The 126,260-nt window shown below is 43.4% G+C and overlaps 5 protein-coding genes across 6 annotated transcripts; all 5 read left to right on the forward strand.

The window, feature by feature from the left end:
- The first annotated feature begins 23,026 nt into the window (after positions 1–23,026).
- On the forward strand, positions 23,027–62,306 carry LOC115128512 (partitioning defective 6 homolog gamma-like). The gene is made up of 3 exons (XM_029658407.2): positions 23,027–23,346; positions 27,751–27,973; positions 59,330–62,306. The coding sequence occupies exons 1-3, from the start codon at positions 23,272–23,274 to the stop codon at positions 60,370–60,372; spliced, it is 1,341 nt and encodes a 446-aa protein (XP_029514267.2). The 5' UTR covers positions 23,027–23,271; the 3' UTR covers positions 60,373–62,306.
- A 180-nt stretch (positions 62,307–62,486) lies between these two features.
- On the forward strand, positions 62,487–66,742 carry LOC115129027 (biogenesis of lysosome-related organelles complex 1 subunit 4-like). The gene is made up of 5 exons (XM_029659171.2): positions 62,487–62,851; positions 63,011–63,082; positions 63,918–64,019; positions 64,175–64,309; positions 65,634–66,742. Exons 1-5 carry the CDS (start codon positions 62,552–62,554, stop codon positions 65,721–65,723), a joined length of 699 nt encoding a protein of 232 aa, XP_029515031.1. The 5' UTR covers positions 62,487–62,551; the 3' UTR covers positions 65,724–66,742.
- Positions 66,743–67,069: 327 nt separating this feature from the next.
- On the forward strand, positions 67,070–71,781 carry LOC115129028 (nuclear transport factor 2-like). Its single transcript, XM_029659173.1, has 5 exons — positions 67,070–67,155; positions 67,577–67,697; positions 68,467–68,538; positions 68,642–68,740; positions 71,543–71,781. The coding sequence occupies exons 2-5, from the start codon at positions 67,599–67,601 to the stop codon at positions 71,657–71,659; spliced, it is 387 nt and encodes a 128-aa protein (XP_029515033.1). The 5' UTR covers positions 67,070–67,155; positions 67,577–67,598; the 3' UTR covers positions 71,660–71,781.
- Positions 71,782–76,343: 4,562 nt separating this feature from the next.
- LOC115128513 (activity-dependent neuroprotective protein 2a-like) lies at positions 76,344–83,540 on the forward strand. The gene is made up of 4 exons (XM_029658408.2): positions 76,344–76,620; positions 78,547–78,668; positions 78,982–79,080; positions 79,434–83,540. Exons 2-4 carry the CDS (start codon positions 78,561–78,563, stop codon positions 82,095–82,097), a joined length of 2,871 nt encoding a protein of 956 aa, XP_029514268.1. The 5' UTR covers positions 76,344–76,620; positions 78,547–78,560; the 3' UTR covers positions 82,098–83,540.
- A 370-nt stretch (positions 83,541–83,910) lies between these two features.
- Positions 83,911–88,793, forward strand: LOC115129029 (thioredoxin-like protein 4A). Of its 2 annotated transcripts, none has more exons than XM_065017779.1 (4): positions 83,911–84,078; positions 87,754–87,935; positions 88,047–88,150; positions 88,389–88,793. In XM_065017779.1, the coding sequence occupies exons 2-4, from the start codon at positions 87,783–87,785 to the stop codon at positions 88,558–88,560; spliced, it is 429 nt and encodes a 142-aa protein (XP_064873851.1). In that variant the 5' UTR covers positions 83,911–84,078; positions 87,754–87,782; the 3' UTR covers positions 88,561–88,793. The 2 variants fall into 2 exon arrangements, with proteins under 2 accessions (XP_064873851.1, XP_029515034.1); XM_029659174.2 differs by lacking the exon at positions 83,911–84,078 and adding an exon at positions 87,189–87,451.
- The last annotated feature ends 37,467 nt before the right edge of the window (positions 88,794–126,260 follow it).

Consider the following 126,260-nt stretch of genomic DNA (forward strand, 5'->3'; position numbering starts at 1 on the left):
TTGTTTTTGTAAGAGGTGACATGTTGAATGCACCAAGCTGTCTTTTTGAACTACTAACACCCATGCAAACAGTTCATTCAGCCTCATTTACTGCCTTTCAAAAAAGCATCACTGATATGGCTGACTTGCTTTGTAATGGCTGTTGGAAGGAGTGGACCAAAGCGCAGCACGTGTTCATCTTATTTATTTAGAACTGAACACTGATTAACAAAAACAACAAGAGAATAACTGAAACATAAACAGTTCTGTCTGGTGCAGACACAAAACAGAAAACAACTACACACAAAACACAGGTGGGAAAAGGCTACCTAAGTATGGTTCTCAATCAGAGACAACGATAGACAGCTGCCTCTGATTGAGAACCACACCCGGCCAAACACACAGAAATAGAACACAAAACATAGAATGCCCACCCCAACTCACGCCCTGACCAAACCAAAATAGAGACATAAAAAGGATCTCTACGGTCTGGGCGTGACCGTACTCCCCCCCCCCCCCCCCCCCCCAAGGTGCGGTCTCTGGACGGAAAAACTGACCCTATAGGGGAGGGTCTGGTTGGGCATTACTCCGCTGTGGCGGCTCTGGTGAGGGACGTGGACCCCGCTCCGCCTTTGGCTCAGCCCACTTAGGTGACGCATCTAGAGCGGGGACCCTCACCGCCGACCCCGGACTGAAGGCCCTCATAGAGAGCTCCGGACTGAAGGGCGCCTCTGGACTGAGGGGCTGCGACTTTGGCGCCTCTGGACTGAGGGGCTGCGACTCTGGCGCCTCTGGGCTGAGGGGCTGCGACTCTGGCGCCTCTGGGCTGAGGGGCTGCGACTTTGGCGCCTCTGGGCTGGAGGGGCTGCGACTCTGGCGCCTCTGGGCTGAGGGGCTGCGACTCTGGCGCCTCTGGGCTGAGGGGCTGCGACTCTGTCGCCTCTGGGCTGAGGGGCTGCGACTCTGGCGCCTCTGGGCTGAGGGGCTGCGACTCTGGCACCTCTGGGCTGAGGGGCTGCGACTCTGGCGCCTCTGGGCTGAGGGGCTGCGACTCTGGCGCCTCTGGGCTGAGGGGCTGCGACTCTGTCGCCTCTGGGCTGAGGGGCTGCGACTCTGGCGCCTCTGGGCTGAGGGGCTGCGACTCTGGCGCCTCTGGGCTGAGGGGCTGCGACTCTGGCGCCTCTGGGCTGAGGGGCTGCGACTCTGGCGCCTCTGGGCTGAGGGGCTGCGACTCTGGCGCCTCTGGGCTGAGGGCTGCGACTCTGGCGCCTCTGGGCTGAGGGGCTGCGACTCTGTCGCCTCTGGGCTGAGGGGCTGCGACTCTGGCGCCTCTGGGCTGAGGGGCTGCGACTCTGGCGCCTCTGGGCTGAGGGGCTGCGACTCTGGCGCCTCTGGGCTGACAATCACGGGCTACAAAGGGAAATAGAAAAGCTAGAAAAGCCATGAATCATGTTCCCCCCGCTATCCTCCAGAAGGCAAGGTCAGTACAGGTGCATCAAAGCTGGGACCGAGAGACTGAAAAAGCTCAAGGCCATAAGACTGCTAAATATCCCAGGTAGTCACCTGGAATGCATTTCAATTAACAGCTGTGCCTTGTGGCATACAGAAGATAGCCTTATTTGGTAAAAGACCATGTCCATATTATGGCAAGAACAGCTCAACTAACCAAAGAGAAACTAAATTCCATCATTACTTTAAGACATGAAGGTCAGTCAATATGGAGCATTTCAAGAACTTTTGAAGTTTCTTCAAGTGCAGTCGCAAAAACTGGCCTCAGAAATTGCAGCCCAAATAAATGCTTCACAGAGTTCAAGTAACAGACACATCTCAACATCAACTGTTTAGAGGAGACTGTGTAAATCATCTCAAGTGTTAGCTTTTGTTTAAATGTAATTAAGGTACAATCCTTTATTGCTGTTGTTGGTGATGGTGTCGTTGTTTTTCCTTTCCAAAACAAAAAAGATTTACAATCCTACAAAAAGAGAAACATATACGAAACTACAATATATCATATGGCCAGTAGAGATCACTATAACCACAGATAATTAGGCATGAAAGCTGGTCTCAACACAGAACAGGCCAAGGAAATACCCAATTACAGTTCAGTCCAGCGACCTTTTTTGATTCATCACAAAGCGTGCTGGCTCAGTCCTGATTCAGTTCTAATAACACCGTCATGGAGAGTTCACTGAACGTTAAAGTGAGTAAAGCAAAACTACTGTTTCATAAAATCCTATTTTCCAGCCCAGAAACAATAATAGACTCAGATTATCATGGAGGTCAGACTACTTTGGATTCCAACCTTTTCTATCTGGAAAAATAAAGGCTTGATAAGCTGAACAACTAATTCCCACTCTTATCTACTGCGTTATCTTCTCTCTTTCAATTTTTCTTTCCTTTAAAAATCCAAAGGGTGGGAGGGTGGGATGGGATATGTTTCATATATGGCTATTTTTCTATTTTTGCTTTTTTGGTCTTTATTGCTTGCTAGGTCTGTGCATGTATTATAAATGTACGCGCTCTGACAATCTAATTGTTATTTGTCCAATGATTTATTCGGCCTATTGCTTGAACATATCATACAACAATTGATCTAAAACATATTTTTATGCTCTGTGGCTCAATGATTTCTCATTAGTCAGTGTAAAGGATCAGGGTTGGGCTGCCTGTATAAACGCAGCCATAATGTCCTGTGACTTGGGCCCTGTATTCTGGTTGATCATGTCTAGGGACAGTTGGTTCGGTAGGTGGGCGGCAGGTAGCCCAGCAATTAGGAGTGTTGGGTCAGTATCCAAAAGGTTGCTGATTCTGTTAATGTGCCCTTCAGCAAGGCACTTAACCCTAGTTGTTCCTGGAGAGATACCCTCCTGTAAGTTTTCACTCCAACCCTGTTCCTGGAGAGATACCCTCCTGTAAGTTTTCACTCCAACCCCAGTTGTAACGAACCTGATCCAGCTTGTCAACCAGCTAATTCTTAGACTCAGGTGGCTAGATTGGGGTTGGAGCCAACAGCTACAGGATGGTAGCTCTCCAACAATGAACCTTTTAGACCAAGGGTGGGCAACTCCAGTCCTCGAGGTCCTGATTGGTGTCACACTTTTTCTTCATCCCTAGCAAACACAGCATCCAGGGTGGCAGGTAGCCTAGTGGTTAGAGCATTGGGCCAGTAACTGAAAGGGTGCTAGATTGAATCCCTAAGCGGACACAGTACAAATCTGTTGTTCTGTCCATGAACAAGACAGTTAACCCACTGTTCCTAGGCTATCATTGTAAATAAGAATTTGTTCTTAACTAACTTGCCTAGTTAAATAAAGGTTCAAATTAACATAAATCCAGAGTCACATCTTGAATTGTTGACCACCCAGAAGGAGAGGAAGTCACAGAAGGTTGGCTGAGAGGCCTAGGCACGTTGGACAAATAGCAGAACATTTAAGTGGAGAAAAGCCTTGTTGGGTAAGCATTTCGCTTCTGTGCCAGTTGTGTTTTCCACAGTGGTCTATTACCAGCCCAGAGCCCAGCCTCAGCCCCAGGCCTGTCTGAGCTCCAGTCCCAACACAGCCTTGCCTATAGGGAGTCTTGTGGTCCTAAGAGCAAAGTTGTTACAGCCATGCGTTCATCCTAGTCAATGCTATTCACATTTAAAGGTTCGCACACAACCCATCGAATGTGGATCTAGCGTTCATCTGCCGACTTGATGCTCTATACCTACGTGATGTCTGTTTCAATCTTTGTTTGTGTATTTTAAATGAATACGGAGCTACCCAAACCAGAAACAGACACAGACATCTGAGCTAGGAGAGAGACAGAGTGAGGGAAAGAGAGATGGAGAGAGATAAGGTGGGCCTTATCTTATCTTGGTCTGCTCTTCATCTCTCTTTCCCTCACTCTGTCTCTCTCTCCTAGCTCAGATGTCTGTGTCTGTTTCTGGTTTGGGTAGCTCCGTATTCATTTAAAAACACCTCAACACTGCCGAGATGTCATGTTTCACCCAGCCTTGGTATAAACTGGAGTATAATTAAATAAAATTATGGAAATGTTTGCCGAAACAATCTCGAATGGATCATTTTAACCCGAATGAATCTCTGTTTACTCTTTACTCCTATTGAATTACCTCGATGCAGAGACACACGTTGGGTTTTGTTCCGGCAACACTGAACTATAATTAGATTTAACGGTATTATATATTTAGGAGCTTCTGCCTGCCTGGCTGGCTCAGAATGATTTCAGCTCCCTATCCGATAGATTAGCAGCGTCAAATGTATATAACAGAGGTATTATGTTGTTGTCTGACTGACTGTCAGCCGATACCATAACAACACAAATGTGTCCACAATAAAAAGATGCACTATCCTTAAAACTGATGTCATCGCCCCACTCTCTTTTTTTAAGGAAAAATCGTTTTAGGGAGCAGGGAATGTAGAAAAGGCCAGAAAGAGAGGGAGAGAGATATTAGGGGAGAAAGAAAGGCTGCTGTGTTCTGAGCCCCTCACTAATCCTGCAGATTAACAGAGGTGTTTCAGAACTCCGACCCCACAGGGGACTTCCACATCACTGAGCAACATGGTTCAAAGGTCATCATCTGGATACAGTGCCTTGCGAAAGTATTCGGCCCCCTTGAACTTTGCGACCTTTTGCCACATTTCAGGCTTCAAACATAAAGATATAAAACTGTATTTTTTTGTGAAGAATCAACAACAAGTGGGACACAATCATGAAGTGGAACGACATTTATTGGATATTTCAAACTTTTTTAACAAATCAAAAACTGAAAAATTGGGCGTGCAAAATTATTCAGCCCCTTTACTTTCAGTGCAGCAAACTCTCTCCAGAAGTTCAGTGAGGATCTCTGAATGATCCAATGTTGACCTAAATGACTAATGATGATAAATACAATCCACCTGTGTGTAATCAAGTCTCCGTATAAATGCACCTGCACTGTGATAGTCTCAGAGGAACACACCAGGCAGGTCCGAGATACTGTTGTGAAGAAGTTTAAAGCCGGATTTGGATACAAAAAGATTTCCCAAGCTTTAAACATCCCAAGGAGCACTGTGCAATCGATAATATTGAAATGGAAGGAGTATCAGACCACTGCAAATCTACCAAGACCTGGCCGTCCCTCTAAACTTTCAGCTCATACAAGGAGAAGACTGATCAGAGATGCAGCCAAGAGGCCCATGATCACTCTGGATGAACTGCAGAGATCTACAGCTGAGGTGGGAGACTCTGTCCATAGGACAACAATCAGTCGCATATTGCACAAATCTGGCCTTTATGGAAGAGTGGCAAGAAGAAAGCCATTTCTTAAAGATATCCATAAAAAGTGTTGTTTAAAGTTTGCCACAAGCCAGCTGGGAGACACACCAAACATGTGGAAGAAGGTGCTCTGGTCAGATGAAACTAAAATGGAACTTTTTGGCAACAATGCAAAACGTTATGTTTGGCGTAAAAGCAACACAGCTCATCACTCTGAACACACCATCCCCACTGTCAAACATGGTGGTGGCAGCATCATGGTTTGGGCCTGCTTTTCTTCAGCAGGGACATGGAAGATGATTAAAATTGATGGGAAGATGGATGGAGCCAAATACAGGACCATTCTGGAAGAAAACCTGATGGAGTCTGCAAAAGACCTGAGACTGGGACGGAGATTTGTCTTCCAACAAGACAATGATCCAAAACATAAAGCAAAATCTACAATGGAATGGTTCAAAAATAAACATATCCAGGTGTTAGAATGGCCAAGTCAAAGTCCAGACCTGAATCCAATCGAGAATCTGTGGAAAGAACTGAAAACTGCTGTTCACAAATGCTCTCCATCCAACCTCACTGAGCTCGAGCTGTTTTGCAAGGAGGAATGGGAAACAAATTCAGTCTCTCGATGTGCAAAACTGATAGAGATATACCCCAAGCGACTTACAGGTGTAATCGCAGCAAAAAGGTGGCGCTACAAAGTATTAACTTAAGGGGGCTGAATAATTTTGCACGCCCAATTTTTCAGTTTTTGATTTGTTAAAAAAGTTTGAAATATCCAATAAATGTCGTTCCACTTCATGATTGTGTCCCACTTGTTGTTGATTCTTCACAAAAAAATACAGTTTTATATCTTTATGTTTGAAGCATGAAATGTGGCAAAAGGTCGCAAAGTTCAAGGGGGCCCAATACTTCGCAAGGCACTGTATTTTTAACTATTAGAAAAGGTCCCATTTAGCCCTGATTGAGGTTACACCAAGCCCCCCGAGACCTGTGACCCTTAATGCTACTGCAGTCATGTGGCCTTGGGAGAGTTTCTGCTTTCTACCTCTCTACTCCTCTCTCTGCTGTGAGTGCCAGTCAGCCAGCCAGCCAGCTCTGACCAAGCGGTGGCGAAGTGACACTTCATCTACAAGGTTGTGTGTTCATACAGTGTTGTTAATATAATAATACAGTGTTAATAACAGGTTTTATGGAATGTGTACTCTAATTAAATAATGTATGGTAGGGATGACACTGAGGGGATGCTGTTTTTCGCCATGCGGTTAAAGTTGTGGTCCTGTAGACTACATGGACAGTCTTCAAGATGGACAGGGTGTAATGGTCTACAGATGGTGCTCAGCGGTCGGCTCGGCCTGCAGACGAGGAGCAGCGGGAGGCCAACTGAAAGCTGCTCCACATTTTACTGACTGAGCCCCATGTTACTGAGCCCCACATCTACATTATTGAGGCCTGGGGCAGGAACTAACTGGAGCCTCACATGGCTGACTGCGGTACCTGACCTGCCACATATCTGATCCCAGGCTCTACCAGACCTATGCCAGACCCTCGACACACCTGGGTCCAAAAAGTGTTTGACATCTTTCAAATCTAAGAGCGTTTGCTTGAGCCTGCCTGGACTGTCACCTGAGTGGGGTTTTTGTACTTACGGGACTCTGCCATTGGTTCCATTGCACCACGCAAGCTAAAATAAACACAAATGAAATATTGCAAAGGTTTCCGATACTATTTGAACCCAGGTCTGGCTCGCACCACCTCTCCAGCCCAGAGCAGACCAAATCATTATTGGTCACATACACATGGTTAGCAGATGTTAATGCAAGTGTAGCGAAATGCTTGTGCTTCTAGTTCCGACTATGCAGTAATATCTAACAAGTAATCTAACAAATTCACAACAACTGCCTTATATACATACACACACAAATGTAAAGAGATGAATTAGAATAAGTACATATAAATATACGGATGAGCGATGGCGTGCGGCATAGGCACGATGCAGTAGATGGTGTAGAATACAGTATAAACATATGAGATGAGTAATGTAGGATATGTAATCATTATTATAGTGGCATTATTTTAAGTGACGAGTGATACCTGTATTTAGTCCATTTATTTATGTGGCCAGAGATTTGAGTCAGTGTGTTGGCAGCAGCCTCTCTATGTTAGTGATGGCTGTTTAACAGTCTGATGGCCTTGAGATAGAAGCTGTTTTTAAGTCTCTCAGTCCCAGCTTTGATGCACCTGTACTGACCTCGCCTTCTGGATGATAGTGGGGTGAACAGGCAGTGGCTCGGGTGGTGATGATGTACCTGTACTGACCTCGCCTTCTGGATGATAGTGGGGTGAACAGGCAGTGGCTCGGGTGGTTGTTGTCCTTGATGATCTTTTTAGCCTTCCTGTGACATCGGGGGCTGTAAGTGTCCTGGAGGACAGGTAGTTTGCCCCAAGTGGTGCGTTGTGCAGACCGTACTACCCTCTGAAGAGCCTTGCAGTTGCTGTACCAGACGGTGATACAGCTGTTGGGGTTCGTTCCTCCTTGTTCCTTGTCAATCATTGGCTCATGGGTAAAATTAGCATTATGACAATATCTTTAATTAAATAATTCAAAAACCTGTATTAATGCAATTGCAGACAGAATATGACAATCAGGAACATAGCACGCATGTTTCCAAGTAAGTTCTGCATCAAAGAAAAGGTTGCATGTTATTTTATCAAACTCGAAGTCCAGCCTTTAGTGATGTCACTGCCTACGTCATTACATTTGACTCCTGACCAAAACCATGCCTGCAAAGCTATATAAACAAGGCTTTTAGTGTTATCTAAAAGCCTAGCAGTAAATGTCCACTCCCCAAAGTGGATTTATCGTGGAATGTCTGACTAGTCCAATCTCCTACACTCCCCTGCAGAGTTCTGTCTCAGTCACACTTTTCTCAGAGGGGTCTCTTTATAAGAGAGAGAGAGAGAGAGAGAGAACTATAAAACAACTGTGGAACAATTCTAAACCTCTATAATTAATATATATATATATATATATATATATATATATATATATATTTTTTTTTAAATCTGCAGTCTAGGACCCTATAAATGTATGTATAAATGTAATTAATACAACATAAGCATAATAAATTATTCTAATACATCAAACATGTGTACAGCCCCAATCATGACCCCTAGGTGAACCTCTAACACAGCCCAACAGGATGCTCTCGATTGTGCATCTGTAAAAGTTTGTGAGTGTTTTAGATGACAAGCCACATTTCTCCAGCCTCCTGAGGTTGAAGAGGCGCTGTTGCTCCTTCTCCACCACGCTGTCTGTGTGGGTGGACCATTTCAGTTTGTCCGTGATGTGCACGCCGAGGAACTTAAACTTTCCACCTTCTCCACTACTGTCCCGTCAAAGTGGGTGGGGTGGGGTGGGGTGGAGGGGGGGCTCCCTCTGCTGTTTGCTGAAGTCCACGAACATCTCCTTTGTTTTGTTGATGTTTAGTGAGAGGTTATTTTCTTGACACCACACTCCAAGGGCCCTCACCTCCTCCCTGTAGGCCATCTCGTCGTTGTTGGTAATCAGGCCTACCACTGTAGTGTTGTCTACAAACTTGATGATTGAGTTGGAAGCGTGCATGGCCACGCAGTCATGGGTGAACAGGGAGTACAGGAGAGGGCTGAGAACGCACCCTTTTGGGGCCTCAGTGTTGAGGATCAGCGGGGTGGAGATGTTGTTTCCTACCTTCACCATCTGGGGGCAGATGACTAGTATTATGACTAGTCTCTCAAAGCATTTCATGATGACAGAAGTGAGTGCAATGGGACGATAGTCATTTTGTTCAGTTACCTTAGCTTTCTAGGGAACAGGAACAATGGTGGCCATCTTGAAGCATGTGGGGACAACAGACTGGGATAGGGATTGATTGAATATGTCCGTAAACACACCAGCCAGCTGGTCTGCGCATGCTCTGAGGACACGGCTAGGAATGCCGTCTGGGCCGGCAGCCTTGTGAGGGTTAACACGTTTAAATGTTTTACTCACGTTGTCAATGGATGAGTATTGTACTCAAAGCGAGAAAATAAGTTGTTTAATTTGTCTAGGAGCAAGACATCGATGTCCGTGACAGGGCTGGTTTTCTTTTTGTAATTGACTGTGGACCCTGCCACATGCGTCTTGTGTTTGAGGCGTTGAATTGCTACTCTACTTTGTCTCTATACTGACGCTTTGCTTGTTTGATTGCCTTGCCTCAGCCTATGCTGCCCTTCAGTTCCTTGATATTTTTGGCCCTGACGGAGAAATGGATCACCCCAGCTGCACTGCTACTCCAGCTGCACTTTCTTCATCTGTCTATGTTTTCTCTCATAGTCCGAGAGCATCTGTTCGTCGAGGTTGTGGCACAGGTCTACTCATTTCTCCTAAGTGGAGATTTTCTATTTTCTCCTTCGCTCACCTGTCTATCTCCTCATTTGAATTCCATGCTGTCACTGTCACTTGTCTACTCAAACTTAACATTATTGTCATCTATCACCCATCAGGTGCCCTTGGAGAGTTCCTCAATGAGCTTGACACCTTGATAAGCTCATTTCCTGACAATGGCTCACCACTCTTCGTACTTGGTGACTTCAACCTCCCGGCATCTGCCTTCGATTAGTTTCTTTCCAACTCTCTCTTTCCCCTCCTTGCCTCTTTTGACCTCACCCTTTCCCAATCCCCTCCAATTTACAAGGCAGGCAATATGCATGAACTCATCTATTCTAGAGGCTGCTCACCTACTAATCTCAATGCAACAACCCTCCAGGTCTCTGATCACCACATTGTTTCCTTCTCTGTCTTTCCACCAATCCTAACCACTCAGCCCCAACCCATATGGTCATGTGCCAATGCAATCGTCGCTCTCTCTCTCCCACTACTCTCTCCTCTTCTATCCTGTCATCTCTTCTTTCTGCTAAATCCTTCTCTCTCCTGATTCTGCCTATTCAACCCTACTCTTTTCCCTTTCCGCATCCTATGACTCGCACTGTCAAAGGCACACAACTGTCTATAAAGTCCCACAGTTGACAGTGCATGTCAGAACAAAAACCAAGCAATGAGCTCAAAGGAATTGTCTGTAAAGCTCAGAGAAAGGATTGTGTCGGGGCACAGATCTGGAGAAGGGTACCAAAAACGTTCTACAGCATTGAAGGTCCCCAAGAACACATTGGCCTCCATTCTTAAATGGAAGAAATTTGGAACCACCAAGACTCTTCCTGGAGCTGGCCACCCGGCCAAACTGAGCAATTAGTGGAGAAGGGCCTTGGTCGGGGAGGTGACCAAGAACCGGTGGTCACTCTGACAGAACTCCAGAGTTCCTCTGTGCAGCATCATGCTGTGGGGATGTTTTTCAACAGCAGGGACTGGAAGACTAGTGAGGATTGAGGGAAAGATGAACAGAGCAAAGCACAGAGAGATCATTGATGAAAACCTGCACCAGAGCGGTTCAGGACCTCAAACCTGCTCAGGACCTCAGACTGGGGTGAAGATTCACCTTCCAACAGGACAATGACCCTAAGCACACAGCCAAGACAACGCAGTAGCGGCTTCGGAACAATCTCTGAATGTCCTTGAGTGGCTGACCAGAGCTCGAACTGGAACCCAATCGAACATCTCTGGAGAGACCTGAAAATAGCTGTGCTGTGCAGCGATGCTCCCCATCCAACCTGACAGAGCTTGAGAGGATCTGCAGAGAAGAATGGTAGTAACTCCCCAAATACACGTGTGCAAAGCTTTTAGTATCATACCCAAGAAGACACAAGGCTGTAATCGCTGCCAAAGGTGATTCAACAAAGTACTTATTACAGGCTCTGAATACTTATGTAAATGTGTCATTTCCTTTTTTTGTATAAAAAAATACAAACTGTTTTTGCTTCATCATTATGTGGTATTGTGTGTAGATTGATTAGGGGGGAAACAATTTAATCCATTTTAGAATAAGGCCGTGAAATGTAACAAAGTGAAGAAATCGGAATACTTCCCGAAGTCACTGTAAATAGAAAGGGAAAATATCCACTCACTGTTAAACTGCTCCCAAATAGGTCTATTTTTTTATGAACATATATCAAACCGCATTCACACATCTCCAGAAGCCCCGGACGTTGTCACGATAAAATCAGGAAGGTGAATACGTTTGGTTGTAATACAATTAAACGAAAAACAAGCAATCCGTTGTTATTTTAGAACAACAACGATAAATAAATACATGTAAAATGTCGTGATGTCATAAAATCATAATAAAAAAGATCCGCCTCCGTTATAGTAGGCCTAAGGGAGGGCTTTGGTTTGAACATAACAAACAGAAGATAAGCCATTTTTCACAGGTTACGGATAACTTGTAAATATGAGGTTCACCGGTATTCACCAAGGTTCTCATCTTCATGATGCGCATGTCACACGTAGCCTATAACATCGAGGGGGCGTTAAGCACGTCCAAAACGTGTCCTGCATGGCTAAAATAATGTGGGCCTGCATACCTTGCATAGATAAAAAGGGAATGACAGCTCACTTTTTTCCTCCTCTCAGATTTGAATAATGCTTTGGTGATAAAGATGTATTTACAAGCGGTCTCAGGAGCCAATCCCTTTATTGACAGCCTTGACTACTTTGGGATTGCAATGAGCAGACAAAAAAGCCTTCATTAATTAAGAGGAGGGAAGGCTATGCTTGGTTTTTAATGAAATTAAACTGAATGGGGGAAAAAAATCATTTTTTATGTTTCTAAATACATTTACATTACATTTAAGTCATTTAGCAGACGCTCTTATCCAGAGCGACTTACAAATTGGTGCGTTCACCTTAAGACATCCAGTGGAACAGCCACTTTACAATAGTGCATCTAAATCTTTTAAGGGGGGGCGGTGAGAAGGATTACTTTATCCTATCCTAGGTATTCCTGAAAGAGGTGGGGTTTCAGGTGTCTCCGGAAGGTGGTGATTGACTCCGCTGTCCTGGCGTCGTGAGGGAGTTTGTTCCACCATTGGGGGGCCAGAGCAGCGAACAGTTTTGACTGGGCTGCGCGGGAACTGTACTTCCTCAGTGGTAGGGAGGCGAGCAGGCCAGAGGTGGATGAACGCAGTGCCCTTGTTTGGGTGTAGGGCCTGATCAGAGCCTGGAGGTACTGAGGTGCCGTTCCCCTCACAGCTCCGTAGGCAAGCACCATGGTCTTGTAGCGGATGCGAGCTTCAACTGGAAGCCAGTGGAGAGAGCGGAGGAGCGGGGTGACGTGAGAGAACTTGGTTAAACTTGGTCAGTTAAATGCTCAATACACTTGATATACACACAAATGCTTCTGGGGTAAACACTTCTGATATAACACCCAGCTTTTCCTCAAGTACCTAACAAAACATGAGTCACATCACTGCTAAAAGGAATTGTCTCACTGCATATCAGCCAAACACTTCCATAGAACACAGCAAGGCAGTTTCTCACTGCAGCCACTAGATGCCACCCGTTGGAAGACAAGTGTCCCATGACTCTCCTCTCCCCACCAGCTGGCATCCATGTCCCCCCTGCCTGCCTGCCTGGCTGTCACCTCAGAGGACCTAATTAAGTTCAGTGGGGAACAGGATAGCGCTCTGCTCTCTGGCCAATTACAAAAGAGGTAGACAGGGGCCAGCAGGGAGACTGATGACAAGAGCTAGCTGTGTCTGTGTGTGTGTGTGTGTTGTGTCCCCTCCCCGATGGACGGTGCGAAGGCCCCGCTGTTGTCACTCTGGGCTGCCTGTCAGGTGGCTGCTGGGTGGGAGGGTAGCCACAGTGACACGCGCTATAACGGTGTGTGTGCACGCGTCAATGTAGCGGCCCTCGCTCCCATCAGCCACGCAGCCCAGAGTGACAACGACAAGGCCGTCACACCGTCCATCGGGAGGGAACACACCACAACACACACATGCAGTAAAGTACAGCAGGCGTAGAGAGACAGAAGTGGCTGAGGCGACAGGGCTTTAACATGATACTGAGAGTGTTCGATCGGCCTTGCCACTACTGGTTCAACCTGTTGGAACAGGACTGATGGGGAAGACAGCAGGATGCACACTACCGTTCAAAAGGTTGGGGTCACTTCGAAATGTCCTTGTTTTTGAAATAAAAACCAAAAAAAATTGTGTTCATTTAAAAGAACATCAAATTGATCAGAAATACAGTGTAGACATTGTTAATGTTGTAAATGATTATTGTAGCTGGAAACGGCTGATTTTTAATGGAATATCTACATAGGCGTACAGAGGCCCATTTTCAGCAAACATCACTCCTGTGTTCCAATGGCACGTTGTTAGCAAATCCAAGTTCATAATTTTAAAAAGTCTAATTGATCAGAAAACCCTTTTGCAGTTCCTCTGTCCAGTTTTTGTTCGTTTGACCATTGACCTTAATATTTTATTTTTATTGGCCAGTCAGACACGGCTTTTTCTTTGAAACTCTGCCTAGAAGGCCAGCATCCCGGAGTCGCCTCTTCACTGTTGACGCCGAGACTGGTGTTTTGCAGGTACAATTGAATGAAGCTGCCAGTTGACTTGTGAGGCGTCTGTTTCTCAAACTAGACACTAATGTACTTGTCCTCTTGCTCAGTTGTGCACCGGACCCAAAACTTTTGAACGGCAGCGTAAATACAGGTTAGGTCTGTTATAAAAGTACTTAAGTACTTAAATACAAAGTATACAGGCACCAAAAGCACATTAGGCTACTCTAGGTCCATGAGCATATGTGCAGTGTACGTCGCGGCTGGATAGGCTGCGTTTCCACTGTCAACATTTGTACCATAACTAACTATGTTACCGCTAAAACCAGCTTTTGGTTGGTCTTTAATATCCCTATCAGCGCTGTCTGAAATTAGCATTTTGGATCATGTCTTTAAGGACAAACTTCAAATATTTCCAACCCGCCCAACTCAGTGCCTCTTTGCTTGACATCATGGGAAAATCAAAAGAAATCAGCCAAGACCTCCGAAAATAAATTGTAGACCTCCACAAGTCTGGTTCATCCTTGAGAGCAATTTCCAAAGGCCTGAAGGTGCAACATTCATCTGTACAAACAATAGTGCGCAAGTATAAACACCTTGGGACCACGCAGCCATCATACCGCTCCCGAAGGAGTCGCGTTCTGTCTCCTAGAGATGAACGTACTTTGGTGCGAAAAGAGCAAATCAATCCCAGAACAACAGCAAAGGACCTTGTGAAGATGCTGGAGGAAACGGGTATAAAATATTTTTATTCACAGTAAAACAAATCCTATATCGACGTAACCTGAAAGGTCGTTTAGCAAGGAAGAAGTCACTGCTCCAAAACCACCATAAAAAAGCCAGACTACGGGTTGCAACTGCACATGGGGACAAAGATCATACTTTTTGGAGAAATGTCCTCTGGTCAGATGAAACAAAAATAGAACTGTTTGGCCATAATGACCATCATTATGTTTGGAGGAATAAAGGGGAGGCTTGCAAGCCGAAGAACACCACCCCAACCGTGAAGCACGGGGTGGCAGCATCATGTTGTGGGGGTGCTTTGCTGCAGGAGGGACTGGTGCACTTCACAAACTAAATGGCATCATGAGGCAGGAAAATTATGTGGCTATATTGAAGCAACATCTCAAGACATCAGCCAGGAAGTTTGAGCTTGGTCGCAAATGGGTCTTCCAAATGGACAATGACCCCCAAGCATAATTCCAAAGTTGTGGCAAAATGGCTTAAGGACAACAAAGTCAAGGTTTTGGAGTGGCCTTCACAAAGCCCTGACCTCAATCCTATAGAACATTTGTGGGCATTACTGAAAAATCGTGTGCGAGCAAGGAGGCCTACAAACCTGACTCAGTTACACCAGCTCTGTCAGGAGGAATGGGCCAAAATTCACCCAACTTATTGTGGGAAGCTTGTGGAAGGCTACCCGAAACGTTTGACCTAAGTTAAACAATTTAAAGGCACCGCTTCCAAATACTAATTGAGTGTATGTAAACTTCTGACCCACTGGGAATGTGGTGAAAGAAATAAAAGCTGAAATAAATCATTCTCTCTACTATTATTCTGACATTTCACATTCTTAAAATAAAGTGGTGATCCTAACTGACCTATGACAGGGAATTCTTACATTTGTAAATGTCAGGAATTGTGAAAAGCTGAGTTTAAATGTTGTTACGGTAATATTGTCCTGTCAGACAGTAGAACACTCTCACTGCTGCAGTCACACTAACATTCTCCAAGCAGAGAGAATAGAATCTTTGAGTTTTCACGGTTTTGCCCCGGCAGAGACATGCGGCAGAAACTCTGTAAATGAGTCTGACCTCCCTGATGACTTCAGTCTGTTTTTGGACTGGAAAACAAGATTGAATTTTTCTCCTCTTCAACCCTAAGTGTTATTAGAACTTAATCAGGAATTAGCCAGCATGCTTTGTGATTAACCAATTAAAAGTTGCTGGACTAAACTGTAACTGTGTATTTCCTTGGCCTGTTCTGTGTTGAGACCAGCCTTCATCCCTCATGGTTGTAGTGACCTCTGCTGGCCATATGATATATTACAGTTTCAGTTGATCTGACCTCATCCCCATGCAGGTTAGGTTGTTTAAAATACCCTTTTTGCAACAACAGCGTAGGTATTATTCATCAACAATCAATACACATGCACAGTGAGGTCCAAAAGTATTGGGACAGTGACACGTTTTGTTGTTTTGTCTCTGTACTCCAGCACTGGATTTGAAATTATACAATGACTATAAGGTTAAAGTGCAGACTGTCAGCTTAAATGTTAGGTATTTTCTTCCATATCGAGTGAACCGTTTAGAAATTACAGCACTTTTTATGCACAGTCTCACCATTTTAGGGGACCTAAAGTATTGGGACAAATTCACTTACAGTATATGTGCATTAAAGTAGTCAAAAGTTTAGTATTTGGTCCCGTATTCCTATCAGACAATGATTACCTCAAGCTTGTTGGATGCATTTGCTGTTTGTTTTGGTTGCGTTACCGATTATTTTGTGCTCAATAGAAATTAATGATAAATAATGTGTTGTTTCATTTTGGAGTCACCTTTATTGTTAATAAGAATATATGTTTTTAAACACTTCTACATGAATGTGGATGCTACCATGATTACAGATAGTCCTGAGTAAATTGTGAATAAATATCATCCCCGCAAAAAATGCTAACCTCCCCTGTTATTGTAATGGTTAGAGGTTAGCATTTTTTGCGGGGATGATATTTGTGCGTCTAACTTTCTCACTTATCATTATTCACGATTCATTCAGGACTATCCGTAATCATGGTAGCATTCACATTGCTTGGTACCTAAAGACGGCCACATGCTTCCCCGCCAAAACAGTTCAGAAGAGTTTGTGTATAAATTATGACAAAATCTTTTGACGTTTTTGCTTGTTTTTGTACGTTTTTTTACGGCTGTTCGGGCACACCAATTTTTTTCTGGAAGCAAGCTGATATTCAGAGCAGGTCTAGAACAGCCCTTAGCTCTGGTATATTGACCATAACCACACCCCCTGTGGCCTTATTGAAATGATAATGCCGAGAAGCCAGTATTTGGAGGATATGGGGCGGCAGGGTAGCCTAGTGGTTAGAGTGTTGGACTAGTAACTGAAAGGTTGCAAGTTCAAATCCCCGAGCTGACAAGGTACAAAATCTGTCGTTCTGCCCCTGAACAGGCAGTTAACCCACTGTTCCTAGGCCGTCATTGAAAATAAGAATTTCTTAACTGACTTGCCTAGTAAAATAAAGGTAAAAAAATATATATATATATTGGCATAGGTGTTGTTAGGCCCGAGACAAAGTCGAACTAACATTAGCAATTTTATACAACAGGTTACACATGTTCAAATAATGATTACGCATATTTTCATTAGAAACTTTATTTTGTTGAGTTTATTGATACTATTTCATCCTTCCACAAGATATAGTCCCGACACAAATCTAGGGTTGCTACCTAAGCCGGCTGGTCGTTCATTCTATCGGTTTGGTCACTGGAGACGCTACCCAGTAGTTCAGTCTTTTTGTTCTGTATCTATGGATGCGACCCAGTTGTTTGTTCTAAATGTTTCATTGCTATCTAGCCAACTACAGCCAACTTAGTCAAAAGGTGCAGCCGGGAATAACAGCGAAGTAGCTGCATTTGTTTAAGCGTGACATTTGTTTTCTAGTGATAATTATTTGGCGACATCCATAACATAACATAATAATGATGCCTGATTTTGCCTGGCATTGAACATTTGCTCACCCATCAGGAAACTGTTGTTCAGGGGAGCTAGCCAACAACACAGCGAACACAACAACTTGAAACTGAAGCTGGAAAGACTGCAAACATCTGTGCTTCATTTTGTTTAACCTTTTTTCAATTGCCATTTCTTTGTACAGTGGCATGCAAAAGTATTCACCCCCTTGGCATTTGTCCTATTTTGTTGCCTTACAACCTGGAATTAAAATAGATTTTTTGGGGGTTTGTATCATTTGATTTACACAACATGCCTACCACTTTGAAAATGCAAAATATGTTTTTATTGTGAAACAAACAAGAAATAAGACAAAAAGAGACCTTGAGCGTGCATTACTATTCACCCCCCAAAGTCAATACTTTGTAGAGCCACCTTTTGCAGCAATTACAGCTACAAGTCTCTTGGGGTATGTCTCTATAAGCTTGGCACATCTGGCCACTGGGATTTTTGCCCATTCTTCAATGCAAAACTGCTCCAGCTCCTGCAAGTTGGATGGGTTCCGCTGGTGTACAGCAATCTTTAAGTCATACCACAGATTCTCAATTGGATTGAGGTCTGGGCTTTGACTAGGCCATTCTAAGACATTTAAATGTTTCCCCTTAAACCACTCGAGTGTTGCTTCAGCAGCATTGTCCTGCTGGAAGGTGAAGCTCCATCCCAGTCTCAAATCTCTAGAAGACTGAAACAGGTTTCCCTCAAAAATGTTGTGGTATTTAGCACCATCCATCATTCCTTAAATTCTGACCAGTTTCCCAGTCCCTACAGCATGAACATCCCCACAGCATGATGCTGCCACCACCATGCTTCACTGTGGGGATGGTATTCTTAGGGTGATGAGAGGTGTTGGGTTTGCACCAAACATAAAGTTATCCTTGATGGCCAAAAAGCTCAATTTTAGTCTCATCTGACCAGAGTACCTTCTTCCACATGTTTGTGGATTCTTTCACATGCCTTTTGGCGAACACCAAACGTGTTTGCTTTTTTCTGGCCACTCTTCCGTAAAGCCCAGCTCTGTGGAGTGTACTGTTTAAAGTGGACAGACACTCCAATCTCCGCTGTGGAGCTTTGCAGCTCCTTCATGGTTACCTTTGGTCTCTTTGTTGCCTCTCTGATTAATGCCCTCCTTTCCTGGGGTTGAGCTCCTTGATCTTCATGGGGCCACTTGCTTGGTGGTGAGCCTTGCTTGGTGGTGTTGCAGACTCTGGTGCCTTTCAGAACATGTGTATATATACTGAGATCATGTGATAGATCATGTGACACTTAGATTGCACACAGGTGGACTTTATTTAACTAATTATGTGACTTCTAAAGGTAATTGGTTGCACCAGATCTTATTTAGGGACTTCATTGCAAAGGGGTGAATACATATGCACGCAACACTTTTCCATTCAATTTTTTAAATATATATTTTTGAAGTACTTTTTTTCATTTAATTTCGCCGATTTGGACTATTTTGAGTATGTCCATTACATGAAATCTAAATAAAAATACATTTAAATTACAGGTTGTATTGCAACAAAATAGGAAAAACTGTATGTATCCATATAAATGATGCCAGCTGATTCCTGATTTGGACTGGCTGAGAAACGCTGCCTGTCTGTCTGTCTCGTCCTGACATGTTCATGTCTTTGAATATTGAAACAATGTTGCAAATGTCAGAGAGACAGAAATCAAGGTTTATACAAATCTCTGGTGTTGAAAACTAAAGACATGTGACACGTCTTAAAGTTAGAGATAAGAGTCTCCAGATTCAGTGATTTTTTTTTAATAGTGGAAATCAAGTCTAGAACTTGCCTGGCTGGGCTGATGAGACAGTGGTTTGCTCAGTCAGATGGAACAGAGTAAATAGGCATTTTAATGTCATAGATTTAACCGTTACTAACTTGTGGAATGACACCGCAGTTTTAACCAATCGGCATTCAGGATTAAACCCATCTGTTGTATAATGCTTAATTATAAACTGGGTGGTTTGAACCCTGATTGGCTGACAGCTGTGGTATATTTATTTTACTAGGCAAGACAAGAACAAATTCTTATTTTCAATGACAGCCTAGGAACAGTGGGTTAACTGCCTGTTCAGGGGCAGAATGACATATTTTTACCTTGTCAGCTCAGGGATTTGATCTTGCAACTTTTCGGTTACTAGTCCAACACTCTAACCACTAGGCCACGCTGCCACCCTGTATATCAGACCGTATACCACAGGTATGACAAAACACTTATTTTTACTGCTTTAATTACATTGATAAACAGTTCATAATAGCAATAAGGCCCCTCGGAGGTTTGTGATATAAGGCCAATATACCATGGCTAAGGGCTGTGTCCAGGCACTCCAGCCCTTAGCCGTGGTATATTGGCCATATAAATCAAATCAAATGTTATTGGTTGCATAAACATATTTAGCAGATGTTATTGTAGGTGTAGCGAAATGCTTGTGTTCTTAGCTCCAACAGTGCAGTAATATCTAACAATACACAACAATACACAAATCTAAAAGTAAAATAATGGAATTAAGAAATATATAAATATTAGGACGAGCAATGTCGGCGTGGCATTGTAGAATAGAATAGAGTATATACATATGAGATGATTAAAGCAGTATGTAAACATTATTAAAGTGACTAGTGATTCCGTGTCTACAGTATGTATATAGGGCAGCAGCCTCTAAGGGACAGGGTTGAGTAGCCAGGTGGTAGCCGGCTAGTGATGGCTATTTAACAGTCTGACGGCCTTGAGATAGAAGCTGTTTTCCAGTCTCTCTGTCCCAGCTTTGATGCACATGTACTGACCTCGCCTTTTGGGTGACAGCGGGGTGAACAGACTGTGGCTCGGGTGGTTGCTTAAATAACACTTGCCGAAGACCAAAACTAACAAAAACGTCACAAAATGTCGTCATAATATATGCAGGAACTGTTCCAAACTGTTCCGGCTGGGAAGGATGCGAACGCCTAAGGCTAGGGGCCGGTGTGCCGGCGACAGGCTACTACAGAACACAATCACACCTAGAGCAGACAGTGGTGAGTCCAGTGGTGAGAGCAACTTTGTTGCATTTTCTGGGGAGAAAGAATACTTGCTTTAACTTTTCAGCATTGATTTAGTTGAGCACTCTCCCTCAGTAAACTATTAGACTATGTTCAGATACACAGACAGACAAGCAATACGTCAGATTGCTTGTTTGATTGATCAATTGGTAAACTGGAGCGGAGAGGTCAGCTAAACACCAAGCAGAAGTAGAAATGAAGGGAAATTGAATAGACAGACCAAGAGATAAAGAGACAAACACTATCAGTTCAGATGATTACAGGCCTGATCATCCATTTGGAATTGCTTTGTTTTTTTCTTTGAAAGGGAAAGGGGGGGATACCTAGTTAGTTTTACAACTAAATGCATCCAACTGAAATATGTCTTCCACATTGAACCCAACCCCTCTGAATCAGTAACAAGGGTCCTGTCTTGACCGACAAGATTATATCATTACAGTATCACTTTCAAATAACACGTTCATAAACAAAGTAGACTAACGCAGCAGAAATGATGTAACAAAATACTCACACCTCCATCTTTAGTTTAAATGTAATATTAAATACCAGCTCTGGTGGTAGCTGTGGCTTAGTGCTCCTTCCTAACAATATTCTCTAGCTCTTTCACTTTACTTTAGACACATGTATAAAGGGTGTGGCACAGGTAGTCGATGGGGAACAGAAATGGACAGTGTTAGTAATAATCCTTGGAAGCCAACATTAGAGTCTGACCGACTGCAGGTGTTGCTGCGGGGGACCAGAAGATTGCTGGTTGCTGCCCACTGTAGAGACGGACATAATCTACTCTGTCACAAACACAAGTCGTAAAATATTCCGGCAAATTAATCTTTATACTATATGTAGTATCATACTGATACTATCTGTAGACTGTTAGTTAGGCTATTTTATCAACGTCTGTCTGGGTCGTCATGCCGACCGTGCCAACATCCCAAAATATGGGCACATGTGCAATGACATCCACAGTCCACTGGACTGCAGTCTAAGCTTGGGACAGGTAGTTTTTGACACATAGTCTAGTTTAGTAGTATGTCAATTGATTCAATGCCAGACCAATATGAACTACATTATTTAATATCTGATATATTTATTTCTGGTCAGTCCATAATACTCCATTTGTAACAATGATTAATGTTTTAAATATTACTTTGACAAACTTTGTTACTATCAAAGTGACACTTCTGATCTCGACCAAACTGTTATGATCTCAAATAATACAACTATTATACATCCTACATAACATAGTAATATCTTAAAGTTATGGATATTTCTCAGATAAAACTTCAGGCCTAAATCCCACATTCTGTTTGAGGCCTTAATCAGGATGAAATTATTTTCACTTTTGGTTTCTTTATAGTACACACAATAACACAACAGGCCTAGAGTAGAAAAACATGAGTGTTTAGAATGATGTTTACAGTGTGAGGGGAGGAGGTAGCTTCACACACAGAGTCAACAGACACCCAGCAGGTCAAGAGATGCTCCTGTAGCCTCGCAGCTTGGAGCAGAGGGCTGGGCTGCAGCTGTTCCGTTCTGCAGGCGTCTCCATGCCGCCAGAATGCAGACACAGCTTCACACACACACACACGCACGCACGCACGCACGCACGCACGCACGCACACACACACACACACACACACACACACACACACACACACACACACACACACACACACACACACACACACACACACACACACACACACACACACACCATGACTATGCTGCTTTATACAGTTACAGAATTCTCTATCCTCATGGCTGGCCCTGAATAACTTGGTGTCTTTTGTCTTTCTTGGCATATTATGTGGATCTCTCTACTAAGCATATCAATTATCTCTAGTAAAAAAAATAGGACTAAGGGGTGTATACCAGTTTGTATTATTCATTGAACGAATGATGCATGATTTTTAAACTAGTTTATTGCTCTCAGTCAGATTGAATCGTTTCAAAATGCTTAGGCTATAAAGCAATAACGCCCGAGGGGGTGTGGTATATTTAAGCAATAAGGCCAGAGGAGGTGTGGTATATGGTCAATATACCACGGCTAAGGGCGGTTCTTAGGCACGACACAACACAGAGTTAGAGCAGTAAAAATACATGTTTTCTCATACCCGTGGTATACGGTCTGATATACTACAGCTGTCACCCAATCAGCATTCAGGGCTCGAACCACACAGTTTATAATGCTTATTCTAAAGCAGATAGTTTGGGTCCTAAGCATTATAAACTGGGTGGTTCGAGCCCTGAATGCTGATAGGGTGACAGCCGTGGTATATCAGACCATATACCACAGGTAGAACAATTCCTGTATTTTTGCTGCTCTAATTACTTTGGTAACCAGTTTATATTAGCAATACGACACCTCGGGGGTTTGTGGTATATTGCCAATATACCACGGCAAAGGGCAGTATCCAGGCACTCCGCAAGAACAGTCCTTAGCCGTGGTATAATGGCCCATGGCATCGCGTCCCCTGGCGTCTTGGAGGACGTGTGTTTTGGGAGGGTTGAAAGCTGAAAACGTTCATGCAGGAGCTCGATGATGTCATCTGCGAACTCACTCCCCCAAGTCAGAGGCACCGATTTGTTGTCTTCGTTTCATTTCCCCCCTGAAGTTTCTCCAATGCGTCTCGGACCGCAGCACAAACCGAGAAAGTCTGATAACTAAACTTTGCTGTCTAAACGACGTGGGATTTAAGGGATTTAGCGACTGGACATAGACCCGAACAGCCCCTTTTCTGTGGGCGAGCGCGTGAACTTTTACTGGAACCGCAAAAATGAATCGGAGTTTTAATAAATCCCAATCTTCCCTGCAATATTTTGATTGCATCGCGGTTGAAGTGAAAAGCAAGGTAAGCCGACTAGCCTATCGTTGGAATACATTTAGACACCATCATGACACTTTTCTTTGAAGTAGGCTAAATAGTTAGCCTAAGCTACTTCACATGCTCTGGAATGGGGTTTCTGGCTAAATAGACTCGGCTGTGGTGGAAGAGGTAGTAGACTGTACTGCTACTTGTCTAGATTTGACCTGCCACATGCAATGGGAATACTCACAAACTCTCAACAATTACGCCACAGTTGGTTAGTTGATGAATTGGTTGTAAACTACTGTGATTTTCACAAGGCAACTTTTTCAAATGTCTAGTGGAAAACCCGCTGAAGATTGGGACTATTCATGCGAATCCTGATGCCATGGCAGATGTTCTAGAAAAACGGGTTTTGCATTGAGGAAGGATCGATTAAATGTGTTAATTATTCTAAAGAAAGTCTCGTGGTAATTCCCAAGAGTAGCGGTCGAGATATGGTTATTTTTTGCAACATTTGTTGCAACTACTCTTGATTGTTTTGCTACTAACCGAGTTGACACTGACAGCGTGTTGATTTCAACACAACAATACACCGACTGACTCGGCTACAAGATCATAGCCGAGCTTTCACAACCAAATTACATTCCAATAGACCTAATACCGATTTATTTAGTTATTTTAACACAAATATGCTCTCTCATTGTTGTAAAACAAAAATGTAATAGTCTATCAACGTGGGCTAGAAACCGAGGCATGTTGTATTTGACTTATTCGGTCAAGCAGCTCTTGACCTCCTGGGTGTCTGTCGCTCTCGTGTGTGTGTGTGTGAAACGACCTCCTCCCCTCATACTGTAAATATCACTCTTAAGTCTGGAGTGTGTGCCAGTTGCCTACCAACCAACAGACACTGGTGGGTGATAAGACGAATATGTGCCATTGAAACCATTAATGGAATAGATCAGTTCAGACGACTAGATCTCTTCTCTACTGGCCCATGTCGTGTCCTTCCTCCATCCTGACATGTCAATATATTGTACTGATAGTATATTCTTCTACTTCTATGATATCTGTTGCTCAGGTTATGTTCCTCCACCATTCTTCTCTTTCCTCCTCTCTTACAAGGTTTAGGATGGTGCCGATGTTGTTTAGTTTATCCTCAGGTGGATTTCACAGCCTGGACATTTCTTAGGCGGGTTGTATAATCTTTGTGTAGTGTTGTGGCTGGCAGTGTTTTGAAGGCTCAAGGCTTTCGTTGGTGAAGTGCATCAATGCACCTTGCCTGCCCGACGCAGAGCTGATCCACCTCTATTGTTTCAGAGGGCTGAGTGAGTATTCAGCTCTAATTCAGAGTTAATATTCAGTCTCACTAATTCATACCGGGGCTGGAATGCTGCTGACCCATTGTCTGTCTCTCTGTCTGTGGTGAAAGGAGGTCCTCTTTCAGGAGCCCTATCAGAGTGTTAGGGCCCCCTTCTGGCTTATCTCTCCTGGGAACCCCTTAAGGAGCAAGCAGTTTAATGTTTTGTTTGTGTGTTTTAAAACAACCTCTGACAGGTGGAGAGGAAACTTGTCAACTTTAGGAGAAACTTGTCATCAAGAGCCATATTGGGTTGGGCTAGGTAGGGCAGGACTAAACGTGTCATCACAGAACTAATTGGCTGTTGTAGTGAGTCAACCGGTGTCATCCTCTAGTGACACGACAACCTAACTCACCATCACCACTCTATTCAGGCCTGTTGGAGTGTGACCTCAATCAGGCACCAGCTCTCCCCACTGAGGCAGGGAATCGGTATCAGCCTCTTAGTGATGTCATAAAGGAGTTTAGTTCCTGTTTTTCACTGACCCAGGAGGAGAACCTGTTCTCTGGAATTGTTCTGATAACACCAGACTCGGAACAACGTGGCTTCTCAAAGATGAGCTGTGTTGCAACGGGCTGGTTTGTCTCAGCGCCAGCTGTTCTCTGTAGAGATGTCTTTAGACGGTACTGTAGCATGTCTTCATTCACCCGACAGTATCTACCTCACCCTCCCTCACCCATCACGGTTCATCTCTCAACCACTGGAATTTGCATCTCAATACAAAAACTGTCCGTAGGTCGGCTGGGTAGTTTAGATTGTCACGCAGGGAAGACGCGCGATAAGACCGAGAAGCCATTAGCAAACTTAGTCTGGCCTCCATCCGTGGCAGTCAGTGTGTCGGGCCTAATGCTTGAGCAGCGTAGCCTGTCAGTCTGTACCTGTCTGGACCCGTTTTAACATTCTCCCCGTGAAAGAGGAGGAGGTACTCTTTGTTAGTGCGATGTATTATTTTCAGGTTCTGATTCAAATTTAGCTCATGATCTTGTCCAGACCTGAAGCTGGCTGACTCCCTTTAGGCTGTGTTCGTGTTTTAAACACAGGCTGGTTTAACAGCTCAGTCACACGGATGACATGGTAACATACTGAAACACTGACCTCTACTTTTCAACAGCTAACATATCTAGCACTTTTAGGATTCTGTTTTTGAATCTATTTTATTGAGGGGTTTTTTTCTTCATAAAATCATATCATGCCTCAGTGGTTTTCACAAGACCTCATTAGCCCACAAGCTGAGAGAGAACAGTCTGTCACAAACCCATCACTTATTGCTAAATGTAGGTTTCATTTTATGATTTATTTTGGTCTGTGTGTGTGTGTGTGTGTGTGTGTGTGTGTGTTTATTCATGTTTGGCATCAGTATGAGTTGGATAATACACCTGGCATCACACTGCCTCACCAACCTATTCAGATGATATTTCACGTTGTAATGACAAACTGCATGACAGGCCCAGTCTAACACAAACCTCCCAGCAGTCTAACCTAGGCCTTCCTCTAGAACAGACTGTCATCCGGCCTTCCTCTCTGAGCAGATAATTACCGCACCATAGCATAGTGCAGCACAGTTCACCACCATCCACAAGTGACTACTGTTGTAATGTGACTGCTATTGTCAGAGACAAAGCCCAGCTTGTGTTATGCAGACCCAGTGCCCACGCATACAGTGATAGGGTTTCTACTGGCTATGTCAGTTACATGACCAGAGCTGTGACCCCTGGGTCACCCCAGCTGCTCTCCATGGTGGTCCAGTGTCTCTCTCTCACACACACAGACACAGACACGCCAGTACAGACAATCACGCCTCTGGGCATCCTGTTTGAGCAAACCTTGGTGTGTGTGTGCATGCTCAGTCAGTTTGTCCACCCCCATATAATGTTGTTCTGACCCGAACTGTTTTGTCTGTTGGCGTCATCTCATCCAGATAGGCTTGTTTACTGCTGACTCATTCACCTGCATTGTTCCTTTGTCTCAGACTCCTTCCCAAATGGCACCCTACTCCCTATATAGTGCACTACTTTTGACCCGGGTCCTTGATCAACAGTACTGGACTAGAGTGAGCTCCAAAAGTATTGGGACCGTGACAATGTTAATGTTGTTTTGGCTCTGTACTCCAGCTCTTTTGATTTGAAATGATACAATGACTATGAGGTTAAAGTGCAGACTGTCAGCTCTAGTTTGAGGGGTATTTTCATCCGTTATCGTGTGAACCGTTTAAAAACGAAAATACTTTTTGTACTTACGTAGCATCCACGTTAATGTAGAAGTGTTTAGAAACATTCTATTCTTATTTACAATAAAAGTGACACTACATTATTTACTATTCATTTCTATTGGACACAAAATATTCTAAAACACAACCAAAATAAACAGCAAGTGCATCCACTTTAATACACACAAGTGAATTTGTCCCAATAACTTTGGTCCCCTAAAATGTTGGGGCTATGTACAAAAAGTGCTGTAATTTCTAAATGGTTCACCAGATATGAATGAAAATACTCTCAAATTAAACAGTCATTATAATTTCAAATCCAAAGTTCGGGAGTACAGAGCCCCAAAAAACAAACAACTGTCCCAATTCTTTTGGAGCTCACTGTGTATTTAGGGAAAAGGGTGCATTTGGGACAAGCCTAAACCTCCACTTCCCTCTTGCTTCAGTGGGATAAATGGAAGACATGGACATAGCAATTACGTCTCTTTTCTTTACCTGTGCCGTGGCTTGTTTGAGTGTTACATTGTGTAAATTGTTTTATTGTGGTTAGACTGTCTGTGAAGTTCCGAAAAATGATCTTCTTTAGACATCCTGAAGGAATATTGTGTCTGTCTGCCGATTCTGTTTTGGCTGAACATCATCTGGCCTTGGTGGTGGATTAGAGAACAATGTGAAACAGTTGTGACACTGATTACCTAGCATTTTAGAACTCTGTCCCACTGAGGTCCCTTGTGTCTAACTATACATTTATCGGCCAGGTCGATATCGATCGAGATTCAAGTATAAGGTCGGCTCAAATTGTGTTCAGTGCTGTGCTCGGTCGCCAAGCAGCTGTCTTGCTAACTCACCCCTATGTGTTGTCCCTATGTGTTGTCCCTGCAGTATGGAGCAGAGTTCCGGCGATTCTCCGTGGACCGGTTCAAACCGGGGAAGTTCGAGGACTTCTATAAGCTCGTCATGCACGTTCACCGCATCGCCAACATGGAGGTCATGATTGGCTACGCTGACATCCACGGAGACCTGCTGCCAATCAACAACGACGACAACTTCTGCAAGGCGGTGTCTACGGCCCACCCACTGCTCCGGGTCTTCATACAGAGACAAGGTGAGGAGGAGCTCGATTGTTGTTGTTTCTGATCGAGCAGACTTATCGTCTTCTTCTGCGTCGTCATTGGTTGCAATGATTAGGGTCTGTTTTCTCACCTGTCGGTCAGGATCCTTTTCGTTTCGCTCACACTGGGGGGGTTTACTGTCCTGTACTGCTGGTCCGCCGTGGGTGGGTGTGTGTGATGGGTCAGTCCTGTGTGCTATCTAAAAGGGGAATGCTTGCAGGCGAAAGCAGCCAATAGAAAGGAGGTCGATGGGAACGTCTTCTTTCATGCCAGACATGACTTTGAACAAAAGCCCTGCTTGAATGAGATGCTCCTCACTATGTAGGGCTGAACTGAGCGCTGCTAATCCAAAGGCACTGCTCCTAAACACTGAATGGGAGCCCCCCATATACACAAGGCCTCTTCCCCTGTATACCAGTCATGGGACCAGGCATGGGCATCCGACTGCAGCCGGCCCCAGCATACAAATCCATCCATCACCTTTCATGTGGAATGTTCACCCTCATTGGCTGTGTTGTGTTTCCTGGTGTACTGTCCCGCTACGTACTGCTACAGTTCGTGTTATGACAATACTCCCAATGGTTGTAATGCAAGAGACTGAACAAAGTGGGGTGTTATCATGGCACATTGCTGACACAAAGGATTTGTCTGTTGAAAGGACTGCGGCTCCAGTAGGAAGGAAGATTATACAATGCCTCTCCTAACAAAGAGTTCGTTTTATCAGGTGTTTTTTGTTGTTGTGAAGAGTTAAGTAATGATAGTGAAGTATTCGTGTGTGTGCAGCAGGGTAAGGTGAACTTATTGCATTGGAACTCATGGTGTAAGCGTGGGTACTATTTACAGGAATTCGTGCTGTAGTTCCTTTGGAGATGAGTCAGCATTCTGGAGCCGTGTATTGAACTTTACTGGAGGCCATTGTTCTAACGTCTATTCATGCTGAGGCCTATTCCTGCCTGTGTTTCTGGGGTAATCCCCTGTGATGAGTAGCGCTGGGTAGTACCAACCTACAAGCACCACAGGTTTCCCGTCAGTCACGCTGTCCAAGCATCTCCTGACCACCCGGAGAACAATCCAGGCCTCTGTCAGAGGACGGTCTGTAGTTAGAACTGCTGCCCTCTCAGGGCCTCACATAGAGACATTAGTGTGACTCAGCGTCACGACTCTGTCACTCTGATCACACGGATCCTATTCTAACGCAGTATGGGTCGTCTGGACCCACTGACTGAACAAACACTTAACTAGATCCTAACCTCACAGAGACGACAATACTGCTCATAACAGCAACAGTCTTAAACATTGTCCCTCTCTCTGTTTTGGGAAAAAGCTGGAAAGGAAATTCCTTATGCAAAACACTCCTCTCTGAGTGAAACTCTGGAATGGGTTTATAAGACTGAACAGAGCAGGTAAATGTCCCTGACAATTGAGTTCCAAAGCCCAGAACCCCTCACTGTCTCAATTTATAGTCTTCTCTCTCCCACCACATGACCTCGGACCCAGCCAATCAGAGTAGAGACATAAAGTCAGATGAGGCCCCTGGGGCCAGGGTAGGGTGGTCACTAGATCACCTCCATGGTCCACTGCCATGACAAGGACCCATTTGATGTGCTGCTGCACAGGTGCACTTCTCCCCTCCGCCCGGGACCCACTAAGACCCTCAGATCTCTGGGTAATGACTAATCTGAGTCCAGGGGGGAACTGAACCTGTAAGAGCCCTGCAAAGGGCCCACTTCCTCCTGGTTTAATTTGAACTCACCGCCCCACCCCCTACCTTTCCCCAACCCCTCCCCCATGTGAGTGTGGAGACCTTGCTGCTGCTTTTACAAGGTTGTCTTTCTCTCTGGCCGGTAACCAGGCCTGTCGGCAGTTTAGAGGGCTCAGTCAGTAGCCACATGCATCATTGCATCTGGCTTTCACCCATCCTTCCTGTGCTCTCCGTTGTTCAGTGAGTTATGAGGTTGTAGGACAATCAACATCGGACTGAGGAAGAGCGGGTTAAGGATCGTTCTCCACCTGCTGGCATGCAGTATTTTCCTGTTTAACAGGGAGATCCAGGGAGATTGGAATGATTCCTTTTGCATAATTGACTAATCCTGTTACTGGAGCCACGTCTGTTTGCAAAATCCTGATTAATGAAGTGCAGAGATGGGGAAGCTGTGGCCTCCTAGTAAGCTGATTACGGAGGGGCAACAGTATTAGGATTGTCCTGTAGACGTATAGAGCAGAGACAGTCGAACTCTGGAACAGTCTATTCTAGTGTTACAGTTCGGGAGCTTTGGAAGATACAGCGTGAGTATGAGGACAGAGGGGAAAGGAGTAGTGGGAAAGCATGCCTGTATTCAGGCTCCCTGTCTGAGATGATGGTGTGGGTGTAATTGTAGCTGTCCAGTCATGTGGAGCCTGCTGGTCACTCACATTAGCTCTGGGTCAGAGAGCTGCAGGGGTGGAGCTTTGTCTGGCCTCCCTGGTTCTGCAGTGGTGGAGCTTTAGGTTGTCTCTGAAATGTCACCCTGTTTACCATATAATTCACTATTTTTGACCAGGGCCCTATAGGGAATAGGGAGTCATTGTGGATGCGGCCTTAGTCTGGCCTCCTCTTTAGACCAGCTCTGGCATGACCACTTCTAATGGAGCTCAATCTGATAATTGCTGCATAGGGTTAAGGTTCAACCTGTGAGTTGTAACTTTTTAATAAAAATCTTTGCCACGATGCAAATGGATTCAAATTGCATTATAAATACAGAATGAAATAGCTGGCACTCATGGTGTGTATCAGGGGTAGGCAAATAGATTCAGCTGTGGGATGATTTTTGTCAGAGTGAAAAGTCGTGGGGGCCGGAACATAATTATAATAATTTGTACACTGCAAATTGATCAAAAATAAATTGTATTTGAAAATAATAATTGCATACAGTGCCTTCAGAAAGTATTCACAACCCTTTTCACACATTTTGCTGTGTTACAAAGTGGGGATAAAATGTCATTTCTTTGGTAAATGTTATAGACAAAATACTCAATGTCAAAGTGGAAGAAAAATTCTAACCTTTGTAAAAAAGTCAGATCAAGTCAGAAAAATCATGAAAAATGAAACACTATCACTATAGATAAGTATTCGACCCTCTCAGTCAATGCAAATTAGAATCACCTTTGACAGTGATTATAGCTGAGAGTCTTTCAGGGTAAGCCCATTTATTATTTTCAAAATTCTTCATGCTCTGTCACATTTGTTTTTGATCAATGCTAGACAACCGTTTTCAGGCAGATATAGATAGTCTGTAACTCGGCCACACAGGTACATTCACTGTCTTGGTGAACATCTCCAGTGTATATTTGGGCTTGTCCTTTAGGTTATTATACTGCTGAAAGGGGAATTCATCTCCCAGTGTCTGGTGGGAAACGGACAACCAGGTTTTCCTCTAGGATTTTGCCCCTTGGCTCCATGCCGTTTATTTTGTATCATTAAGTAATGGGGAGTTTAATAGGGACCGACTGGCGCAGCTGTCTAAGGCACTGCATTGCAATGCTAAAGGCGTCACTACAGACCTGAGTTCGAGCCCGAGCTGTATCACAACCGACCGTAATCGGGAGCCCCATAGGGCGATGCACAATTGGCCCAGCGTCGTCCAGGTTAGGGGAGAATTTGGCCGGGGTAGGCCGTCTTCACTGACTTGCCTAGTTAAATAACATTAAAAAAAGATATACAATCATACCCATAACATGATGCAGCCACCACTATGCCTGAAAATATGGAGAGGGGTACTCAGACATGTTTGGGGTAAATCTAATATTACCACGACTTTGTATTCAGGACAAAAAGTAGTCATTCAGAACTCATGTTCAACACTTGCACACAGAGTGAGTCCACACAACTTATTATGTGACTTGTTAGGCAAATGTGTACTCCTGCACTTATTTAGGCTTGCCATATTGACTGAAGACATTACAAATATAAATGTTTGAATCATTTGTAAAAATGTTGAAAACAATTTGACTTTGACATTATGGGGTATTGTGTGTACGCCAGTGACAGAACGTTTTTAAATTCAAACAAAATGTGGAAAAAGGTGAGGGGTATTGGCACTTTCTGAAGGCGATGTACCTTGATTACATACAGACCTGATCACATGTCTTTAAAAAAAATATATATATATTCATGGGAATAGTTAGATTTCCTAAATTGAACTCATTTTTTAAAGCTAAATTCCTGGTGATTTTATAGATAGTTATATCTATCTACCTACCTACCTTTCTATACACACAAAACAACTTTGGGGGACCAAAATAAATGACTCGCTGGCTGATTTTTGCGTCACGGGCCACCTGTTGCTACCACTGGTATACATGCAGAGCATAGATTGTTTTTTTGCATTGGGTCAGTTCCACAATAACAGAATTTCAACGTTTAACAAATTATACAACTCTATGCACAAGGACTACTTTTAAAAATTTCCACAGTAAAATGTATCAAAAAGAATTTAGTGGAAGAGCTGTGGTGATGTAAACTTTGGGAACAGAATTTTGGTAAAATCTCCCTCCGGTCTTTATGCGACCACGTTTGCCAAAAACTCTGTTAAATATCTGCTCCGAAATGTACTTTTACCTACTTTTCTCCCCAATTTCGTGGTATCCAATTGGTAGTTACACTCTTGTCTCATCGCTGCAACTCCCGTACGGACTCGGGAGAGGCAAAGGCCGAGAGCCTTGCATCCTCCGAAATACAACCCAACCCAGCCGCACTGCTACTTGACACCATGCCTGCTTAACCCGGGAAGCGAGCCGCACCAATGTGTGGGAGGAAACACCGTACACCTGGCGACCGTGTCAGAGTGCATTGCGCCCGGCCTGCGCAGGAGTCGCTAGAGCACGATGGGACAAGAACATCCCTGCCAACCAAACCCTCCCCTAACCCGGATGACGCTGGGCCAATTGTGCGCCGCTCCACGGGTCTCCAGGTCACGGCCGGCTGCGACAGAGCCTGGACTCTAATCAGGTTCTCTAGTGGCACAGCTAGCACTGCAATGCAGTGTCTTAGACTACTGTGCAACTCGGGAGGCATCTGCTCCGAATTAACATGACACATTGAATTAACATGACACATAGAAAAAATTGTTTTTGGTTATTGATCTACAGTAAGTGAAGTGGATTTACCCCCAGTAACGGAATTACAGTAATGGAATTACATCACGGGTCCCTGATCTGTAGTACACAGAAATGCATAATTATGGATATGAATGAGATTCTCCAAAAGTCATGTTTCACAAGTTTGGACAGCGCAGCAGAGCAGAGTAGGGTTCCGGGGAATACAATCTAACAGAGTAGAGTATAGTACATTATACTATACTTTACTGTACTCTTTCTTTGCTGTATTGGACTGTCCTCTGCTGTGCTCTGCTTACTGTATTGTCCAAACTTGTGAAACATACGTCTATGATTGGTCCAGTCCGTCTGTGGACTTTAACAACAAGGCCAGGGTGAACTGACCAAATTTCAACTACTTTTCAATGTCCATGGACGTCCGGTGTTGGTCGGTGCTCAGTGGGTGAGGATGCTGGTTACAGTAAATGGAGAGAGAGGGGGCTCATGGGTAGGTTTCAGTAAGAGCTGGGAGAGGTGACATTAACTGGAGAGAGAGGGGGCTCATGGGTAGGTTTCAGTAAGAGCTGGGAGAGGTGACATTAACTGGAGAGAGAGAGCTCGCAAGGGATGGGTTCTCCAGACTCTTAACACTCTTGGTTTTACTGAAGGACAACAGAAAGACAAAGAGAACTGCTATGAGCTGAACATAGTATGCCAGTGGAAGGGAGGACAGTAGCAGGTGACCCAACTGTGGTTTGTGACCAATTTCCCATTGTAGCCAATTCACTTGTAGTAATTCTGTTACTCAATCTGATGTATTTAAAAAGCCCTTTTTACATCAGCAGATGTCACAAAGTGCTATACAGATTCCAACCTAAAACCCCAAACAGCAAGCAATGCAGATGTAGAAGCACAGTGGATAGGAAAAACTCCTTACAAAGTAGAAAGGCAGAAACCTATAGAGGAACCAGACTCTGAGGGGTGTCCAGTCCTCTTCTGGCTGTGCTGGGTGGAGATTATAAGAGTACATGGCCATTAAGGCCACATCGTTCTTCAAGATGTTCCAACGTTCATAGATGACCAGCAGGGTCAAATAATAATCACAGGGGTTGTAGAGGTTGCAACAGGTCAGTACCTCAGGAGTAAATGTCAGTTGGTGTTACTAATGTTTTAAAATGTATTTTATTATTCTGAATTTTAATCACTTAATAATTAATAAACAAAATTGAAATCGGTTAAATCACTGCAAGTCATTGGTAGGTCTACCATTACTTGTTACTTATGAACTTTCATTATCCTCTCATGAGGGAGATAAACTAGAAAATATCTTAAAGATGAGTGGGATTTTGATAATGGAATTACAAGGCACAAGGAAATATTTCTTACATTTTGTACGTTTGCCCACTGACAAAGAAATGATCCGTCTATAATTTTAATGGTAGGTTTATTTGAACAGTGAGAGACAGAATAACAACAACAAAAATCCAGAGAAATGCATGTCAAATTTTATAAATTGATTTGCATTTTTATGAGGGAAATAAATATTTGACCCCTCTGTAAAACATGACTTACTACTTGGTGGAAAAACCCTTGTTGGCAATCACAGAGGTCAGACGTTTCTTGTAGTTGGCCACCAGGTTTGCACACATCTCAGGAGGGATTTTGTCCCACTCCTCTTTGCAGATCTTCTCAGAGTCATTTAAGGTTTTGAGGCTGACGTTTGGCAACTCGAACCTCAAACCTTTGTTGTTATTCTGTCTCTCACTGTTCAAATAAACCTACCATTAAAATTACAGATGGATCATTTCTTTGTCAGTGGGCAAAAGTACAAAATCAGCAGGGGATCAAATACTTTTTCCCCTCACTCTAACTAGTAACCATGATTTTCATAGGGTGTATTTTGCTCTTCACATTCAGTGTTTTGTTGTCATCCAGCACCAACAGGTTTACCTGAGCTCCAGTATCGGGCTTGATTGGTATTCTAGTTTAATTCGCAGTCAGTGGCACAATCCATTCAGCTTTTGTTGTTCTATAATTTGCCATATGCAGGGCAATTTTTGGGCTTGTGGATAACTCTACATTTTCCACATGTGGTATTTAGATTTTTCTCTTTTGGTTGTTTTTGTTTTGTGTGTGTGTGGCTCCTCTCTTTGTATTGCATGCACTGACGTCTCATCCCTGCGCAGCTCTTTAGCTTGTGCTCTGGTGGATTCAGCTGCTCGACACATTCACTGCTTTATCCAAAGTTACATCTTGCTCATGCAGCAATCTCTCCTTGAGTCAATTATCAAGTATGCCACAGACCATCCTCTTTCACTAGTGAAAATCTGAAGACTCACATGTTATGCTCAGTGTGTTCAGCTCTGCCAAGTACTGGTCAACTGACTCCCTGTTTCTGATCATTAGAGAAACATCTGTCAAACGTGATGTTCTGGCTTGATACAAAGTACTCCTCAAATTTAACCATGAGGACTGTCAATGTCAAGTTTGCCTCGTCTAGCTGAAAGCTATTGTAAATGTCCAATACATCCCCAACAACATTTTTTTTAAAGACAATGCCAGTGCTGAACAGACTGAACTTTAAACAGACAAGAGCACCTATTTCGCAAAACCCACAGTTTAAATAAATACTGGGAAGTTGGGATCTAGGAGGTGGGTGATATAGGCCAAGGTCGTCTCGGTGGCGGTGTAGCTTGTTTAACATGTGGTGTTATGGGTACATAACCTGATTAACCTTCTAGAAACCCGCCTGGGACACTAGACTGATAATAGTGTTAGCGAAACAGTGTCTCCCTTGTTTTAGTACAAATGCACAGTACTGGCTGTCAGAAGGAAACTGCTTTAGCAACATTTTAAGTTGAACTCTTAGTGCATCTTTAAGCGTTAAATGTGGTTGAACTATTGTAGAAATCTCTTCGCCATTTCCTGGTTGCAAAAATTCGAATAGTCAGAATTTCAGTTTGTGACGAAGCAAGCACGGATACTGTAGAGAATCATTGTGCCATCCAAACCACTGTGAAATATATTCTCCATAACCAAAAATATTGTGTTTTCATCTGTTTTGAAGCTGGTGTACAAAACCGAAAGTTAAAGACACAAAACTAAACTTAGGAGCCGGAATCATAGAACTAGCGCACATAGAACATAGCTTCTTAGACTTGCTTTCAATGAGAGTGACAGATCTATAACACACACACATTTCTATGTGGGTTTGGTCAGGTCGCCCAAAAAGTTAGATATTGCAGCTTTTAATGTGGCAAGGAGAACTAAAATTCAGTCCATCATAGTGAACCAATTGTTACTATTGTTTTTTGCTGCTTTTAGACTCAAACGTGTATTGAGTTGTTTGCACAGCAGACGTTCAGGGAAAGTATTATTGTAATTACACTGAGTATACAAACATTAAGAACACTCTTTCCATGACTGACCAGATGAATCCAGGTGGAAGCTATGATCCCTTATTGATGTCATTTGTTAAATCCACCTCAATCAGTGGCGATGAATGGGAGGAGACGGGTTAAAGAAGGATGTTTAAGCCTTGAGACATGGATTGTGTATGTCTGCCATTCAGAGGTTGAATGGGATAGACAAAAAATGTAAGTGCCTTTTGAACGGGGTATGGTATTGAGACCCGGGCGCACCGGTTTGTGTCAAGAATGGCAACGCTACTGGGTTTTTCACTCAACAGTTTCCTGTGTGTGTCAAGAATGGTCCACCACTCAAAGGACATCCAGCCAACTTGACAAACCTGTGGGACACATTAGAGTCAACGAGGGCCAGCATCCCTGTGGAACGTTTTCGACACCTTGTAGAGTCCATGCCCTGACGAATGTATACTCGGTGTATAGACTCTATTTCAAGCATAAATCGGTTGTTGAGGAATGTAACTTGGCATGGTCTGAATAGAGGAATGTCATACACACTGCAACAGAACCCTGCTGTGGGACAGTGAACTGGACTGAGTGAACCAGCTGCTTTGTTATATTTCTCTAATTGCTAATCAAAGTGTGGTGGTGCTTTACAAAGTGTCGCAACAAACATCCCTCTACAGTAAGTATAATTTAATTCCCCAGAGAGGACCAGACCAGTGTCTGAAGTCCCAACAGATGTCTGAGATGGAGAGCCAAGACTGCAGACTGTATTGGCCAGCTAGAGACCTAGAGAAGGCCCAGACTGACAAATAACCCCTCAGATGAGATCTAATTCGAACTCGTAATGAGATGGAAGTAAAATTGTTATTGCCATTTTAGATTTTAATTTGATCCATAGTTAATCTTCCGTGACATTGTTTTTCTTAGATCCATAAGTTTCTCCTTCTCATCACGATAATGTGTTATTGTTGGAGTGTCCTTTTGGCATTTAGCACGTCTCTGTTAGCAACATGTCTCCTTTCCCCCAGGTGTAGCCCCCCACCAAAAACAAAAAATCCTGCCTGTAGCTTCACTGCACCATTAGTCTGTCAATGCATCCCTCTTATGAAGGCTGGGTGTTATTTGTGTCTGTCTACCACAGCAGCCAACCACGGGGTACTGTCTGAACATCTGGTCCACCCAGACCTTTCATGACGACGGGGCTTCAGAGAACGCTCCCTGGAACAGGACCACGATTTGTTACCACCGTCATTGTACTGGAGACTCCTCCTGACGAGACGCACACCTGACAGACGTGTTTTCACCTCTCCACCAGTGTAGTGAACAAAGCTGTGCCCTCTGAGCGTTTTGAACCAGGGTGTAGAGTCATATAGCATTAGCCCTTTATCCCCCCCCCAGACAGAACAGTGACAGCAGAGCAGGGTTAGGGATGTCACTCCTGTGCTGAGCTCGGATTAGATGTCTGATTAGTTTAATGTAGTATTTATTCATGCAAGAGTTCTGCCTTTCTCCTCCTCTCCAGGCCTTATGTAAGTGTGCTACTGGATTATGCAACTCACATGCTGCCTGGCCAGAGGAGAGGACTGCAGCAACCCTTGTATTATCTGCCATGGCTCCCTTCCAGAGGACAAAAGAACGGCTACAGCATGAAAGTAGAGGCCTGCTGTCAGGGCCACGTTGACTTGAAATAAAAAAGAATCTGAGCAGGAGATGGACAATGAGACAGGTCTAATGCACAGTTCATTAGTGATGCACCGATATTACATTTTTGACCGATACCGTTATCCAATATTTTCCTTGCCCAAAAAAACGATAACGATTTATTTTTACATTTTTGCAGCCTTTTTAAGCATTCTAGCACAGTTAAATAGTTAACACACACGGATGCACACACGGACGCAGCAGTCTAAGGCACTGCATCTCAGTACAAGAGGCATCACTACAGTCTCTGGTTCAAATCCAGGCTGTATCACATCCGGCTGTGATTGGGAGTCCCATAGGGTGGTGCACAATTGTCCCAGCGTCGTCCGGGCTGTCATTGTAAATTAGAATTTGTTCTTGCCTAGTTTAATAAAGGTTACTTACACACCACACTGACCCAAAAAATATTTTGTTGGCATTTTACATATGTCCCCATTACCAGTAAAGCATAATCAAAACCTATTTCTTTCACTTACTTGCTGTGCTGTTTCGTTGTTCAGTCGTTTCATTCTTAACCAGGATTTCTATGGAATGCTGTTTAGCTAACTATATATAGCTTGGTGTCATCTAAAATAACCCTAATTTATAAGACAGTTCTTATTTGATTAATGGTGGTTGGACCCATCTATGTGAAGCTAGCCACAATAAGGATTAGCCACAATGTGGACTTTGCTGTTAGTCTTCAACATTAAAGTATGTCATAATTCTACTATTTGTATTCACTGTCAATGACATACTTTTATTTTGAAGGCAAACCGCAAATTCCACTATTGTGCCTAATCCTTATTGAGGCTAGCTTCACAACTCATAACCAAGTCCGGTCAAGCCTCACTAGCCAGATGAAGCTAGCTGGCTGCTTATAATGTTCGCTTTGGGCAACAGGGTTAAGTAGCTGGCTAGATATTTATTTTCATGAACTGAAGTTCAATTTCAATAGGCGAACAACAAGTGGCAAACTAGCTAATACTTACTCACAAGGATTCCTAAATCATTGCTAAGAATAATGAAAATGACTGCAGTTTCTACTGGTCATTGTTTTCAGGCTGGTTGTACTGGCGCTAGCTAGGTACCAAGCTAAAACTAGCTACCAAGCTAAAGCTAGCTACCCCAGAAGTTGCGGTCGAACAAATTATGCTTTATTACCAACGCGGTATTGTAAACACATCGTTCGTGGCCGGTGTCTGCAGACTTTTTTTTTGTACAGCTTTGACATTGCTACTGTATATTTTTTGACACGCAAAGACCCAAACCGCGTTTTATAGTATGTATGCAGTGACGCTATTACGATGTGTAACTCCGGTTGGGCAACATCTGAAAAATAGCACACTTGGTAGTGTGTACCGGTGCTCGACCAGGCATCGGAAGCCAACATCACCCACAACAGAGAACGGTTGGTTGTCAAGGGCAATGAATTCCATTATCTTGGCTTTGATGGATTTCGCATTCGAGTTGTCAAGCTGAAACTTTCTTACACTTTTTCAAATGACTGCTGGACTTGTTGACTGCTCTTTCCACACAGCAGACATTGTGGGCTAGGTTAGGAATGCTGTGTTGCAGGTGTAGCGCAACATTTTACGTGGCGTCATTACGTCCTGTACCTACGTTATATAGGTACGCACAGTAGCTTTTACAGCGGTTTTTAACATTGGTGTTAAACTAGCTGGCTGATACTGATGTTGGCATTTTTAGCTTAAGTTTTATTATTATTTTGACTTATTAAAAAATATATATATTTAAAATAAAATAAAATGTATATTGTTATTTAAAAAATAATATGGTGCATCCCTACAGTTAATGCATTTCCGATGTCTGAATGCTCTGCAGGGATAAAAGCCTGGTTCTGTTTGGGATAGAGTGGTTCTGAAATGGGTCCATATGTATGACCTGGTCCACATGTTGCTCTGGACAAACAGACAGGCTCTTGAAAGGGGAGGAAGGAACCAGCTGTCAGTAGCCCCTCCACCCCTGTGCCCCTCCCCCACTCCCCAGTGTTAGGTTTCTTTCCTCTCACTTTGGTGAAAGTGCTGAAGCTGACAGTATGACCGTTCTGAGAAAGAGGGTGAGTCGAAAGGGAGAGAATGGCCTCTGCAGGTTTAGGCTAGTCCCGTCTGCTGTCAGACATCAGACAGCCCTGTCTGGGTCATTGGTAATCCCAGTCATATCCAGAGGGGAGACAGTCTGAGCATCACAGCACCATACTGGACAAATAACTCCCAGAGAGGGGGGACACTGGCTGGCTGCAGATGAACAGACCAACATGCTGTTCCTATTGGTTTCATAGCAGGTCTGTATTTGGCTTACCTCTACAGTATATTTGGTTATCCTGCCTGCTTCTGGTAGTAGGCTGTCCTTTGTGTGTTCCTGGACCATGTCTAGTTTATCTCATCTAAGATTTGTATGGTTGCATGGCCAGAGCAGTTAAAAAGTGGTTAGTGTGTGTGGAAGAGGGGTCGTTTTTCTCCTGTGCTCCTCAGAGAGAGAGAGCAGTAGTTGGAGTGTGATGGCACTGTAGCTACCTGCTAGGAGCAGCATGGAGGGGTAGCACCATGCCTGATTGGGACATGCCCTCTCTGTCCGCCGGGCTCTGTTGTAGCAGGACCATTATCTTTAGTTTAGATGGGCCCTAAGTCAACCCACTTGTTAGTGTCTCAGTCGTGCCTCACCTCCCCCTCCTTCACCCCTGCTCTTCCCATTAACAGGGGCCAAATAGTTTGGTTTAGTTTACACAGGCAAGTTCTTCTCCTCCATGGCTTTACTCTGATTTCCCCTGTTTGTGTCTTGGTGTTTGTTGTTGTTTTGTAGTTTAATGGTTGTTTGTAGAGTTATATCATTATACGTTCATGGCAACAACACAGCAGCTGCTTGTTGTTTAGGAGTTTCACGGGAGCAGGGATGGTTGGGATGAGAGCAGACGTGTGGAGGATTGGTGGGAGGAATCTGCACTCCTTCCTTTATTAATCCCCCCCCTCCTTGGATACCTCCTTCCTGGTCGCCTCTCTCCCCTGTCTGCTCCTGAGATCACACACACTCCTTCCCATCCTCTCTCTCTGATCCCTACACTAGAGTGGAGGGAGGAGGGTGTTCACTTTAATTCAACTCTAAACGTCTGTTGTATTTGGCAAACTTGGAGGTGTTTTTTTTTTCTCTCTCCCTGCTTCGTTTTGTTTAATGACCGGCTTTGAAAAGGCCTCGCTGTGTCAGGCCTCGCTGTGTCAGGCCTCAGGCCAGGCCTCGCTGTGTCAGGCCTCGCTGTGTCAGCTCCCACAACCTATGTTTCCAGACACACCGCCATGATTCCTGTGTGAGTTTCTCTCCCACATAATCTGAGACTGTTTCTGTACCAATACATGTTAGCCTATACGACCTGTTGTGATTAATATGGCTGCAGTTCTCCGGAGACTAACAGTTTAACAACCACCACCAAACCCTTTCTGTCAGCTCTGTAAATAGCTGTCTACCTATTCCTTCCAACCCTGCAGCAGCTTCAACCATGAGTGTATGTTTTTAGACCGGGTAAAGGAGGGGAGGTTAAGCCTAGAGCGAGGCTATCATTGTTTATAGCCCCAGCCAGGCTGTGTTTAGTGGATTCTGGACCCGACCCAGTCACATGTGGTTTAGGAGAGAACTATCCCTGTGCTGGGCGAACCCTGGAAGAGGTTCATTGTGGGTGCTGGTTGGGGAGGGAAGCATTTAGTGTACTTTGTCTGCGGGCTGTTTGAGCAGAGGAGAGGTTAGGATGGGAGCAGGCAGTGTATCTATGCAAACTAGAGACCAGCTCTCTCTAGTTCCTCTAATTACTGATCTACTGTAGGACAAGGCTGTGTGTGTGTGTGTGTGTGTGCTTGCGTGGAGATTATGGTGCCCTTAACCTAGTTCCTTCTCTATCTTGTTTTAAAGTCTCGCTGCATTCACTGTAAATTGGCACGGACATGCCTCGTCTCCTGTCGAGTGCTGTGCTGAGATGACGTCCTTTATTCTAGTTCTCACATTTTGTTAACCAACCAGTCTATTTCTGTTGTGGTAAGACTATATTAAGGTTAACTTTTGCTTTCAGCATTTTTCTTGTCTTTCCCACACAAAAAAACGGTCTCTCTCTAAATCATTCTGGAAAGCTGGAAACATGAATATCTCTTTCCCTGTAGAATCCTGTGGTGTTTGATGACTGGGCAACAGAGAGATGAGTTCTGTAGCAATATATAATCATCCCCATTTCTCTCTCAGGCAGCACAGCTACATGTACTACTGGGCCTTTAACAGTCCCAACAGCTATTGAAAACATAAAAAATAAACCTTTTTTTTTAATGTAACCTTTTACTTAACTAGACAAGTCAGTTAAGAACAAATTCTTATTTACAATGACAGCCTACCGGGGAACAGTGGGTTAACTGCCTTTTTAATGGGTTTGAGCTGTGAGGAAAAAGTAGTGCGAGAGTCAACGGAGCGGTGCAGGGAGAGTTGTTGTGTTCTAAACATCGCCACTGCCTCCCGTGCCACCATTTATTTCTGGAGGACATAATTACTAAGGAGGGCCTCTCCTCCTCATCTACTCACAACACCAAACACCCAGCAATACGCTGGTCTGTCTGGGAAGCAGAAGTATGGTATGGCCCATGAAACACGGAATTAGAAGAACAGAATTGCTCTACGAAGCTTAGATTTGGTTATTTAGGGAGGTCCACATGTATTTGTTGCAGTATTGCCCGATACCTAGCATGTAGGGATCCGCATATCCCGTCACCTGAAAGCCATCACATCTTCATCCACAAGACCAGCCGCCCTGTGTACATGTTGACGGCAGTCAATATCTAGTCTATGAAGCAATGGAAGAAAGAAAAACATATCTGCATGGTCCCAAATTCACTTTGCCTGATCAAGCCCTGCTGTGGGGGCTCTCTCGCTACAGCCTCTCCCCCGCTACAGCCTCTCCCCCTCCACCCCTTCTCAGTGAACTAACATGATTAGCCCTGATGCAGCGATTCATTGGGCACAAGTAAAATATCTGTTTTTCCTAGAAAGGCTCAGTTGTGACTTGCAGTCAGATGGGGTGTTCTACAGGGTGTTTTCTACAGGGTGTTTTCTACAGGGTGTGATTGTTCATCTGCTTTATTCTGGATCACCTTGGCGATAGCATGTTAAATTCTGATTCTCCGTTTGTCCTTGTTTCGCTGATCTCCAAATGGTGTTATGAATAGATTAAGTATGAACAGGCTTACAACACTCTTCGGACTTTAGTATGGGCTTCTAGTCCACGGTTGGTGGTTGGGGGGTGCTGAATCCGCTGAAGGGGAAGTAAAGGAACAATTAAGCTGAGTTTTTAGAATGTGTTCAAAGAAGAGGCATATATAGGTCATCGTGCTGTAAAACAATGAGACAGCCTGCTGTGCCATACCCCCCCCCCTTCACTCTAACCTCCCCCACCCCACAAGGACCAGGGAGGCACTTGTTCAATGTTTGATTGGCTGCAGTGGATCAGGAGAGCTGTCAATCACAAATATATTGGCTGAGCTGGGACATGCAGGCAGGTGACAGACCTGCACATTCACTTTTGAAATAAAACAATGATGCCCAACCTCTTTAGTCATATTGCAGAAAATATATTTTAGAGGATAACAATTTGAGTTGTTTAAGCATACTCCCATCCCTTGTGTACCTAATATAAACATCCCTATCCTTCTCTGGGGTCCTTTGCTCACAGGAGGTCTATGATTTAAGACCTCTCTTATTGTCTGTGTGACTGCACCCCAATAACAGCAGACAGACAGCAGACAGACACACAGAGGGAGAAAGGGAGAGAAGGAAGGATGGAGGAGACGGCCCCTTTACAAACATCTGGGCTTTTGGCCAATCAGGCCAGATCAGCAGTTCAACCGTTCAGGGCAATGGGATGGCGGGAGGAGAAATGAGCTCCAACTCTTCTCAGATGACTTGTGGAGACTAGACCTGTAGACAATATGAATCGTTTAGATTTGTAGACGATCGATACTGACAGCTAGACTGGAAGCGCTTCAGTTGATCATACAGAAGTTTGGCTCAGCAATCTGGGGAAGCTCTGATGCTACATTATAATACATCCATTTATTGAGTACAATTTGTGTTCCTGTCTTATTGCTGTTGTTAGCAGTCCTGACTTTTAAAGTAGAGGCCTTCACTGGTCCAAAATCAGGTCTTAGGTATTCAGGTACAGGTGGACCTGTGATATTATCTCAGGGGGCCCATTGTAGGAAAATTGTTATATTGAACTTTTTTGCTTTGTTGGAGAAATTGAGATCTGGGCAGGGTAGGATCTCGTTAGTGTGTGTCATCGTCTACAAACAGAGTCAGTGGAGCCTGGCACGAGGCATGCAGGAGTGGAGAACCTGACACTTGAGAAGCACACAGGAAGCAGTCTGGTTGTGTACAAAGGTGTGGATGGTTCAGGTGTAGCAGCAGAGCTCCAGACCAGTCCTGTTGTTGTTTCAGGTGTAGTTCTAGCCCGGGCCTGTCCCAGCATGCAGCCTGCCTAACGGTTACCCAACAACACCTAGGGACGGTGAGCCTCAACTGGGGAGGAGAGGCTGACACTGCCCCGTGTGGACAGAACCATCCTCTGTGTCTTACACAATGTAAACAGGGGAATTTCACAATGTGATACAGTATTATGGCTAAGGAACATAATGAACCATATGCTCTGCACAGTAGAACTTTACATACGCAGGATATTATCAGATTATCTCGCGTTGTTATGGAGATGTGATTTACATACAGTAAATTGAATTTCATATTCTTGTCAACCACTGAATAAGATGCATCACTGAGGGAATCATAGTGAAAGCAGTTTTACTGTGGTTGAATTAAACCCTAATCAGCATTAGGTGTGTGTGTGTGTGTGTGTTGTCTTTCTTTAATGGTGGATGAAACATGAATCTTTGCCACCATTAGACTGCAATTACCCGTCCAAATCCCTTCTTTCCCGTTCCTCCTCCCCTACCATCGTTTTAATGATACGTACTAGTTCACTTCTCCCTGTGCCTGACATGAAAACCACAAGTTAATAGGCCGCGGTGAAGTCCCAACTCCACTTGGCCGCTGGTGTGATTCTCACTAGTACGTGAGTTTTTGTTTGCCAGTATGAGTCGTGTGTGTTTGCCAGTGTACATTAGAAGAGCTGGTATGTGAATGTCAACCTGGATTGTTGTGCTTGGACAGGTTGGGTATTAGGTTTAACATCGGTAACCAGGATCCTGTCCCGGTAACACTCCACATTTTCAGAAAAAAGACCCGGAAATCATTTTCCTCCTATGTCACACGAATGCAATTCCTCAAAATACACATGTGCAGTAGCAGATTAGCAAAACAATAAAAGGGCACATTATCCAAACCGGTTGTAGCACGGAAGCCACAAAGTCGCCATAAATTCAAAGCGCACGCTTAATGGACACTGTCGACTACACACGTGACCCAAATGCAGTTAATAAACCCTACAAGAAACCTCTACAGTAATAGCCCATGTTTGCCTCTGATCTGTCATTGTGACTTCAGACAGTCACAAATGTGATCGGCCTATGCACAATACACTACCGTTAACAATTCAGAGAGACATGAAGGAAAATTCTATTGTCCTAGAGCCTAGACTATTTTTCTATTCAGTCCCAATGCCACTGAAACCCCAAAATCATGACTCCTGTCGCGCATGAAAATTCCTAACTTTATTCTGTAATCCATAGGTTGCATTATCAACGCATGTCTCTCACCCATGCATGTGATCAACAAACCCTATGAGAGTAGTTATGAATATTGTTAAAACTGAGTTGGTCACCGTTAAGAGCTTGCTATTTAAACGATTTCCACTCTTGGTCTCACTGTTTATTCATGAGCTCATTCATTTGAAGGAGGTTCTCTAGCAAGTTTAGCAACTTTGGTAATTTGACAAAGTGTGTGAGAGATTCTGTAACGCTATAGGAGTACTCTTGGTGCACCCGGAGTACTCTCTGTGTCGAGATAACCGACTGCTGAATTAATTGAGGAACATGATAAAGCTCTGAATTTATGAAAGACCTGTTTGGCAATTCACAACAATGTCATTGTTGTTCAAAGGTAGTTAATCTCATTACTAAATATCAGTTTCATTTACGTTGAAATCTTCACATAGTGGCACAGCCAATCCTTACTTTGGGAGAACCCTAGAATTGTGACCATATTTTGGTTTTAAACCCTTTAAATTTCCCGGGACTCTCGGGATAAATATTAATTATTCCCGGTATTAAAACATGGTAAATTTTCGGGCAAAAATGAATCCCTACTGGGTATAGAGCACCATGTGGGATGGTAGTCAGACTCCCCAGATCCTCTCTGATGAGGGGGAGAAGTGGGGTCACAGGAGATGTTGGATGGGGATAGAGAGAGATGGGGGTGTCTGTCGGTGGGGGTACAGTCCTTATCCTAACTTCTCTCAGGACCTGTTAGTTGTTACCCAGAACCTGGGGAGATTAGAGAGAGGGTTATGAGGAGGTTAGGTTTAGGAGGTCTGGCTCTGCTCACTGACAGAGACAGCCAGGCTGGTGAGGGGGTGGAGAGAGGTCAGGCTAGGCCAGACCAGACCAGGCCAGGGAGAGGCTGTATCTAGTGTCGAGGCAGGGATGGGATCATCGGTACACCCTCATTGACCCCCACACTGAGTTTATCAGTGGGCCCTCTTCCTTCCCCTCCCATGCTGCCCAGGTAGATGTCTCATTGGGACAGTGGTGGAAAGACTTCTCTTTGGTGTTTAGGAAACTCCATTATTGGGCACTTTAATCAAATGGCACGCCCTCTCACCCCCTCCCCTGAACTAATAAACCATTCTGATATCATTACTGGAACATCCAACATCCAATGATGCCCTTGATTTACAGTCTAAATGAGGCTGTCTATGACTAATACAGCTCTGTGAGTCTACTTTATTAGGTTACTCCTCTTCAGCCTGGATCAGTGTAAATTACTTCTAATGTATCCACTAAGGACACATACATGTTCTCTTGTAATGAACAGTGTGAACCAGATCGAATAGGAATCTAATCTTTCAATCCGGAGCAGGTTAAACATTATTAAAGGACTAAAGAGTCTGAAGCTCTCGCTAATGTAGCTGTCCTCTGTCGGCGTGCTTTGTCTGACTCCTACTCTGTAGTGCTGTCTCTATCTGTCCCTTCCTACTCTATAGCGCTGTCTCTCTTCCTAAAGCTTAAAGCTCTATTGTAGCAGGCTAGAAACGGCAGCAGTCTCCTGCTGTTGTGGTTCAAATAACATCTGTCCCCAATGCACCATCTCTCCCCTCACTCTCACGCTCTAGTGGACTAAGATGGCCATGAGCTCTAAATATGTCATTTTTTTAGAAAGAAGATTTTTGGACATCCTTTGTGGAAGCTTTTAGAAATCCCTTTTTTCCCCATTTTTTGGAAAGTAGGAGGCCGTCAGATGAACTCCCTCCCTGGCGAGGTCCAGACTCCGATGTCTATTAGGAGAGATGTATTCCTTCGTGTTCTCTCTCTCCTTCCAGTCTATCTCTTGTTTGTAAACAGACGGGTGGCCCTGACTCCCAGCATGCCACTGTGATTTAAGTCACCCTGCTCCGATACGCTGCCAAAATCTGTCCCACAACCTTCTCTGTTTCTAAATTCTGCTGTGCTTGGCTGCTACTTTAAATGTGAAGTGGACAAAATTGCAATGCTATTAGCCTGTATTCACAGATCATCTGAGATCTAGGATGAGTCGTCCCCCCCCCCCTTATTCATTTTGATTTAAATGGCAAACTCCGATGTCAAATATGGGTCCTGAACTCCCAATTTACTGCTAAAAGCCTGGAAGGCTTGTGGAACTCATGGACAGCGGTAAGACAACGCTGAACATTAACCGCCAACACGTGTTCTGACTTCTCTGGGTGGAGACCATTTATCATTTAACCCCCCACCGCCAACCACTAGACAAGTCGGCAACCATGACCTGTGTTAAAAAATGTGATGCGTCTGAAAAAGAGGAGGAGACAAGACTAATCCTCCATCGTAGTGCTGCCGTTCCTGTTCTCCACCCTGATCTCTTCAGCAGCAGCCCCCTAACTGGTCCCAGATGTCTGGTGGTAACAGGCAGGGGGGAGAGGAGGAAGGGGGAGGGCCGTGCTGCTGACTGTGCACTCTCAGGGAGCACGAGCTCCTCCCTCGCCCGTCTGTCTCTTGAGAGTATTTGAGTAAAGTCAAATCTCCAGAGTCTTTCCTCTGTCTTCCCCTGTCTCCAGCCTCTAGCTCTGCTCCCAGTTCTGGAGGAGCAGTGGTTGGAAGGGGTCAGTCTAATAGGTCTTGCTTGGGTTCTTTGAACTTCGTGTGTGACGAGCGAGACGACAGGATATTTCTGTTGTTATGGTAGAGCTGGAACTTAAATAATGTCCTCCCTCACTGGCCACTCTAGCTGTCATCTACTATGTAGATGTTCTTAGGCCCCTAAACATTCCCCCCGGACCCCGCTACAGTGGCAAACATGTTTGCTTATTTTAAATTCTAGGCGATTCCCTTTTTCCATGTTAGTGTTAAAGGAATGCCTTGGCAGCAGTCTTCCTGCTGCAACTCAGACCTCCCTGATGCTGGACGGACAGACGGGATCACACAGGTTTTAGAACCTCTAACTGACCCTTTCCCTGCAGGTGATGCAACACCTCTGGTGGCTGGTGTGGAGATGGGTGGATGGGGAATTTCTCGAGTAATCTCTGGCCAGGCTAGCCACGGCAGCCAGTGACATAATGGGAAAGGCAGCTGTGTCCCGTGCCCTGCATACCCTCTATACACCTCTCTGTGGTGGTTATGGTCTTTACCTCATGTCAAACTCATTCCACGTCAGGTTTTCGCTCCTCCCTTGCACTTGATTGAATTAAGGTCACTGAAGAACTCCCCTCACCTGGTTGTCTCGGTCCATGGAATGAGTTTGACACCCCTGGTCCATGCTTGCAGTAAGAGCAGTTAGTCACTGTTTAGTCCGTGGGTAGTCACTTTGTTCCTGTGGTGGTGGAGGAAAGACCCTTTTTATTGTCTCTATGGAAGATAGATAGCCTAGCTGTGTGAGTGGTGTTTGCGTAAGCCAGAGTAGTTTGTTGGCCCAGAGTATTGGTTACCCTTGCTGTTTTTAAAGGAGGCTCTTGATCTTTGAGGTCATGTGTTCCTCAGTGAGCTGGCTGTTCAGGCCTAGCAGGGGTCTGTAGCAGGGTCACGTCTAAATACTAACATCTCTTCCAGTGGTCACTCCCAGTGGCTAGCCCAAGCCTGGCCTGGGGGGAGGATGTTCTCACCGCTCTCTCTCCCTGACCTCTAACCTCCAATCTCTCACACCAGCCTGGCAGAAACCTGCTGGTTTGTTCCTCTCTGGCTACTGCTCGCTGACCAACATGGTTCTGAGGAGTCTGTTTAGTAATGTACTCAAACTGAAGGAACATTCAGGGTCTAGTTCCCGTAGGCGACACCTGGTGAGCAGAGGGGATCCTAGATGCCTACAGTATACCTGGTGAGCAGAGGGGATCCTAGATGCCTACAGTATACCTGGTGAGCAGAGGGGATCCTAGATGCCTACAGTATACCTGGTGAGCAGAGGGGATCCTAGATTCCTACAGTATACCTGGTGAACAGAGGGGATCCTAGATGCCTAGATGCCTAGTATACCTGGTGAACAGAGGGGATCCTAGATGCCTACAGTATACCTGGTGAACAGAGGGGATCCTAGATGCCTACAGTATACCTGGTGAACAGAGGGGATCCTAGATGCCTACAGTATACCTGGTGAACAGAGGGGATCCTAGATGCCTACAGTATACCTGGTGAACAGAGGGGATCCTAGATGCCTACAGTATACCTGGTGAACAGAGGGGATCCTAGATGCCTACAGTATACCTGGTGAACAGAGGGGATCCTAGATGCCTACAGTATACCTGGTGAACAGAGGGGATCCTAGATGCCTACAGTATACTTGGTGAACAGAGGGGATCCTAGATGCCTACAGTATACCTGGTGAACAGAGGGGATCCTAGATGCCTACAGTATACCTGGTGAACAGAGGTACTGAGATTCCCAAACATCTCTGCATCATAACTGTTGCGTAACGGAGGTGTAATATGCCACGTGTTGTCGTCCATCACAAACACCAACTAAGACCCTGAATGTTCTCTCAGATAGGCTCACGTCAACATGTGAGTTATGTTGCTTATTAATGTTCTGTAAAGCTAGTGTTTGGTGTTTATTAACGTTTTGTAAAGCCAGGCTTACGATTGGTTTGTCACAGAGGTGTAGAATGTTACCATTATTTACCAGTCTTTGTTATGCAGAGTTCATTGAATTTTTTTATTTTTTAAACCTTTATTTAACTAGGCAAGTCAATTAAGAACAACGGCCTAGGAACAGTGTGTTAACTGCCTTGTTCAGGGTCAGAACGACAGATTTTTACCTTGTCAGCTCGGGGTTTCGATCTAGCAACCTTTCGGTTACTGGCCCAATGCTCTGACCGCTAGGCTACCTGCCGCAACATTATACAGAGCTGACAGATTAGTCTAGACTAATGTATGTTAGTTTTCCCATCAACGTGCACTTATTATCACGACAACACTACATCACAACAATATGCACTGTTCTTAGATTTGAACTGAACAAATGGGCTCAAAATATAACTTTTTTTTTCTACTTTGTGTTTATCGTTGTACTCTGTGCTGGCCAGTAGGCTACATTCTGGCCAACACATTCCGCTTGCTGGCGAATACATACATTCAGCACTAAACGTACAACAAGGTGTTTGAGAACAAAGCACATGGGGAGGAGGCCTAATGACTGATCATAAAACCCTTTATTGGACTTGAAAAGAGGCTCTTTTTCACAGGTCCAGTTAACAAGGAGGAGAGGAGAGTACTATGTAGGGAATAGGATGCCATTTCAGACCTAGCCCAGCCTAAAGGGGATGCAGGATTAGGACTAGGCAAGGCTAGAGTAGCCACAGCTACAGAAACTGAGTTAAGTTCAACCTGTCCAGAGATATCTCCATATCCATCAAGCACCACATTCCTGACTGGTGAAACCCTACAGAGCCAGCAGCCTGGCAGTCTGACCGGATTGTGGGTGGGAGGCCCTCTCGGCCCTCTTACAAACAGAGGAATTTAGGCACTTGACCTTTAACCCCTAAACCCTGACCCATACTGGGATGGGAGAGCCAGGTCAGGTGACTGGCAGCATCACATGGCTTGGTTGAGGCTGTTGTTGTACCTTAGAACTTAGATGCCACCCTCTTCCCTAAATGGTACAGTACTTTTGACCAGAGCCTATGGGGATGCCATTTCGGGTGCCACCTAGTTAGTTTTCAGATGAGTTCTCTTGGGGAAGATGTTTATTTGGTTCATGTCAGTGTTTTCAGTTCCATGCCAAACTATTTAGCTGTATTCCCTCCACATTAGTACCTTTATTACATGTCTTGTTTTGTGCTGCGTCAGTCAACATCAGGCTGAAGGTATTGACTCGACGCATTCAGACTTTTTCTAAATTCCATTTCCCCCCCGATGCTCTAGAAGCCACATCATCATCATGCTCTGATGATCATTCTCTTTTATCCAACAAGGCTGCAGCTCTTACATTACTGGGCTAATTGTCCTTCCATCTTACCATCCAATTATTTGTGTTTGTATAAATTGTCTTTCCATTCTAGTCAGCAGTCTGTTCATGTGGCCTGGATCTTGGTGAGATGCCACCCTTTTCGCTCTCTCTCTCGCTTGTATTTCTCAGATAGTTCAGAGACTCTTTCTTGATCCTCAACTTTGTTAGTTTGGAAAGGACTTTGGGATTCAGTGGGGGGAATGTGTTCAGTTTCATCAGTGCCTGGGGTTTTGGGACAAGGTGTGCCTGGGGTTTTGGGACAAGGTGTGCCTGGGGTTTTGGGACAAGGTGTGCCTGGGGTTTTGGGACAAGGTGTGCCTGGGGTTTTGGGACAAGGTGTGCCTGGGGTTTTGGAACAAGGTGTGCCTGGGGTTTTGGGACAAGGTGTGCCTGGGGTTTTGGGACTAAAGGCGGGACAGTGGAGGGAAGTGTTGGTGCACCAGTCCACCTCGGTAATGAGATGGAGCAGTACAGCCTCAATGTGTTTCCCATCAGCAGACTTGCACTTGTGGCATAAATTCCTCCCCATAATAAAAGCCTGTCTGGCTTCAATCTAAATAATTATACTTCCTGCTGCCTCGACCCGACAACTAAGAATAATTTCTGCACCCTACTTTGATGATATTCAGAAGCTTTGGGAAGCTTTCTTAAAAACAAGAGTTGAAAGCAGCAGTGAAACAGAAAAGGGTGTCTACGGGTATTTTCCAGCCTCTCTCTGACAGGGTGGGCAGGAGCTGGAGCCGGCAGGGCAGGAGCTGGAGCCGGCAGGGCAGGAGCTGGAGCCGGCAGGGCAGGCAGGGCAGGAGCTGGAGCCGGCAGGGCAGGCAGGGTAGGAGCTGGAGCCGGCAGGGAAGGAGCTGGAGCCGGCAGGGTGGCTTCTATATGAAAATCCACAGTAGAGCTGGCCAGACTGGGTTCTGTGGCTTGTGGTTCTGTACCTTCTATAGCTGTGGCTAGAGTTGCACATTTTGTGGAATATTCAGAGGTGGAAACTTTCTGTGAGAATATATGGGTATTAATGGAAATAAATGAAAATTCATATATCATTTAAATATAGATGTTTTTTGCATTGGGTATATTTACCATATCATATATAGACAAACATAAACCTTTTACCTAATCATAAGTAGACATAATTGAAAATGATTAAATCCTCCCAATATAAATTTTTAAAAGCAATTTAGTTACGAATTGAACTTTAATTAAATGAGTTGACTCTTCACATGGGATGATTTCACTGAACAACGAAAGAAAGTGAATATTGAATGATCCCCAATGATCCATCGTATCTCCCAAAAACATTTTCAATATACATCTGTAAAATGATTGAACTAAAGCTTTGGTTGTCTTCCTCTCAGGCTTCCATGTCTTCTCACTAGACCTCCTCAATGTCCACCTCTTGAACATCAGACTATGAGGCCTCATCTTCCCTGTCACTTTCCAACCTTGTTGAGGATGGCTTGTTGTCAGGCTCAAAAGCCTCAAATTTGCACGGATGGCCACCAATTTTTCAACCCTTGTATTGGTCAGCTTTGGTGTGTGTGTTCCCAAACAAGGACCAGTTGCGCTCTGAGGCAGCTGATGTTTGTGGGATTTGGAGGAAACGGGAAAGAGCCAAAGTCCCACCAGGTGGCTGATGTGATATGTTGGCACGACTTCCATATTGCATCTCCATCCCAAAGCCCTTGCTTGGAAGTGTAGTTTGCCAGACTACTAAGAACCTTGTCCTCATCCAGGCCAAGGTAGCAAGACATGGTAGTGATGACACTGTAGGCCTTGTTGATCTCTGCACCAGACAGGATGCTCTTGCCAGCATACTTGGGGTCCAACATGTACACTGTGGCGTGTATGGGCTTCAGGCAGAAGTCTTCACACTTTTTGATGCATTTCAGAACTGCAGTTTCCTCTGCTTGGAGCAACAGTGAAGTGGGCAGGGCTGTACGGTTTTCTTCTCTTACATCTGCAAGCAGTCTGAACATCAGACAGGATGGCATTCAACTCAAATCAAATCAAATTTTATTTGTCACATACACATGGTTAGCAGATGTTAATGCGAGTGTAGCGAAATGCTTGTGCTTCTAGTTCCGACAATGCAGTGATAACCAACAAGTAATCTAACTAACAATTCCAAAACTACTGTCTTATACACAGTGTAAGGGGATAAGGAATATGTACATAAGGATATATGAATGAGTGATGGTACAGAGCAGCATACAGTAGATGGTATCGAGTACAGTCTATACATATGAGATGAGTATGTAGACAAAGTAAACAAAGTGGCATAGTTAAAGTGGCTAATAATAGTGACATAAAGTGATTCCATTTTTCAATAAATGTTGATTTCAAAGTTGCACCTTCGATGATGATCTAATCTTGATAAATACAGTATATACATATGCAAGAATGAGATGAATAATGTATGCAGGGACAATAAGTAACATTATATAAGGTAGCATTGTTTAAAGTGGCTAGTGATATATTTACATCATTTCCCATCCATTCCCATTATTAAAGTGGCTGGAGTTGGGTCAGTGTCAATGACAGTGTGTTGGCAGCAGCCACTCAATGTTAGTGATTGCTGTTTAACAGTCTGATGGCCTTGAGATAGAAGCTGTTTTTCAGTCTCTCGGTCCCAGCTTTGATGCACCTGTACTGACCTCGCCTTCTGGATGATAGTGGGGTGAACAGGCAGTGGTTCGGGTGGTTGATGTCCTTGATGATCTTTATGGCCTTCCTGTAACATCGGGTGGTGTAGGTGTCCTGGAGGGCAGGTAGTTTGCCCCATTAGCGGTGATGCGTTGTGCAGACCTCACTACCCTCTGGAGAGCCTTCTCGGTTGAGGGCGGAGCAGTTGCCGACTTCCAGGCGGTGATACAGCCCGCCAGGATGCTCTCGATTGTGCACCTGTAGAAGTTTGTGAGTGCTTTTGGTGACAAGCCGAATTTCTTCAGCCTCCTGAGGTTGAAGAGGCGCTGCTGCGCCTTCTTCACGACGCTGTCAGTGTGAGTGGACCAATTCAGTTTGTCTGTGATGTGTATGCCGAGGAACTTAAAACTTGCTACCCTCTCCACTACTGATCCATCGATGTGGATAGGGGGTGTTCCCTCTGCTGTTTCCTGAAGTCCACAATCATCTCCTTAGTTTTGTTGACGTTGAGTGTGAGGTTATTTTCCTGACACCACACTCCGAGGGCCCTCTTGAATCCTCCTCCCCCTCCTCCTCTCTGCAGGCTGACTCAATCCTTCATTTGAAAAAGAAGATGGCTCCTCGTTTGCTAAGTCTCCTACCCTGTGCTCTGACAGAATGCACCTCCTCCCTGTAGGCCGTCTCGTCGTTGTTGGTAATCAAGCCTACCACTGTTGTGTCGTCCGCAAACTTGATGATTGAGTTGGAGGCGTGCATGGCCACGCAGTCGTGGGTGAACAGGGAGTACAGGAGAGGGCTCAGAACGCACCCTGTGAGGGGCCCCCCGTGTTGAGGATCAGCGGGAGGAGATGTTGTTGCCTACCCTCACCACCTGTGGGCGGCCCGTCAGGAAGTCCAGTACCCAGTTGCACAGGGCGGGGTCGAGACCCAGGGTCTCGAGCTTGATGACGAGCTTGGAGGGTACTATGGTATTGAATGCCGAGCTGTAGTCGATGAACAGCATTCTCACATAGGTATTCCTCTTGTCCAGGTGGGTTAGGGCAGTGTGCAGTGTGGTTGAGATTGCATCGTCTGTGGACCTATTTGGGCGGTAAGCAAATTGGAGTGGGTCTAGGGTGTCAGGTAGGGTGGAGGTGATATGGTCCTTGACTAGTCTCTCAAAGCACTTCATGATGACGGAAGTGAGTGCTACGGGGCGGGGCGGTAGTCGTTTAGCTCAGTTACCTTAGCTTTCTTGGGAACAGGAACAATGGTGGCCCTCTTGAAGCATGTGGGAACAGCAGACTGGTATAGGGATTGATTGAATATGTCCGTAAACACACCGGCCAGCTGGTCTGCGCATGCTCTGAGGGCGCGGCTGGGGATGCCGTCTGGGCCTGCAGCCTTGTGAGGGTTAACACGTTTAAATGTCTTACTCACCTCGGCTGCAGTGAAGGAGAGACCGCATGTTTTCGTTGCAGGCCGTGTCAGTGGCACTGTATTGTCCTCAAAGCGGGCAAAAAAGTGATTTAGTCTGCCTGGGAGCAAGACATCCTGGTCCGTGACTGGGCTGGGTTTCTTCTTGTAGTCCGTGATTGACTGTAGACCCTGCCACATGCCTCTTGTGTCTGAGCCATTGAATTGAGATTCCACTTTGTCTCTGTACTGACACTTAGCTTGTTTAATAGCCTTGGAGGGAATAGCTGCATTGTTTATATTCGGACATATTACCAGACACCTTGCCCTGATTAAAAGCAGTGGTTCGCGCTTTCAGTTTCACGCGAATGCTGCCATCAATCCACGGTTTCTGGTTTGGGAATGTTTTTATCGTTGCTATGGGAACGACATCTTCGACGCACGTTCTAATGAACTCGCACACCGAATCAGCGTATTCGTCAATATTTCCATCTGACGCAATACGAAACATGTCCCAGTCCACGTGATGGAAGCAGTCTTGGAGTGTGGAGTCAGCTTGGTCTGACCAGCGTTGGACAGACCTCAGCGTGGGAGCCTCTTGTTTTAGTTTCTGCCTGTAGGCAGGGATCAGCAAAATGGAGTCGTGGTCAGCTTTTCCGAAAGGGGGGCGGGGCAGGGCCTTATATGCGTCGCGGAAGTTAGAGTAACAATGATCCAAGGTTTTACCACCCCTGGTTGCGCAATCGATATGCTGGTAAAATTTAGGGAGTCTTGTTTTCAGATTAGCTTTGTTAAAATCCCCAGTTTGAGAGAGCATTGTCTCTCTCAATCCGCGCCATGGCTATTGCTATAGGTTTCAGGAGTTTCAGGCTGCTTATCACTCTTTCCCAAAATATATCATCCAAGAGGATCCACTTGATGGGGCTGTCCATGTCGGCAGACTGTGATGTGGCCATTTCTTGGAGAGACTCCTTCCCCTCCAGGAGACTGTCAAACAGGATGACACCACCACCCCAACGGGTGCTGATGGGCAGCTTCAATTTTTTTTTAATGAATTTAAGCAAAATTCCCCAAATTCCCAGACTTAACTTCCCATGGAAAATGTATGGGAAATGTATGGAAATTTACCGGAAAGTTTCCGACCCTTTGCAAACCTAGCTGTGGCCATCTGTGTATGTAGCAAGGAGTGCAGCAGTTTGCTTTCAGAACAGCGTTATTAAAACAGTGTGTTGTGTCCTGTCATTAGATTATGTCATTAGTGGGGAGGAGATGCAGAAAGTCATTAGTCGGCCTGGGAGGTTGGGTCAGTACAGTGGTGCACAAAATACTCCCACTGAAACTATTAGCACAGAGAATTGGCCCCCCCAAAAAGACTTTAGCATCGGAACTAACACATTTTTCCAGCAGAGGGAACACATCTATACCACGTGACCATATGGTTATCCCACTTGCATATGCTATAACGTCAAACACATACACCCAGGCAAGTGTCCACCCCAGGAGGGACTATGACTCGTGGCCCATTGCCATGGAAGTGGTGGATGTCCCGTCCCTTCCCCCATCCCCCCGTAGGACCTCTAGTTCCTGTTCCTGCAGCACTGTGCTTCACACTGTCCGGACAAACTTCCTCCTTGGATCTGGATCAACACAGCTAGCAGTACAGACATGTCCTGAGAGGAAGATCACAGGATGAGTTTATTATGCCTGAGCAGTCCTCTCACTATCATACTGTATCTCTGTTTCTAGCATTCTCTGTCTCTCTTTATTTATCTTCCTGTCATTGTCAAGCTGGATAGATAGTAGCTACCTAATGTCATTTTCAGTGAGTGTTTACATTTTACAAGCGGAAGTGAATGAGAGAAATTGTGCAAATGAACAAAGTTGTGATGAATGCTTTTCTGAAGGAAGAGCATTATGTGTACAAGGAGCAGAGGGGAGAAGAAAGGAGGGGGGGAAAAATGCTAGTAGGAAGCACAGGGAAAAAATGGCATCTGTACAGAACTGATCCAGAGCTTTTTGACTTCTCAAACACGGCAGAAAGACGTAAGATATTTGATGGCAAAAATGTAGTAGTGAATTGCATACAGGTGTAACTTCATCACCTCATGTGCGCTGCACAACAGAGACTTACCGATAGATATACAATGCTTTGGACTCACCAGCTCCCGCTTTCTCATGTTATGCTATTTACAAACAAACACGTGACTGGCTCAACTGTTCATAATGTGAGGGGTGGAATGAAAAGGGCAATCTGCTTTGTCTCCGAGCGTATTGCACAAGTTGACTGTAGGTATTAACTTAAAAAGTTGCTATAAATATTCAAATGTATTGAACAACTTCAAAGAAGTAGTTTTGACGGTATTGAAAAACCATCCTGTTTTTTTTCCAAATACCCCAGTATATCGTATACCGCCTAAGCCTAGACATATTGGGTTGGTTGAAATGTTTTTATATATTTTTTGAACTGTGAAAATAGTTTTGCTTGAACACACTCCATTGCCCTTGCTTGCAGACAGCGAGTCGTGTACAACTGAAGCTCAGAATGATCGGTATTCCAACTGTAATCCCATCCTGGTGTTTGATTCCAACTGTTCTTCCTGTGGCTCTGTTCCATCCCACTGACTGCAGAGCTACACCAGACCAGCACTCGTCAGGCTTTCTCTACAGCCCAGAGTGCAACAGGGTCTGCCACAAGTTCAGCCCAGTTGAAGCTTTGTTCTGAAGTGGAGGGAAAGGATTTCACAGTAAACAAGCTGTGGAGTTTTAATGATAAACTTCCCTTTGTCCTCAACTCCTTGTGTGGGTGTTTCTTTAGAGTGGGACTGGTAAACAGTCAGTACGCTGTGACTCTGGTCCCATTTTGGCCATGGTTTGGCTTGGCAGGCAGGCAGGGCCTCCCCAACAGCAGCTGTCTAAGCAGTACCGGTAAAGCGGGACAGCACTGTCAGCACAGACAGGAACGCCCCACACACACACACACACACCCCCACGCTGTCAGCTCTGCTCTGCCCTCTCAGCGTTTTATTAATGACTCTAGGACTGCAATCTGGAATGTATTGGCAGCTTCACTATTCTGTTGTGTTGATGTCCCAAGTCTGGAATAAAGTTAATCGGTGTTCATGTTGTCATCTTGCAGTTTTATGTGTGTTTTGGTCATTTGTCCATTTTTAAAAACATGAAGGTTTGATGCTTGCTTTACACAGGGGTAGAGTTAGAGGAGTTTGGACTAAGACCTGTTGACGTGTATGGTAATGAGCACTGCATACATTTCTTGCTACAAATAAAACCTTTATGTATTGTGTTCTTTCAAAGGAAAACATCTGCTCACCATTTGAGGCTCATATGCTGCAAGTGAAGTGTTCCTGAGAGCTAAGCTGTTCTAAGTAGTTCTGTTCCGTGTTTCAGACATAGTTCTGAGCAGTTGTTTTCTCCTGTCTTCCAGAGGCCTTAACGGGTTCTATATTTTCTGTTTCAGTTCTTAGCAGTTCTGTTCTGGGTTTCAGAAAAGGCTCTAACCAGTTCTATTTCTCCTGTTGTGTTTCAGAGGAGGTCGACTACAGCAGCTATGGGACTCACTCTCTGACCCGAAAGAAGAAGGCTGTGGTGGCGCTGCGGAACGACGTCAACAGGAAGCGACCTCACATCCGTATTGGCATGCCGCAGGACTTCCGGCCAGTCTCCTCCATCATCGATGTGGACATCTTGCCAGAGTCCCACCGCCGCGTTCGTCTCTACCGCCATGGTTCTGACAAACCCCTGGGGTTCTACATCCGGGATGGGACAAGCGTACGAGTGACGCCCCATGGCCTGGAGAAGGTGCCTGGGATTTTTATCTCCCGCATGGTGCCTGGGGGCCTGGCTGAGAGCACGGGCCTGCTGGCCGTCAATGACGAGGTCCTGGAGGTCAACGGCATTGAGGTGACTGGGAAGACGCTAGACCAGGTAACGGACATGATGATCGCCAACAGTCACAACCTGATTGTCACAGTGAAGCCGGTGAACCAGCGGAACAATGTGGTGCGAGCCAGCCGGATATCCGGCAGCTCCGGTCAGTCGTCAGACAGCAGCGGTTCCACCGGCTACCCCAGCCTGTCCACCGCAGCAATGGCGACCGGTGCCCATGGCTACCCCGACGAGCTGGAAAGCGATGAGGAGTCAGACATCGTTATCGAGAGCACCCTCAAGCGGCCGTCGAGGCGCTCCAGCGCATCAATGGTGTCCGTGGCTTCAAGAACGTCACGCTCCCATACCCAAGCCCCTCCCCAGGCCCCCGTGGAACCCACCAACCCCCCGACCCGACCCCTCTCTGTGGTTTCCACCTCCTCCTCCCACTCCCAGCCCAGCCTCAATGGCCTTTCTCACCACGGCAGCCTCAGCTACATGCTGCACAGGGACCTGAACCTCCAGCAGCCCCAGTTACAGAACCCGCAGCATCACCAAACCCAGCACCACAGCAGCAACCCAGCCCTCCGGGAGAGCAACAGCAGCCTGCACAAAATCCTCAGCACCATGAGGACGGACCCTCGACACAGCCTGGCTCTGCCCCGGGGAGGGGTGGAAGAGGATGGCACCGTCATCACCCTATAATACACACACCTACACTAATAATACACACTTACACACACACATTGGACGTGAGCTGGAGCATCCCCTGCCCGGTATACCCACCATGAGAATGAACGTTGTTCCTCAAACCTCCTACTAATTTTGTTACATTTTTTATAAAACAAATAAGGACAGTTTATTCTGTATTGTTTGAGTTTTAAGGTTTTCAATGTCTTGTAAAATGAGCATTTTAGGCCACTAATGTGTAGGCCTGATGGGGTTCACCTGCTATCCTTTAGTGGCCACTATTAATCTGAACCTCCTATCTCCTTTTTGGGACCAACTTTGAGCTTTTGTTTTTAAGGACAATTCTATGTTTCTGTACAATGCTGCCTGTCTACTGATCCTCTATATCTGTATTTTACCTGTGTATTCACAGGTGATTTATCTTCTCCAATAAATGATTCTAAGCTTTAATAAGGAGAAGTGTTGGATCATCACATGTACTAAAACTCTTACTTCCCTTACCAGCAGTCATTTATACCTGGTACATTTTGAACTGCTATCAAGCAATACTTCCTACACTGAACATAGTCTATATCCTGTTTCGTCTTCTCCACTGGTTGCCTGTTTTTGGAGCTCCAGGAATGCAACATGCTCTCTGGAAAAAAGCCACTATCTGACTAGCACCCCTCTCACTTCACCGCTAATGAATCCCTATCTTTACTGTTTACTCACCTACTTGGCTGTGAACCCTGTTAGTTACAGCAGGCAGGGGGATGTGAACCCTGTTACAGCAGGCAGGACTGCTAAGAGGTGAAGGTGATAACACCTGAATCTGCATCTGCTTAACCTCACTCATTCACTTTCCTACACTGTGTTGGGCACACACATTGAGACCCATGTATGGAGCCAGTGGTACTTTGGTTAACAAACGTCATCTATCCATCCATGATATGGTTAACTTTCATAGAGTACATGGATTCTGTGGGACACTAAGCCTTCATCCATTGGTGGTTTGTTTTTGTATGGGATTCTTCTCACCATTATTCACATTGTAGTTCAAGGCTTTTAAGCTGTCAAGGTTTGCAAAGTTTTTTTTTTTAACAGTCTTATTGTTGTTTCAACTCTTTAAATCTCCAGGATTAACATTGGATTATCACCCTATTTTGGTTCACAAATATGTAATTTGTGTTGCTCTTTCCTTTTCCTCTCCCCATAGGCTGCTTTGGTTACCTTGACACTGTTCTTATGACCATAGTGCGGTTATTCCATGCATATCTTTACTATGCACAGTCCGTTCAACCCTGTTGAGTAGTGCTATAATGTGTTGGTCACTTCCCCCTTCTGGCAGTACCCTGTACCATCGACTGTGTGAGCCAACATATTCACGCCTAGGAAATATTACAGGTTTTCTATTTATTACAGAAACATCTAGATTTTTCTGGAATAATGTCTATTGTTTTAATGTACATATGGATTTTATAATAGATTTTTACAAGGGAAAAACAATGACATATGAACAAATAATTCCACGAGGTGTTATGGTACGAGGATGATTATGATGGGGAATATTTCAGCATATCATGTAAACTGGACTGTTTTTATTCTATGGGATGATGATGATGCTGTACAGACATTGCTATACATTCTCCACACTTATTGGAGAAAAGGTTTGTAAAACACTTTGTGCCTTTTTAATTCATTTTAGTCCAGATATGTACTGAGCACTCAAATGTAAACAACAATTGAATGGATATTAGGGCTTGATCTGTAATTGCTCAATCAATATTTAGTAGGCCTAGTTGCTCTTTCAACATAGTAAACCGTAAGTATCACTTCAACTCATTTCCACAGTTTGAAATTCAAACCCTTAATGCAATTAATTTGAATTGTATTGTGAATATTGTGTTTATATTTTCTTACTGTTTTGTACGTTTTGGGAGATACATTTTGAAATAAAGGTTTAAAATGCACTTGCTGTCCAGTTTTTCATTCCCATTTTCTTCTGTGGAAATTTCTAATGGCGATTGAGTCATCAGATTTCAGTATTCAACTTCAGAGGAAATTAGTGAGAAAGAGCCCTGATTTAACATTGCGCCTTTTCGCTTAGTTCTACTTGATCCTTGTAAGCCGCCATCAACATATTCAACCACGTGATTTAATCAGCTGACAATCATAATACGGTAGTTGAAAACAAAAATAAACAAAAGAGGGAAAGATGGAGCCTAGGATGGAAAATAGGGTAGATGTTCTCTCCCCGCTGGAGGAGTCCAGTGCCGAGGTGAGTCGGGACAGTGGCATCGTGTCGCAGAGTGTGAGCAGTTTATCCATGTTGAGCGAGGCCCTAAGCAATGGTACGGTGTCGCAAAGTCCCAGCTTCGACGCAGCAGTCTTGCGGAGTCCGAGCTTCAACTCCGAGGAACCCGAAACGGACCCAGACCACAACGAGGAGGATGATATCCTGAGACACACTACCCTAAATTACTCCTCTTACATCAGAGATACTGCTGGAGACGAGGTTAGAATTAATCAACATTTCTGATGGATGTAAAATATATTATACTGTCTATGCTGGGAGGTGCAATAGCGCTGGCTAAAGCTAGCTATAACGATACGCGTGACAAGAGAAATGTTACTGGACTGGTTATAACCATGTCCTGCTTTCTATACCCCACAGATCCTGTGTTTGGAGAAAAGTCTGGAGGGAATGCTTACTAGGGTGGATGAATTTGTTGGAATGCTTGACATGGTACGTGCTCAAAGATCGGCAGTATTTGAAATATGTATTTCGTTTACTTGAGTAATTTGTATTACACAAGGCTGAACTGCACTCTATTGTATTTTTTAACAAGATACTTTCAGGAGCTGTAATCCTTTTCAATACAATTAATTTTTATGCGCTTCAGTTTTGTGGGCCCCTCATCCTGCATTGGTATCAGAAGTCTGATGGCACTATGGTGTGATAAAATAATCTGCGAAATCAGGGCTGTCCAACCCTGATCCTGGAGAGCTGCCATCCTGTAGGTTTTCACTCCAACCCTAATCTAGCACACCTGATTTGTAATAATTAGCTGGTTGATAAACTGAACCAGGTTAGTTACAACTGTGGTTGGAGCGAAAAGATACAAGGTACCTCTCCAGGAACAGGGTTGGACACCCCTGTGCCGAATTAACTAAATATAATTGTATATGTAAAAATGACATTTGCAAAACATGCTGAGTATTATTGTAATGAGTTCTGACTGACACAACGCTAATAATACCCAGTGTGCTTTGCAGTTCATTTTGGTATGTTCTTTTTCACATTTTGGTAATTTAACTGACGCTTATCCAAAGTGACTAACAGTCAGTGCATTCAACTAAAGTAGATAAACAACATATTACAATTAGAGTTTCTGTAACCGTTACTTATTGAGAATGTTGTTGCTGTTCGGGCCAACTACTTGGAAATGTATTTCTGTATTTTGTAGTTTGATACATAGCTTTTTGTGGTATATTGCCATTTGTGCGCTCCCTGTATGTGCTGCTCATGTCTTTGTCTGTGAAAGTGGGTGAGAAATTAAATTTTCTTGTTCTGGTTATAGATCCGCAACGACACATCACAGATTGTCAACGAGAACCTACCTCAAATACATGGAAAATCAGAAGAGATGAGACAAATATACAGAAAGATTGACAAGTTGGATGTAAGTGTGATTTACTTAACGTAATTGTTAATGACCAGGATGATGACATTGAAATCCTGACATGATCAGTGTACCAAATGACACCCTATTCTCTATATTTGGGGCACAGATATGGTAGTTCTGTATCTGACTCTGTTCCCTGGTGTTGTGTCCAGGTGTTTGTGAAGATGGTGGGTGCCAATGTGAATGTCATGGAGGAGCATGTCACTCAGGCAGAGAAGGAACAAGGAACCCTGCCGGGCGCCTTCAGAAAGATCTTCCGTACCATTAGTGTCCCGAGTTTTCTAAATGTGAGGAGTCAATCAATCAATGCACATCTCAGTCAACCATTAAGGCAATATCCATTTGGAGTGTAAATGCTGTATTCCTATACTTAATCACTATCCCCCTGAACCAGTATCTCTGTGTTTTTTATTTTATTTAACTAGACAAGTCAGTTCTGAACAAATTATTATGTACAATGACTGCTTAACCTGGCCTAACCCGCACAATGCTGGGCCAATTGTGCGCCGCCCTATGGGACTCCCAATCACGACCGGGTGTGTTACAGCCTGGAATAGAACCAGGGTCTGTAGTGATGCCTCTAGCAAAGTCTTCTGTAACACCCAAGAAGTTCCAACTCAAACTGTCATTCACCAGCTCTGCAAGAGTTATAATGTCAAAGTACGCTTGCTGATCACCAATTGTGGAGTTTCGCTGAGCAACTATCTTCATTTTCTCTAGTACTTCCAAAAAAAGGTATAAATAAGAATGTACAAGCATCTGAAAAAAAGCCTATTTGGCCCCTCCAATCACTCATTATTGCCACGCACAGGTCGGAAGTGTATAACAGCTCAAAACATTGGAGGTGCCGAAGAGGCATTTTTCAGTTGTTTATAAAAAATGTCATAACGTTAGTACATCAAAATCAAATGTTTCTTGTCACATGGGGGCAGCAGGTAGCCTAGTGGTTAGAGTGTTGGACTAGTAACCGAAAGGTTGCAAGATCGAATCCCCAAGCTGACAAGGTAAAAATCTGTCGTTCTGCCTTTGAACAAGGCTGTTCCTAGGCTGTCATTGAAAATAATAATTTGTTCTTAACTGACTTGCCTAGTTAAATAAAAGTTTAAAAAATGCATGAAATGCTGAATACAACAGTTCCTTACTGTGAAACACGACCCTGCCACTGCTTCTTGACACACTGCTTGCTTAGCCCGGAAGCCAGCTGGACCAATGTGTCAGAGGGAACACTATACAACTGGTGATTGAAGTCAGCGTGCATGCACCTGGCCCGCCACAAGGAATCGCTAGAGCACGATGGGACAAGGACATCCCAACCGGCCAAACCCTCCCCTAACCTGTGCGCCGCCTCATGGGTCTCCCGGTCGTGGCTGGCTGCGACATAGCCTGGGGTCGAACCCGGGTGTGTAGTGACGCCTGTGCCACTCGGGAGGCTCTATAATTATTATTATTAAATGTTAGTTGTCCATTGCTCTCAGTGGATATATTTGTATTTTCAGAAATGCATTGTTGGTTAAGGGCTTGTAAGTAAGCATTTCACGGTAAGGTCTACAACTGTTGTATTCGGCACATGTGACTTAATTTAATTTAAATCCATAACTTTTGTCTCTACAGAAACCAGCCAGCCCCAGTAGGCAGCAGCATCAGGAGCTTCCCCCAGTGTTGAGAACAGATGATTATTTCATCCCACACCCAGGACACTGAAAGCTTGTCTCAAATAGCACCCTATTCCTTACATATTGTATTACCCATTGTTTTCTGGTCAACAATAGTGCACTATATAGGGAATAGGGTGCCATTTTAGGAGGCTACTTGAAACAGATGCCTGCAGCTCCCACACATCGCACATGCAATGGTCTGCCTGACTCTTCTAGGTCAGGTGACCTCAGTCTGCATGGCTGTCTTAACTGGACCAGAGCCATAGATGGATACGGCTATGGACCTGACTATAGACAATAATACTAGTGTCCTCTGGACCGGAGGATCTGACAGTACAACAGTTTCAACAAGCAATATAGTGTTGGCTCTCTCACTATCAAGTGGCTGTGAAGACGCTGAAGAAATCAGACGATGCGGACACCTGAAAAAGGAAAATTGTGTTATTGATCTGAAGACTTCTTCAAGATTCCGTTTTTCAAGTGCCTCTGAGTGTTTCCCTTTAATGTATTGCGTGGTCACCTGTTGAATTAAATTGCTATAAGGAAAATGTTATTAATCATCACACTTGTACTCTCACCAATCGTATGATTTGAAGTATATGATGTTCAAGCTTGAGTAAACCTTAACATGATGTTTTTATAATGCTATTGTTTCCTGTTTGTATGGCCTAATACTGGAGTGGAATTGGCACTTAGTAATTCTCAACGCACTGCACCAAGCAACATTTATTTGTTGAACATATTTTGTCATAGTTGTATATTATTTGATACTTTTGTCACTCATGATCATCATACTAAATATTTATCAGCAAAGTGGTTTCTTTCTTATTGACTTTATCAGTAAACCATCTGGAAAGCTGTTACTGAGTTTCACACCACCACAGATATCAAAATATATCAGAGGAATACACAGCTAGCTGCTACATAAAGCACTTGTTGAAAACTAAACTATTTTATGTCACTTTCTCTTGGCTACAAAGAGCTCATGTGTAAAATAACTAATAACTAAATAAAAATGTGTTCTTAACTGACTTGCCTAGTTAAATAAAGGCTAAATTAAAAACATCTGATTCTCAATGCTATATAAAAATATACATTGTCATATCCATTAACTCACAGTTGTCCATGTAGGAATTTGTTCTTAATTGACTTGCCTGGTTAAAAAAATAATATTCTCAATGTTATACAAAAGTATACATTGTCATTAAACGTAACATTTAATATACATTTCATTATCAATGGGCTGAAAATAATTGAGCTACCAAGGTTGGTTGCACTTTGGTATTTCTCCCATCTCATTTAGATGGAAACGCCCATTTGGGTGCCATTCCCGCTCGTAGGTACCCGTCAATCAAGCCGAAGAGCGCATCTATTGGTTGTTAGGCCCCAGTATATGACAACACCTTTTTTTTCTCCGGATGAAGCGGGAGAGACCTGTTGTGCATCCACACTGGATTACTAGTAAATAGCATATTAAGGTATGTTCCATATGAAGTTTTACACAACTATTCAACAATAAAACATGTAGCTTATAGGGGAAATTATTCTTTGCAACACAAAGTAAAAGTTTAGCTGTCTTTTTCTGAGTGGAATAATGTACTGACATTAAACTAGTTAGCGAGCTAGCTTGCTACTGTATACAACTAGTTCGCTATGTTAACGCAGTATTCATTCCGTTAACTGACTTTAGCTAGTGTTTCCAGTTTTGAGATCTAGCTAGCTAGTTGGCCATTCTCGTGCTCATGTCCTCTTGATAAGTGGATAAATACATGATGACAAACTGTGAAGTTTGATCTTTTCCATTCATTATAATTCAGAATGATTCTGCAACACGTGGAATGTGCTCATCAGAGATGCGCTGTTGGCTACGTCATATTCAAGTAGCATTTTCCTCTCCAGATTCCAACCTGCACTTTGAATCATGGCAAGCAAACCGGTTTGGGAGCAGATAGGTGCAGGCTTTGTGCAACATTATTACCAACAGTTTGATTCTGATAGAACCAAACTCGCCGATCTCTATGTGAGTATTTACATTTCAATACAGTTAGAGATGTGTAATGGTGTTTCATGGACCAACCTTGTCATCTGGAAACCTGGGGTGACTCTCTTCTCTTAATTCCTTGCCTACTTCACTTGGACTCTCTCCTTCAAATAACCCTACAGTTTTCAGGTTTGCTCATGTGAACCACAATCCCAACGCTGTGTATTAACGTTTAGAAACGTCAATCATTGCTTACAATATGGCTTCTGAAACATATGGCCCTTTCATCATCGAGAAAAAAAGCATTAAAATAAAGATACTTACTGTTGCAATTTTTCAAGATCCATACAGCTATGGGTATTGCAAGCGATGCGTGTTAATGTTCAGATTGAGTGTCAGGACTCTTAACTCCCCTGTACAGAAGACGCTAAGGCGTCCAATGATTTATGTGTAATGGATTGGAATTGAGTCATGTTCAAGGGCTATCCTCCGAAGTGCTTTGAGAAAGTGGCATGGATGAGAGGATAGAAGGAATCGAGTAAAACTTTTGAGATGGACCCATGGGGTGTATTCATTGGTCAGATTCCGTTGCAAAACATTTGGGTTGGTAACCGTTTACTCCAAGCGGAAAACATTTTACAACGAAAACAAGAATTTCTATTGGTCCAATTCAGGTAGGTCCCTCCCATTCCGCAAAGCGTCTTGCAACGGAATCTAACTAATGAATACACAGCTGCTCATGTTGTTCAGTGTGTAACTGATGTGAGAGCTCGCTGTCTTAATAAATTATTGATGTTTGTGTGTCCAGACTGATGCGTCATGTTTAACATGGGAAGGAGTTGGTTTCCAGGGGCATAAAGCCATTATGGAGAAGATCACTGTAAGTGACATCTTCATTTAAACTTCAAAGTAATTATAATGTATAGCCTAATTATTTGAACATGGTACATGACATAAAATACCTCTTCTCTCCCTTACTGCAGAGCTTACCGTTCCAGTCAATTCAGCACAGCATCACCGCACAGGACCACCAGCCCACGCCAGACAGCTGTGTAATGAGCATGGTGATGGGACAGCTCAAGGTAGGTAATTTCAAAAGTAGTGGACACACGTTGAGTGACTTGCTGGTGTAACAGGGAGATCGTACCAGAAACTCACCCACAGCTTGAGGTGGCGCCAGTGATTTGCATCCTTTTCAGTGGCACAACTGGTGTATATATTGTCAAGTTGACAGTCATGTGTGTTAACTGTTTGTAGCAGAGGATTGTAGTCAAGCCAAGTCAGAGGTGAGTTGAGAGAATAAGCTAACACAGTGACGCGGGTTACAGTGGTGCCGTGACCTGGATTCACAGTTAAGCTTAGATCAACGGCTTGGGTCAATGTAGTGCAAGTTTAGAGGGGCGAGAGTAACTGAGTGACATCGAACCAGAAACTCACCAACTGCTTGAAATGACCCTACTTTAAGCCCAGTCAAAGACAAGTTGAGGAAAGGAATGAAGCTGCTAAGCTAGCATAGTAACACCGGTGAACGTGGGTACAAAAAATGTCACGAAATAAGGTTGGATATCTGCACACTTGGGCTGAAACGTTGCACAATAAATTGCAGGAACATTCATCGGTGTCTTTGTTTCACCGCTGAACATGGGAACATGGAAGGAGCTGCTCCTGTTTTCATTTTAATACCACTTAAAGACACTTGAGCTTAAATGTAATCAATTTTAGAATCAAATCGATGGTTCTTATTGTGGTTCATTTCTACTGTATGTAATGATTAGGGTTGCACATTTTGGGGAATATTCAGAGGGAAACTTTCCATGGGAATTAATGGAAATATATATATGCAAATGAATATTAATACCTTTTTAAATGTAATGTTTTTTTGCATTGGATATTTACCATGTCATATGGAGACATATTTTTACCTTGAGTAGACATAATTGCAAATGATTAAATCCTTCCAATAGAAATAAACAATTTAGTTACGAATTTAACTTTAATTAAATTAGTTGACTCTTCACATGGGAGGATTTCACTGAACAACAAAAGAAAAGGAATATTGAATGATCCTCAATGATCCATCGCATCTCCCAAAACCGTTTTCAACATAAATCTGTAAAATGATAGTCCAGAAACTAAAGCTATGGTTGTCTTCCTCTCAAGCTTCCATGAGTTCTCCCTGGACCTCCTCAATGTCCACCTCTTGAATATCAGACTCTGAGGCCTCATCTTCACTGTCAATTTCCAACCTTGTTGAGAATGGCTCGTTGTCAGGCTCAAAAAGCCTAAAATTTGCCCGGATGGCCACCAATTTTTCAACCCTTGTATTGTTCAGCCTGTTGGGTGTGTTCCCATACAAGGACCAGTTGCGCTCTGAGGTGGTGGGATTTAGAGGATGATGGAGGCAACAGGGGAAAGAGCCTCAGATCCACAAAGACCCTTCCACCAGGTGGCTGATGAGATATGTTGGCACGAGTACCATATTGCATCTCCATCCCAAAGCCCTTGCTTGGAAGTGTACTTCAGTGATCGGCAGCTTACCGATCACTGTACCTGTACATAGCCAAACTGTAATTAGCACACCCAACTACCTTATCCCCATATTGTTACTGATCTCTTTCTCACCCAGTATCTCTACTTGCCCATCATCTGCAGTGTTAATGTTAAATTGTAATTATTTCGCATCCATGGCCTATTTATTGCCTTACCTCCCTACTCTTCTACATTTGCACACAGTGTACATATATTTCTATTGTGTTATTGACTTATTGACTGTTTGTTTATGTGTAACTGCTGTTTTTGTCGCACTGCTTTGCTTTATTTTGGTCAGGTCGCAGTTGTAAATGAGAACATGTTCTCAACTGGCCTACTTGGTTAAATAAAGGTGAAATAAAAACTTTGCCAGACTGCCAAGAACCTTGCCCTCATCCAGGCCAAGGTGGCGAGACACGGTAGTAATGACACCATAGGCCTTGTTGATCGCTGCACCAGACAGGATGCTCTTGCCAGCATACCAACATGTACGCTGCGGTGTGTATTGGCTTTTTGATGTATTTCAGAACTGCAGATTCCTCTGCTTGGAGCAACAGTGAAGTGGGCAAGGCTGTACGAATTTCTTCTCTTACATCTGCAAGCAGAGTCTGAACATCAGACAGGATGGCATTGTCTCTCTCAATCTGTGCAATGGCTATTGCTATAGGTTTCAGGCTGCTTATCACTCTCTCCCAAAATACATCATCCAGGAGGATCCTCTTGATGGGGCTGTTTATATCGGCAGACTGTGATATGGCCGATTCTGGGAGACTCCTTCCCCTCCAGGAGACTGTCAAACATGATGACAACACCACCCCAATGGGTGTTGCAGGACAACTTCAATGTGTTGCTCTTATTCTTCACACTTTGCTTGGTGAGGTAGATTGCTGCCATAACTTGATGACTACTAGTTAACAAAAATAATAAAATATATTCATCCCACCCAGTATTGTAATAACTTACCAGAAAGCATTTGGCTCAGACAGTGTAGTAGTGTGGACTCCATAGCATCTCATTAGTGTGCAAGATCTTGAGAATCAGCTGTACATGCGATGGATGAATGCACTGTGCATGCAGAGGGTTACAGTTCCATTGTATTGGGGACAGTTTAACCAAAATATGCCACAAGACCTAGAATTTCCTTACATGTATAATACAATAAAGGTTCACCTTTATAAGCTAACTTTTTGGTGAATTTAAGCAAAATTCCCGGTCTTAACTTCACATGGAAAATTTCCTGAACATTGCCTGAAATTTTCCAGAAAGTTTCAGACCCTTTGCAACCCTAATAATGATAGATTAGTAAATTATATTGGTAGAGGATGATGCTCATCTGTTTCTCTTTTCTTTAAAAGGCTGACACGGACCAGGTGATGGGTTTTCAACAAACGTTCCTGCTGAAGAACGTGGACAACAAATGGATCTGCACAAATGACATGTTCAGATTGGCACTACATAACTTTGGAGCATAGGAGGAAATGGAAGGATCATGTACCTTCCACAGAGTTAGCTTTTTATATTACTTTTCAACTTTACGTGTGTGTGAGAGAATGATTGTCAGATTCTTGTCTTCAATAAACTCATTAACCAGTTATTCTGTATTAGGAGTAAATTGAGACAAATGTGTTCTGCACAGTTAACTGCATACTGTTACAGTGGTGGTGAATTGTGATGTCCAGACTAGAGGTCAACCGATTATGGTTTTTCAAGACCGATACCGATTAATCTGCCCTTTTTTTTTTTTTTTTTTTTTATGTGTGTTTTTACACAATATTGATCAGTTACCTTGTCCTATGGATATCTACAGTTATAATCTATGTATATACACACACATTTTTGTAATAATGACAATTGCAACAATACTGGATGAACACTTACTAATATAATACATATGGGCTTTTGGATGGGTGTTCGTTCCTAAGGTGATTCCACAGGTTGGTGGTATTTAGCCGTTGCTGACCCCATGCTTACATCTTTATCACAAATGAGACACCTTGCTTTCCCTGGTGCCAATTCCATGTAATAGTCCCACACTGGTGCTTTGCTTTTCTCTGCCATCTGTAAAACACGCAGCTCTGAAGTGACAATGATACTGAAGAGTGCTTAGGAGACAAATAAATACTCATCTGTTTGAATAAAAATAGAGTTTAAGTTACCTGTGATGAATGTTGAAAACAAAAACTGTAATTTCTATATGCAGGACATCCCATTTTAATAATGGACATGGTAAGAATTGACTACCAAAGTGCGAGTCATAATTCCCATGACACCTAGCAAAATCTGAAAAGCGGTTCCTTCATTCATTCCATAGGATATTTTTAGATTAATTTAAAATAAGGTCTGTGTTTCGTGTAAGCTTACACCACCTTGCCAATTTTATAACTAGATATCCATAGGACAAGGTAACTGATCAATATTGGCTAAATATAAGCGACGATCATTTTTTTTTGTAGAGTTGATTTATGAAAATATGTTGACAAACGTTACCTTACCCTAGTGAGATTTACATGGGTATCGAAACGCAGAGGCGGTTTAAGCCTGCACGAAACACAGACATTATTTGAAGTAGATCAAGATATTCTATATGGAAGACGGGAACGGTAAAATAACGAAGGAACCCCTTTCAAGTTCAGCCGCAAGTTATTACAGGAATTACAACTCGTCAACTATTTCTCTCTAAACCATATACCTTTGACTATTACGAGCCTGCTGCTGCCTACCACCTCTCAGACTGCTCTATCAAATATCAAATCATAGATTTAACTATAATACACACACAGAAATACGCGCCTTAGGTCAAATCTGGAAACGAACACCTCGAAATTCATTCCCAAATACGTTTCTGGTACGATTTGCCTTATTCTGTTATTCAAACTATACGTATTAGTTCCCAATATTGGATAACATTTCATCCATGCATGCCTTGTTATTAGGAAATGGCACCCTATAAAACCCTCAAACTCAACTTTGGACCGCGAAGCCAGTTTCACAGCATTTTTTCATTGTTCCTTTATAAATAAGGGACTGATTTAGACCTGGGACACCAGGCATGAGTAATTCAGGTAGAACAGAAAACCAGGAGGCGCCGGGCCTCGTAGGGTAAGAGTCGAGTAGCCCTTCTATAAAGTATAGGGTACCATTTCAGACACAGTTTAACTAGGGAAGATCTCAATTGGATACTCCTCGCGTCCTCTCATCTCCTCAAAACCAATTAGATGAGAAAGCCAGAGATCCCTCCCCTCTGACCTCCAATGGGTTGAGTAGGAGATAAGTGGAGGATGTGAGGATTATGCAATTGATCTTCCCATAGTTTCCTGCAAAGGTATAAACTGCCTCCTACGCGCAGCCAGCTGCAGTGTACCGATCGCTGCAGCTGTACACAGCCCATCTGTAAATAGCCCAACCAACTACCTACCTCATCCCCATATTTGTTTTTCTGCTCTTTTGCACACCAGTATTTCTACTTGCAAATCCTCATCTGCACATACATCGCTCCAGTGTAAATTGCTAAAATTTTAATTACCTCGCCACTATTGGCCTATTTATTGCCTTACCTCCTTACTTCATTCGCACACACTGTATACAGATTTTTCTATTGTGTTATTGACAATGATTGTTTATCCCATGTGTAACTCTGTTTGTTGCACTGCTTTGCTTTCTTGGACAGGTCGCAGTTGTAAATGAGAACTTGTTCTCAACTGGCCTACCTGGTTAAATAAAGGTGAAATATATATATATATATTTTTTTTTTTTTTTAATTTGACCTGCTTTTCTCCCCAATTTTGTGGTATCCAATTGTTACATTTACATTTAAGTCATTTAGCAGACGCTCTTATCCAGGGCGACTTACAAATTGGTGCATTCACCTTATGACATCCAATTGTTAGGAGTTACTATCTTGTCTCATCGCTACAACTTCCCGTACGGGCTTGGGAGAGGGGAAGGTCGAAAGCCATGCGTCCTCCAAAACACAACCCAACCAAGCCAAGCCGCACTGCTTCTTAACACAGCGCGCATCCAACCCGGAAGCCAGTCACAAAGATATCCCTACCGGCCAAACCCTCCCTAACCTGGACGACGTTAGGCCAATTGTGCGTCGCCCCACAGACCTCCCGGTCGTGGCCGGCTGAGACAGAGCCTGGGCGCGAACCCCCAGTTAAGAACAAATTCTTATTTATAATGACTGCCTACCCCGCCAAACTTGGACGACGCTGGGCCAATTGTGAGCCACCCTATGGTACTCCCAATCACGGCCGGATGTGAAACAGCCTGGATTCAAACCAGGAAACTGTAGTGACGCCTCTTGCACTGAGATGCAGTGCCTTAGTCCGCTGCGCCACTCGGGTTTGATGCTGATCATGTGAAGCACATGCTCAAATGAAGGCTAGCCAGCTTCATCCTCACTGTTTCAGTTTCCTTTTTGTGTTATTAAGATCCCTTGACCCACAACCTTATACACTTTTATAGTAATGCATGTCAACCATCATGTAAACTCCTATAAGTTGACCAGGCTATGCGTATGTTGTCCTGCAACACAAAACAAATGTCTGCTTCTGAAATGGCACTGTATATACTTCCTATATGGTGCAATATTTTTGACCAGGGCAAGTAGTGCCCTATATAGGAATAGGGTGCCATTTCAGATGCAGTCAAGCAAATTATGACGGCAGGCTCTAGCTTAAGATCAAGACATAGGCCCAGATGACCTATTGACCCTGGTAGTAAATGCAACCCAGACACCAAATCCCCTGACAGGAAGATGAGCAAAACTTTGTGAATGCATTCTGCTACAGTACTTAGTTTGTCACTTCTGAAACTATGTACACCAGGGGTGTCCAACTCATTCCGCAGAGGGCATAGTGTCTGCGCGTTTTAGTTTTTTCCTTTCAATTAAAACCTAGACAACCAGGTGAGGGGAGTTCCTCACCTGGTCATCAATCAAGTACAAGGGAGAAGCGAAAACCCCCAGACACTCGGCCCACCGTGGAATGAGTTTGACACAATGTACACTGTCATCTCGCTACCATGACTGGCCCCTTGTTCACATATGACGCATATTAAGTAATTTCACACTCAATGCCATTGAGTATTGCTCTTGAAAATACATTTCCATCATGAGGAATAAAATAATACGTAAAGAATGCTGAGTTTTTCTTTGAGGAGACAATTTTGGGCTAGGTCAGCAATATTAGTGTTGGCCTCCAGGGGGCGATCACAGTTGGCCAGAAGTTATTTATTTTCAACTGAAGGTGGCGATGCAACTGTTGACAATAGAACCCTGACTATAGGAGTGAAAGTTGAGGAAAGTCCAACTTTACGAAATGTATCAGCAACATGTTAACCAATTGGATTGAATTGTTTGATTTGTGCAAATGTAAGGCATATGCGCAAAAATTGTTGATAAGGTTGTTTTAAGGGCCTTCAAGAGATGGTCGCCTAGTGACTGGTGAGTGACTACGGCATTAGGGCACCAATCAAGACATTTACAAGCATATATGATGAACCAATTAACAATTTGTAAATCTGTGTTTATGTCTTGTTACCGAAGATAGTTTTACCGAATGGTGGTGATTGAATAGCTTTACATGGCGAGCCAAATTTCACTGGGGCTAGACCTTTGGATTTATCATTTTTTGCGTAACATTCAAAATATAACGATAAAAATAGTTATTCTTGACTTTTACCTTTGAAATACCATTGCAATTTTTTTTTTGCCATTAATAAAACATTAATTCATTATCATAAAGATAGCTACGTACTCACGTTCTTACAAAAACATTTCTTCAAATAATGGACTGGAAGAGTCGTCTACTATTGGCTGATGAACAGTGGCATGATATGATGTCACCATACTCTCTTTGGCCCTCCCCTTTGCCTCAATTTCCGGACAGCCTATTGGTTGTTTTGAATTGTACCATGTGACTAGCTAGCTTTTTCCATAGACTTCATTTTGTCTGTAGCCACTCCCACATCTCTTTAGTGCTCTTATATAAATGTTTATTAGCCCAATTAACTAATCAATTAAGCGTGAAATGGATTTAAATCTCTACGAAACTTCCAACTATGTTTGGAACATTCCTCAATTTAGTCCACATCTAACTTCAATCTCATTGGTCACCTTCCGTATATGCTAATTAGGACCCAAACGTCATGTCCTGAACACAGCGCCATTTTTTTTTTTATACTTCAGGAGGACGGTGAAACAGCATAATACACCAATTATTTCACTTTAATGTAAATCATTTTTTCCTGAATTAACTTTGGCGGCTGCATGTTGTCTGGAGAGGTAAGTAGCAGAGCATTGTCCAGGTGGATTGATTGCACACTTCCGTGACACCGAGACTGAAGCGCTTGCGGATTGGTGAAACTATCCAGATTGGGAAAAAAAAGACGCGACAGCCATCCTTTTATAACCGGAGACGCCAAAGCAAAGGTAATTTTATGTCATGTGAGCATCCTCAACAGTTCATCACAAATCTACACCCATTGTAGCCATTGTCAACAGTTGCGCAGATGCGCTGTCACAAATCAGCCAACCAGGCATGTGTGTATGCAGTTCAACCAATGATTTATCATTGCGTTCAACACAACTAGCTAGCATTTTAGCTAATGTGTTTTTATTCCCGCCAAGGCGTACAATTCGATGGGTTTAGTTAGTTCTCCGGTCCCCCGGCCGCTTTTGATTACTGTTAATGGCACAGACGTCCCATTCGAATGGTAGTTGCCCTTTCAACTTCCATGGTAGTTTCTGTGCCTACCTAAATGGTGACCACGGGTAATTGCGAATCAGGATTTAATTCCGAAGAGGGAGTCTGGAAAACGTCTACCACATCCAGGGAAAGCACCAGGAACACAAATGATCAACTCCCGAGTCAGGGAGGCAAGTAACTTTCGTTAGCCAGCTAGTGATGAAAAAAGCAATACTGGACCTTTTGTACACACAAAATACACACAGTACACACAAAATACTTGAATGAGGATCCATTACAGATTTTTAGAACTGATGTTCAGAATCATTTTTTTAGTGGTCAGAAATGTAAATGTATTTTTTGAAAGTAACATTTGGCTGCCAGTTGCGTATCCGTGTGACAATGTCCAAATTGGTTCACGACAAAAAATGAAAAGAACAAGTTAATTTATTTCTTATTTAAGTATGAGGCAGCTAACGTTTTTTTATTTTTATCGCGGTTTAGTTAAATTACTATGAACCTTATTCAAAATGTAATAGCGAGAATACAAGGAATTTGTGTTTTTCAATTGAAATGCCAGATTATGATTACCTAAGTAACTAATAACAATTATTTTCTTGTCAATTTGGGAATCATTCGACCTTTTTATATTAATAACATGCATTGTAATGTCACACCAGATGACACATTCAAGGCACCAATACATGAAATTGTATATTCAATTGTATAAACTAAACATTTAAGGTGGCCAGTTGTTTAGACATGATTTTTTCACCTTTGTTTGGCCATATGGCAACTACCCAATTGTTCATGTTATCTTGCAGTGGGTTGTGTGTTTTGATTTGGAGAGTAGCTATATTAGCTAAAGAATGATGCTGGGTGGGTGTAGCTATATTAGCTAAAGGATGATGCTGGGTGGGTGTAGCTATATTAGCTAAAGGATGATGTAGCTATATTAGCTAAAGGATGATGCTAGCTAAAGGATGATGCTGGGTGGGTGTAGCTATATTAGCTAAAGGATGATGCTGGGTGGGTGTAGCTATATTAGCTAAAGGATGATGCTGGGTGGGTGTAGCTATATTAGCTAAAGGATGATGCTGGGTGGGTGTAGCTATATTAACTAAAGGATGATGCTGGGTGGGTGTAGCTATATTAGCTAAAGGATGATGCTGGGTGGGTGTAGCTATATTAGCTAAAGGATGATGCTGGGTGGGATGATGTAGCTATATTAGCTAAAGGATGATGCTGGGTGGGTGTAGCTATATTAGCTAAAGGATGATGCTGGGTGGGTGTAGCTATATTAACTAAAGGATGATGCTGGGTGAGTGTAGCTATATTAGCTAAAGGATGATGCTGGGTGAGTGTAACGTTATCTAGCTTCATGAATGCATTTACAATTCTTAAAATGATGTCACTAGGTTATATGGGCCATAAACACATGAATCCATAGGCTACATTCATGGGTAGTGTATATTCATTTACGGCCTATCCATGTTAACAATTTGAAATGGGCCCAGGTTGTTATACTAACCATGTCCCCAGTCTTATTGTTATGGTACTTTTATGCACAGTTTATGATAAGCTAACAGATCTGGGATAACTGAGTTAATACGTGTAAAGTGTATTGTAGGTTATATTACCTGGCCTAACAAGATGCCTCTCTCTTTTAGGAAGCTGAGGAACAATGTATCAAGTCCCTGTTGGAAACTTGGAAAACATCAGAAAAACAAGGAAAAAAGTTAAACATATTTTGAGTGATTTTGGACTGGAGAATTGTAAAGTCCTTCTGGAAGTAGGTATTTGTTGTGCTATTTTTACGTTTAAAACTATCAGATCAGTGTAGCAACTATTGTTTGTCGGCTAGATGAATGCCTAGTTATTGCCATTTTACCGATTGTTTAGAGTCATGATTGTACTTTTCCCATAACTTTTAAAGACTCTGTGTCCCCTGTGGCACCTTGTTCCCTATGGGCTATATAGTAGTGTACTATAAAGGGGATAAGATGCCATTTGGGATGCATGACAGTGAATGATCAGAGATCATTGATCAGTGTTGTTTTCTTCCTGTGATACTTAGCTGTATGTTGTCTGTCACCATCTTCCAGGAGCTGGAGAAGGGAAAAAACTCTGATTCTGATGAGGCGTTCCAGGAGACCGAGTGGGTGGACTTCAGTGAGCCCTTTCCAGGCAAGAGAAAGAAAAAGGTACAATAGCACCTGGAAAGATTAGCTAGTCTGATGGGGATGTCAACAAACCAAGCAAGTGTTTAATTTGAAACAGAATAGTTTATAATTCAACTGATATTTCTGGGGTCTGTCAAAATGAATAGCTGTGTGTAAAAAAAAAAATACATGTTGACTCAGTTCTTACTGAATCAACTGAAATGGATGCCTATTCCCCAAATTCCCACCCTATCCCCATAGGGTTCTGACAAAAGTGGTGCACTATGTAGGGCACACCCTTTCAGACAAAAAAAAACCTGAACATTCATTCCTTAGTGAGGTAAATAATCTTATTTTGCTAATCACTCTTGTTGTCTGTGCATTTTCTTCCCCAGTGGCCATACCGCACGCGGCTGTTGTGCTGCACCCTCTGTAAGTACTCTACACGGAACTGGTACTCCTACAAGAGTCATCTGCAGCGGAACCATGAGTATGAGAGGAAACTGTCTGTCCTGGCTCCCTGCCAGATCTGCCCCTTTGTCGCCCACCCCCGAATCCTCAAGAAGCACCTCCTCCTCTTCCATGGCTCTCCGAACGTGGACCAAGATGCAGAGTCTCTGCATTCAACTACCAAGAAAGGGGACCGGTTTAAGTGTCGTAAGTGCCAATATGTGGACTCAAACCTGTTCTCAATGAAGAAGCACATCCTGCTTAACCACCTGGAGAAGCTGTGGCACCACTTCTCAGGACGGATACCAGACACTAAGTTCCCCCATACAGCCTCCAGGCAGTTCTGTAAGGTGTGTAAGATGGTCATCGAAAGCACGGAGCACATGCTGCACCACATCCTGTCCTCTCCCACTCACCAGTGGGCCTGCGGTCAGATAAGGACCTGGATCTTAGAGAACACTCAGTACACCAAGCCTTCAAATTACCAAACACTGGCCCCTAAAAACCAGCTGCCACAGGTATCCAGTCCTGAGCAGGTGGCTGGGGCCAAACAGAGCTTCCTCCCCCCACAGGCTTCAACCCTGGTTCATATGGCTGGTGCTAATGCTAAAGGCCTCCTCCAGCCTGGTGCTACTGTCAACCTGCAGAGTGCTATGCCACAGAGGGCCATCTCAGCCACCATGCCCATCGGCCAGACCATGGTCAGACTGCCCTCTGGCACCTCACTACCTGGTGCTCCTCACAACCAGGTGCCTTTCACCATAGGGGTCCAAGGTCAGCAGCAGCCCCAGCAGGTCTTCCTGCCCCCGAGGGTGCAGATCAGCATTCCAGGGATGTCCCAGTCCCTCATGATGACTCAGCGCCTCCCCCTGAACCATGGGACCCCCCAGGGTACCATTCTCCAGAGCACCCCTCAGGGCACCATGCTGACCTCTCAGTCCCTCCTCAGCCACCTCATCCCCACAGGCAACAAGGTCAACGGCATGCCCACCTACACTTTCGCCACGCCAGTGGGCATGCCCGGCCAGACGAGCAACGTCCAGCTGATGAGCAAGGCTCCTCAACCCATCAAACCAGCAGGTAACCCCGCTCTCAACGCCAAAGCCAAGAAGTGGATCACCTGTCCCATCTGTAATGAACTGCTCCCCTCCAATGTCTATGAGGCTCACCAACAGGCTGCCCACAAGGCCCAGCCCAGAACAGCCAAGCAGCAGGGCCTGGCTGCCCGCGCTCCCTTCCTCAGGAAGATGCCTGACAAGACAGTCAAGTGTTTGAAGTGTAAGATCCTCCTGTCTGAGAAGGGCCTCTTTGAACACCTGCTGCACGGGCTCAACTGTCTCTACTGTCCTGGGATGTTCTACTCCATCCAACAACTGGTTGAACACACAAACACACAACACAACCCCACACAGAAGGCCAACTGTGACTTCATGAGGCGGGAGTATAGACTGTACACAGACGACAGCGGTAACCTTCTGTTCCCCTACTTTGACATTAACACCACGGCCCCCAAAGAGATCCTAGGAGAAGCAGAACTGAAACTGGCTCTGGTCACGAACTCCCTGGACCTGATCTTCCTCAAGATGCAGCCTGGTGGTAAACAGGAAGTGTATCGGAACCCCAGTAAAACGATGCAGACCGACTGCCCCTTCTGTGAAGAGAAGTGTGTCACACTGGAGAACTACCGGGCCCATCTGAGTGGGAAGCACTGCATTGCGCCCACTGTCCATGCCATCCTCAAGACCGCAGCGTTCAAATGCATCTACTGCAACGGCGTTTACACAGGCAAGACCACGCAGAAAGCTATAATCATCCATCTACAGCGGTGCCGCCGTGCACCCAAGACCCCTAAAGATGCAGACAGTCTCCAGTCCGCCCCCACCAACGGACGCCAGCAGCAGGTCATGGCCTTTAACCAGATGATCCAGGTGCCAGGTCTGTACTCTACCCAGCTCCCTCCCATCCCCATGGCAGCGCAGCCCTCCGTCCCCATCCCCCAGCCCTCCGAGTCACCTGCTGAGCTGCAGAGCAAGCTGAGGCTGGAGGCGGCCTTCAGGGAGGCCATGGAGGCCAACAAGAAAGAGAGGGATGCGCGGGCAGCCTTCCGCAAGCAACGAGAGAAGGAGAAACGAGAGCAGGCACCGCTGACCGACCCCTCTATTCAGCTAGCCCTGGACCCCAGTGGGATGGAGAAACGCCCCTCTGAGGAGCGGAAAGACTTCCTCACAAGATACTTTCACACCAAGCCGTATCCCACAAAGAAGGAGTCTGAGGAGCTCTCCAAGAGACTGTGGCTGACCCGGACTGAGGTGTCCACCCTGTTTGGGATGAAGCGCACCAAGTGCATGAAGGCGATCCAGAGGAACAGCCCTACCATCTTCATGGGCTTCAACATGACTGAGCTGAAGAAACTTAAGCACGACCTCATCATCCCAGACGTGGAACCTGCAGAACCTGAGAAGATGGCTGAAGTGGAACCAGAACAGGCAGATTCTCCAGAAGCGGAACCAGCAGAACCAGAAATGTCTCTTCCAGAAGAAGATCCTTTAGAACCACATCAGGATGTTCCAGAGATGGATCCTTTAGAACCAGAGCCGATGGCTGTCTGAGTTGTCACTTCAGAGTACATGTACAGTGTATATAGATCCCTTTACCTGGCTGACTGCAGCAGATTGCAGTGCCCTGAAATGTATACTTTTATATTGATGTTGAGCTGCCTGCTAGTGTTGTCAAGATTAAATGTCAACTTAATTTTAGGTGTTTACTTATTATTCTCCTTTTCGTAGAACTGTAATTCAAATGTTGACATTCTCACAGGCTACATGTTAGAACAAACCTCTGTATAAGTGTAAAAAAATATATAAAGCCAGGAATTTATTAGTTCAACGAAGGGAATTGATTCTGAGTGACACTCCGTTTTCAGGGGTTGGTTACGAGAGCTGTGTTACATACAACCAACACATGGTTAAATCCACCATTTCTTTCTAGGGGGCATCTTTTAGAGATGTTTTTCAGCCCATTGACCATGATTCAGTTTGAAGGATATTTTACTTGCTGCTTGTTTTGAAATACGGTCTTAACTGTTAAAGCTATAAAGTACACCTGTATTATGGAATACTCATACTATACAAACTGGGATAATTGATTACTGACTTTTTAAGCAACTAAACTATTAACTCTCCTGTTCAAAACATAATGAACAGTATGTGTAAATGTTTATCAGAATACCTTTTTTCTGTTAGTGATGTCATTTTGTATGATAGTTACTGGCCACTGTTCTCAATAGAAACTCAAATCTGTTATGTGTTTTTGAGTCCATTGACCAGATGAGACTGAGTATAATCATAACTGTAAGATTCTGTCCAGCTTTTTCTTTTCAGAATGTGTACCAACAGCTGTGCTATTCTTTCCCTTTATTGAAACTACGTATTGGATCGTTATGAGTACGCTCAGATACTGAATTTTTCCATAGCCTCATCACTTTCAACTTTGCTTTCCTCACCCTTGTTAATTTGCTGTTTTTTTGTCCACTCACTTTGTTGAATGTTAATATTTTTGGATAACAGAATACCTCACCTGGTGTTTTTACCATTATTTTCACATGTTAATTCATCTATGGCAAGGATGTCAAACTCGCTCCATGGAGGGCCTAGACTAGAGTCTGCTGTTTTTTTTTTTGTTTTTTTTTTTTTTTCAATTAGGACCTAGACATCCAGGTGAGGGGGGGGGGCTCCTTACTAATTAGTGACTTTAATTCGTCAGTCGAGTACAAGGTGGAGCGAAAACCTGCATACACTCGGCCCTCCTTGGAAGAAGTTTGACTAGTGTGCTATGAGTTTGTTCTTTTTTTCTCTTTGTTTCTACTTCATCCTGTCTCATTTGCAATTGATTGTTAGGTGTATGTACTGTATACCTGTTGGGTTTTCTATGGTTTCAGTTCTTGAGAAGCAAAAAATGTAGTTAGTCTTCAAGGTTTGAGCCTGCTGATGCATTGTGGCAGAATTGTGCAGAATAAAAACTTTTTCCAATAAATACATATTTTACTCCTGCAACGTATTTCTCATGAATGGTTGTCCATCTGAGAAAGTTTGTCTATCAAAAGTGGGATATTGTCAAATCAAATAATGGCTAGCTTTTATTTCTATCTGTAGAAACATAATTAGGATCTCTATCTGTGTAGCAATTAATTGTCTGACAAGTACAAAGGATAATTTAACCAAGATACACCATAGCCCGTCGTTTCAAATGGGAACATACGAGTCATAGTGGGCAGAGCAAGCAGGGAGCTGGACAGAGCCAAGCACGAGCTAGTGAGATCCTATTGGCGCGTTCTAGCCTATATTTGCATATTTTCGTTCAGAGTAGCTGAAGTGCGCGTGTGCAATATCTCAATTTGCCTTTGCGCTCCGAAATAACGCAACAACTTTGGCAAAGAGTAAAGTCTACACAATGTAGTCCAATCTGTTCGTAACCGATTGCAGTTTCGGGAACATAAAACTATTGAGATCAAATGTGGATTTAATGAGAACATTTGCAGAATCTCTCCCACTGCCGGACACGCCAAGCGGATGCTTCACATCTATACATCCGGTGAAATATATATATTATTTTTATTAACAACAAATCAATACAGAAAGTACATGAGGGAACACAAGTATATATAGATTATAAACAATGGACAATCGAGCTAGGGGGTACAATATCACATTACAATTTTACACAAGGACCTTAAGGGACATGCATACACTTACAATTCTAACAGCTTTTTTGTTAAAGAGTACAATTTATTTTTGTAGGATAAGAAAATGTGTTTTTTTGTTTGTGAATGTACATTTGTGTATATGAAATTTGTCCAAAAGAATAATGAAATTAATTACATAAAAATGTTTCAGCTTATTTCTATCGTATGTAAAGAATCAAAGCAGTACATCTCTCCACAAAATGTGTTCAATTATAAATCTACTGATGTCTTGCCACAGTTTTCATGAATTTAATGCCAAAAAAGATGCAACACTGTTTCTGGGTGGTGATTACAAAAGGAGCAATTTGAGTTGATGTTTTCCTTAACCTTCTTTATATAGTGGTTGGCAGGATAATATTTATGAATAATTTTAAATGAAATCCTCAATTTTGTTAACAAGTAGGTATGTGTGTGGCAACATCCAAACTTTTTTGCCAACAGATATTATCAATAAATCCATTCCAATAAGGCATGACATAAGGTATAGATACAACATCCTGCTGAAACAAGGATTGTATCGCTCTGTTGTTGAATGGACCAAAAGAGAAACAAATCTTTCCTACTGATGAGTCAACAGGGTCAATAGAAGGTAGGCTCTGGGGGTCAGGTCTTGACACGTTCCTGAATAACAGAGCAACACCTGAGGGAATGGTGTCTAAGTGATAAGAATTCCTTATAACTGAGTGAAAGACCCTCTGCATTTACCAGTTGGCTCTCCAAAAGGATATTATTTCGGAACCATTATTCTAAAAACAAAGAAGTATTTTTATACGATATATCCCGATTATTCAATATATAATATCTGTGTGGAGAAAAATTGTGTTTATAAATTAAGGACCATGACAAGAAAACCTGCCGATGAAAAGCAGAAAGTTTCACTGGAATTTTGTCAATATTATAATTGCAAAACAACATGAAGTTAAGGCCACCAAAAGTTGAGAAGACATGATGAGGATTAAAATTCCAGATAGAAGTGGGTCTCCTTAGGAATTGTTTTATCCAATTGATCTTAAAAGTATTATTTAAAGTAGTAATGTCCAGAAAATTCATTCCACCATTATCATGTGTTCAATACAACAGTTTTCCTAATGTAATGGGTACGGTTTCTCCAAAGAAATGTGAAAAGCATCTGGTCTATCTCCTTGCTTATTTTACTGTCAAGATATAAAGATAGAGCGCCATGTTAGTCTAGAGATACCTTCGGACTTGGTTATTAGGACTCTACCTTTTAAAGATAAGTCCCTCTGTAGCCATTGATTTACCTTCTTCTGGGTATTTTTAATAATAGGGTTAAAATTGAGTAAACCTCTAGACTTTTGATCCTTTGTAATGGTTATGCCTAAATATGTAAGTTCTTCTTTTACTGGAATACCATAATATGAAGGTGTCACACAATCTTTGACAGCTATGAGTTCACATTTATTAATGTAAAGATATAGACCAGACGCTTTGGAAAAGGATTGTATCACATTGATCGATATTTGGGAATTTGGTTAGCATCTTTCAGAAAAAGTGTAGTATCATCAGCCAGCTGGCTTATAATAATTTCTTTACCAGCTATGGAAATACCTTGTACAGGACTATTATTTAAAGAATTTGCAAGAAGTTGGGTGATTAATAAAAACAGGTACGGAGAGATAGGACAACCTTGCCTATTTCCTCTCTTTAACTCAAATCTAGGTGATGTGCCATATTTCAATTTGATAGAGCTGTTACCATTTGCATAGAGAGTCTTAATAATAGCCTTACATAAAAAATCCCCAAAGCCAAGTCTCTCAAGGGAGTGGAAGAGAAACTGATGCTCTACTGTGTCTAATGCTTTATAAAAATCTAAAAATAATATGAAGCTATCCTCAGTTATTAGGTCTGAGTAGTCAAGTACATCTAATACTAGTCTGACATTGTTAGAAATATGTCTGTTCCTCATGGAGCCAGACTGTTTCATCAATGATTGCATCCAGGACTTATTTAATTCTTTTTGCAAGTAGTGAGGCTAATATCTTATAGTCATTGTTAAGAAGACAAATTGGACGCCAGTTATCGATGAGCAGCACTTCTTTTTTAGGTTTAGGTATCAGTGTTATTAACCCCTGACTCATTGTAGGAGGGAGAACATTGTTTTTAATACTCTCTAAAAAATACTTCAAATAGGAAGGGAGCTACTTGTTCAGAAAATAATTTGTAAAATTCTGATGTAATTCCATCAACACCTGGTGATTTATTGTTCTTTAGATGTTTTATAGACTCTATAATCTCTTCAACTTTGATGGGTTCATCACACTGTTTAGATTCTATATCACTGATAGAGTGAACATTATTCAGTGAGTTAAAAAAACATATCTGTGGATTCCTGACAGTACGTAGAGCTATACAATTTTCTGTAAAAAATTGCTGCAGTATTTAGCGATTCATTTTTGGTCATCTGTAATAACACCATCAATGTTTAACTTATGGATAGTGTTATTTTTAGAGTGAAATTTCTCAAGTCTAAAGAAATAGGATGAATTCTGTTCTCCCTCCTCAATCCATTTTTTCCTAGATCTAATAAAGGCTCCTTCTGCTTTTAATTTATATATATTATCCAGTTTATTTTGTAACTCAATTAGTTCCATCTTCTCCCCCAAGAGGTCAGCTGGGGACCTCTGAGAAAGTGAAGTTATCTTAATGATCACCTTTTCCTCCTCAGCTCTTCTGGTTTTAGCAGGATTACTACCATATTTTCTAAGATATTTGGATACCTCAAATTTAAAGAGCTCCCAGTTCTTGCAATAAGATTTTTCTTCACAAGCCCTTTCCCAAAAGTGTGAGAGCAGATCTTTAACCTCAAATGTAAATCCGGTGAAATATATGTCTCATTGTTTTATGCATGTACTGACTCGTCTGGTATGCGCCGTCCATTCATATTGTCGCGTATTAGTGACGTACCCAAAAGGATTTCCACTAGTTACAAAGTCAACATTTTCTATATCGTAAAAAATTCCTGAAAAAAATAATGTCGCTTTTGGTTTTAATTTAAGGTTAGGCTTAGCAGTGTGGTTAAGGTGAGGGTTAAAATCAAACGTTAAAAAGATAAATAGTAGAAATAGGCGGGGTTTATGACTTTGTGGCTGTTATAACTATACGACCAAAATAGAAGCCACTTTCTTGTTCGTCTTTTCACTGACAGACCGAGGCTACCGGTTTGTTTCAATTCACGCTTTGGGGCTTGAATAATTTCATACGGTAAGCGTGTTTTTGAAACCTTAGCTACTTCTATATTTTCAATGCTGTAATTATACTTGAGTTCTTTCAACTTTGACTTTCTGGGAATTTCCAAGCCAGTGCTATGCTATCTAGCTAGGCTTCCAACAGTGGCAATAGTGCTTTCTCGCTTTTAGCCTCAGTTATCTAATTTATATCTAAATAAACGGGTGTTCCGCTGTGAAATATCGTTAATAACAACATTTTGATATTTCTCCGCAAAACTTAGTTGTACCAAGTCGTTTTAACGTTAAACGTGTTACTTTCCAACATGTCTCTCCCAGGAGATACGCGCTAACACTGCAGCATCAAGATGTCGTACATGCTACCTCATCTCCACAACGGCTGGCAGGTCGACCAAGCCATTCTATCCGAGGAGGACAGAGCCCTGGTTATTAGGTTTGGACACGATTGGGACCCAACATGTATGAAAATGGACGAGGTGTTGTACAGCATAGCTGAAAAGGTAAGATATATGTTATTGCACCAATGTTGATGTTTGTATTTCACATCTGTGACTACGTTTCATTGAACGTTGCTATTTTTACAGTACCAACATCACTATTCCTCACTACAGGTGAAAAATTTTGCAGTCATCTATTTGGTGGACATCACAGAGGTGCCGGACTTCAACAAGATGTACGAGCTGTATGACCCTTGCACTGTCATGTTCTTCTTCAGGTGAGTTTCAAGTTATCATGTCCGCCTTCACTTCAGAGCCCTGCAAACCAATCTCTAGTTTTGACTTGCTAAATTAATGCAAATGTTCAACAAAAATGGGTATTGTGAACACAGGCCATATAGGCAAGTTGTGAAAAGCAAAGGGATGCTCAGCTTTAAACAGCCCCACGCTGCCGTTTTAGTCCTGCATGACTGTGAAACTAAAATATTCCTTCTCTTGACCTCTGCACTGTTCCAGGAACAAGCACATCATGATAGATCTGGGGACCGGTAACAACAACAAGATCAACTGGACCATGGAGGACAAGCAGGAGATGATTGACATTGTTGAGACCGTTTACCGAGGAGCGAGAAAGGGACGAGGTCTGGTCGTATCTCCGAAGGACTACTCCACAAAATACAGATACTGATTGGTTCTTAAAATTGCTTTGTGTGATGACCAATGGGAGCGAATCTGTCTTTTCAATATTAGACTTTATGAACAGCTGGACTACAGACAGGCTCTCTTTTTATGTTACTGACAAGTCACCTTTTTTCCATCGCAGTTATTAAAACCAGTTAACCAGTTATCACAGCCTGTATTCTCAGACCCAGAATAAGGCTAGTCCTCGATTTTAAAAATAAATAAATCATTCACAATTAATCCCAATTAAAAGTGTTTCAGTTCAGGGTGGCTTAATCTGGAAAATTGGCGCATATGTTTAATATGTGGTGTGTATGTGATGTGCCTGGTTGCCTCGCGCTCCCTTCCTCAGGAAGATGACTGACAAGACTGTCAAATGTGTTGTGAGATCCTCCTGTCTGAGAAGGGCCTATCCGAAAACTTGCTGCACGGGCTCAACTGTCTCTACTGTCCTGGGATGTTCTACTCCACCCAACAACTGGTTGAACACACACAGAAGGCCAACTGTGACTTCATGAGGCGGGAGTATAGACTACACAAATGACAGCAGTGACCTTCGGTTCCCCAACTTTGACATTAACACCACGGCCCCCAAAGAGATCCTAGGAGACGCAGAGCTGAAACTGGCTGTGGTTACCAACTCTCTGGACCTGATCTTCCTTAAGATGCAGCCAGGTTGTAAACAGGAAGTGTGTTAGAACCCCAGTAAAACGACACGGACCGACTGCCCCTTCAGTGAGAAGTGTGTCATGGTGGAGAGCTACCAGGCCCATCTGAGTAGGAAGCACTGTATTTAAAGCACTGCGCTTTAAATACATCATTCATTGCTTGAAGCCATACCAAGACACACACACCTAACGGAGCAAACTTCTCTCAAAGTCTGTACAAGAACATTTTGGGAAAATGTGTTGGTCAGTACAAACTATTCCGAAACGTAGCAAGTGTTCTAGTGAACTGAACACACCCCTGGCTATCCAAACGTCTTGCTACTCCACGCCCACGGACGTTCATTTTTTTTTCTCCGCAATGAGTCTGGATCTGAGTGCCTCACACATTCTAGCCATTCCGATTGGTCCCAGAAACCGATGACCTTGTTTTGTACAACACTCCTCATGTTGACTTCACTTCAACAATATGGCAGTCTAGATTGAAAGTATTAGATTCAATTTTTATTTAGTCACATGCATAGGAACACAGATGTAGTTGCAGTGTACAGTGAAATTCTTAAGCTCCGGGATCCAGAAGCGCAAGTGTGAATGAAACAGAATAAATATTTTTAACTGTGACTGATAAATATAAATGTATATTCGACATGATAAATGTCCATTGGGGTGGTGGCATGATCTGTTCAGCTCCTCGGATATGTGTACGCAGAGGAACTTTTTTTGACCGCCTCCACAGCAGCCCCGTTGATGAGGATGGGCCTGTGAGAGTGTCAAATAGAAACATCTATTTGTAAGGTCATCCAACTCGGAAATCCAATTTGGGAACTCTTTCTTGAGCTTCGACCTGAAGACCACTGACGTCATGATTTGATCTAATCTTTTTCCGAGTCCCAGTTGTCTTGAGCCTCATTCCCTTGCTAGTCGGATCTACGAAATTCTGATATTTTCGACTTGCTAACTGGTTGTAGTCATACACGTGCCACGTTCAAAGAATCAGCAAGTCGGAAACTTCCAAGTTCCGATTCATATGTAAATGCGGCATTGGAAGCGCCATATAGTTTGCCGGTTTGTATTCCTAAAATCCGGATATGAGTTACCTCTGGTTGGTTCAGTCATTTTTTAAATTTAGCAAGGCCATGGGAAAAATGGAACAAACTCAGAAAATAAGGTCTGAGGTTAACACAGGCTTACGAGATCTTATACGTTTTGTTCTATAAGATCATAACTGTCAGTTAACATGACTTTTATGAATTATGAAGCCTTTATGCGCTTACATAAATTCACAAAAAGTGACCTTGGTTGATGAAGATTATCTCATAGAACAAAAGGTATAGTATCTCCTAAACCTGAGTTTACCAAATACCCTTTTTGGGGTTTATCCAAAAACACTATTTTCTCCATAGGCTTCGTCCAATGAACCACGGCGGAGTTAGTGCCTACAAAAATACGCCATATAATGAAACAAATTGTATGGCTTTTATATGCCGTTGTGTTACTTTTTAGTGACGTAATGCGCAAGCGTAAATAACAGAATTCGTGTTTTCACCAATAGACCCAGGCAACCAGTTTAGTTCAGGGCTTGTGATCATTTTATAAAGGTAAGCGTTTTTGAAAATTTACTTTTACATTTTCAATGTTTAAATATTATTTGAGACCTTTCAACTGCCACTTTCTGGTGATTACCAAGCCAGCCAGGCTAGCTACTATAACGTAGCTACCGTTAGCCACGGGTGTTATCTAGTTAGGCTTCGAATATTTTTTTGTTTTTCATTATCGACAATATCTTAGCTTATTAAATAAAATGTTATGGGTTGCATTCGCATACACATATTTGGCTGATGTTATTGCGGGTGTAGCGAAATGCTTGTGTTCCTAGCTCCAACAGTGTAGTAATAATATCTAGCAATACACACGAATCTAAAAAGTCAAGGAATGGAATTAAAAAATATAAGAACGGGAATCTACACACATTACCCGATAATGACAAAGCAAAAACAGGTTTTTAGAAATGTTTAATAATTTATCAAAAATACAAAACTGAAATATCACATTTACAGAAATATTCAGACCTATTACTCAGTATATTACTTTGTTGAAGCACATTTGGCCGCGATTACAGCCTTGAGTCAGCCAGTCTTTTTGGGTATGATGCTACAAGCTTGTCACCTGTATTTGGGCTATTTCGCCCATTCTTCTCTGCAGAGTCACTTTAACTCTACCGACATGTACGAATTACCTCGACTATCCTCGCTACTGTTATTTTACTTTAATTATGTTATCTATATCTTTTACTTATCTATTTTTTTTACTTAACCAACAATGCATTTAAGAAAAATACGTGTTAAGGGCTTGTAAGTAAGCATTTCACTGTAAGGTCTACCTGTTGTATTTAGCGCATGGGACAAATACAATTTGATTTGAGATCCTCTCAAGTTCTGTCAGGTTGGATGGGGAGCGTTGCTGCACAGCTATTTTCAGGTCTCTCCAGAGATGTTCAATCGGGTTCAAGTCTGGGCTCTGACTGGGCCACTCAAGGACATTCAGACACTTGGCAAATCAAATCAAGTTTTGTTTGTCACATGCGCTTAGGTTAATACAACAGGTATAGGTAGACCTTACAGTGAAATGCTGACTTACAAGCCCTTAACCAACAATGCTTTAAAGAAGTTAAGAAAAATACATTTAAAAAGTGTTAAGTAAAAAATAGAAAATAAAAGTGACAAATAATTTAACAGCAGCAGTTAAATAACAAGCAAGGCTAGGAAATGTACATACATCTTAGCCAAGTACATTTAAACTCAGTTTGTCACAAATCCTGACATTTAATCCTCGTAAAAATTCCCTGTGTTAGGTCAGTTAGGATCACCACTTTATTTTAAGAATGTGAAATGTCAGAATAATAGCAGAAATAATTATTTATTTCAGCTCTTATTACTTTCATCACATTCCCAGTGAGTCGGAAGTTGACATGCACTCAATTAGTATTTGGTAGCATTGCCTTTAAATTGTTTAACTTGGGTCAAACGTTTCAGCTTCCCACAATAAGTTGGATGAATTTTGGCCCATTCCTCCTGACAGAGCTGGTGTAACCGAGTCAGGTTTGTAGGCCTCCTTGCTCGCACACGCCTTTTCAGTTCTGCCCACAAATGTTCTATAGGATGAGGTCAGGGCTTTGTGATGGTCACTCCAATATCTAGACTTTGTTGTCCTTAAAGCCATTTTGCTACAACTTTGGAAGTATGCTTGGTGTCATTGTCCATTTGAAGACCCATTTGCGACCAAGCTTTAACTTCCCGACTGATGTCTCCATATGTTGCTTCAATGTATCCACATAATTTCCCCTCCTTGTGATGCCATCTATTTTGTGAAGTGCACCAGCCCCTCAAATCAAATCAAAGTTTATTTGTCACGTGCGCCGAATACAACAGGTGTAGATTTTACAGTGAAATGCTTACTTATAGTGCACAAAGGGTGTTAGGTGAACAATAGGTTAGTAAAGAAATAAAACAACAGTAAAAAGACAGGCTATATACTGTAGCGACGCTATAAAAGTAGCGGGCTACATACAGACACCGGTTAGTCAGACTGATTGAGGTAGTATGTACATGTAGAAATGGTTAAAGTGACTATGCATATATGATGAACAGAGACTAGCAGTAGCATAAAAGAGGGGTTGGCGGGTGGCGGCACACAATGCAGATCGCCCGGTTTGCCAATGTGCGGAAGCACTGGTTGGTCGGCCCAATTGAGCTAGTATGTACATAATGTATAGTTAAAGTGACTATGCATATATGATAAACAGTTGAGAAGCCTTTTTATCCTAGACTTGGCACTCTGGTAACGCTTGCCATGCGGTAGTAGAGAGAACAGTTTATGACTAGGGTGGCTAGTGACAATTTTTGAATATTTTTAGGGCCTTCCTCTGACACCTCCTGCAGCAAAGCACCCCCACAACATGATGCTGCCACCCCGTGCTTCACGGTCGGGATGGTGTTCTTCGGCTTGCAAGCATCCCCCCTTTTCCTCCAAACATAACGATAGTCATTATGGCCAAACAGTTCTATTTTTGTTTCATCAGACCAGAGGACATTTCTCCAAAAAGTACGATCTTTGTCCCCATGTGCAGTTGCAAACTGTAGTCTGGCTTTTTTAAATTGAGGTTTTGGAGCAGTGGCTTCCCCCTTGCTGAGCGGCCTTTCAGGTTATGTCGATATAGGACTCGTTTTACTGTGGATATAGATACTTTTGTACTGGTTTCCTCCAGCATCTTCACAAGGTCCATTGCTGCTGTTCTGGGATTGATTTGCACCTTTCGCACCAAAGGATGTTCATCTCTAGGAGACAGGACGCGCCTCCTTCCTGAGCGGTATGATGGCTGCATGGTCCCATGGTGTTTATACTTGCGTACTATTGTTTGTACAGATGTACGTGGTACCTTCAGGCGTTTGGAAATTGCTCCCAAGGATGAACCAGACTTGTGGAGGTCTGATTTCTTGGCTGATTTCTTTTGATTTCCCATGATGTCAAGCAAAGAGACACTGAGTTTGAAGGTAGGCCTTGAAATACATCCACAGGTACACCTCCAATAGGCTAATTGACATCATTTGAGTCAATCGGAAGCTTCTAAAGCCATGACATTTTCTGGAATTTTCCAAGCTGTTTAAAGGCACAGTCAACTTAGTGTATGTAAACTTCTGACCCACTGGAATTGTGATACTTTGAAATATAAGTGAAATAATCTGTCTGTAAACAATTGTTGGAAAAATTACTTGTGTCATGAACAAAGTAGATGTCCTAACCGACTTGCCAAAACTATAGTTTGTTTACAAGAAATTTGTGGAGAGGTTGAAAAACAAGTTTTAATGACTCCAACCTAAGTGTATGTAAACTTCCAACTTCAACTGTACATCACTGGGGCCAAGATTCCTGTCCCGAAGCCACTCCTGCGTTGTCTTGGCTGAGTGCTTAGGGTCATTGTCCTGTTGGAAGGTGAACTTTTACCCCAGTCTGAGGTCCTGGGCGATCTGGAGCAGGTTTTCATCAAGGATCTCTATGTGCTTTGTTCCGTTCATCTTTCCCTCGATCCTGACAAGTCTCCCAGTCCCTGCCGCTAAAAAACACCCCCACAGCATGATGCTGCCACCACCGTGCTTCATCTTATTTATTTTATTTTTTATTTTTTATTTCACCTTTATTTAACCAGGTAGGCCAGTTGAGAACAAGTTCTCATTTATAACTGCGACCTGGCCAAGATAAAGCAAAGCATTGCGACACAAACAACAACACAGAGTTACACATGGAATCAACAAACGTGCAGTTAATAAGACAATAGAAAAGTCTATATACAGTGTGTGCAAATGAAGTAAGATTAGGGAGCTAAGGCAATAAATAGGCCATAGTGGCAAAATAATAACAATTTAGCAATTGAATACTGGAGTAATAGATGAGCAGAAGATGAATGTGCAAGTAGAGATACTGGGGTGCAAAGAAGCAAAAAAAAAATAACAATATGGGGATGAGGTAGTTGGGTGGGCTATGTACAGGTGCAATGATCTGACAGCTGATGCTTAAAGTTAGTGAGGGAGATATGAGTCTCCAGCTTCAGTGATTTTTGCAATTCGTTCCAGTCATTGGCAGCAGAGGACTGGAAGGAAAGGCTGCCAAAATAGGAGTTGGCTTTGGTGGTGACCAGTGAAATATACCTGCTGGAGCATGTGTTACGGGTAGGTGCTGCTATGGTGATCAGTGAGCTGAGATAAGGCGGGGCTTTACCTTTAGCAAAGACTTATAGATGACCTGGAGCCAGTGGTTTTGGCGACGAATATGAAGCGAGGACCAGCCAACGAGAGCATACAGGTTGCAGTAGTGGGTAGTATATGGGGCTTTGGTGACAAAACAGATGGCACTGTGATAGACTGCATCCAGATTGTTGAGTATAGTGTTGGAGGCTATTTTGTAAATGACATTGCCGAAGTCAAGGATCGGTAGGATAGTCCGTTTCACGAGGGTATGTTTGGGTGCATGAGTGAAGGATGCTTTGTTGCGAAATAGGAAGCTAATTCTAGATTACATTTTTGATTGGAGATGCTTGATGTGAGTCTAGAAGGAGAGTTTACAGTCTAACCAGACATCTAGGTACAGTGGGGCAAAAAAGTATTTAGTCAGCCACCAATTGTGCAAGTTCTCCCACTTAAAAAGATGAGAGGCCTGTAATTTTCATCATAGGTATCTATCTTTTTAAGTGGGAGAACTTGCACAATTGGTGGCTGAATAAATACTTTTTTTGCCCCACTGTATTTGTAGTTGTCCACATATTCTAAGTCAGACCTGTCCAGAGTAGTGATGTAAGACGGTTGAGCAGCTGTGGGCAGCTATCGGTTGAAAAGCATGCATTTAGCTTTACTTGCATTTAAGAGCAGTTGGAGGCCACGGAAGGAGAGTTGTATGGCATTGAAGCTCGTCTGGAGATTTGGTAACACAGTGTCCAAAGAAGGTCCAGAAGTATACAGAATGGTGTCATCTGCGTAGAGTTGGATCAGAGAATGACCAACAGGAAGAGCAACATCATTGATGTATACGGAGAATAGAGTCAGCCCGAGAATTGAACCCTGTGGCACCCCCATAGAGACTGCCAGAGATCCGGACAACAGGCCCTACAATTTGACACACTGAACTCTGTCTGAGAAGTAGTTGGTGAACCAGGCGAGGCAGTCATTTGAGAAACCAAGGCTGTTGAGTATGCCGATAAGAATGTGGTGATTGACAGAGTCGATGCGGTTGCGGATGCCAGGTCAACGAAAATGGCTGCACAGTATTTTATCGATGGTGTTATGATATCGTTTAGGACCTTGAGCGTGGCCGAGGTACACCCATGACCAGCTCAGAAACCAGATTGCATAGCAGGGAAGGTACGGTGGGATTCAAAATGGTCAGTGATCTGTTTGTTAACTTGGCTTTCGAAGACTTTAGAAAGGCAGGGTAGGATAGATATAGGTCTGCAACAGTTTGAAGATGGGGATGACCGCGGCAGCTTTCCAATCTTTAGGGATGCTTATTTAAGATGGTGAGGAAAGCACTTTTAAAGAATAACCAGGCATCCTCTACTGATGGAATGAGGTCAATATCCTTCCAGGACACCCGGGCCAGGTCATTTAGAAAGGCCTGCTCGCTGAAGTTTTTTTAGGGAGCGTTTGACAGTGATGAGGGGTGGTTGTTTGACCCATTTACGGACGCAGGAAATGAGGCAGTGATCGCTGAGATCCTGGTTGAAGACAACAGAGGTGTATTTAGAGGGCAGGTTGGTCAGGATGATATCTAAGAGGGTGCCCGTGTTTACGGATTTAGGGTTGTACCTGGTAGGTTCCATGATAATTTGTGTGAGATTGAGGGCATCTGTCTTAGATTTGTAGGATGGCAGGGGTGTTAAGCATATCCCAGTTTAGGTCACCTAACAGTACAATCTCTGAAGATAAATGTGGGGCGATTAATTCACATATGGTGTCCAGGGCACAGCTGGGGGCTGAGGGGGTCTATAACAAACGGGAACATTGAGAGACTTATTTCTGGAAAGGTGGATTTTTAAAAGTAGGAGCTCAAACTGTTTAGGCACAGCCCTGGATAGCATGACAGAACTCTGCAGTCTGTCTCTGCAGTAAATTGCAACTCCACCCCCTTTGGCAGTTCTATCTTGGCGGAAAATGTAGTTGGGGATGGAAATTTCAGAATTTTTGGTGGCCTTCCTAAGCCAGGATTCAGACACGGCTAGGACATCAGGGTTGGCGGAGTGTGCTATAGCGGTGAATAGAAAAAAACTTAGGGAGGAGGCCAGGATGGTGCCAGGTTTCTTCCAGAAGTGAGGCTTGGCATTCAGGCCAAAGAGTTCAATCTTGGTTTCATCAGACCAGAGAATCTGGTTTCTATCGTGTTTTTCATGGTTTGAGAGTCCTGTAGGTGCCCTTTGGCAAATACCAAGCTGGCTGTCATGTGCCTTTTACTGAGGAGTGGCTTCTGTCTGGCCACTCTACCATAAAGGCCTGATTGGTGGAGTGCTGCAGAGATGGTTGTCCATCAGGAAGGTTCTCCCATCTCTACAGAGGAACTCTGGAGCTCTGTCAGTGACCATCAGGTTCTTGGTCACCTCCCTAACCAAGGCCCTTCTCCCCCGAATGCTCAGTTTGGTCGGGCGGCCAGCTCTAGGAAGAGTCTTGGTCCCAAACTTCTTCCATATAAGAATGATGGAGACCGCTGTGTTCTTGGGGGCCTTCAATGCTGCAGATATTTTTTGGTACCCTTTAATATAGACAGGACTGTGCTTTTCCAAATCATGTCCAATCAATTGAATTTACCACAGGTGGACTCCAATCAAGTTGTAGAAACATCTCAAGGATAATCAATGGAATCCAGTGGTGAAAAAAGTACCCAATTGTCATACTTGAGTAAAAGTAAAGATTAGAGGTCGACCGAGTATGATTCAACACCGATACCGATTATTGGATGACCAAAAAAAGCCGATACCGATTAAATCGGCCAATTATTATTTTATTTTTTGTAATAATGACAATTACAACAATACTGAATGAACACTTATTTTAACTTAATAGAATACATCAATAAAATCAATTTAGCCTCAAATAAATAATGAAACATGTTCAATTTGGTTTAAATAATGCAAAAACAAAGTGTTGGAGAAGAAAGTAAAAGTGCAATATGTGCCATGTAAAAAAGCTAACGTTTAAGTTCCTTGCTCAGAATATGAGAACATATGAAAGCTGGTGGTTCCTTTTAACATGAGTCTTCAATATTCCCAGGTAAGAAGTTTTAGGTTGTAGTTATTATAGGAATTATAGGACTATTTCTCTCTATACCATTTGTATTTCATAGACCTTTGACTATTGGATGTTCTAATAGGCACTTTATTATTGCCAGTGTAACAGTATAGCTGCTGTTTGAATGAATGCTTACGAGCCTGCTGCTGCCTACCATCGCTCAGTCAGACTGCTCTATCAAATATCAAATCATAGACTTAATTATAAGATAATAACACACCGAAATACGAGACTTTGGTCATTAATATGGTCGCATCCGGAAACTATCATTTTGAAAGCAAAATGTTTATTCTTTCAGTGAAATACGGAACCGTTCCGTATTTCATCTAACGGGTGGCATCCCTAAGTCTAAATATTACTGTTACATTGTACAACCTTCAATGTAATGTCATAATTATGTACAATTCTGGCAAATTAATTACGGTCTTTGTTAGGAATAAATGGACTTCACACAGTTCGCAACGAGCCAGGCGGCCAAAACTGCTGCATATACTCTGACTGCTTGCACGGAATGCAAGAGAAGTTACAAAAAAAACGAATCCCCCAGCTGACAAGTTAAAAATCTGTCTTTCTGCCCCTGAACAAGGCAGTTAACCCACTGTTCCCAGGCCGTCATTGAAAATAAGAATGTGTTCTTAAGTGACTTGCCTAGTGAAATAAAGGTGTAAAAAATAATAATAATAACATACAGAGAAGGAATTGTCAGATGCGTCATAATAGCCTGGAAGTAAAGCCACACTGGGAGCCAAATGTTAAATGGAATACATTGAATACATGCAGCAGGGTGGAAAAAAATAGCATTAAAACACAATGTATTTTAAATATATTGTCAGTAGGGCTGTGATCACCATTCATGCAACACATTCAATATGTACACTACCAGTCAAAAGTTTGTAGAGTAATAGTGACGACATCAAAACTATGTAATAGTACATATAGCACATGTAGTAACCAAAAAACTGTTTAAACAAATCAAAATATATTTGAGATTCTTCAAAGTAGTCTTGGCATTCTCTCAACCAGCTTCATGAGGTAGTCACCTGGAATGAGGTTTCATTAACAGGTGTGCCTTGTTAAAAGTTAACTTGTGGAATTTATTTTTCATCTTAATGCATTTGAGCCAATCAGTTGTGTTGTGTCAATGAAGGGTGGTATACAGAAGATAGCTTTATTTGGTAAAAGACCAAGTCCACATTATGGCAAGAACAGCTCAAATAAGCAAAGAGAAACAACAGTGTTATTACAAAGTTCCAATGTCTTCACTACAATGTAGAAAATATTAAAAATAAAGAAAAACCCTTGAATGAGTAGGTGACCAGTCGACTAAATGTGGTCAGCCTTAATGTCAACCCCAGTACATGTCATCGTCACCAATCAACTGCATTAAAATTAAAAACGACTGACTACCAATTTCTCTATGCTAGCTATGCTACCAGTTTATATGAACGGGAGTTAGCATTTAGCAGTCATTTCTTCTAAACCTGAAAAGGAACTACTTCTAAATGTGTCAATTTGACTTTTTGTAACCACATTGTAGGCCTGTTACAATACATCAATCTTGATGGATTTGACAAGTGTCCCCTTAGAACAGATGCACCATGTGCGCCAATCTGGAGTTCTTCTATCCCCCAGTCTGCTTTCCATTGACCTCTCACACATCTATCAAGTCTTTCGCCTAATTAACTAAACATGTTACTTCCCAATATTTACTCTCCCAGGTTACGTGTTGACACTGCAGCATCAAGATGTCGTACATGCTACCTCATCTCCACAACGGCTGGCAGGTCGACCAAGCCATCCAATCCGAGGAGGACAGAGCCCTGGTTATTAGGTTTGGACACGATTGGGACCCAACATGTATGAAAATGGACGAGGTGTTGTACAGCATAGCTGAAAAGGTAAGATGTACGTTATTGTACCAATGTTGATGTTTGTATTTCACATTTGAATACATTTCATTGAACGTTACTATTTTCACAGTACCAAGAAGTGGTCGATGTCCCCTTCCTACCAAGGACAGGGACATCAGACAGACACAGAACGCAGAGGGATTCTCCACCTATGTCTGCCTCGTCCTACTGGTGGCCAACATCCTACGTATACTGTTCAGGTAAGTTTTGCCACAGGTGTGGCAACTTGTTGCATATTATTCCAAATGTGCATTGATGCATGTGAAGGCTGTAGACTAAGTGCATTTTAAAGAACAGACAGATGTCAACTATTTGGCCCTTCAGAATTTACAGTGTTTGAAAATGACACGGCCTCTCACTGAATAGTCATATGAGTTTGGATAGCACAGTTCTGTCTTGGTTTCAACAAATCCCTATTGTCTCCAGCGCGGGAACTTTATTACTGCCCTTGAGCCTAACTAGTCCCTCCCTCCCGGTCTTCTCTGTCCAGGTTTGGGCGCTACTTTGAGACACCACTCCTGTGGCAGAGCGTGGTCGTGATCGCCACCATGTTGAGCATGCTCGACCTGTGTACCAACGTCCGCGTGGCCACCGGAACTCCAGACTAAGAAACGTTCATTCACAGGTCAGTATCCTCCTCCCTGGCCTGTCCCTACTCACCTCTTTACACGTGTCTTTAACCTCCCGGTCCCTAGCTCCTCTTTGTGGCTTTATAATCAGTTCATAGCCTCTGTTCGCATCGTGGCGTGAGCTACTGATAATGCTTGGTTTTATCACCAACCTGTAGATCAAACATGCCTTTGACATGTAGAATAAGCTGTGGGGGTTTATCTCTGTGAGTGTGTGCAGTTAGATTTAAGTGGTTTTAGCAGTAAATCATATTATGTCACATGTTGGCTCTTCATGACATTTTCTATCTGCAATGTTTGAAACCATTTGCCTACTGAACGCGGCCTTGTACTGTACACCTCTAGTTCGTCTTTGTAATAGGAATTTCCAGGTGAACGAAAGAGAAGAGGAGTCACAGATAAACTCAATAAAAAAAATCTATCCAGTTTATGACAAGTTTGCAAAATGGAGAACAATATCCCACACAGGAGCAGAGAAGTATCTAACTGGCCTCTTGGAGACAGGCCCTTAATATCCTAATCAGATAGCACCACATGTTCTGTAAACACCAGCCCGAGAGGCTTGTAGGAAAACAAAAAGGCATTGATTTGTTAGCTGCTGCAGAATCATTGTCACAAAATACAGTAATAATCAGTGTGTTCTCGGGCCTTGCACCTCCAGTCTGGTGTCAAATACTATCAACCGAGATATGAAAACAATTCAGAATATTCACACTGATGATGTAGGGGGCTGTCAATGCTTTGACCCCGAGCTGCACCATACTTTCCCAAACCATCTTGCTGTTCAATGTGTAAATGGATGTTTTGTTTTTTAAAATTGTATTGCTGTGTGTTTTTTATGTTGTCAATGTGTCTGCAACTTTGTGTGCTGCTATTTTCAGCCAGGTCTCGCTTGTAAAATATATTGTTAATCTCAATGAGACTAATCTGGTGAAAAATAAAATTCACCCGCACCTTGCACAAACAGAAGACTGATAGATGCATGTGTATTACAGAAAGGGAAAATATAAAATGATAAACATGAACATTCTTCATATTAAATATTGCCATAATAACAGGATGTGGATCATCAATAAAATTAGATTTGATCTGTTGTGGAACTAGAGGGCGCTGGCTGCTGTATCTGGCTCATAATGCCCTTCCTCAGCCTGTTTGCTATATACACTGACTGACTGATCTACACCTGTGTTCCTCTGCCAACGCAATATTAGAACATTCAACTCTCGGTGCTGCACTCATGGGGCCTCAATCCAGAGTTTGGTAACCAATCAAATTGGCAGGATCATGGGAGGTGGGTCAGTTGGTTTGAGATCAGTCAAACTTTTAAACGAACGTGTAGGTTTCAACTCTGTCAGACGTAAAACAAAGTTTAAACTCTGGTCAACATTTGAGGTTTCTACTTTGTCCGACCCAAACGTTGGTTTCAACTCTGACTTAAAACAAACATTGAGATTTCAACTCTGTTAATTCCTACAGGGAATTAGTTATGGGGGTCGTCCTTTTGAAATCACTAACTGTATGTCAAGAATAAACCTCTCCTCACTTGACACTGTGGGTCAGTTCTGGTCTGTAGCACAAGGTGAAACCAAGCTCTATTTAGGGAAACCTACTTCTCTTTAGGGAAACCAAGCTCTCTTTTCTCCCTTTCCTCTTATTTTGTAACAGTCCCTAAGAAGTTCTTTCTGGGTAGGTGCCATCTGTATCTCTCTGCCATCCAGTCATTCATCTTCCTTCCTCCCTTAAACTCACTCTTTCTGTCCTTACTACATGGACTTATGTGGCACTCCCTCTGTTATTGCTCCATTTACAGTACTAACTGCCACTAACTCATCAGCATCCTCCTGCATTAACCTGGCATGCAACCTCCTGCATTAACCTGGCATGCATCCTCCTGCATTAACCTGGCATGCATCCTCCTGCACTAACCTGGCATGCATCCTCCTGCACTAACCTGGCATGCATCCTCCTGCACTAACCTGGCATGCATCCTCCTGCACTAACCTGGCATGCATCCTCCTGCACTAACCTGGCATGCATCCTCCTGCATTAACCTGGCATGCATCCTCCTGCATCGCATGTGATGCTTCCTCGTCATATTTGTGATTCATGAAGAACCAATATAGTTGTTATAGTGTTCGAATGGAAGTTCACAATGCATGTTAGCTATAGTCAATAGCTTGAAGTGTGTTGGTGTGTAAAACGCTTTTTATGCTTCTGATATTAGTTTACTATAGCATGTATGTTCATGGAAATTGAATTTTGCTTCAGTTCGTTGCGATGTCTGATTGTGATGACTCAGATTCTTACTCAGAACATTAAAATGCATGCATTCTAGACTCCTATATATTGATTAACCATATGTATTGAGACTATGATTGTTGCTGTTTACTTAATGTTATTGACTGTGAGACTAACTGCTCGGCTATTTTGTGGCTAGAAAAGTCATGATTTGACTGTTTCTTGGTTTGAAATGAACTATGCTCAGTGTTTTTTGTTGTTGTCGATAGCGTGACAACAACAATTGTATTAAATGCTGCATGTGAAAGCTAATGTGCACTACCCACGGCCTCTCCTCTGTGGTCCTGTCTGGTAAAACAACAATGATGATGACTTGGATTCACACCAGCTTGCTGAAGAGGCACAGACAACTCAGATGGGACCGTTAGAGACTGTGGTCTTCCTAGCTCTCTCTTTGTTATTCTACCTCTATCTTTGCCCTTTGTTTCAACTCCCTCTTGTTACATTATAGCAGCTGAGAGGGGCTGAGGACCAGCTGCTATAATGTTGAGAGAACGGAGTCTCGCAACCTTTCAGTCGCTCAATTGTACCCGTTTCATTGTGCTGAGAACTTTGTTTGTGTGAGTAGCGTGTGATGCCCATCATAAATATGGATTTACTAACAATGGATCTCAATGTCGTGTTAAGTTCTAGTTGACACTGCTGCTTTGTACTTGGAGAGCAGTTGCTATCCTCTATGTGAACAGTAGGTGGTGCTGGGAAATAACAAATGCCCACAGTGCCTGTGAAGATGCAGTAATGCTCTGTGTTGTATATGGGCCATAGTCCTCACTGACAGTGATGTAATTTGCCTTCTCAGAACGGCTAGCCATCACGCTTTATTGGGTTCACTTGTCTTCTCTCTTTGATTGATTATGCATTGTAGAATCCAATGATAGTTGCAGAGAAAGGTGCAGACTTTCTGAGATATTTGTTTCAGAAATCAAATATACATTTTCACCCTTTATTCAGCCTCTGTGTTTGGAGTTGTGTGTTTGTGATTGGGAACTAGGAGTTAACTGGCGGAGTTGTTGCCAACTTCTTACAACTTATCAAATTGTTTTTCACCCAGCATGATGTTGTTCTACAGCACAACTCCAGTGGTATGGTAAGCTGGCTTTCTTCTCATCACAGGAGAAAAAGCTTAATTCTGACTTCAACTTACCTCGTCAAAAGGGTCTCCCGAGTGTGCAGCGGTCTAAGGCACTGCATCGCAGTCCTAGAGGCGTCACTTCAGACCCTGGTTCGATCCCGAGCTGTATCACAACCGGCCGTGATCGGGAGTCCCATATGGTGGCCCACAATTGGCCCAGCGTTATCCAGGTTAGGGGAGGGCTTGGCCTTCCATTGTAAATAAGAACTAGTTCTTAACTGACTTGCCTAGTTAAATAAATAAACACATTTTAAAAGCTGACGTTTTGTGTGCCACATGTATGATCATGGTTCTGGACTGTACATGAAACAGTTGGCACTTGGCAGTGGAACCAGAGTTCAGTTGGCACATTTCTTGGCAGTGGAGCTGGAACCAGAGCCAGGCTGTGTTCTCCTTGGCCTCTGCCTGGCTTTGGGCTGGATCTGGAGCTCAGCCTCTCTGCTTTCCGGGCTCTCTGGATCTCTGTCTCCCAGACCTCCTTCCTCTTCTCTGGTTCTGCCTCTCTCTGCCTCTCTCTTTGCCCCTGCCTCTACCTCCTTGGCCTGTGCGACCTCTCAGCCGTCTTCCTGGCCTCTCGCACTCTCTCTGGCAATCCATCACCTCTCTCTGCCAACCTTGATTATCATTGACAGAACTTTTGCTCGTCTGTCTGCTATACACGTATGGGTCTGTTCATCTATTGATTAATCCAGGAAGAGATATGAAGGAGAGGCATGTTTTAATCCACTATTGATGAGAGAGGAAAGAGGAATTCCTCAGCCAACAACTCTCTGGCGAACTTCCTAAAGGGCGATTGTCTCAATGTAGTTTGGGAGTAACAGATAGTTCTGACGTCTCCTTATCTTTGTTGGGGTTTCGGGCTTTGAGGTTGGCTACAATTGAGTATTTCAATAGCATTTCACCTGCTTTCACTGAAGTTGTAAATGTGAGTGTCAAACTGAGACTGACGAAACAGTATTCTGACACATTACCACTAAAGTGTAATGCGGACCCGTGGAACCAGAATATTTCTGTGTATTCCTAACGTTGTTGTGTGTGTTCTGTGCTTGTATTGAACTGTTTGTACATCACAGTACGAACAGAGAACAGAGCTGGCTCCCCTCTGTGGCTCTCTCCAGGCTCCATTATCGCGGCAGGTTGTCCAATGAAAAACAATTATGTCCCAATCACTCTGGAGAAGTGCATTAAGCTTCCTCCTTGTGAGTTCAAACCGAGAGCAAACTCTTTCCTCCCTCCCTGCGTCAGTGGACTGTTTCTTTGGAACCTGTTCTGGGTTAAATTGGCTGTGAATTTAGGGTAACGACTTCACAAGACCATCTACGTAACATTGCAAAAATCAGAAACTTTCTGTCCAAAAATGATGCAGAAAAATTAATCCATGCTTTTGTCACTTCTAGGTTAGACTACTGCAATGCTCTATTTTCCGGCTACCCGGATAAAGCACTAAATAAACTTCAGTTAGTGCTAAATACGGCTGCTAGAATCCTGACTAGAACCAAAAAATTTGATCATATTACTCCAGTGCTAGCCTCTCTACACTGGCTTCCTGTCAAAGCAAGGGCTGATTTCAAGGTTTTACTGCTAACCTACAAAGCATTACATGGGCTTGCTCCTACCTATCTCTCTGATTTGGTCCTGTCGTACATACCTACACGTACGCTACGGTCACAAGACGCAGGCCTCCTAATTGTCCCTAGAATTTCTAAGCAAACAGCTGGAGGCAGGGCTTTCTCCTATAGAGCTCCATTTTTATGGAACGGTCTGCCTACCCATGTCAGAGACGCAAACTCGGTCTCAACCTTTAAGTCTTTACTGAAGACTCATCTCTTCAGTGGGTCATATGATTGAGTGTAGTCTGGCCCAGGAGTGGGAAGGTGAACGTATCGTCTGGAGCAACGAACCGCCCTTGCTGTCTCTGCCTGGCCGGTTCCCCTCTTTCCACTGGGATTCTCTGCCTCTAACCCTGTTACGGGGGCTGAGTCACTGGCTTACTGGGGCTCTCTCATGCCGTCCCTGGGGGGGGGTGCGTCACCTGGGTGGGTTGATTCACTGTTGTGGTCAGCCTGTCTGGGTTGGCGCCCCCCCCTTGGGTTGTGCCGTGGCGGAGATCTTTGTGGGCTATACTCGGCCTTGTCTCAGGATGGTAAGTTGGTGGTTGAAGATTTCCCTCTAGTGGTGTGGGGGCTGTGCTTTGGCAAAGTGGGTGGGGTTATATCCTTCCTGTTTGGCCCTGTCCGGGGGTGTCCTCAGTGTCTCCTGACCCCTCCTGTCTCAGCCTCCAGTATTTATGCTGCAGTAGTTTATGTGTCGGGGGCTAGGGTCAGTTTGTTATATCTGGAGTACTTCTCCTGTCCTATTCGGTGTCCTGTGTGAATCTAAGTGTGCGTTCTCTAATTCTCTCCTTCTCTCTTTCTTTCTCTCTCTCGGAGGACCTGAGCCCTAGGACCATGCCCCAGGACTACCTGACATGATGACTCCTTGCTGTCCCCAGTCCACCTGGCCATGCTGCTGCTCCAGTTTCAACTGGCCTGGGCCCTAGGACCATGTCCCAGGACTACCTGACATGATGACTCCTTGCTGTCCCCAGCGCACCTGGCCATGCTGCTGCTCCAGTTTCAACTGTTCTGCCTTACTATTATTCAACCATGCTGGTCATTTATGAACATTTGAACATCTTGGTCATGTTCTGTTATAATCTCTACCCGGCACAGCCAGAAGAGGACTGGCCACCCCACATAGCCTGGTTCCTCTCTAGGTTTCTTCCTAGGTTTTGGCCTTTCTAGGGAGTTTTTCCTAGCCACCGTGCTTTTACACCTGCATTGTTTGCTGTTTGGGGTTTTAGGCTGGGTTTCTGTACAGCACTTTGAGATATCAGCTGATGTACGAAGGGCTATATAAAAAATAAATAAAAATTGATTTGATTATGTCTCTGTCTCCGCCCCTGTCATTTGGTAATGTGTGTTTGTGTATTGTGCGTGCAAGCATGGAGACTGTACCCTGGATCTCAGCATATCTGTTTGTTAAAAATCATCAAGGTAGTTCTGGTATTATGAAGTTAGTGACTGGTTATGATAGGATCTTAATCTGGTTTATGAGACGGCTGTCAGGCCGACGGGAAGGTTGACTTTAAAGAGATCGTTCAGGTTAAGAGAGTACGACGTTTAGGTGTATGAGTAAACCTACGGATTACCTACCCCAGGTGGAAGTCAAATGTATTGAGCTGCTCAAACGGCGGTCTAGTTTGGATAATCTTTCTCAGCTTTGTGGTAGTGTTCTACAGATCCAGGGATACATTTAGTTTCACTCTGCATCAAAATTCTAATTCAAATCAAATCACATGCTATTGTTTGTCTTCTATTCTGTTCCTTTTTTAGGATGTCTGTTGACAGTTGGACCAGCGAATAGGAGCATTGAGCAGTATTTGGCACTACCAGAGATGTGAGGGGAGTTGGTTATTAGGCCTGTGTACTGGTAAAGGGACAGTCAGGGGGGACAGGGACAGTCAGGGAGGACAGGGGCAGCGAACGGGGGCATTGAGAATAGTCTACTTATATAATCTTTTGTTGCTTATTAGTCATCACTCTCTCCTGTATGGTGTGATTCATTGGTACCCTTCCGATTCACATCCTACTCTCCTCACACACCTTGCTTTGACTTAGCCCCAAAAAGCAGGTTCTTTTTTTTTTCTAGACCATTTTTTAGGTAGCTGTTTTCTCTGCATGATTATGGACTATGAATTACATGATTGACAACATGTGATTATGGGAAGTGTAGACCTGGCAGGCTAAACGACACCCTCTAACTAATGTCCTGGGGAGATAAACTACTGCAAAACAATATCTAGCTCTGGCACATGCCTGCCTGCTTACACATTTACCATTGCTCAGTGAGCAGAAAGCGTGTGTGCGTGTTGTGCACGGGCAACAGGGGGTACGTTTTGACATGAAGCCAGCTCTCTCCCCCACACTGTCCCCGTGGTGGACACACACACACACACAGTGGCACAGTGTCAGAGTAAACAGAGGGATGAAAGAGGAGAGGAGGAGGGGAGCGAGAGCACCCCAGGGTAGATGAGTGGCACAGTTGGGTGTCGCACGCTAAGGTACTGATGTTAACACCTGAAACAATTCTCTTCTGTCACTACAAAAAGCCATTTCCCTCTAATTTCTTTCACGTTGGGAACCTGGAAGTAACATTTCTATTCAGTGGTGTGTCTGCGGAGGATGGGTTTTAGTACTCCTTTGTTGTTATCCCCAATACACTCATCTCTGGGCGTACATTTCCTTTAGATCCTGTATACAGGTCAGACTGCTAGCAGGACCCTGATTGGGTGCTTTTTGAGTTGCAGACCATAGACATGATGATCGATCATGCACACCCTGACTCTCACATACACACCAATACACCTGTCTGCAATGCGTATTAGTCAGAAATCCCATGTAAATCTCAGACCAGTTTAACATCAGTATTTCAATAAAATACATTAAATTGACATGTCAAACCTATTAGTTGTTCCACTCTAGAATGCAATCAGTCTCAGTAAGTCAGCAGGATGGGTAATGTAAGGTGTCGTACCTCTTCATGTGTATCAGAAGGCAATGTGAATATGGAAAAGGGTAGGAAACCAATTCCACCATGTAATTTTCGATGAAAGGGGGATATCTAGTCACTTGTACAACTGAACGCGTTCACCTGAAATGTCTCCCGCATTTAACCCAACCCCTCTGAATCAGAAAGGTGCAAACTGTATGGGTTTGTTCAAATTGCTCACTTTTATTTAGTTTAGGTGTGTTGGAGTCGGAATATCAAGGAGCTTGTCTTTTAGATCAGTAGAATCTGTCATTTCATCATGGAGGTAGAGGGTTGTAAAAATCCTATTGAAGATACTGCACAGTGGACCCCCCCCTCTCGCCACCTCTTCTCCCCCCTCCGTTCAGCGACACCTTAACGTTGTTTAGAGCAGGGTCAGGCTCCGAGAAGTATTAAAATACGTTACGTGCAGCTCAGTGTTGACAGCAGGGAAGGCATCAATGAAGACAATAAACGTTTGACATTTTGACATAACATTATCCTCAGCACTCCAAACAAGGATGCATCCTCCTCGCTAACCTTCTTATCCGTTCGCTGATCGTGTTTACGATTTGTTTTTGGGTACCTGTATAGGTTAGAGGTCAAAGGTTGAGGCAGAACAATGTGTTGTGCCAGTCTCCGAGCTGAGATGTCACTATAGATTGTATTGCAGTCCTGCAGTTTGTTATAATCTTCATGTTGAATTCATGACTTAAACTCAACTTTGCTGTTTATTTTTTGTCGTTTATTCCCCTGATGAAAAGGGAACAAAGCAAAAACTAACTTAAGGGAACATTTGGTGAGGCAGAAACATTTTACAGTAAATCATTCAGGGTTTTCCAAATGCATTTTCCATGCAGCTATGTGTCCTTGTCTCGCGTCACACGCAATGCTTTTATTATGATCTCCTCAAAAGCCAGTGTATTATTATGGAGATAAATCGAGCTGAAAAGGTTAAGAACTGTTAGTTTTATCACTGTTCGTAGTTTCTTACTTGTCTCCTATCTTTGCATGTGTCTGTCTGCCTCAGACTTTGAATGGAGCCACTTCTGGTCGTGGAGTCGTTTCGTGGACTACATGCAGTGTGTGGTTCGTGGACTACATGCAGTGTGTGGTGGCGTAGGCCGACAGCAGCGTGAACATCACGTACCTGCTGCTGGACTCCTCTGTGTTCGTAGAGACCCTGGGCTTCCTGGCTGTCTTCGCTGAGGCCATGCAGCTCTACTGTAACTACCAGAACAAGAGTACTGAGGGGATGAGGTGAGGACGAAACACACACTACAGCCGCCATTCAGTTGTCTTCCCTTTCTCTCACTTGATATTCACTCTCTTTCATCCCATCTCTTGCTTCCTTACTCTTCATATCCCGCTGCTGAGCTTCAGTGGTTAATTTAAGCAATAAGGCCCGAGGATGTGTGGTATATGGCCAATATACCATGGCTATGGGCTGTTCTTATGCGCAACGCGGAGTGCCTAGGCTCAGCCCTTAGTCGTGGTATATTGACCATATATCACAAACCCCCGAGGTGCCTTATTGCTTAAATAAACTGGTTACCAACGTAATTAGAGCAGTAAAAATAAATGTTTTGTCATACCCGTGGTATACGGTCTGATATACCACAGCTTTCAGCCAATCAGCATTCAGGGCTCGAACCACCCAGTTTATAATATGAGATCTTTTACTTCAAACTGGTCTTTTAATTTTAATCTGCAGACCTGTGTATAAATTCTCTCTCATTTATGGAACACTTAAACACTTGGGTATGTAATTCACAGACCCGCCTGGGACTGAATTTAGTTCATTCAGTGAAAGGATTTTCTACTAGAAGTGAAGATATTGTTTGGTTTATATGATTTAAACGGATTACTTTGTTTTGAACAGGAAGCCTCCTTAGATTTGTCTTAAGTTGTTGAATTAATTGGCTTTTTACTGCCTTCATTCCCCCAGCGATTAAATCCTTAGGCAGGATTCACACTGTGACAATTAAATCCATTTAAAACATGAACCTTCATTGTTAATGCTCCATTCTAATGCTGTTATCATCATCATAATGATTATGGAGATGTTCAATAATGCAAGCTTTAGTGCCGTTGCTGTCATCATTTAGTTTTGTGGCTCTGTTCTCCGTGTTCTTATTGTGAGTCATGCAGTAGTGACTAGTCATGACCAACACACATATACACACACACACACACACACAATTGAAATAGTCTCTGAATGACCACGCATCAGACTAATATGGGCGAAATAATAGATCACTAAAAATAGAAAGATTGAGTAGCTCATTACCATATTGATTATCAAGGACACATAATAACAAATATACCTTTTTTAAATAAAATAATCAATTGGTTAAGCCAAACCTCAGAACATGCCATGCCAGTCAGGTCCAGAGATGATTAATGACAACAGATCTGCATCCCAAATTGCACCCTATTCCCTATTGTCTTGTCTTTGGCTATGCCAGATTAAGTGCTATGACATGCAATTCTATAAAATCCTTTCTCTTTAATTAATATTACCATATTGAGCTAATCATGTAAATGTAATTAACTAGAAAGTCGGGGCACCACAAAAGAGTGTGTATAGAGCTGTTATCTTCCGAATAAACTCTGAAAGACCTAGTAATATTTTACATCAATAGCAGTCAATATTAATCGTCACCTTATTTCAGTCTCATCTGAAAGGTGTAAATTCTTGATTGGACGGAGCCGACAATTTCTGGTTACACAAAGGAAAGGGGGTTTCGTTTGAGTGAAAGAGCGGGAAGACTGAGGAACAAAGGGAGAAGCCATGCTATCGTAAATACAATATCTTATGCATTCTAAATTACCTCCCTGTATCTGGGAAAGTCTACACATTCTAGTTATGTCGTCCTGTCATCAGTCATAATGTCTCAATGACAACCGTACTGACATCCTATTCATTAAGTACCAACGCATATTTTCAACCGTTTCTATTACCGAAATATGGTTCCTTTCCCCTCACTTGTTTGCAGTTCCCAGACTCTCTCTTTAACAAAGGCTATTCAAGAGTCCTTGAGTAGAGTCAAGAGAGAGAGAGGGGAGAAAGGTATTTATGGGGTGGTCATAAACCTTACCCACAGGCCAAAGTCATGACACTATATAGTGCACTACTTTTGACCATGGCCCATTAGGGAAAAGGGTGCCATTTGTGACAAATGATGCTATAGGCATGCTTCTGCTTTTCCATCACTACCAGTCAGAGCTAGGCGCAAGACCCCTCTAGCAGACAGTTACCAAACAGATCATTACTACAACACAAAGAGGAGGGTGACTGGGGACCATAGGTGACCCAACATGGCTTCTATAATGGTGGATGTTGGCTGGGGGAAGATATTATAGGGGAGGCTGGTCTACAGGAAGTGAATGCTGATCTGTCTTGTCATGGTTCGATGGGAAATTAAGTTGAAAGTTGATGTAAATATAGTCCTCCATTTCTATAGCTACAGTACAACTTCAAATCATGTATTTACTTCAAGGCTGCCAAGTCAACTCCATTTCTGCTGTGTGCACACACCTGTGCCTGGCTCTGTGTCTGTGCCTGGCTCTGTGTCTGTGCCTGGCTCTGTGTCTGTGCCTGGCTCTGTGTCTATGCCTGGCTCTGTGTCTGTGCCTGGCTCTGTGTCTGTGCCTGGCTCTGTGTCTGTGCCTGGCTCTGTGTCTGTGCCTGGCTCTGTGTCTGTGCCTGGCGCTGTGTCTGTGCCTGGCTCTGTGTCTGTGACTGGCCCCGTGTCCTGTCCCCAGTACAAACAGACTCTGTGAAGAGCAGATCTCAGTGTGGCGTTATCTGCTCAGCAGTGGCTCTGCCTGTTCTGTCCTGCTCCCTCTCTCTCTCTGCCTGCTCTGCTCTGTTAGGTGTCTGTACTTCGTCCGCCCCCTCTCTCTCCCACTGTTCTGTACCTGTTCAGGCAGTTTATGGACTGGGGTTTATGGTAGGCTGTTGCTAGGTTACTTTACCTCTGCACTCGATCCTGTATTTGTTTTAAGGGGATGAATGAGAGTTCTGATTAGCTGAATGACCTTGAGGAGAAAATGTTTGTTCTAAAGCTCCATTGTCAAACTAAGCTCCAAGGTCAAAACAAGCTCCATGGTCAAAGACAATGAATGAATTTGAATTTGAGGCTTAACTAAAGGGCTGTGTGAACTGTTTGAAGATGAAACTCTGTTCCACAGTAAATTACGGAACACATAATGATAATCCTGCTGCATGTATCCCCTGTGGCCACTTTAGATGAGAGGTATTATGTTGTGAATATTTCCTGGTGTGGTGATTTAGCGTGAGGTTGGTTTGACCAGTGGTTTTGGAGACTGCTGTATGTAGTGTGTGTGTGGCTGCTCCTCTCAGCCTCTCTGTGTGTAGAAATGATGGCACTTTGTTCTAGGTGTGCTGGCATAACACCAGTCTCCAGCGGTGTGTGGGTGTGCATGCGTCTGTGTGTAGCAGGGCAGCAATGAACACAAACCGACGGGAGAAGTCGAACCAATGACGTTAATGTCTACGAGTAGAACAGAGTGTGTTTTGATGTTATGTTCAGAGACTGGTCCAGACTGGGGTGGAGAAAGCGAGGCGGGGGAGACTGGGGTGGGGGGCGAGGTGGGGGAGACTGGGGTGGGGGCGGGCGGGGAGACTGGGGTGGGGGGCGGGAGACTGGGGGGGAGACTGGGGTGGGGGGGGGGAGGCGGGGGAGACTGGGGTGGGGGGAGCGAGGCGGGGAGACTGGGGTTGGGGGCGAGGCGGGGAGACTGGGGTGGGGGGGGCGAGGCGGGGGAGACTGGGGTGGGGGAGAGCGAGGCGGGGGAGACTGGGGTGGGGGGAGTGAGGCGGGGGAGACTGGGGTGCTGGTGTCTGTGCCCCTGGCCTGAGATTCAGGTAATGAAACATGGAGGGACAGGTTCTGCAGACCACCTACTGACAGACTGCCCTTATAAGTCCTCTCTGTATATGCTGTTTCACAAGGACAGATAGCATTCTGGGAGACTTCCTTATTTAGCCTGCCGTCTGGCTGTTTGACCAATAAATCAATTCAGTATACAAGTCTCTGTCTGCATTCAACAACACTACATCACTACCTTGTCAGACTAGTCTGCGACAACTTGTCTAAGCAGAAACATACCCCCCCGCCCCCCCCGGCTTTGGAGCTGCTGATTACCTGATGAAATGCAGAGCATCTTTCATCCTCCACCACATCCGATAAATACTCTTTTTTTTAACCTCCTAGTCAGTCTTCTGTAAGTGGCTGGGGACTTCTAGAATCCTCTCCCAGGTATGTTCTGACTCCGTCCCCGACCTCCCGGCATTCTCTCTGAGAGCGTGTCCCAAATGGCACCCCATTCCCTATATAGATGGGCTTTGGTCAAAAGTAGTGCACTACATAGGGTGCCCTTTGGGACGTAGACAGTCAGCAGGAGGACTGATAAAACCCTCAAACCAGCTTTCACATCATTACACACTGGGCTGGCCCAAACTGTATGTCAGCACTCTGAGAGAAAATAAAGAAATGTTGCTCCTCTTCCCCAGGACCCCAGTACCTTGGAGGGGGAGGATGGAGGGAGAGAAAGAAAGATTCAAGGGGGGGAGTATGAGTAGATGCAGGGTAAGGTTATTAAAAAGTTTGTTACAACTGAAAGGGCTAAATGGGAGCTAGGTGGTGGGAGGTGAAGATGGAGACATGAATAATGTAGAAGATTTGACAGGTCCCACTCCTCCTTCTCCCCTCATCCTGTGGGTGCGAGCTATTAGACAGACTGCGATGGGGGCTGTGTTTGGGTTGAGGGGTGAACCTGTTACCCTGTAATGAGCCTGAAGATAATTACCTCCAAACCCTTCTGAATATCTGCTAAGTGGCTTCTGCTAGAGAATAGTCTTCTTACTTTGAAGCCACCATTGTGGCCTCAATGCATCAAATCTTCATCAATGGGGCGGCAGGGTGGCCTAGTGGTTAGAGCGTTGGTTGCAAGTTCAAATCCCTGAGCTGACAAGTCTGTCGTTCTGAACAGGCAGTTAACCCACTGTTCCTAGGCCGTCATTGAAAATAAGAATTTGTTCTTAACTGACTTGCCTAGTTAAATAAACCCATCTTAAATCCGAAGGTTAACAATGATTTTGATTTAAAAGATCCCCATTAGCCGACGCCAATGGAGACAGCTTGTCTTACTGGGGTCTGACACAAAGACTCCAATTTACATTCACTACATGATAATGTTTTTAAATGTGTGTGTGCATCTATCAGTTACACATACATGTCAGTACATACACACAACAAGTAGGGCACATGGGGGAGAGATGTTGTGCCACAATGTGTTTTTTTTTATTTGTTTAAAAAAAATTAAAGGTTTGCTGTTCACTTGCGCTATATAAGATGGAATGGAGCTCCATGCACTCATGGCTCCGTATAATACTGGACATTTCCTGGAATGCTAACAAGTACATGTAAAATCCCATAGACAATGCTAACTAAATGCTAACAAGCACATTGCAAACATTTTACACAGTTTCTGACCTCAACTATGTAAGTAACTCTAAAATGCTACTCGCGGTTTGCTGCACGCACAAAACAGGAGGGGATCTTCTGCTGTTACCAACCGAATGCTGGATTTTGGAAGAAGCTAACCACTTAGCTAGATAGCTAACTAGCTTGTAAATTAGAAAACAAAAGCACATTTTTAGACAATTAAATTGATAGTTATAAGATATCTAACTGGTAAATGTGTAGTTGTGAATTCCATACTGTAACTAGGCTCCGGTCTTCGTGTTCTTCATCATCGTCATCGTCTGGCATCCAATTTTGCATTACAGCTCCCAACTAAACTATAGTATAAATCCACTACACTTTGGGATACAAAAGGGGGAAAAACAGCTTACACTATTCTGGGAAGGCTTTCCACTAGATGTTGGAACATTGCTGTGGGGACTTGCTTCCATTCAGCCACGAGGATTAGTGAGGTCGGGCAGTGATGTTGAACAATTAGGCCTGGCTCGCAGTCGGAGTTCCAATTCATCCCAAACGTATTCGATGGAGTTGAGGTCAGGGCTCCGTGCAGGCCAGTCGAGTTCTTACACTCCGATCTCGACAAACAATTTCTGTATGGATGCTTTGTGCACGGGGGCATTGTCATGCTGAAACAGGAAAGCCTTCCCCAAACTCTTGCCACAGGAAGCAGAGAATCGTCTAGAATGTCATTGTATACTGTAGCGGTAAGATTACCCTACACGGTATACCGCCCAGGCCTAGTCAATACTAGACATTCATGTATGGTTATGACCCAATCATTATAACCTCACAGATACAGTATAATATTCATAGGATGTATATTGGATTTATTATGGATTCATTTATTAGGCCTAGTACTGCATACCATGATGGAATATGGCATCAGTGTATTTGCTTAGGGCAGAAACCCATTCCCTGTAACGCCTAGAAATGTTTTGTCTGAATAATTATTTTTTAATTATTTTTAATTTTAAACCACAACCATACAACACCCTACCCAGGTTTTCCCTTGACACCAATTAGATTAGGCTTCCCCCCCTCAGCCTCTCCATCTCCCTCACCTTTTAATGAATGCGTTTCTATTCAGATTAGCGAAAGTCCTGACGTGTCAGGTTTGACTCTGGCACTCAGAGCAGAGGGCCCTACTCCAAAATGTCTCGACACAAGGCAGGTTGTATTAAGAAGAGCAGATGAAGGATGCCTCTGCTTTCAGAAAGGACTGTTGTTGCGGTAGGCAGTTATTGTAAACACTTCTGAAGGCTGAGTGCTGTTTGCTAACTGTGTTTGTGCCTCAGTCCTAACCTTGGCAGCGTTTACCTTCCGTCCTTGTCTTCAGTACGAAGCCTGGGGTGACAAACAAAGAGGAGAGAGGGTGGGTGGAAGAGGAGTAGCTGGGGCTACTGTCAGTCTATAGTGCTTCATCCATAATCACCAACACTCTGTCAAGGCTTTTCTCGTTTTAAAAACAAACTGAGTAGAGCAGAGTTCTTTACGTTTACCCATTATAATAAGCAATGCTGTTTTCTTCATCTAAGAAGGGGGTTGTCAAAGCTGTGTTTGCACAGTAGACAACATGCACAGAGAGGCCTCCTGCTGTACCATCCTTCTACTGTAACTGTTAGTGTTTTACTTCCCTATCCGCTCAGTGACACCGAGAGGAGTGACCACATCTCACCCTAAAGTAGGACTCTCCATCACTGTTCCTGGAGAGCTACTGTCCTGTAGGTTTTCGCTCCAACCCTAACCTAGCGTACGTGATTCTAATATTTAGCTGGTTGATAAACTGAATCAGTTAGTTACAGCTGGGGTTGGAGCGAAAACCTACAGGAAGGTAGCTCTCCAGGAACAGGGTTGGAGAGAACCTACAGGAAGGTAGCTCTCCAGGAACAGGGTTGGAGAGAGAACCTACAGGAAGGTAGCTCTCCAGGAACAGGGTTGGAGAGAGAACCTACAGGAAGGTAGCTCTCCAGGAACAGGGTTGGAGAGAGAACCTACAGGAAGGTAGCTCTCCAGGAACAGGGTTGGAGAGAGAACCTACAGGAAGGTAGCTCTCCAGGAACAGGGTTGGAGAGAGAACCTACAGGAAGGTAGCTCTCCAGGAACAGGGTTGATGAGCTCTGCCCTAAAGAAACACTCTCGTCACAAACTAAAGTCCAGAAGCGTTGAGGTGGCAAATGAACTTGAAGGAATTCCAGTAATCTTTCCTTTTTAAAAGTTTGTTTTGGAAATAGTGGGTCAGTATCCCCATCTGAAACTGTTTGGTCTGTTATTGTGTTAATCTTTTCCGCCTCTTTCTGTCAGGATTAAGGCAGTGTCCGAATGCCTCTAGTTGCGTTCTAAATAGTAAGCTTTTTTGGTATGCGAAAATAGAACGTTTTATAGTGTGACATTTTGAAAATGTAGTATGCTTTAAATTCCAGGATGTCCTACTCGTTTTGACTTTTCATCTAGTAGAAATCACTGCACACTAAGGAAGAAAAAACATGTTTTCAGACCCACGTGTGTTTGACAAAACAGCTGATAATCAGTTGATAACTAGATTAGAGGTTGACCGATTATGATTTTTCAACACCGATATCAATTATTGGAGGACCAAAAAAAAGCCGATACCGATTAATCGGACAACTTTTTTATTTTTTTAAAGTATTATTATTCTAGTTTTTATTATTTGTAATAATGACAATTACAACAATACTGAATGAACACTTCCTTTACCTTAATATAAAATCAATTTAGCCTCAAATAAATAATGAAACATGTTCAATTTGGTTTAAATAATGCAAAAACAAAGTGTTGGAGAAGAAAGTAAAAGTGCAATATGTGCCATGTAAAAAAGCTAACGTTTAAGTTCCTTGCTAAGAACATGAGAACATATGAAAGCTTGTGGTTCCTTTTAAACATGAGTCTTCAATATTCCCAGGTAAGAAGTTTTAAGTTGTAGTTATTATAGGAATTATAGGACTATTTCTCTCTATACCATTTGTATTTCATATACCTTTGACTTTTGGATGTTCTTTTAGGCACTTTATTATTGGCCAGGTCGCAATTGTAAATGAGAACTTGTTCTCAACTTGCCTACCTGGTTAAATAAAGGTTAAATAAATTTAAAATTTAAAAATTGCCAGTGTAACAGTATAGCTTCCATCCCTCACCTCGCCCCTACCTGGGCTCGAACCAGGAACACATCGACAACAGCCACCCTCGAAGCATTGTTACCCATCGCTCCACAAAAGCTGCGGCCCTTGCAGAGCAAGGGGAACAACAGCTCCAAGTCTCAGAGCGAGTGACGTCACCTATTGAAACGCTATTAGCGCGCACCCCGCAAACTAGCTAGCCATTTCACATCGGTTACACCAGCCTAATCTCGGGAGTTGATAGGCTTGAAGTCATAAACAGCTCAATGCTTGAAGCATTGCGAAGAGCTGCTGGCAAATGCACAAAAGTGCTGTTTGAATGAATGCTTACGAGCATGCTGCTGCCTACCATCGCTCAATCAGACTGCTCTATCAAATATCAAATCATAGACTTAATTATAACATAATAACACACAGAAATATGAGCCTTTGGTCATTAATATGGTCGAATCTGGAAACTATCATTTAGAAAACAAAACGTTTATTCTTTCAGTGAAATACGGAACCGTTCCGTATTTTATCTAACGGGTTGGGATCCCTAAGTCTAAATATTACTGTTACATTGTACAACCTTCAATGTTATGTCATAATTATGTACAATTCTGGCAAATTAATTACGGTCTTTGTTAGGAATAAATGGACTTCACACAGTTCGCAACGAGCCAGGCGGCCAAAACTGCTGCATATACCATGACTGCTTGCACGGAACGCAAGAGAAGTGACATAATTTCCCTAATTATAAGAAATTCATGTTAGCAGGCAATATTAACTAAATTTGCAGGTTTAAAAAATATATACTTGTGTACTGATTTTAAAGAAAGCCATTGATGTTTATGGTTAGCTTTGGTGCAACGACAGTGCTAAATCATCACCCGTTTGGCGAAGTAGGCTGTGATTCGATGAGAAATTAACAGGCACCGCATCAATTAGATGCAACGCAGGACACGCTAGATAACCACACACGGTTGATGATATTACTAGTTTAACTAGTGATTATGTTAAGATTGATTGTTTTTTATAAGATAAGTTTAATGTTAGCTAGCAACTTACCTTGGCTTCTTGCTGCCCTCGCGTAACAGGTAGTCAGCCTGCCATGTAGGCTCCTCGTGGAGTGCAATGTAAGGCAGGTGGTTAGAGCGTTGGACTAGTAACCGGAAGATTGCAAAAACGAATCCTGTTCTGACAAGGTATAAATCTGTCGTTCTGCCCCTGAACAAGGCAGTTAACCCACCGTTCCTAGGCCGTCATTGAAAATAAGAATGTGTTCTTAACTGACTTGCCTAGCAACTTACCTTTTAAAGGTAAAATAAAATAAAAAACTTGCTTAATTAAATAAAGGTGTAAAAAAAAAAGTTTTAAATCGGTGTCCAAAAAATACCGATTTCCGATTGTTATGAAAACTTGAAATCGGCCCTAATTAATCGGCCATTCCGATGAATCGGTCGACCTCTAAACTAGATAAGAGGACAGGCTGTAGCAAAACGAACGAATGTATGGCGGGAAACAACACAATTGTGCATTCGGTGACGCTTTCTCAGTATAGATGAGCATGTTAATTTGTTGCTTACTGCATGCATTTGTAATAAATAGTATGTAGTATGATGTAGTATGATTAGTACACCGTATGTAGTTTTAGTATGTTTTAAGCAAGACATGTTTTGTACACTGCCACTGTCTCTGGCTCGGCCAACATTGAAATTCTGTTTATCACCCCCTCTGTTCTCTCGCCTCCCTCGCTCCCTGCAGTATAAAGGTGGTGATGATGTGGACGAGTGGGGACACCTTTAAGACGAGTTACTTCCTGCTGACCGAGGCTCCTGTCCGGTTCTGGACCTGTGGTCTGCTGCAGGTGTGAGTGGACATTACCATTCTCTTCCAGGTGTACTACTACAGCCGCTACCCGCAGAAACCCGTCTCACACAGTGCGTCGCACCAAGGCACTCTGACACCCCTAACACACACATCGTTATCAGTCGGTCATGTAGCACACAGTTTCAGTGTAACTTTGCCTGAAGAATTCCTGCTGAATGACACTTACTACGTTTTTTTTTCAAAACAGATGGAACGTCCAGTTATGTGTATGTGGTGCAGATGGTTATACAAATATATCCCTAAGTATGTATCCCCGTATGTGAATATACCTAAGCATACATACAAAATCTACATTGCAATCATGCACAGTGTGTGTATGGATGAACGCTCAAGGACATGTGGACCAGCTTTCATGTCCATAGACCTGCATGAAAAACCTTCAGACTTCCAAAGGGCTGGTTACCCAGCCAGTGATAACAATGTACAACCCATCATCAAAATAACTAACAGAAACCTCACTGAATGTACAATGAAATTATACTTTTTGGGGAATTTAAAATCGACATTTAGAATCTACATTTCATTTAGATAGCTATTTCTTCGGTCTCAGTGGATTGATGCTGGTCAGTTCTCCACTGGTCTGGTCTGTCTGACTCGGGCCTCTTCTGATCTGGTCTGGTTGGAAGATGACCTGCTGCTGCTTGTAGGAAAATTCACAAGATGAATTCAGCTAAAAGCAATTAAAACGTAATCTTTGGTAAAACCACTAAGGCTGTCAGGGCCAGGGGCCAGGTTCCTGGGAGCCCAACATGTTTCCTTCAGATGACTCCTAGGAAAAGGTTGAAGACTCAGTGGTTCAGTGGACCGCTATGTTGCTGGTATTACTGACAGTAAGGGAGTCAGTGGAGGGAGGGAGGGAAGTCTCAACTTGAGGAAATTGTGTGAAACAAATCTATATTACGTTTGTTATGCTACTGTTTTAATTTCAATGAGTAGCAACCACGTTGCTAGGCCAGGGAACTGGAGGCCCTTTCTGTTATGGAAACAACAAAGCATCAGGAAGGACATTAAGTATAAACCTTCTGCCTCAAGCACCATTTATACCTGGTTCTAACATGAGTCCTTGGTCCTGATCTTACCAGACAGGTGTGTGTGGATGTGTGTTAGCACCAGGTATAAACAAGGCTTCTGAGGACTGTTTGCTGGTCTGTGGACATTTCATCTTTAGTCTCCTCCCCTCCCTGCTCCTCTCAGCCTCAAGCACCTCTAGAAACCTTTCATTTGTTTAAATGTAATCTTTTTAATTCATTTATTTATTTATATATTTATTCAGTTGTTAAGTGTTTTTTCGATATCTGCTTTGGGTGGGAACAGTGGCTGAATCAGGAATCCACTTGGTATGTTTGACCATAAGGTAAGTAGAATCTCTCTGGGTGTAACCAAGACTATACCAGTGCTACAGCTGTTATACTCAACTCTGGACTGCTGGCTAAAACGTAGTTGGTGGTTGTGTCCAAAATGACGTCCTATTCCTTGTTTATTGCTCTACTTTTGGACCAAGAAGTGCAGAAGTGCCATTTCAGACGCAGATTGAGTTTCACGCTGGATATTGTATTTATTTTTATATAACTTTTTATTTAACTTGGCAAGTCAGTTAAGAACAAATTCCTATTTACCCCAGCCAAACCTGGATGACGCCCTCTGGGACTCCCAATCACGGCCGAATGTGCACAGCCTGGATGGTAAACTCTAGCTGGTAAACATTATTTTAATCACTGGTGATTCATATTTGTTTTGTTATCTATCTTTTTATAGTCCTGAAATGCTATACGTTTTGTTCCCCTCATCAATCTACACACAATACCCCATAATGACAAAGCAAAAACAGGTTTTTAGAAATTTTTGCACATTTACATAAGTATTCAGACCCTTTAGTCAGTACTTTGTTGAAGCACCTTTGGCAGCGATTGGTCTTCTTGGGTATGACGCTACAAGCTTGGCACACCTGTATTTGGGGAGTTTCTCCCACTCTTTGCAAATCCTCTCAAGCTCTGTCAAGTCAGATGGTGTGTAGCAGTACAGCTATTTTCAGGTCTCTCCAGAGATGTTCGATCAGGGTTCAAGTCTGTGCTTTGGCTGGGCCACTCAAGGGCATTGAGACTTGCCTCGAAGCCACTCCTGCATTGTTTTGGCTGTGTGCTTAGGGTCGTTGTCCTGTTGGAAGGTGAACCTTCTCCCCAGTCTGAGGTCCTGAGCGCTCTTCATCAAGGATCTCTCTGTACTTTGCTTCGTTTATCTTTCCTTCAATCCTGACTAGTCTCCCAGTCAGTGTCGCTAAAAAACATCCCCACAGCATGATGCTGCCACCACCATGCGTCACTGTAGGGATGGTGCCAGGTTTCCTCCAAAGGTGACACTTGGCATTCAGGCCAAATAGTTCAATATTGTTTTCAAAAGACCAGAGCATGTGGTTTCTCATGGTCTGAAAGTCCTTTCGGTACCTTTTGGCAAACTCCAAGCGGGCTATCATGTGCCTTTTTACTGAGGAGTGGCTTCAGTCTGGCCACTCTACCATAAAGGCCTGATTGGTGGAATGATGCAGAGATGGTTGTCCTTCTGGAAGGTTCTCCCATATCCACAGAGGAACTCTGGAGCTCTGTCAGTGACCATCAGGTTCTTGGTCACCTCCCTGACCAAGGCCCTTCTCCCCTGATTCCTCAGTTTGACCGGGCGGCCAGCTCTAGGAAGAAACTTGGTGGTTCCAAACATTTTTTGGTACCCTTCCCCAAATCTGTGCCTTGACACAATCCTGTCTCAGAGCTATACAGACAATTCCTTCGAAATCATGGCTTGGTTTTTCTCTGACATCCACTGTCAACTATGGGACCTTATATAGACAGGTGTACCTTTCCAAACCATGTCCAATCAAGTTGAAGAAACATCTCAAGATTGACCACTGCGCCACTCAGGTCTTTGATCAAAGGCATCACAGTGCTAACTGTGTCACTAGAGTTTCTGGGTTCGATTCCAGGCTCTGTCACAGCCAGCCACGACCGGGAGACCCATGGGGTGGCGTACAATTGGCCCAACGTCGTCCGGAATAGGGGAGGGTTTGGCCGGCAGGGATGTCCTTGTCCCTTCGCGGACTAGCGACTCCTGTGGCGTGCCGGGCGCAGTGCATGTTGACACAGTCACCAGGTGTACGGTGTTTCCTCCAACACATTGGTCCAGCTGGCTTCCGGGTTAAGTGGGCATTGTGAAGAGGCAGTGAGGCTTTGTTGGGTTGTGTTTTGGAGGACACACGGCTCTCGACCTTCGCCTCTCCCTGGATTGGAGTTGCAGCGATGAGACAAGACTGTAACTACTAATTGGATACCACAAAATGGGGGAGAAAAGGGGGTACAAATAAAAAAAATATATATTATAATAATAAAAGATCAATGAAAACCGGATGCAACTGAGCTCAATTTTGAGTTTTCATAGCAAATGTCCTGAATACTTATGTAAAAAAGGTATTTCTGTTTGTTTGCAAAAATAAATGTAAAGCCTGTTATCGCTTTGTCATTATGGAGTATTGTGTGTAGATTGATGAGGGAAAAACATTTATTTAATTAATTTTAGAATAAGGCTGGAATGTAACAAAATGGGGAAAAATGGAAAGGGGTACTTTCCGAATACACTGTAAATCAACCTCACTATGGTCCGTCTTATACTGTTACTTGTTGTCGTTAGCCCATATGGGGTAATAATGTTAAAAAGCCAATATTCATGAAAGCTCTGTGGCGCTGTCATTAAAGACCAATGTAAAAACGTGTATTCTACTGTTCTTTGTGTAAATGTATTATGCTGGTGACGTTTGCATGAAGGGTGTATCTGAAATGACACCCTATTCCCTAAATGGTACACTCATTTGTACTAGAGGCCTGGGGGAAAGTAGTGTGCAATACAGGGAATAGGGTACAATTTCTGACGCAGGTCTATTAGCACTGTCCTGATAATACTATTCCATCAACAATGGAGACCTGGTTAGTATCTTCTGTCAGAGGAACTACTGGCGCACTAACCACGGCCCATGTTTGGGCTCCAGGCATGTGGCCTCCACGGCTATCAACAACGTACATGGTAATGCACCTTCACTGTGTCTTCACAACAAGCACTGTGTTGACCACACCATACCAACATTAGTCAAATTGATTTACGTAGAGCGTATTCTAAACAAACAGGAATGTTGCAGGCCAGCCGCAACAGAACTAGTCCAGGGGAAATTATACTGGGTGTCAGTTCCAAATGGCACCCGATTACCTACATACAGTAGTAGTATACTACCTTTGAACAAAGTCCTATGGGCCCTGGTCATAAGTAGTGCACTGTATAGGATAAGGTGTCCCCTTTTGGAAAACTGGGAGGAACAAAAGAGCTGCTGAAGATGCCGCCATGCTTGCCCTTTTTCTCTCTCTTTTGTAGACATGACGTCAACGGTGCAAGTGGGACATTTTTCCCAGTCGTATCCTGGTATTTACTAAATTAACAGATGTGATCGTAGCACTAATCCAATCTGATCATAGGACGAATGGACTAGTGATGCGATCACGTCTTGTAAATTCATAAATATCAGCATACGACTAGGAAAAATCCGCTTGAACGCACCGCTGACGTCATTTGTCTACAAAAAAAGAGGGCAAGCATGGCGGCAAATTCTGCAGTTGTTGTTCATGATAAGAACAAAATACTAATTGTTGATAGAAAATTAATTGTCTTGTTCACTTTCTAAATCAAAAGGAAGATCATCTCTGGATATACTTTAAGGGCAAAAAAGAGCAAGACAATCACAAACCTTCTAATGACCATGTTTGATGGTATTCAAATGTAAATGCATGTTCAAATGGGAATACAATGTGATATTTTGTTTATTTATACAGCATATTAATCTGATGTCACTGTGCTTCATCTAATAGCAGCACCAAATGAACCGGATTGCAGTTGAGATTACATTAAAGTACATGGTGCAAGTGATCAATGCCATTTGAGATTCTGCACAGATTATTACCGCAATTGTGAAGCTCTCCACAGACCTGTGATGACTTACAGATGTTGGATCTTAATTTGATTACCTTGTTGCAGGACATTTTAAACTTGTAGTGTATTTGAGACTTAAAAAGGCTTCTGAAGTTTAATTTCCATTTAGACATTTTAGACAGATTGGGGAAACATTTTTTGAATGTTCATCCAAGTCGGGAGTCTTGTCCCGCTACTGAATGGACAAGTGTAGTGTTTGTAATGCCTGTCTCTTGTCATAGATTGCAAAATGACCTTTTCATTCAAGACAGGATAAACGCACTCGGGTGCCAATTGAATTAAGTACACCACCCCGTTCACGACAATGGTTTGCTCTTACAGTCGGTGAGTCACGTGGCCATGGCTTGCTATATAAGGCAGGCAGACAGGCATTCAGTAACTGTTAGATTCAACAGAATGGGTGAAACGAGTGACCTAAACGACTTTGAGCGTGCTATGATCGACGGTGCCAGGCGCACTGGTTCCAGTATCTCAGAAAATGTCGGTCTCCTGGGCTTTTCCACGCACAAGAGTGTTTAGGGTTTACTGAGAATGGTGCGACAAACAAAACATCCAGTTAGCAGCAGTCCTTTGGGCATAAACAGCTCATTGATGAGAGGTCGAAGGGGAATGGCGAGAATCGTGCAAGCTAACAGGCGAGCTGCAAATAGCGGAGCAGAACGGCACCACGGAACGCACAACTCGTCAATTCTTGTCACAATGATTGCAAGGACAGCTGCTCACCGATTTGACAGCTCCAATGCATTTCCACCACCAAAGCATCTGCTATGCGGGTGTCTGCTATCGTCTGTTAACGCTTGATCTGATTATTATTATTATTTTAATCTAGGATTTGATTTTCTTTTAAGAAATTGTATAAACCCTTACAAACATTTCCATTAATTGTAATCCACATAAATCCATTCCTGTTGCTACAGGATTATAATTTTCCTACTGTAGCAAACTGGCTCAAATTAAGATCCTACATCTGTATCTACTGCTATGATAGTTCCGCATGAGCCACTGGCTTAATCCCATTTATTTTTGGTTGAGTTGGAGATATGAATCAACATATCATTTGTTGACAAGTTAATTGGCTATTTATCACCATTTGAAGGAGATGTATCTTCTGCTTGGATAGTTCCATCTGTGCCACTGACTTA

The sequence above is a fragment of the Oncorhynchus nerka genome, linkage group LG4 (genome assembly GCF_034236695.1).
Source record: "Oncorhynchus nerka isolate Pitt River linkage group LG4, Oner_Uvic_2.0, whole genome shotgun sequence".
NCBI classification, from domain to species: domain Eukaryota; kingdom Metazoa; phylum Chordata; class Actinopteri; order Salmoniformes; family Salmonidae; genus Oncorhynchus; species Oncorhynchus nerka.

What these genes read in the sequence shown, in the direction of transcription:
- LOC115129028 (XM_029659173.1), top strand. Translation starts at nt 67,599, where the DNA reads ATGGCAAGCAAACCGGTTTGGGAGCAGATAGGTGCAGGCTTTGTGCAA. An exon ending in CCAAACTCGCCGATCTCTAT is followed by an intron (nt 67,698 to 68,466) that starts GTGAGTATTTAC and finishes TTGTGTGTCCAG; the next exon opens with ACTGATGCGTCATGTTTAAC. An exon ending in TGGTGATGGGACAGCTCAAG is followed by an intron (nt 68,741 to 71,542) that starts GTAGGTAATTTC and finishes TTTCTTTAAAAG; the next exon opens with GCTGACACGGACCAGGTGAT.
- LOC115129027 (XM_029659171.2), top strand. Translation starts at nt 62,552, where the DNA reads ATGGAGCCTAGGATGGAAAATAGGGTAGATGTTCTCTCCCCGCTGGAG. An exon ending in GAGATACTGCTGGAGACGAG is followed by an intron (nt 62,852 to 63,010) that starts GTTAGAATTAAT and finishes TATACCCCACAG; the next exon opens with ATCCTGTGTTTGGAGAAAAG. An exon ending in GAAAGATTGACAAGTTGGAT is followed by an intron (nt 64,020 to 64,174) that starts GTAAGTGTGATT and finishes TGTTGTGTCCAG; the next exon opens with GTGTTTGTGAAGATGGTGGG.
- LOC115128513 (XM_029658408.2), top strand. Translation starts at nt 78,561, where the DNA reads ATGTATCAAGTCCCTGTTGGAAACTTGGAAAACATCAGAAAAACAAGG. An exon ending in ATTGTAAAGTCCTTCTGGAA is followed by an intron (nt 78,669 to 78,981) that starts GTAGGTATTTGT and finishes ACCATCTTCCAG; the next exon opens with GAGCTGGAGAAGGGAAAAAA. An exon ending in CAGGCAAGAGAAAGAAAAAG is followed by an intron (nt 79,081 to 79,433) that starts GTACAATAGCAC and finishes TTTCTTCCCCAG; the next exon opens with TGGCCATACCGCACGCGGCT.
- LOC115129029 (XM_065017779.1), top strand. Translation starts at nt 87,783, where the DNA reads ATGTCGTACATGCTACCTCATCTCCACAACGGCTGGCAGGTCGACCAA. An exon ending in TGTACAGCATAGCTGAAAAG is followed by an intron (nt 87,936 to 88,046) that starts GTAAGATATATG and finishes TCCTCACTACAG; the next exon opens with GTGAAAAATTTTGCAGTCAT. An exon ending in ACTGTCATGTTCTTCTTCAG is followed by an intron (nt 88,151 to 88,388) that starts GTGAGTTTCAAG and finishes GCACTGTTCCAG; the next exon opens with GAACAAGCACATCATGATAG.
- LOC115128512 (XM_029658407.2), top strand. Translation starts at nt 23,272, where the DNA reads ATGAATCGGAGTTTTAATAAATCCCAATCTTCCCTGCAATATTTTGAT. An exon ending in CGGTTGAAGTGAAAAGCAAG is followed by an intron (nt 23,347 to 27,750) that starts GTAAGCCGACTA and finishes TTGTCCCTGCAG; the next exon opens with TATGGAGCAGAGTTCCGGCG. An exon ending in GGTCTTCATACAGAGACAAG is followed by an intron (nt 27,974 to 59,329) that starts GTGAGGAGGAGC and finishes GTTGTGTTTCAG; the next exon opens with AGGAGGTCGACTACAGCAGC.